Source organism: Phaenicophaeus curvirostris, chromosome 2 (genome assembly GCF_032191515.1).
Source record: "Phaenicophaeus curvirostris isolate KB17595 chromosome 2, BPBGC_Pcur_1.0, whole genome shotgun sequence".
Taxonomy (NCBI): Eukaryota; Metazoa; Chordata; class Aves; order Cuculiformes; family Cuculidae; genus Phaenicophaeus; species Phaenicophaeus curvirostris.
Window position 1 is genome coordinate 44025524 of NC_091393.1, and position 137459 is coordinate 44162982.

Sequence of the window (137459 nt, forward strand, 5' to 3'; positions counted from 1 at the left end):
AAGAAGTAGGAATTTCTGAATTCAAAGACTTGAAGACTGCAGTGCAAAAAAGTAAAGTTGTCATGTAATGAAGATGAAGTACCTTTGTAATAAATTTAATTACGCGATGAAGTGCCTAAGGTAAGATTTCACTCTTTTTATCTTGCATTCTTGAGCACTACCAGCCAAACTTTCAAGAGGACAGATTAAACCATGTATATTACCTCCTTTCATTATTTGTCTTTTTAAAATGTACCGGAGACAACATGTACAAGTTAGTTAGTGTAACTGTTCAGTTTAAGAATGCATAAGCCAAGAATAATTCATGTAAAGCTAGTTATTTATTTATTTGGTTATTGCATTACATATTCAAATGCAACATCTCAATTACTTTGAATAATACTATCAGTGCTTTAAATCAATGTTTACATACTTTTCCACAAAACCATTGCCCCACATCTTTGGCATTCTGGTTCAGTAACACAGATGTAGATCTCCCAGATTCTTTATCTGCATACAAATATGATGGCAAACTCAGTGATAATTCTTCTGTTTCTTGTGTATTCAATCAGCTACTGTGAACAGAGGACTTGGGGAATGGCCATGCACCTTTTACAGAAATGAAATCATAACTGAAATGGAAGTGATTTTCCCTATTTGTTTCCTTAACCACAAGACGACGAATGGCTTGTACACATTTTCGGGTGCAATGACCCACATTTTATGCTGATCTATCCTGGCAGAGCCTTGCTGACTTCATTAGAGCTCATATTAATTTGAAGTCTCGGGAAATTCAGCTCACTTTTCCTCAGGAGCATTTATAAATATTCCCCTGAGAAGGCAAACGTAGTCAGTATTTTCCTTGAACACAGTCCCATGTGCTACAGCTCCTTCTGTTGCTTGTCATGTTCATCGTTCCAGAAGGTAATCAGGTGGTCTATGGGCATCCCACATTTTGTTCTGCATTTGGCCTGCAAACTGATGGTATTCTGCTGCAAAATCTTGTGGCTTGCTATATACAGATTTGGGCTTGGCTTGTACTCACTGTGGTCTAAAGTCATGTAGGAAGGATTACATTCAGAGTAACAAGTAAAAAGATGGTTAAGAGCCCTATGGAGGTTTTCTCATGGAAAGGAAAAAAAAAAACTTCCCACACAATATTCTCTAAAGAAGGTATTACCTGTTTTCGTTTACCACTGAAACAAACACAAGCATCTCTGAGATGTTTCTGCGGCTAATGCACAGCCTGGTATTGTGAGAAATACTGTAAATTGCGGCTGAATCCTCTTCTCAGAGATACTCATGTAGGACTGAAATGAATACATTTAGCTGAAGGAGTAATCCAGTTTTATATCATCATAAATGAGAGCAGAGTCCCAATGAAAATCAAAGCAGCAAATGAGTATTCCTCACCAGCCCACTGATTTGTATCTGTTAAAACAGTCTTTCATATTAGGCCATCGTACTGGAAAGTATTTGGGCATGTACTTATCTAATAACAGCAGAAGGCATTAAAGCAAGTAAAACACATACTGAATTTCAAATTGACACCCCTGACATTGTAATGCTGTTAGTGAAGATTTTGATGAGCTTCTACCTGTGTTGCAGAGAGACAGAAATTAGTTAAATACGCTGGGTCACTGCCTGCCCTCCACTCCTGCAAAGCAACCTCTGAACTGAACACCAGGGACCAAAGGAACCAGATGACAGTGGGAGCTAGACAAGTCTGCAAGCATGGCAGGATCAGCGGACGACTCTGGATGCTGGAGGGTAAGATGGTGACATGGACCAGTTCTGCCTCACATCTGTAACCAGGAGTGATTTGGTTGGGTTCATGGTACATTTATCATGGTATTACTACATCCCCTTAGAAAGCCTCTGTATGCTCTGTAGTATCTTTCAAAGACCCACACATTCTGGGCACCTGGGAATGCTGTTGCTGAAAAATGTGGCAAAAAGCCTTTTTGCCCTTTTTGCCCTTTTTGTTTTCATGTAAGACATGGTATTTGTCTGTGTAATGTGGAAAACTCTGTGTTACACAGGATTTTTGGCAGCTCTTGCACTGATCTGTGGGAGTTATAAGCTATATTAAAATGAATGTCCAGGCTTCATGGGCCCATGTTTTGATGCACAGCTGGGACAGGGTTCTCCCAAGCCCATATAAAAAGGAGTTACTCCTCTATGCTTTTAGTTTGATTGCATGCAGTAAATTTCCTCCGCTTGAGGTATCCTGCTGAGTGGGTTCAGAGAGGAGCTGCATCTAGAACTAGCATCAGAGTAGGATTCTGGCATTTATGTTCCCTGCATAGCGTGACTCACAGCATGAGGATCATGTTGCTTTCAGTATCCTGCCTCTGAAATACATTGACAAAGATCTGCGAACCATGAATGTCTGTATATTTTGGGAAATGTGGCTCTTTATAGAGATGGATGGCTGTGTATTAACAGCTGAATAAAAGAGATCGTATTCAACAATATCATGGTTCCTGTCTTCTCTCATCACTAAAAACTGTTAGTGGAAGATATAACCCATGAGTTCTCTCTTCCATAGTGGAAAATAACCCAGGTACTACTATGGAGGCTAGCGATTGCAGTGGGTGGGTTAAACAACTTTCAAGAGTCCATAAAAATAACTAAGGGCTTAACTATACTTTATATCTGAAAATCAAAATGTAATACAGGTCTCCATTACTCTGCGTTAATCTTTTCCTGCTCCACATATCGTATCCATCTCTCTCTTCAGCTGAAAATATACAGAGATTTTTAGACAAATTTAAAAGCCTTTTTGCATCGCTCTTTCCCAAAGGTGGACTTGACCCTTGTGCAGATGAGGAGCACAGCACAATACTGCTGTGCACACATGCTTGCTGAGTAAGCAACATTTTTACTTGACTCCGTGTAAGTTTTACGTCCTTAACAGGACTGCTAAATCAGTGATAAAGCTTGCAAACTGTGCTGTTTGCAAAACATCTCAGAGTGACTAGAAACGTACTGGAACAACTATAGTATACTCTATGGAGCCACAATGTTTTGTTTCTAGGAAGTCAGTCCTGCTTGGAAAAAGAACTTGCGCTGACCAATGTGTAGTAAATTACACCTTTTTTTCCAGTGTTGACCTCATATTTTGATTTTTCCTTGATACCTCTGATATTTTCACAGGCTGTGACCTGTTTGTGTATCTCATGTAGAGAACTTGTTTTATTACAGATGGTAAAATGGCATCATATTGAGTAGAAGGTTTTTACACATGCTCTGAAATCAGTTTTCTTAACATATCGCCATACTTTCCTTTTTCAATGTGCATGTTGTAGCATTGTATGACCATACATACCAGGATCACTCCTGGGACAGCACAGCATGATGCACAACATTTGACCCGAGACAGTCACTGGTGGGGTATGGTGGCTGTGCTGAAATCCTACCATTTTCTAGAGCATCCTTTCAGAAACCTTCACAGTCTGACTCAAAGTCTACTGGGAATCTCTTCAGGGTTTTGAATCAGGACAGCCTGGTCTGATTGTGAATTGACAGTGTTTTGGTAAATGTGCAGTATGGGATTTTTGAGAAAAGTCAAGGTGCCACAAAAGCACATCCATTTCTTGGCAGTAGGTAGAATCAGTGAACTTGATGAACTTTAAGGAGCCACAGGAAAGCATGATTATTTTCACATGCATGTTTCAAGGTAAAAAAATGGTTTCATGTTTCCATAGTAGGTTCAGAGGGGAAAAAAAAATATCATATATGAATCCAAACCTTTATAAATCAGAGATGTCTCTTTTCAAAATTTTGTGTCAGAAAAATGACAAAATTCTGCATATATATATTTTTGTTTAGAATAAAGTGCAATAAGATGAAAAGTCTTAGGAACAGAGAAACAGGTTCCATGAAATCTCTGCAGAAGTATATGTATTTGTTCAGAAAATGTTAGAACAGACTGCTTTGGAGATTCTATCTTTTTATTTTTTTCCTGGTTGGCTTTAGCATCTACTCCTAGATGCTCAGAGTGTGTTACTATATCGGTTTTATGCTAGATTGCATCATAGAAAAAGAAAACGTAGTGTTCATGAATCCAGAACATATTTTTTGCAGAAAATTTTTCTCCTTCTCCATCATGATGAGGGAGCAGGTTGAATTTAGAGGGTGTTTGAATGGCTTTAATGAAGCTGGTGTGAAAGCAAAAGTAGAGTTTATATATAGTAACTTAGAGCAGGGAGGGATAGGAACATGTGTGCGTTGGAGGGACAAGGACAGAGCTACTCAGAAACATCATAAATTAACATAGTGTGATGACATATGAAAAAAGGGACCTTGTTAACAAACGAGATTGTTACTGCAATGAATGTTTAGAGTTACAGAAGGTATGTTTTAAAGCCTATTAGTCAAAAAAAAAGAAGGAGGGGGGGGACTTCGTTTAACATCTAACCACACGCTTCTGCCCTGCAATGCAGGGAAACAAGGAGAGCATTGGATTTCAAGATAGCACCACAGACAGCTATTAAGGCCTAATCCAGTGTCGCATTTCTGCCCAGTGCTGGCTAACTACCAGCCCAGTTTGCTGGCTTCTCTCTCCCTGTGTTTCTTCATTGTTTCAAGCTATGCAGAGACTTATTCTAATAATGGGTCAACCCTCAGCCAAATGTGTTCAATTGAAGGCCACCATGGGAGAATGGCAGGATATTGTCTTTCCAACAGCAAGTGAATTTCAGGCAGCTTAAGGCTGTATCCATTTCACTATAATGTTGGTTTATGTTACAGACCTTTTCAAACTTCTAATTGCCTTGTACTGCTGACATTTACAGACATCCCCAACTTTAAATGAAAACACAACACTGAGGTCAGGAGGAGGTTCTGGGACAGCAAAGATCCCAGGTGAGGCCAAGGGAGGAAATTACTTCAAAACATCCAAATGCCAAACATGTTGGTGTGGGGGATGAGAAGTGAGAGAATAAAACCCAGAAGTGACGGAAACCTAAAGGTACAGATGCTTAAAAATGACTCATCCACACATTTGAGACCTGGAGCACAGCTAGTCCCCTCTCCCCCCAGTTTCTCCTACATGGATATTGACATTTTAAAATATTTATTTATCTGGATGTGTGACTCCGTTTTGGCCCAGCTCTTCAGCTGTGATACACTGTCAGAGCTCCAGTGAAGGCAGTGACTATATGCCAGCCAGGAACCCAGTCTCACTGGAGTGAGAATGTTCTCTGCCTATTACGGAAGAGAAAACTCACAGATTTTCTTTATTCTGACCAGGCATCTTCATCTGAGGGAAACTGATTTTGCCGCAGCCTATGGTAGGAGATACGACTACATAGGCTAGCTCTTGCTTTCCAACTTGCTGCACACCTTGTCAGCCACAATGTGAGGTGAAATCTGAGTAAAAGGGCCAAAGTGAAGAAACAAGACCTGTCTCTCATTCATGCAGGGCCCTGTTAGAGTTATCAACTTTTTCTGTTCACTTCTCATCAGTCCAATGGTGTAAATGGCCCCTTTATTCCAGTGGTAAAATATTTTGCAGTAATGAACATGAAGGGATGCTACCATGTTTTTGTGGAGCTCTATTTGTTCCCTTGTGTCTACAAATATACATGTATTTCTAGGGAGCCAAAAGCCTGGTCTGCACTCCCCAGGCACTTAGCGCTCCTGGCTTTGAGCTGGGCAGGGCAGGACAGAATGGCAGAAAGCAAGGGCTGTACCAAGGAGTGCACTTTCTTCATTCAGCCTTTTCAGAAGATGTCCATACCTTCAAGACATCATGCAATCCTACGAAAGGGAAACTTTCACCACTGAGAAATGGTGGAGAAGAAACTGCAGAGTCACAGTCTCAGTACCTAAGGAGAAAAGCTGAAGCCCCAGACGGGGCACAGAAGCAGTTCATGATACCAGAAAAGCTCACAGATCTGTGGAGCACACACAAGAGGAGAAAACACAGCAGCTGGAGGAGCCTTCTCGCTCCTTATCAGGAATGCCACAGGTCCTCAAGCAGTCTTAACAGGTCATCATTTTGTTCCTGCTGAAGGACTTCCTACTGCACCAACCAAGAATGATCTCTTCCTGCCAATGAGTGGAAAGAAATTCAAGAGGAAAAGGGATAGGGAAGGGACTGCAGAGATCTTGCTCTGTTCAGTGTCACTAAGTAGACCGAAGGCCATTAAGTGATGGTGCCCTGAGAGCTTATTGTTACACTCTCTTTGATTCATTAAACACAGACAGGCAAGGAATAAGACTGCAATCCACAGTTAGATTGGGAAGAAAGATTGGGATGTGAAAAATTCTGGTGCTCTTTGATCTGCTGCTTGGTGCTTTATTTTTTCCCTTATGTCACTCACTATCACCTTTTCAAAAACAGGGTTATGAACTATGAGGCTGTGGTCAAGGATATATCATAGTGGACTAGAATTTGGACAATAAACCCAGATTACTATTCTAGAAACATACAAACTTCAGATAGTTGTGTACCAATTATGTGAAAATGATGCAAAAATGCCAGTGAAAACAGGGGAAAAACAGAGAAAATATGGCTTGTGTTTCAAATATGTTGTTGAAATATGTTTACAACTTTCAGGTACATAATATTTTTTACTTGAAATATAGGCATGCTTATATATAATTCTATATTTCTGTGATTACAGGTTGGTATTAATAACGAATGCTTATGATGCTTCTATAAAGAAATAAAGAAAATCTTCTAATCCTAGTCAATTGTGTGCTGATTTCGAAGTTGTGTTTTCTACTGTCCATATATAAAGTTCTACAGCTTTCATGATGTCTTGCAAATTATCTAGCAGACATGCACCAGCTACTCTGAAAGATATTCGGTATCTGCATGGTAAGAGGCTAGAGTACTTCAGGCCAGTTATTCAAATTGCTAAGGATGCCTATGACCCAAATGCACTTCCAGTGAGTTTTAGCGGGAGACAAGTGACAATTTTTTTTTTTAAATCGTGTGACACAATGTCTTAATGTGTTTGATTCAGCTGCTCATACATAGACACCTGGTACCTCAGAGACCTTACAATATCAGATAGAGGGCATCTGCCACGCAAGACTGGTAGATATAAGTAGTACCTCCAAGAGAGTCACACATTTCTGGACCAATAGAATCATACATTTCAACATCTCTGGGGATTTCAGAACAGGAAAGACATGGACCTGTTGAAGTGGGTTTTGAGGAGGGCCACAAAAATGATCAGAAGGACCAAACGCATCTCCTATCAAGACAGGCTGAGAGAGTTGGGATTGTTCGACATGGAGAAGAGAATATTCCTGGAAGATCGGGCAAGATGACAATGCAAATTATGCTATGACAAGGGAAGGTGGTGAGGGTGAGTTTAAGACAACTGGGCCCTCTGACAGTGCTTATAGATCTGACTGCTACTGATGGCAGCAAGTTTTAATTCTGGATTTCTGCAAATATGTCATTCATCTTATCACAGAGATAGACACTGTGAGAAAACTCAACTTGCTCTGACTTGGTGTTTCGTCTCAATTTTGAAAATATGATTCAAGTTTTAAATAACATCCTGTTAATACAGCAAAATTTTAGATATAAGAGAGGTTTAGGACTTTATAAAGCACACCTGAACCTAAGGTAGTTGTTTCTCCTTATGTTTGCATCTATTCCTGTCTTCAGACAATGGCAGAAGCTACTGAGGTTCCTCTTTATAGAGAGGATTGTCAAATCCCATAGGACCGATCTGGTACTTTGTAAGCTGGGACATAGGTGTGGAAGTGACTACTAAGAAGAATGCATAGGACAGTTCTCCTTTCTTCCTGCAACTGCTTGTCATGCTTCTTCTCCTCAATTACAGAATCAAGACTTTAAAACCTTGTCCGTCTTTGAACATCCCACTGTTGCATCAGGGTTACTGCATTTGCACTGTGTTGAGATTTCAGTAGCTTTTCTGTTGATAACTTGGAGGGCCTGGACCACAGTAATCTTGTCCAGCTTCACTTTCTGCCTGATCTATCCTAGTCCCGTGATGCACTGGAAATTCCAAGGCTAGAGAGAGGAAAAGGACAGGTAGATCTCTATTAAGTGCATTCACGTAATATCCCATCTTAAACTTTTTTTTCCAGAGTGGTGGCAACCTACGCCTGTGTTACTAATACAACTAACACACCTGTTGTTTTGTTTTATTTTTATGAGAGCTGATATCATAGAATCATAGAACAACCAGGTTGGAAGAGACCCACCGGATCATTGAGTCCAACCATTCATGTCATGAAGCAGGTCAAAGGTCAAGCTGGGAAGGCAGCTCACAGGTTAATGTCAGGTCCAGTAAGGATAACTAGAATCAAATATAACCTAGTGATTGCCAGGCAGGTCCATTCTGATAAGGAAAGACTGGGGTCAGACTGGGAAGTCTAGTCTATAAAGTCCAGATGAACATGGTTGAGCTGGAGATCCATACTCCTACAACACAGCTCAGCTTAAATGGGGCTCCTGAGCCCATGGGTGAGGGGCAGGCAAGGCTTGTTGGGTCTGTAAGGCCTATTAGTGCACTTGGGGTCCTGACAAAGTATATAGGACAAATGGAGACTGCCAGTAGGAAGAAGAAGAGTTTGTTGCAATCTCTACATCAAACAAAGTTTTCATTATGTTAAATTAAGGTCTTCACTAGTTTTAGATTTTGGCCAAAATAGAAGAGCAAAGGTAGAAGAGTTGAGGTAGTTACCAAACCAAAATTAGTTGGACTTCTAAGTGGAAGCCAGAAGCTGAAGGACAGAATGCACCATGCATTCTTTGAGTCAATAAAAATTTACCATAGTCATAGGTAGGTTCTCATTACTGAGGTGTAAACAAGAAGTGGGAATTTAATTACAGAAACATTCATTTCAAGAAGGCATTTGCCTTCCACTTTGTAGAACAGTGATTTTTGATTCATCAAGAACACCACATTCCAGATTTTTTTCTTCTTAATCCTAAGTCTGATCCAAACTCTTGGCTAGAGATCTATCTCTGTTAAAAATTCTCCAGCTCAAATGTATTGTCATAGTATAAATTATATTTTTTATTTCCTCTCTCTTGTTAATTTCTGCCAAGTGACAACACTGTCTCAGGAGAAAAAATATCATTCTCCTAATGGGACGTCTCAGTTCCCTTAAGCCCTGGTAGTTTTTTGTTTGATGTTTCTGTTCCTTTTGATTGTAGCTGTGCATGAAGAAAGGTATCTTCAAAATAATGCTTATCAGGAGGATATTTATGAATGGGAAACCTATTTCTAATGCAGCTCCTTGTTCTCACACTGTCATTTCTGAGCAGAAACTCTGACCTGCGTTTCCACTGTTTTCAGATTTCAGCTTGTTAAAGGCGGTATTCAGTATGCAGCATGATGTTCAGCCAACATTTCATTACATTTTGGGATCCAATTACTTATACAGAGGGGGGAATTTTTGTTACTTGGTGTAAGTTTCCTCTTCCTGGAGAGGTTTTATTTTCATTCCCTTCAGTCTGCAATCTCCTGCAAGTATTTAGTGATATTTTTTAATTCATGGCAGAACTATAAAATAGATTTTTTTTCCTTTTTTTTTTTAACAAATCTGGAAAAGAACCAAATCCAAAGATGAAATGCACCTCTGAGATCTTTGGTGAAAGCAACATTAAAGGATATCTAATTAGACCTACTGTAATAACACCACCATCCTTGTTATGGGACATATATATGTCTAAAGGCCTGTGATCTGCTGAGTTAGGAAGTTAGCAAGCTGGAGGGTCTACCACAATTTCTGAGCATCCAATCAGCTACACCACATATTACACACACCATGGAAATTATAACCTAGTATATAGCTTTTGTGTAATCAATTTGGAATGACCAGATTTGCTCTCAAAACAAGACTTCCAGGATGCAAAACCCACAGATCTGAACAAAACCACAACTCCCTATATGCAAACTATCACATTTTTATATAGTACAGTGAATCTAAAGACTTCAAAAGAAGATACAGAAAATCTGAAATGCCAGCAAGCTAGTTGTGCTGCTTGCCTCTGACCACGGAAAATGACTCTGGATGTCCTATACATCCTGTAACTTTTTAAAGAACATTTAATGAGTATATAGGAGTTGCCATCTATGAATCCAGGCATATAGCCTCACCAAATCCTAATATAGCATCTATTCTGCTTGCTGTTGCTTGGCTTCTGTATTCCAAGACAATCTTGAAATGGTAAACTTCCTTACTCTCTGAAAAGTTGATCTGTGCTTGTGAATTTTAAGTAACATCTGTTCCTTAGAACTATAATTGCTTTGCCCAGCGTTCATATGAATAGTTGGGTTTCCCTTCTGTTGCATCTATCTGCCTTTTTTATGCAATGTTGAGTATTGATGCTTTTATTATTTTTTTGTGATAGCCACAAAATTGAATATCATAAATAAGGAAGTCTTATTAATTTGGAACAGCCCATGACTGTCACGCATTGAAGGAGGCATTATAGACCAGTCCTGTTCAAACAAAGGTACAGAGCACCATCTTACCTTGTAAAAGCCCTGCCTAGTTTGGCACATTTCTCTTGCCTCATCCCATGTGTTGTGAATATGGTGAAGATTTTGAAGTAAAAAAAGAGCCCTAGAGAATAAATTTATCCTGGACATTACTTGTATTCTGAACTAAATCTTTTTCTAGATAATCTATTTAATGTTCTTCCCTTACTGAGGTTTTAATGGAGAGCATTACCTGTTCTCACATCCAACAAAGTACTTTTACTTATTAATTTCTCCATAAATCACCCTCTTTCTTTTCCGTTCTTTTTGCTTGAGGGGCCCAGATTTGAAGGCATCAACCTAAAGCCCAAGAGATCTGAGTCTAATTCCTAGACTCTTATACAGCACAGTTACATAGCCTGTAGAAAATCCCCCTGTCTTTACAGATGTGCAAAGATGGTGTGCAGGGGAGTGGGGAAAAGTTCTGCACTGCACAGTCCTCCTCTTGGCATTACATGAGCTGAACCTGTCTGGCCTCTTTATTCAAAAGATGCAGCTACTGTTGCTGCCTCAGAGGATAGACAGACGGCATTTGTGGATGTAGTTTGAAAACTACAAATAAGGATTAAGTTAGCAGCCCTGAGCAGGGTCTGAGACAAACTTAAAGAGCACATATGGATGGTCATGGCATCTCAGTAAGGGATATGAGCTTGCGGTAACAAATTGACAGGGCAGCAAACTGACAAACAACTTTGGCTAATTAAGAAAAAGTACGCCTGCCCATATCCTTGGTTCTTGCATACATAGGAATTATGCCATTTTCACTTCTAATGTACATTAAAGACAGAAACATAGATGCCTGTGGTGGTTCTGTACTACAGGAATAGAGACCAAACTTCTGCAGAGGTACATTTCTTCACAGCAACTGGCCCCTTCATTTTTTAGGCAAAATTTTCAGTATTCTAAATTCAATCAATTTGCATCACATTACTACTGCCTTCATTTCCAGGCCATTTTATGCTGCCATATATATTACAAGTTTCTTAGGGTCATAAAACTCATAGGTCTTATGACTATAGTTATCTACACAGTAGATATCAACCCCTGAGTTGCCCATTCTTGCTATACTTTATAGCCATTTGGGAGAAAAAAACCTATGTTTACAATGGATTTTTTTTTAACACTCTTCATAATTCCCCAAATCTCTTCAGCAAGGAGGGATAAGAGACTGTACAGAAAATCTGGTAGTTGTCATAGAATCATAGAATAACCAGGTTGGAAGAGACCCACCGGATCATCGAGTCCAACCATTCCTATCAAACACTAAACCATGCCCCTTAGCACCTCGTCCACCCGTGCCTTAAACACCTCCAGGGAAGGTGAATCAACCACCTCCCTGGGCAGCCTGTTCCAGTGCCCAATGACCTGATTCTGTGAAGAATTTTTTCCTAATTGTCTTAATTTTATTACTTGAATCTTACCCACAGAGACAACTGGGGTGAACGTCTTGAAGAGGCAATGCTTTTAAGACAATGATGTACTAAAGGCTGAGATGAACAGTAGCTGAAGTCCCAGTCTGACTGAAAGGGCTACACCGCCACGCAGCAACAACTGCCTCATGTAATACAGGAGCACATATTGCCCTGACTGATAGCTCAGAGAACTTTATTCTCTCACTTCTGTGATGAGTCCATGCTTGCAAGTTATGGCTACTTTGGATAAGAGAAAATAAAGATGAGGAGCAATAAGTGTCTGGTTAGAGAAATAGCCAAGTAACCTGAATCAGCATGCAACACAGCGATGTCTACTTTGACACATACTAGCACAGTATTTATAGATCTTTTCTGGGCTCCAGGAAAATGTTCTGCTTTCTGTTGTGCCCAGTGAAATAGATCCGGGTATTGTGCACCCCTCATGTTGTCATTAAAGTATTATAACACCTAACCCCTTATCTCCATCATGCTGTGAATTAAAATGACTGAATAAATGTTCTGAAACTTTATGCCGTTAGTCTGTAGTTATTCCAAGAATATTTGCATGTAGAGCCAATAAGAAAACAGATTTACTATATTTTAGGAAAATATGATGAAGGGAACAGAACAGGATTTCACAGAATCACACAGAATCACAGAATAACCAGGTTGGAAGAGACCCACCGGATCATCGAGTCCAACCGTTCCCATCAAACACTAAACCATATCCCTCAGCACCTCATCCTCCCGTGCCTTAAACACCTCCAGGGAAGGTGACTCAACCACCTCCCTGGGCAGCCTCTTCCAGTGCTCAATGACCCTTTCTGTAAAGAATTTTTTCCTAACGTCTAGCCTAAACCTCCCCTGGCGGAGCTTGAGGCCATTCCCTCTTGTCCTGTCCCCTGTTTCCTTTAGTGTTTGATTCATACTGGGCCAAATAATGTTTAATCCGAAATAATTTCTCATTCTATCCTGCAGATATTTAGTGAAATCAGCACTTTCCCTGAGTGCTGACAGGAGGTCCTAATGGTTCACTGTTCTCAGACAAAAGTCATTGCCCAAGGCTGAGGACCCAATGGACCCATTCTTGGGGCACAGCTGTCAGGATTGAAGAGAATTTACAGAACCCTTCTTTGTTTTGCTGAAAGTTTCTCAAATTCATTACATTTTCAAGAAAACAAATGCACACATTACACAGAGAGAATTCTGCCATCATTAAAATATCGACTGGATGTATATACAGTAAACAACAAACACATAAAGATAAACAAGACTCTGACAAGGAAAAGTATTTAAGCACCCTTAAATATGTGTTCAGAGTTAAATATCTCCATAATCACTTTGTTGAAGTGTATCCAAAATACAAAACTAACCTACTTATTTTTCTAGAACTGAAGTTGGAAAATGTGGTCCTGGTTTTCCTGAGTGTCCTGTTGTATCAACCACAGAGCCCAAGAGAGTACAAAGCTTCTGTCAGACAGAAGCAGTTGCATTTAACATGCAGCTTCAACCCACAGAAATATATTAAGCCTAGCAAAGAGTTTTTGAATGCACATATGTAAAAACTCATATACACATATACAGTCTAAACGTATTTGAATTGCTTCCTAAGTTGTAAGGCATAAGAAGACAATACAGTCAAGTAGCCCCTCATAGCACATCCCCCTATCAAACAAAATGTAACATAAGTAAAAACTGCAATGTAGCTTCACACAGCTTAAGTAAATACATTATTTAGTGGTGAATTTCCTGGGAGATCTGGTGGAGCCCTAAGGAGGTCTTAAAGTTCTTCTTGCACCAGGACCCGTAGCGGTGTTCCCCTGGGCAGCAGCCCCACCACTGATCAGTTTATTTGCTCCCACCATCACTGCCCCCAGCACTGCCACGTCTCTTCTCTGTGTCCAGACAGGTCCCTTTACCATGTTATAATGTATGAAGAACACTCTAGTATGAACTTTCAGCCTACAAAGGCAAGTGCTCTAAGGAGATGGTCTTTGTGTAACACAAAAACTTTGAAGTTTTCTTACCACAGGTAGCATCCACTCATTCCAAGTGGTGTGGGAGTGAGGTCGGTATTGCACCAGCTCAGCTATACCTTATATAAACTATCCTTCTATAGGAATGTATGTGGAAAGTTTTGAAGGCAATATGTGCCACTTTTCCTAGACTTGCAAACAGTTGTGCTTTCACTCATCCCCCTCAACTTTAGACATCTGCTTCTGACAGTGTTCCTCTCTCTGTCCACTAACAGAAATTTAGCTAGTCTTTTCCCATATATTAAGCACCACTCTCAAGGACCTGAAATTAGGTGGAATGATTCCAGGTTTCTGTGATAACTTGTTATGGTCCATCTCCACTTAAATTTCTAGATGTGGCTTCATAATGAGACGTTTTAAACGTTGAAACTGTCCTTGCCCTGCCCAAGGTTGCACAGCGCTACATACCTATTAGTTCATGACAATCAATGCTGCAAATGAGCCTAGAAGGTAGTCTTGCATGGCACTTCATGATCATGTACCTTGGCCATGTATCCTAAGACTTTTTCCTAGTTTCACACTGACACAGTAGCTAATTATAAAAGCAAACTGTAAGCCTATCTGTTTGCCCTTGCCTGTTGCCAAGTAATGTTTGGTTTGATGTGTGACAGTAGTATCAAGATACTTGAACCAGAGCTGTTGTATAATAAGTGAATGATGTTGAGAGGAAACAATTGCAATAAGTAGCTTTCCTTATAAGGAAAAGAATCAGAAAACTATGTACAGTCTCAACAGTTTAAATGTTCTTTCGCTTTTGCAATAATTTGTATATTGGAGGACAAATGTGAAGTTGTGCATTAAAATTACAACTATCGTTTCTCTTTCTTTGATGTTTATAATAAAGAAAGAGATATGTAGCTCCCTTTATAGACTTTCAAAACCCCAATAATTTCTTGAGGGCTAGATGTCCAGCCCTGAAAGATTAAGTGAACCTTTTCTTTTAATAAAAGAGAAGAAAACAATGAAGGAGATAATATACTTATAAACTATCCAAGTAATGTTTGGGATCCACGATTCCAGAGCTGTCTGGTTACTCCACCTGTGACTGTGATCCAGCCAATATCTAGTTATGCATGATTTTACATATTTTGGGCTTCATGCAGCCAGTGACAAAGATGGTATAGCCAATACACAACCAATTGCAGATTGACATACTAATTAGTATCATGGCACAGCAGGGATCATCCTTTTTACCTTTATACATCTTTAAATTGTTACAATGTGGCTAAAATTAACATGCTTTCTAAGACATGAGGAAACAAAGCAAAATTAAACCTTGCTCAGAATATATATTAATTTTTTTGTCTACAGGATTTCTGGAGAAAAACTGAATCTGCCTGTTCCCAAATTTCTGAAACCTTTGCCTAGTTTAGTCATTAATTCTTGTATGTGTTATGTTCAGTTTTATATACTAAACCCAAAAGTTTTTAAATTGAGTCACTTAGAACCATATGGGAGAGCTGAGCTGGCATTCCTGTTAATGCTACTCCAATACTGGCAAGTTCCTCATATGCAAACTTTTGCTTTTAAATTCTACTTGGTTGTCAAACCCAGGCACAGATTGGAATAGTCTGTCCATCCATAAATTTCCTAAATTCCCATTCAATTAATAACATAATTTTCTTTTGAAAGACCAAAGAATTGAGAATGATTGTTGTTTTCCTGGCTCAGCAGTCAAAGGAAATCCCTGTGGCTTCTGCTCAAGTCACTGAAACGTGAATGAGAAGAAGAAGTGCCACAGTCTGATATTCATGTACTTTTAATGTCAGGCAATACAAGTGAATCGATCTGATTTGATGAAAGAATGGTACCAATATCAAGCTTCCGAGTGCCTATTCATTTCTAACAGATATTTACTGTGGCTTCAAAAAAAAAAAAAGTAAGAATGAAAATCTCTTCTTCCTTTTCCTCCAATTCATAATTGTTCCAGCTATTTATGACTTGCTCTTTCCACCTCATGTTCTGCAGGCGTTTTTGTTCTTCGTTACCCTTCAGCGCTTCCTCTGGATGCCTCTGCCTGTAAAGAAAGGTAGGATTGCCTTTTGATTTATCAGCTAAGTCCCTGATGAGAATGAAGATACTTTCCTGTTATGGGTAGAGAAGGGGTCCTTGTGAAGGCTTGACCTGCTCTGACAGCTCTCTGTGTTTAGTAATTTGTCTGAAACGCTTGTTTTAGGATGTCATCCATTTATCTCAATCAGTGCTGAAATTTTTAATAGGACGCTACTGGGAAATAACTTCCTGTTAGAATTGTTCTACCTTTACATAACAAGCAACAAAATACTTAAAGTTCATATGCGAAAATCTGAAGCAGAATGGATGATATATTTTAATATTTTGCTAACATTATGCATTATTGGGCCTTGTTTAATCACATTCCTAATTTAAATGAACATCTGGCTCTCCACTGCACCCAGAAGAAAAAATATGTTCACCTCCACCATGTTGTGTACAAAGACACAATAGCAAGTTTAAGAGACAGTACAGTCTATTTCTGGATGGCAGATGCTCCGTAGTGTAATCATTATTTATTGGCTGCAGGGATTTTCAGGCAGGCTGCCAAACAGCCCATGTGCCTCTGCTTATTGCCACATTTCTTAAAGGTAGGCTTTTTAATCAGAAAAGGGAGAGATCATGTGCGATTTGCTATGCGGTTCTTGACAAGTGGTTTTTTAAATTGAATGCTGTGGTATTTTTTTGCATGCAGGAAACTTTGGAGAATGTGATCTGCCTCTCCAAAAATCACACTTTGAACTATAAAGCTCCGTAGAACACAATTGTTGATAAGAAGAGAGGATAACTGGGAAATAACTCACACAGGGCTGCAGTCAGGCATTCAGATAAGTGCATGCAAAATGTGACGCACGTATTCACCATAAAGCGCAAGCAGTATATTCACTAATGCTTTCCTTCTCCAGTGCAAAGTGCTTTTATCAGGTACTCTTCATCTCTACCTAGACCTGTATCTTCATCTATACTTTTTTACAATATACCCCTTCCATATGGCAGTGAATAAAATACAGATCTACAGATGAGTCTAATTTCAGGGTTTGATAGGCATGACAAACATATGGTTTGCATATTCTAGACCTTATCTAAGATTTTACAGCTGTCCAGATCAACAGATCCTTAGGTCTTGATCTGTAGATACAGAATGTAGCCCTGCAGGGGTAAAACTACTGGATTTTGTCTTAAAGGTGAATAGATGAATAGATGAATACATTACTTCACTGCAAACTCCAAAGGCACAATTTTCATATTTGAATATCTAGAACCCATAAATACCTTTCTAGGTTTTAGCTTATTCCAGGTTTGTGAGACTTGATTTCAGCACCTCCAAATGAAAATGTTGTCTGGATACATAGATGTCTTAATAGGTATCTAGTTAGGCTTCCTCTTGCTTCATGTGTGCATCAGCAGTGTAAATGTGTACATCTCTGCCGGTCATCTAAGCTCCTCTTTCAAACAGTTAGAGGAAGAGGTTCCTGTAAGGTGCTGCTTATCTCTTCCTGAAGCTGGGTGGAAGTGTCGACCTGCTGGAGGTAGGGAGGCTCTGCAAAGGGATCTGAACAGGCTGGACCGCTGGGCTGAGTCCAACGGCATGAGGTTTAACACAGCCAAATGCCTGGTCCTGCACTTGGGGCACAACAACCCTATGCAGTGCTACAGACTAGGAGAAGTCTGTCTAGAAAGCTGCCTGGAGGAGAGGGACCTGGGGGTGTTGGTTGACAGCCGACTGAATATGAGCCAGCAGTGTGCCCAGGCGGCCAAGAAGGCCAATGGCATCTTGGCTTGTATCAGAAATGGCGTGACCAGCAGGTCCAGGGAGGTTATTCTCCCTCTGTACTCGGCACTGGTGAGACCGCTCCTCGAATCCTGTGTTCAGTTCTGGGCCCCTCACCATAAGAAGGATGTTGAGGCTCTGGAGCGAGTCCAGAGAAGAGCAACAAAGCTGGTGAGGGGGCTGGAGAGCAGGTCTTACGAGGAGCGGCTGAGAGAGCTGGGGTTGTTTAGCCTGGAGAAGAGGAGGCTGAGGGGAGACCTCATTGTTCTCTACAACTACCTGAAAGGAGGTTGTAGAGAGGAGGGTGCTGGTCTCTTCTCCCAAGTGACAGGGGACAGGACAAGAGGGAATGGCCTCAAGCTCCACCAGGGGAGGTTTAGGCTGGACATTAGGAAAAAATTTTTCACAGAAAGGGTCATTGGGCACTGGAACAGGCTGCCCAGGGAGGTGGTTGAGTCACCTTCCCTGGAGGTGTTTAAGGCACGGGTGGACGAGGTGCTGAGGGGCATGGTTTAGTGTTTGATAGGAATGGTTGGACTCGATGATCCGGTGGATCTCTTCCAACCTGGTTATTCTGATTCTATGATTCTGATTCTGATTCTAAGATTTCTAAAGTAAATCTGTTAATCACATCCTAAAAATACTTTTTTTTTTTACATTCACATTAAAAAGAAGCTACTGAACTAGACCCCATGCAGAAATCTGCTCCTGTAGACATTGCGCATGCCTTGAGTACGAACCCACAGGGCTAATGAAACACAACAAAGCTTAAAAACTAGAAGTAAGTGAGACTACCTATGAGGAAAGATTAGTAGTGCTAACATATTAGCACAGTCTGGTTAATCTGTGACACAAGCGCTCCTTCATATTCTTCAGCATCACAGGTATGAATAAAGAAATCGGTTTTTTTCTGTTGTGCTGGAGTTGCCCAGCTTTGTCTACATCAGCTGACTGGCAGCAAGACTGAGATTGCCTACAGACTGCTGGGATGACCTGGTGTCTGAACGTGGGAGGAAGGAGACAAGACATTACCAGCATCCCGCCTGCACTGTAATGTAGCCAAGGGGCCTTGTACAAGCCACCACTACCTCCTGCAACTGCACCCACTTCTAGAAGCCGCTTTTCACAATACTTCCTCTATCTATCTTGCATTTCAACACCTTGTAAGCATTTTGTGATACATTACTGGAGGTTAAGAAAAATGTGCTACAATGTATAGCTAGAAATAATGAAGTAGAAATAAGAAAAAAGAAATATAAGGAAAAAAAAATCCCAAAGCTTTCTAACAGTCAACTCTCGTCAGGCATAAAAGACGAGCAGCTCATTACTTGCAGACATTTTTTGCAGTGTCTTCACCCCGACCATCAAAGCCATTATGCAGCAGGCAGACACACAGCACGCTCATAGATTCCCAGATCTCATTGTGATCAAAAGGTGTGAGGTCATTTGACGCTTCTGAAAATATGCCTGCTTTAGTTACTTAAATAACTTGACGTATCTGGCACTTTGTTCCACCTTCTTTAACCGCACTAGTGTACCTGTTCAACCCCTTCACAGAGTCTCCTGTGAAACTTTAATAGATTAGTGCTTTCCATAAAGTTACCAATATATGAAGATGTTCTGACTCTCATGCTTGCTCCCTTTCTGACTTATCCTCCATTTTTAGGAAAGCTATCTGACGGTAGCTATGGGTTTAAATTATGTAGATCAAATCTGCTAAGCTTTCAAACAATATTTTACATATATGCATTGTCTCCCTTCCACTTGGAGAACACCCCCTTGATTTTCCTCTTGCCTCTGCACCCTGTTTGTAAAGGTTAGGGTGTGCCTTAACCAATTTTTTTTAGACCATGCAAAAAATTAGGTATGTAAAGCCTACAAAGGACTGAGAAGTTCATTGTAAGATATGATACTGATTAGATTAAAGTCATAGTGGCCAAAGCTGGGCTTGTGGGTCTGCTGTGGGTAGTGATTTTCATGTATACATTACAGCAGTACAGCATCCTACAGGTGAAGGGGTCGGGGGAGGTGGCAGAAGAACTTTCCCATTCTTTTTAGCAGAAGGGTGTATTGGGGCTGGTGAGGTATGGAAGGGAGAGAGGGGATGGATCTATCAGCCAGGAACAACAGGAGCTCCAAAATACTGGCCATACTCCTCAGATCCCCAGCTAAATAAGGCAACTGAGATGTTCAGGAAGGAAGGAAAAAGACATCTCAGAACAAAAGAGTCTGCTAAATGTTCTCAGATGCCAAAGAAGTCCTTGGGGAAAAACAAACAAACAAACAAAAAAAAGTAAAAGGTTTTTGGGTCTGGCGTAAATGATTAAGCAGATTTTTCCATCTCTAATTTCTATGACTTCATACCCATGTGTTGAAACAAAGACTTGACTGACCCCAATGATGAAACTCCCACTGAATTCCAGGAGCCGGGCTTTTATCTGCAATGTCTAAGGAGAAATTTTGCTAATTCTAAGAGTCCTAAGTGCTATTTGAGGAATATCCAGCCACCATAAAAACTATTGTTGTCTTAGTACTGTAAGCACAATTCCATTTTAAAAGAGATCTGTACAAATATAAATGTTTGCATAAGTATAAGGTGCTCTCTCTGTTTCTCACTGTCTTTAACAAAAGATACTTGCACTGACCAGTCTGAGTGTTAAAAACTAGTTATCTTGCAGATGGATAACTAGAACTTAATAAGAATGGCTCTCCAATTTTTTATGGTCTATGCGTTCCCTGTTAGATGTTTTATGCTGCCAGTTCCTGCTGCAAACAGCTAACAGTCTGGAGTGAAGCTCCCAGGTTCCATTGGTCTATAGCTACAAAGGGAATAATGGAGATCTGTGTGGAATTTGGAGAAGCTAGTTTATTCCACACAGACTTGCCTGTTGTAATTACCACGAAATGCAGAAAGCAGGAGAATACTTTAAATGTTCCTTCTCTTTCCGTACCAGACTCTCTCCTCAGCACCACTGCAGCTGCAGCAGAAACGTCCTTCTGGGTTTGGTTTATTTCCCTGGCTGAAAAAAAGTCACACCATGTCTCCTATGTTCCTGCCATTCTTCCATGTTGAGGAGCTAGTAAAGGGAAAGCAACATAACATCTCCCTTTAACTGCAGTGGTTTAACTTTTCATTTTAAGAATTAACTATCAATATGGTAAGAAGGAATCAGTGTGAGTGCATCTCTGTGGTTTAGTGCCTCTCCTTTATGACAGAAAGAAGAATGAGAACCTTCTTGAGGGCAGGAGGGTATTCAATAATGCTCTTGCTTTGAGAAGAATTGTAACCTCTTCCAGTTGTGAGGGGGAATGACCCATGACACTGCCTTGGACAGTCCTGATTTGTGTAGGCATTTTCTCACCTTTGGGTGAGGAAGGGAAAGCAACGTCTGGTCTGTGGATCCCAAGATCACTCAAAGCATCAATCACTTGGGCTTTCTGAGCTTTCTGATTTTCTTAGGACATATAGCCTTCTCGTAGTTTTTCCCTTTTCACAACAGCAGCAGTCACTGGAGTATTTCCAGTCCAGCCTCTGACACTGGAAATGCTCAAGCTTCAGTTGCGGAAAGACCCAGCTGTTACATGGACCAGCATCAGCCTCAAGAAGAGCAGGCTATGTTTCCTTATCTGTGCCCAGATTTCTGCTTCTCCCCATGCTACTGGGTAGCCTTAGACAAACAGTCAATCTCAGCTCCCAAGAAGCAGAAAATGCCTAAAGCAAATAAAAAACGTTCCAAGTCATCTTAATTTGTTATTAGGGAGAATGAATAATATATGCATGATGAGGGTGACAAAGATCAGGCCAGCACCACAGAGTTGGACTTGACTATTGGTTTTATTCAGTAACTGTCACTTGTTGGGACTCTTTTCCACATTATCTGTATGTCAGAGTCAATGTCACTTACTGTGCTTTCTTACTGTGGCAGTTTGAATAATATCTGCATAGCTTCATTCCTATAAAATACTATTGATTCTTGACACTAATTCTTTGCAAGACACTTTTCCAGGTTCTTTCATTTTTAATTCATTGTCTTCCTTGACTGCCTTAAGTGTTGCCATGTGGTTATAATTGCTTTTAGTGAATCCATGCTCTTTAAAAGTAGCATACAAGTTAGTATGCTGGCACAGCCCACAACAGACAGATTGCAAAGTAGTGTTTGTTGAGGTTTCTTTCTTTACTGACAAAACTGGAAAAAGATATGTGAAAAGAGCGAAGCTAACTTCAGAAAATCCTCATGACAATTGTTCCACCCTGCAAATGCCAATTTAAAGTGCCATTTTTTTCAACTGATATGTAAAATGGTGAGAAAAAATGGATTTGATAAGAACCATGTGCACAGCAATATGAATAGCAGATTATCTGAATATCATTAATAATTTTTCTATCAAAGGGTTGGGGACTTTTTTCTTTTCCATTTTATATAAATTATCATTAATGCCTGTTTTTTTCAGACATCAAGGCCTCCTAAAAAATCCTTAGATAAGGGTTGAATTTAGCATCCATAAAGCAAAGCAGATACCCGCTGACGGTGAGGTAGAAGAAACATTGAAAAGAAATTTGCAGAAAAGAAATCTGCATGGCAACCAGCCTCCTATCTACATTTCCCAAGATAAATAACTATACGGCTACAGTTTTTGACACTTCTAAATTTATTCCTGAATCCCTCCTCCTTAGGTATGTAATAAGACTTATGAATTGATCAAAATTATACATACACACCAACCTTCCACATATTATGAAATAATTCAACTAAAACATATTATGTTATCATTATATAAATTATGTAATTTTCTCAAATGAATTTATATCTTTTTAGATGTGTTGCAGGTCTGGTCAAACAGGAAAAAATTCCCTGCTCTGGGGAAATTCCTTGGCATCAACTCTATCCATATTCTAAGACTAAGAAATGAGTTTTTGCATCTAAAATGGCAAAGAAAAAATCATGGAAGCAAATGGCTTTTTACCACAAATACTTATAGACTGAATATTCTGAGAGACAATCTTTGAGATGCTAACAGCATGAGAGAGAAGAAATATTTTTTACCAGAAAAATCAGCAAGAAAACAACAAAATGATCTCTTGCATGTAACAGAAAGTAGAAGTACTAGGAGGATTTTTGCCACAAACCAAACTGATTACTAGCAAGAAAGAAAAGCTAAAGAATGATAGTTTCTGTAAATAAGTCAATAAAATACAGAGTACTAAACTAAATTTTAGTAACACAAATTATAAATAAATTCCATGTTTGTATTTGAATACTGAAAAATGTACTGACACCTAAATGAAAAAGTAAGGGCTTTCTTTATTGCTGTTAGTACTCCAGTACCTTAGCAGACTGCCTAGAAACTCAACCAAACAAGACAACGAAGAGTGACTGTCCTTACTGAAATCGTATTTCCTGGAGGGAACTAAGGTTACACTGTTAAACAGAAGTAAAGCTGCTATGGTGAGTTTAGTAGTCAAGCAGCAGAGAATGCATTGGAAATGTATAGTGTGTTTTTCAGCTAGACTGTGGCTTTCTGAATACTTCCAAACTACAGACATGGAAAAAATCTTCCAAGAAATAAGATCTCACTATACTTCCCCAAAAAAACCCAGACAAAATATGGAAAGATATTCATGAAAGGCTTAGATTTCCCCCTTCTATAAACTAATGTTTGGGCTCCATACCCATGAGAAGCCCCAAAGAATGTATAACTTACAAGTTAATAAACTATTTTCATACGCAATGTATTATGATATGGATAAGTTTTGCCAGTCTCTGTACAAGAAAGCATGCTGTGATGGAATCAAGGTTTAGGAGAGCACTTGGCTTCCTTTTCTGTGAGATTACTTCCCTATGAGTCTCTGCGTTGTCCACGACAAACTTGTCATATTCTGCAGCAAAGGAGCCAGGAACCTTACTGGATAAAAACTGTGTTCTTACCATATAATTCTGTTTCAGTCTCAGTAGATGTATGAGGGTCTTCTTAAACTCTTGATTTGGCTTAGCAAAAAACAGAGGCAAAGAGAAAAATGAAACAATGAATTAGGGAAGGGAAGGGAAGGGAAGGGAAGGGAAGGGAAGGGAAGGGAAGGGAAGGGAAGGGAAGGGAAGGGAAGGGAAGGGAAGGGAAGGGAAGGGAAGGGAAGGGAAGGGAAGGGAAGGGAAGGGAAGGGAAGGGAAGGGAAGGGAAGGGAAGGGAAGGGAAGGGAAGGGAAGGGAAGGGAAGGGAAGGGAAGGGAAGGGAAGGGAAGGGAAGGGAAGGGAAGGGAAGGGAAGGGAAGGGAAGGGAAGGGAAGGGAAGGGAAGGGAAGGGAAGGGAGGGGAGGGGAGGGGAGGGGAGGGGAGGGGAGGGGAGGGGAGGGGAGGGGAGGGGAGGGGAGGGGAAGGGAAGGGAAGGGAAGGGAAGGGAAGGGAAAGATAAAAGCTTGAATTTCGGATACATTTCCCAGTGTATTCTTTGACAAGCATCTTATGGAAGAAACCAGCCACATGTCTATGAGAATTTTGGATTTTTCTTTCCTTGTTAAGCAATTTTTTTTTTTCTTTAACTGGGATATCTTCACAGTAGCTTTGTTTACAATGTAGACCCACAAGCAGAACTCCCTGGCCTGCCCAAAAGAGACATGAGCTATAGTATAGGATGAGGAATGTAATGAGGTAATGAGTGCTGGGAAAGGAAAAAGATGGTATGCACACATTGACTTTGCCTTCAAAGTTATTGTTCACATAAACATCCTGAGGAAATATGATATTCTAGCTATTCATTTCAGAGATCCTTACAAATTTTCTGAAGACGCTGTTGCTTGTGCTGTTATTTTCAGTTAAAAATTTAACTGTTCCGATTAAAGTAATTCAAATAAATTAGCCTCCTAAAGAAGTTGCATTGTGATGCAACTGTTATCATCACTCAATTTTCACTTATGCTGAATGTAAGAATACTGTCTACAATCTACAAGTGTCTTCTAAAAAAAATCTGGTCATATAATCTATATACAAGCAGAAAAGATTTTTGAGGCTTGCATTTAATCATTTTGCTCTCTGAATTGTGAAGTTTCTCTGCATTGTATCATGGCCATGCTTTGCATACCAAGATGTATTAGTAATGGTCATTAAAGTATCCTGTCATTTTTTTTAAAAAAAAAAGAAGCAAAATTGCAAAATCATCGTGACATTTGACAGGATTACCATTTGCAAGAAAGTATTACACAAACACAAGCAGCTGAAAGGATGATCACTTTCTTTCTTCACATTAACTTCATTGGATATTAATCTTCCTATACTGTTTCCAACACAGGGAATCACGTGGCAGAAACTGTCAAAAGTGTTTTCTGTCTGCTATTAAATGGTTTCTGTTGATGCTCACTAATTTAGACATTTGTTTTAATAGCAGGCTTTGCCCAATCTTAAACTTATTTGAACATTGCTTCTGCAAGCTACTAGAGACTGGGAAAAATGTTTTCCTCAGGCTGAGCTCCTCTTTGGTTAAGTATTGTCTCAAAATAGATCCCACAGTAGGACAAATGTGTTTGTTGCTTAGATATGGTCTGCCAGATTTTCATGTGGGATATTTCAAGCTGAGGAGAGAGAATGACCTGTACCGTGCAAGTTCTTCATGGGCGTTTAACACCCACAGTTTGAAACTCTAGCTCTGTTTATATTCTCAAATAAAAACCAAGTGCTTGTTTCTGGGTCCTAGGTTTGGACCAGACCTCCCTGCCAGTAAGACCTGGCAGGAATGACTAAATAAGCAACTGCTTTGGGTCATACTAAAGTAACCCCGACTACTGGCTGGAGAGAGAGTCTAGAACTTGCAGTTGCTTTTGGGCCGGCTGATAAATGAAGCCTATTGTTGCTAGCCCTTCTGCCGACTTTCAGCTTGGTTTTTGGCTACTGACTTTGCTGTGGTCCCTGAATCCAACTCTTCATCCTAAACACTGACTTGGACAACGTGTGTCCTATTGCTTAAACAAAGTCATGTAGTATGTTTTTCAAGTGTGGAGAGTAAATCATAAGAGTCTCATGTCTTCATGGAGTGCTTCAGGATATGCCACCCCTGATGGGTTTAGTTCAGGTGCTCCCTAATATTTGAGTTAGCTGAGCATGGAAGTGAACAGCTACAGCAAAAGCCATCCAGTCATTACTGTATCCAGATGTGCACAGCTCTCATATGAGGTGCTAGGACTCATAAGGACACCCTGTGACTCACAACACTGTATGGAGTGGCACTACTCTGAATTGTTTTCATTATGTGTTAGGAGACACCCTGTTTCTTTCCAGGTGCCTACGCTGAAGTGCTCACAGCCCACCAACTCGGTAACATTTCCTTCTTATTTGTTATGCTCCATATTTCTCTGCAGGGTTATTCTGTTATTCTACCAGACAGCAGGACACAGACTCTACAGACCTGTTCTAGCTGTTGACATTAATCCAGCTTTCATTTTGTAGCCCCAGAACAGATTTTCTGAAGTGAGGTGTACAGTAAAATAACCTGGCATCCAAGGAAGGCAGCTTGGCTTTGTTAAGAATATCACACAGACTACAAGTGGATACAGCAGGTTTTAATAACTGCAGCATTTCCTCATGCTGATTATCAGTATGAGAACAGAATGCCAGAACTGTATCAAAAAGCTTTTCTGGGGTAGCCCTTAAGAAGTTGCATGAGGGACATGCTCCAACCCAGATAAGGACACACAAATCAGAAAGACTCTACCAAGCCAGAAATGGGTTGTTATTAAACGTTTCCCTAGAAATTGGCATTTCAATGGCCACAGATTTATTGTTTACAACAGTTTAATGCTGACAGTTGCAGGGATTGTGATGAAAGGTGAGCTACTGCTGTGGTATTGGTAATGTTGAAGATGTCTAAAATCCCTGAAATCTTCAAATAAATCAAATATCAGGGCTTTCATCTAGTTTGTTGAGCTGGACTTTGTAAGGGAAGAGACAAGAAATCTTTTACTAGCCCACAGAACTAACATTCTGAGGCAGGTGTGGCACTGGAAGAGCTGAATTTAGCCAAGAAGGACCTTGCTAGGCATATATCTACCTGTGTTTCTATCTCTTTTGCAATTTTATGACAGAGAATATTGAAGAGTGAGGAAATTTATGTGTTATAAGAAACCACTAGAAGTTCATTCTCTGACATAGTGCCTTGACATTTTCTGTGGCAAAGGAAGCTGCCCTGCACAGTTGCACAGGCAGGAACTGAAATGTGGGCTAACAGGAATAGAATCCTAACTGAGTTGCGTTGCAGGAGCCCTGTATGGCAAGCTGCTGTGGTATCTGTGCACTGTGCAAGTGCTTGAGTCTTAATATTACCTCAGGTGAGCCAGCAGACTGAAGTTACACACCAGGTTTCCAACACAAGTTTCCTCAAAACTTAAGTGAGGTTAAAAAAAACCCCATATGGATCAATATACCTATGCTTGTACATCCTGCATTTTCATCAACAAGAATTGCTTGATTTCTATCAATAATGCTTGCATTGTGCTCCATTCAATACTGTAAAACACATTTTACATATTTGAAAATGTGTTTTTTCTACTTAGAGACTGTCCTGAGTCATATCTGTAAGGGACTGAAAATGAAACAAAGAAACTAGAGGTCCTGTCATCAACTAAATCTTTATGTGAAAGATCTCACTTTAGCTCAGGGAGTATTTTACACTCGAATAAGCAATTCATCAGTACTAGGCAAAAGCTGGACCAGTTAGTAGCTCCACAGTAAGAGTAAACTCTGGGTTGCTGTAGGGTTGGCTTTTCTCTGTTGTCCTCTCCAGTCTGGTCTTCCTTCTTGTCCTCACAGAGTTCAAGGAATTTCAGTCTGGAGTTGTCTTGGCGCTTTACTTCCCTCTGGTCCCAAAGCTACTAGTGACTGTTCCAGCTCTTCTTGTCTTTCTGCTCCTAGCTGAGATTTAGTAGCTCCTATTTGTCAGAATAAAAAATATCTTTCTTCTTGGAAATGGCAAGCAATTGGTCCAGTTTATTAAAACATAGATGAGGTTTTAGTGAGCTATCAGACAAAACCACTGGTCAGGCTTACACACACCAAGAATGCCAGGTGCAACAGATTTGCAGGGACATACTGGGGCAACTCCAAGTGCAAGACAGTGCAGACAGATTATTAGGAACAGTTCTGAAAAAGTCTTGGATGAGGTTCAAATCAATGAAATGACTAATGCGTTTCAGATTTGGCCAAGAAGCATCATTAAGCCTTCATTTTCAACAGAAGGGCACCTACCTTTAAAAAATGTGTTCTCTCTGACACATCACTTTTTACCAACTTCACTGTTACAGCAATGTAATCACTGGTTACTTTTACTACCAAGGCAAAGTGTTATGTGAGGTTTGTGTGCAGAGAGGATGATTCATTTCATATATCCAAAATATGTTTGCTGCAGGCTGGTTTGCTGCTAAGTAGATAAACCACATCTGAAGCACTAATGCTCTCATAAACTGGCTTGTGCTTTCTGATCATTTCTTTTAAACACAGCTTCTACTCAGCATCAAAAAACATTAGCACTTTTCAGAGAAACCAGATCCCTCAGCTTTGACACATGATTTAGCGCTCTGATCATTACACAACACATGGTTTCAAAGTGTCTGTTGCAATTTTAAACATGTGCGATGCTACTTGAACTACACTGTCTTTTTCACAAACTGCCCTGGGGAGTTTACTGAATATGTTCTCAGTCAGGTTTCCTGGCACTTCAAGTATAGTTTTCTCAAATAGCAGGGAACAGTGGAGCACTACATGAAACAGAAGAATGAAGTGTGGACTAAGCAGGTGCAACTTTCATGGCCTGTACTCAGAGGTGTTGTGAATTCACAAGTGTTTTGAGTTACTCCAAGTTAGTTTTGATCTGTCTTGTCCCATTTTGGCACTTGGAGAGAGTCTAAAAACAAGTATAACATAAATGCCACAACTGCTGAAAATCAACAAGAAATTGCTTCCTGACACTTTAATTTCCTTCTTTGGTATCCTGAGCTATTTATGGGAGGTAAACTCCTCGTAGACACAAATCAAGCACTTCTGAGGTAGCACTTGCTTACATCAATATGGAGCTTTTAGTGGTCAAAGGAATGGGTGAGTTTTGTTTGCAGGGGGATTCCCTATCTGATCCAGCTGACCACAGGCCCACATAAATGCTAGTGACAGCACTAGGGAGGGCTGTGGGAGTGAAAAACTGAGCCCACAAGACAGGATAAGACCACCACTTTCAGCAGCAGATTAGATTTATACCAGATTCAAATCATCCTAGAGGTATGGCATGAGTAATACCCACTACTCCCAGCCACTGAAAAAACAAATCAGCCCAGACCATGCTTATGGCTGGATCTACTCCTTTTTTATAACTTCAGAAAGACAAAACTGTGTTGCCTGTCAGCAACAGGCAAGAGCAAAATGTGGGTTAGAAACTCCAGTCTGCAAGAGAATGAAGGAATTGAAACTGTCTGCTGTCTCCTGAGCATCACTGACTGCTATGCGCCAGGAAGAGGAAGCAGGACATTAGGGCTGATGGGAGTAGAATCACTTTGTTGACAGGCAAGGTTTCTATGCTGGTTATCTTGACTTCTCATCCCTCCTAGTGAAGGTTTTGTGGATCCACAGCACTGCACAAAAACTGCTATGCTGCAGGCAGCTGGGGTGACAGCCTCACAGGGCGGCTGAGTGGACACAAGGGATCCCAAACTGCCTTGTAGCACACACCTATCCCATGACAATGGCTTGGCTGGGGCTATCTGAAATCCAGCTGTGTAGTCCACAGCTGTAAACCGGGCATTTCCAGCAGAAGCTGTGTTCTGTGGAGCATCTTAACTGTGTCAGCCTTGCCAGTTTTGGCCAGACAAAGGAAATAATGGGGTTGCTGTAAAAACAACTGGGAGTGCATTCAGTTCCTACCAAGTTCGGTAACAAGTCTGCACTAAATAAGAGGCAGAACTTAGACTTACCTATACTAATTTGGGCAGGTATTATTTCCAGGGATATTCAAAAGTAAATGGGGTATCTGCCAAAATGCAAACCAGCTTCACCTAGTGATTGCTCCCTAGAGTGCCCCTGTTTCAGGAGGAGTAGGTTAATAGGGAAAGAGCCCACTGCATTATGTTAACCAGCTGAAAGTAGGATATGGCATCCTGGGGGCTGGCTGCAGTTATACAAGTTTTCCTGCAGACACCGATACTAATTGGCCATGAAACCAAAGGTGTACCTATTCTGAAAAGTAGCTTGGTGAGAAGAGTAAATCACCATGGGCTGCTTCAAATCCAGTCTTCCTCATCTATAGACTGATGAAGAAAAACCTTTTCCCCAGAAGAACAAAAGATAGTCTCATTCGTGGATGAAAGGATGCAATACTATCATTGTCAGTGGCATTTTTTGAGATAGAGAGTTCTGTGTTGTGAAGGCTCAGCTGGAAGACTTGCTTTTTTGGAGACAGAAAAGTTCTGGTTTAAAACCAAACAAGAATCCAAGAAAGCTGCACAATTCATTAAATCCAAAATCCTCAAGTGCAGAAAAGAGTTATTAGTTTGCATACACAAGTATAACATAAAGGTCTGATCTTAACTGATTTCATCTTTTCTTAGGCCACATATATAGACCGAAGATCTGCCATTGTGAAACTGGCAAAATTTGTATTCTGGGTCATGACAATAAAGCCTACTGATCAAGATAAACTCTCCCACTTTTGAAACATGCTTGCCTGAACCTTGGAAACACTCCTCTCACTCTAAAACTTGTTAGCCCATTCACACTGTTTTACACTTTTCTGCAGTTCATCAATAAGGCACATGTCACTATCACCAGTACACATACAAGTTGACCTGACATTTTTTTTCTCATGAGAGAGACCTGCTTCATTGTGGGCAGTCATGGTGATATAAGATGATATGGGGTTCATAAGATAGCAATCAAACCAATGAAATCATCATCTGCTTAAAGCAGAAAGCAAAACATATGTGAAATAAATTTTAAGCCAGCAGAAAGAAAATCCTGTGCTGTCATCACCCCACTACTCCATCACCTGTACAGAAACAATGCATGTGTGCTGGGTGTTCTTTCCACTCACTTCCTAAAATCATGTGCCTGCTGACCAGTCCTACCATGCTGTAGTAAAGCAGAATTTATGCATGCTACAACAACTAGAGTGCAAGCCATCCTCATACAAAATGCTTTCAGAGAACATGTAGAGAAAACAATCAAAGGCTTTGGGAGGTTTTGGATCGGATTTCTGAGCAAGAAAGAAGCCTTCATTCACGAGAGGTGTTCTTTGATATAAATAGCTTTATACCTCTGGAGTCTTCTTCTTGCCTTCATAATCACCTGTCTACGGCTGAGGACTGTTACTGTTCTATGGGGAATGCAACATCTGGGCAGTGGGTTTGAATTATGGGAGAACTACCTTGTAATACAGAAGCAGCTGTTTTTATTACACTTTGGTGTCAGTTTTTTTTCCACAAGGAGTGTCACAGGATGATTGCAAGGCTGGAATTTCCCCAGCTAATATAAAACCTTGACTGAGTGAGGTGAAGGGCCAGCAGACAGAGCAGCACTGCTATATTGACCATGGTGTCTGTCTGGAACTGGAGCCAACTTCTGCTCCTCCAATTTCTTCTAAGCTCTTGCTGTGCCTGGCCATAGGTCCACAATGGTAACACCAGATCTGAGCCCTCCCAGCTGATCCAGACACATATGTTTGACCTGGATGCAATGCGGCCATGCAACCTTTCTTCCAAGCATGAAATGGAGTACATTATTTAAAGTTGTTAATTGTGTGTCTCCAAGGCACCAGCCACAGGATGGACAGTGCCTGAGCCACATAAACTTAACTGATGATAAGCCAGTGCAATTGATTCAACAAATTGGTACTAGCAAAATGAGTTTATTCACTAGCAAAGTTGATGAGTACTCTGCGTCATGTTTTTGTGGTACCTCTTGATCTGGTAGGAAGAGCCCTTATAATAGTTGCTGTGTTGGTGAACCCCAGCCTCAAGAAAAGTACTGCGGTGCTCAAGCCATAATTAACCCTCTGGTTCCCAGCATGGCAGGAGTGCTGAGCAGGGACCTTCCTTTCTCCCCTGCATGGAATCAGGATAAGCTTGCCAGTTTACTAGCCTTGAAAACACTGGAAAGTGTCTAAGTGGGCTTGGAAGTGGCATCGCTGACTTAAATATTGCGAAGCCGGACTTAATAAATCCTGCTAAACTGGAACTTGTGATGCATGAGTTTGCTCTGGGGTTTCTGCACCCATGGCATGGCTAATTAACAATCTAGATAAACCAACTGTAGATAAAGCCTGTTGAGGTCAAAAGTAAGTAGTTCAAATATTTGCTATCTCTGCCATCCTGTTCATCAGTTTCTGGATATTTCCTCTCCTTTCCACAGTCTCCTGCAGTACTAGCACTGGCACGTGCGGCATGCTGGAGAAAGAGAGTGAGAGTGAAAGGACAGCCAGGCAACACATGCATCCTCTCCAGCCACTTGTCCTCCCTGAGAAGAAAAGAAAGGATTACTTTGGTACATACTGTGCTGGCTCTATCTGCACTCTTCTGAGAGGCAAAATCCCTACAGGCCAGGTTCTGCCTGCAAGCCTCTAGTTGAGCATCCCTGCTCTACCTGCTAGAGCAGTGCTGAAAAGCAAAAGCTTACTCAATGGAGATTTCTAATGAAAGGGAATACAAGAACAGAAAAGAAACAAATCCTACAGCAAAGATTGCTTGAAGTTCCAAATTCATTTTGTACTGGCAGCAATGAGGGCTCTTTCCTCTATAGTTCTGCCCTGGGAATGGCAACTTCCAGGCAGACGTTATGTCCTTACAATACCTCAGAGTATACTCACATTACTACATGGCACAATGCAGCACCAGGCAAAGAGATGAGTGACAACACCAGAAACAAGATAACCAGCGCAGTGCAGCATAGCTTCTCCCATCATGCCTCATTTGCTCAGATCCTGTGCCATCCTGATGTGGTGATGCTGTTTCTGTTCATGGAGCAACTTCATCCAGTGCCGACCAGATATCTGACAGTGAATCTCAGCATACAAGCTTGTGTTAACTGTGAAATATATGAATGGTGATTACCAGTCCACATTTCTAATCCATTTTTCTACTTATGTGTTCACTTAAAACAAGGGACGGTTAAGCATAAGCCCCCATGGAAGGCCTGTAGTTGGGCTTAATGTCTTTGAACCTTGAGTCCGACGCACACAGTGAAGGTTAATGTCTCTCATATTCCTTTTTCATCCCTTCTTCCTTATCCCAGTATCTGCTTACCAAATCTTCTGTGCCAGCAGGCACAAAGCCACCTACAAAAGGCACCAATGTCATTTATTCACAGACTTTACAAGGCTGACTGTTTGATTTACTTTCAGATACAAGAGTACCAGCTACCAATATTGCCTCTGAAAACCTGTACCAGCCCAGTGTACCTCAGCAGCTCCTATTTCTTACCTCTAGGATTTTAATAACGCATAATCATTTTACCAAGGCAGGTTCTTTTCTTTACAGCATGCTCTGAAAATGTGTCTGTGCCCAGTGGGATACTCAGAGCTTTTATGCCACAAAATGCATCCCTATGGGGCTTTAGCAGCTGTAAAGGCTTGAAAGTTGAAGGAATATACTTCAACATCAGCTGTGTGAGAGCATCACTGGTTTACTCCTTCTCTGAGGAACCCAGTGACCACATAGAAAGCCCAGATGAAGCAGCAGTCTTGAGGTAAACTCTATCACCAAAGCTTTTTTTCCCCTGTTGACAGTAACATGACTCGTGCCCTTGAACCTGAGGGCAAAAAAGGCTGTGAAAATCTCTGAGAAATTCAGAAGCAGTGACAGTGTTTTGCAGGATTAAATGGCAGCATAGCAAACTCATCTCTGTTAAATGCTCCAACTATGCAATATTTCAGCTACACGCTACTAGAAAGCATCTAATGTTAAGCCATACATCAGCAGGTCCAGAGGCTTCTCATTCCTTTGCTGCAAATGTAGGTAACATGCATGTGATTTATAGGGAAAACTCTAACTAGATGAGTGCAACACAGCCTGTGCCTGTGCTCTCAAGGGAATGTTTCATGCAGTAGCCTGAGAAATATCTGCAATGGCTTTGAAAACCCTGCCCTTAGGTGTTGGTAGAAAATTTCTCACCACCCTCCTATGTGGCTACCTGCCTGTGCTGAGAGACTACTACAACAGCCCGTTATCAGGCCTTATATCAGACCCACAAAACCACTTTTATATATAGTCAGGTTAAAAAGTGTATCTATGTTTATGAAGTCTATCTTACCAGGAAAAAGAATCATAGACTCATAGAATAACCAGGTTGGAAGAGACCCACCGGATCATCGAGTCCAACCATTCCCATGAAACCCTAAACCATGCCCCTTAGCACCTTGTCCACCCGTGCCTTAAACACCTCCAGGGAAGGCGAATCAGCCTGGGCAGCCTGTTCCAGTGCCCAGTGACCCTTTCTGTGAAGAATTTTTTCCTAATGTCCAGCCTAAATCTCCCCTGGTGGAGCTTGAGGCCATTCCCTCTTGTCCTGTCCCCTGTCACTTGGGAGAAAAGGCCAGCACCCTCCTCTCCACAACCTCCTTTCAGGTAGTTGTAGAGAGCAATGAGGTCTCCCCTCAGCCTCCTCTTCTCCAGGCTAAACAACCCCAGCTCTCTCAGCCGTTCCTCATAAGGCCTGTTCTCCAGCCCCTTCACCGGCTTCGTTGCTCTTCTCTGCTCAACATTATTTCACCAACTATATATTGAAATTGGAAATAGCTCCATTTTGAGACATACAGATTAAGAAACCTGCATTCATCAGATATATTTATATATATATGTTTATAAATCTTGCAAATTTAGTTCCAATTTCACTCTAGTGGAATCCAGCAGTCAATGATATCTTTAGGGGAGATAAGGGGGAAGAAAAGAAAAATATAAGAAAAAAGGTTCTCCAGAACTACCTCAAAAATTACTTTTTCAATAATCACTTTGAAAATTGAAGTTTAGGTGCAATGATGCTTTCCCCCCCAGCCCCCAAGAAGACTGTACAACTGTGCTACTCATCCTGTGGAAAATATTACCTTAAATCTTGGATAAATTATTCTGGGATTCTAAACTGTACTTTTTTCTGAAACTTCCCAATCCTCAAACAAGCTTGCAGCAGACTCTCCAAACCCTCACTGTTGTGGTATTGAATTAGCAGACATGCAAATTAGCTAAATCCTAACAACTTAGGTCCTTATTTATTCCCTAAAGAGAGAGAGAGAGAGAGAAATTATTATATCTAGCCTTTAAAAGGAAGAACACTTTAATTGCAGGACTGAAATTTTTAAAAATGTTACTCCAGGACTTTGGAAAACTCCTGTTCAAGTTATCAAGAGCAGAGCAGAACAAGTTCTGAGGCCAATAAAGGATTTAATCCGGTATCAGTAAAACAAATTTTTCTCCAGCAGTCCTGAGAATGTGGGACCAATAACCATGCAAAGTGAGCAGGCAGCAACATGTACTGAGGAAAAGGAGGAATTCAACTGGCTGCCATCAATTGTAACCTGATTTCCATTTTTATTTATGGAAATAAGTTAAAAAATATTTTTCAAACTCTGCTCAGCCCTAAGAAAAGGAACTGATCCCTTACCATTTAAGTAACACCCACAAAGCGTGGAGGGAAATGTGGGAGGCGGATGACTAGCCCAGACTGAAACTGTGGGGTAGCAGAAGACCTAAGGTGAAAGCAGATCCCCATGGTGCAGCACCGAGAATCCTGATGCGAGACATGTCTTCACCACTTCCAACAGCTGGGCTGCAGCGGGGCAGGTCATGTGCAGGACAAGGAGGCAGCAGGACACTTGCCCCACTGCCCTCCCCAAAGGGAAGGTCTGGCCCTGCTGTTTTCAGAGCCTTCTGCTCCTGCAGTGAGGCTTTATTTCTCCATCTGATCAGAACAGATTGCTCTAGGTACAGTCTCCTGGGAAGACAAAGTAGATGCCAATCTTGAAAGTAATGGCATTTGCCCCCACCTGGAGCAATATAACCACCACTGCAGAGGGGAAGGGAAAATTAAACCACTTTCAGAAATCTGGGACATGGCAGGTGTTAGCCTCTTTAATAGGAGTAATAAAAATAATGACTTCTATTAATATAAGGTATCTTATTTCCAGTGTTGAACAAGAAAAGGGCAATACCTGCCATTTTAAATTACTCTGTCATGTTTTCATTCCTTCCTTTTCCTCTGGGATTTCAAAAATCCTGATGAAATGTGTGTGCACTCTTCAAATATTTCCTGAGGCCAGTGGGGTCCATATGTTCTTAGGAACAAGTTTTTCACTCTGAGGGTCATTCCTGATGACATTTAGATTTTCTGATTGGTATAGATTGGCAGCACAGAGCTAGAAGATGATTGGGGTTTCCCCTTGCAAATATAATGCAGTATTTTATATAGTTTAAGGGTAGCACAAAAGTTATATAGCATTTTACAAAGATTAAGCAGAACAATTCATGTTTGCATATTGATTACAACTATGGCTCCTAACTTAAAGTGTCAATGTAAAGGTAAGAATGATATTTTATTTAAACTGCTGCTGAACATATGGTGTTATTTATGCCTCAGACATCCACAACAGAAAGAATTTTCTAAGTCTAATTTATCCTGTTAGTGAGTAGCCAGTAAAAAGATGAGACCTCAGTGTTTTTACTAGCTAACAGAGTGCTGGTTTAGATTAAAATATTTAAGGGATGTATTTTTTCTGAAAAATAAATAAATAAATAAAAAGTCTACATGGATTTGTACAGAAACCACCACTAATGTAAAGCTAGATCTGTATCCTTCATCTACTGTTACATCTTGCCTATGACACCATCTCTGGTCACCATAGTACATCATATGCCATGACCTTCCCCTCTATCAGTAGTTTTTGATGAAAGTAATGTTTGAACAGGTTTGGGCTGGTTATGTGTGTCAGGGGGTGGACATGTCTGTATTCATCTGTGCACATGCTGAGAATCATTTGCTCTTTTGCTTACACAGAGGATGAAACTGTGCTGAAGTGGAATTTCAGGTCAACTTTACTCCTAAGTAGTGGCAAATAGTGTAGGAGGTTTTGTGAGTTAGTGCACTCTGGGGAATGTTTTTCTTCTTTTTTTCTTGAAAATAGGAAATGAGAGAATACATTAGAAAAAAGTTTATTTTTTTATAACACTTCAAATATATTTCAGTTCTAAGTACTCTCTCCTTTCCTCACCTTCCCAATACTGAGAGAGGACTTGAGCCTCTATATTTCACCTTAATTCACTTCTTAACTCAGCTTCATAGCTGACCTATAGAGCTACAAAAGTTCCCTTAATTCAAAGTTTGATACACATAATTGTTTCCACCAGAAAAGTTTTATTTCATTTAAATGTTAACATTTGCTCATATTAAAGAGCTATATAGGGATTTGCAATATAGCAGACTATGCTAAAGTAAATTTTGATGCAAAGTTGTTATATTAATTGTTTGAAGGGAACTGCTAATGGTGCCAAAAGGTGGGAATGGACATAGGAATTGTACTTTGCAACCAGGACTTCTAAGGAGTATCTGATTTATGGGGTTTTTTTGTATTCTTATTATGTAGAAAACTTCCCTGTGCCTATATTGAGAAAAAAAGAGATTTTATTTAGGTTGTCCACCATACCATTCATTTGCATTATTCGGTGGCCACTCCCTGTAGCAGACGCATGTGCTGTGCTGAGAGGTCTCCACAAAAGCCTGGTGGTCTGGGGAAGAGTGATGGGCAGGTGAGGCAGTGAGACAGAACTCTCTGAGCTGGCCCTGCCATGAATGCAGTCTATGAATCCTCGCCTCCTGTGTGGCACATAGAAGGTCAAGAGCTGAATTGGGTGCTCTCAGACCCCCAGATACAGCCCTAATGTCTAGAGCAAGGGCTTCTAGCACTTTTCCACTTGCAGACTGGATGACAGCCGCCCTCTTGATCGCATACAGACAGACCTACAGCAAGAACAGGGAAGAGCCAGGTTTGCAGCAGGATCCTGCTGCCTCCATCCTTGGCCAGCATGGAGGAAGGTCAGCGCTGACCAGCCCAAAAGACCAGTGGGACAAGGTAGCTCAAGGTTTCTACAGTATGTTTCGTCAGGAGAGCCTGTTCGTAAAAAAAAGGCGTAGCGTTACTGCCTGTTGTTTAAAAGAAAACACACGTTATTGGCACTTATTTCAGTTAATCTTTGCAAACTGCTTAAGTTTCATGTTCAGAAACATTAAGCACGTTTATATCCAATTTAGCACCATTATTAAGGATTTTCAACAGGATACCAGCAAAGTCAATAAATCTGGAAAGCAGCTGTCTGACAAGTCCTACAACTGGCAGTAAGGAAGTCCAGTAATAACACAAAAAGGGGCTGTGATGCATTCAGAGGCAGAGTGTGACACTAGGCTGGGTCAGAAGGCAGTGTTATTATTCCAACACCCATGTGGGCCAGTATGCTGCCCCCTTCTCACAGCATCCAGAGATAAGCACTTTATTTCTCAAATTACATTTTTTAATAAAGTGATTTGGGACTATGTTCTCCAGTTTGTTTTTTAGTAGGCTCCTAGCTCCATCAGAGAAGGTTTTGCTTAGGTACCAGAACCAAGAGGAGAGGGACCTAATAGCCCATCAGCTCTGAGAATTAATCCAGATCCCACCTTCCTGTTGCTTTTTTATATTTTTTCTCCTATTTATTCACCTATCCTCATAATTCTTCCTCGAGGCTTTCTAAAAGGGTCTTTTTATTTCTTTTGAAATAATTTGTTCAAAATTCTGATGGTATTCTGATATCACCAGATAGGCTTAAGTCATTTATCCTCAGATTCTGCATGTACAGAACAAGCGTGAGAGACAGATACTTGTGCCTGCGCATCAAGCAGATGTATGCCTCAAAACTGTGGTCCATGACCAAATTTCATCATGTTCCTTCTCTCGTTTAGACAAATGTAAACCCCAAATAACTCCACTGAATGAGATGCTGGTGTCAATCTGGAATAGTTAGATCTGTCTCTGACAAACCTCCTTGGCTCCAGAGGTGAATAATGGTTTAATTCTGTCATGAGATGACAGTTCGTCTATTTGTTTCCCTTGCTTTGAAGAGTGGGGATGAATCTAGTGCTTTGTTCTGACAGGGAAGGTCTGAAAGCGCTAAAGCCCTTTGCAAATAGCCCCTGACTTCCAGACTACAAACCCCAAGCTATTCCCATCCCAAACTTATCCCTGGCAGATTCTGCCAATCATGACAAATTGTGTGAAATTTGTGGTGAATTTGTGATGTGGAGCGAAGTCCACTAGGGATTAATTTGACACCATCAGATGTAATTTTCCTTTATTACCCTAAGGCAAGATTTAAACTAGTTTCCAGGGGTGAGAGGTTACTCCATTAACCCATGGCACTCACCCCAGCAGGCTGCCACCTAGATAGTCTAGAGAATCGTTAAATGGACCTATTTCTCCTGTTTCCTCTGTCTTTTCTGGGATTTTCATTTTAGGGTGGCACTTCTATTCTTAGTCTTTAGATGGACGCCTCTTTTCGTAATTTGACCGGTCTCTAGCAAAGCTTTTTTTGCAGCCTTTTTTTGCAGGAGGAAACTAATGTTTAGGCTTAGTTGTTACAACAGATTCAGTTAACCCTGTATTGTCTGGAGCAGGGAGTAAGGACTGAGATAGGCCCCGGGTGAAGCCCAGATAATACAAGGAGGCAGAGACAGGAGAGGATATGTGGAGCACACAGTCAATTCAGGTCCTGTGGGGGAGTGCCCACCATTCCAAACCAGAGTGAGCTCTGCACACACCTGTGCCTGAATATAGTGGCACCTGGGAGAAGACAGAGACTTTGCACCAGGCCAAGCTTCAGCTGAGCATCTGCCTTCATTTAACCTTGTGCTTGAGGCACTACAACCCCGAATGACTTATGTCAGCATGAGGCCCTCCAGGCAGGCTCCCAACACCAGCCCAGGTTCAGCAGGTCTTCCTGGTTTGGGGTTCATCCTCAACCAAAGCAGCTACTTTGCTTCTGGATCCCAGCAGGCACTGGAAGTGGTGTAGCCCTATTCTCATGAACTCACCGCTGAGTTAGTCATTAATCTTTAGCTTGGTGTTTGCTCACGTGTCTGTTCATCCATGGCACAGTTACCCTGCTATCCACATAAACTGCACACCAGTGACAAATAACTGTGCAGAAGTTAAACTTGACCAACACCAGGTGAGATTGCAGAATCATGCCCAATACCCATCCTGTACTCATTCAGGACCCAGCTCCATCAAAGTCCACCATAAAAACTCAGTGCCACAGGCAAGGATGGCATTTGCAAAAGAGTCCAGATTGCTTATTATTCTTTTTTTTCCCCTTCTGTTTCTTCAGGGATTTTTCCTTCTTCCTCCTTCAACTTCATGAAAGTTGAATTTCGCTCAGTTGTGTGTCCTTATGCTTCTCTCTTTCACACAGGCACTGACTGCCAGTCAACATGTTGCTTATGTGAGATTTTTGCAAAGGACAGCAGAGTTTCTCAGTGTTTTCAGAGATGAATCAGAAAAGCAAGGACAAAAAATGACAATTTTCTTCTTTGAGCCTGAGAATGGAACAGGCTTTTCTTAGGGTGCTGTGTGTAAGCAGTTTAGCTGAACCAGAGACTTCTGATGCAGCAGAGCCATAACCACCCTGAATTTGCAAATATTTCAGTGTTTATCTTTGGCAATAATTTGTAAAAGGCACTGCAGAGGCAGGAACAAGAATCCCCAGGGGGGCAGATGCAACATAATCTCCCTCAGTGCAACATTCTCCATGGTTTCAACAGCTGGCATAAATCCCAAATGGTGGGAGAGTTCTGCCTCTTTTAAAGTACCTTTTTAATTGTAAAGAAGAGCTATTAAGTGAATTAAAATGAACAACTTTTAAGGAATTAAATAAAAGTATTTATATACAATCTTGGATGGGATTGACTTCACTACTTTAGCTGAATTACGTGAAAACAAAGCACTGGGGACTGATGATTATTGTAAAACTATCTGGATGAAGAATGCTTATAAATGTCAAATCAATTAGCTGTCCTTAAATAGTTTTTTATATATGTGGATATTCTTGTCCCAAGGCAAACAGCTGGAAAGACCCTATAGGCTGGATCACATGAGAGTACAAATCTGCAGTATTTCTGAGGGCAGCATTGTATTTCAATGGTTAGCTAGCAGCTCATGGGGTTAGTGCTAATCATTGTCCTTTAACAGCCCAACAACCCTGATTTTTGCCACATGAAGTCTGCTTTTTTCCCTCTCTGAGGAGGGGGGAAGTTCTCATTGCCATGTAAGAGTGTTTGCAACACACTCCACGAGAGAAAAGACGGGCTTGGAGGCATCTGCTTTCAAAATCTAAATTGCTTTGGGAGGGGTAAAAAAAAACTCAGACAGGAAAAGCCATTTAAACTGAATTACTGGCTCTTCTATTTTCACCTCTCCACAACCTAGCCATGACTTAGACAGCATCCTGAGTTAAGAGTTCATAATTCCAGCTGAACTTAATAGGAATATTTACACAAGAATTATGTTGCAATAGCTAATAGACTTGGTTGTGGGCAAGTCTGTTTTGCTGTGTCTGTACTGATTTTGGTCCAAAGAATGTTCCCATTGCAGCAGTTCCACCAATAGGTAGGAAAAACTGTAACACTGCTGTGAGTGATCACTGCTAATTCAACAACCAAATCATCTATTCATGGCCCAGCACAGACTGCGGGCTTTGCAATCCACGATAGTATCTGTTTCATGGTTTGTCCGCACCAGCTCTCCCATCATCGGTACCACAACAGCTGGTGGGCAGCAGAAAATGTTCTTTTCCTTAGGTCCTTTCTCTCTCTGCTTTCTTCATGGATACAATAGAAGTAATGATATCTCTCAAGATTACTATGAAGACTAATGAGTAAATGCTTACAAAGTACTTTGAAGATGAAAAGTGTGAAATATTCTAATTAGTAATAAAAGCATAGGTGAGGCAAAGGCATCAGTCAATCATCTAATTTAAATAAGAATGTCTTCTTATAACATCCTAGTGATGCTGGTTTTTGAGTATGACAGAGAGCAGTCAATCTCTTTACATAAACAATGACACCAGGAGATGCACTTCCTCTTCATGAACTTTGGAAAACCCGATGTATTTCATTTAATAATGAAAAGAAAAATAAGGAAAGGATAGAAAGAGAGAGAGAAAGACGGAGAAGGAAAGTATGTTCTTTGAGCCAATGTGAGGTGTAGGGCAATGTTTTATATTAACCCCGGCTTCCTCTTCATCCAGCTGATTTCTTTGAAAAACACAGCCATAGTTCACCCACTGGTCCTATGGCCCGTGCTGTTTCTCACAGAGGCTCAATGTTATGGTTAGAAAGAGCTGAAGGAAAAATATTGCTGAGGAACTTAACTGGATTTTTCAATCTAGCAGCTTTGTAAGAAAAGGGTATGTATTGAAGCTAAACTTCCTAATGGAAATCATGAGGTTTTGTTGATGCTATCAGGAAAATTTGGACCATTTCCATCCAGGACCAAATAGAAACCATTGTATTGCACTGGTTTGGGTTCAGTTGGATTGTGTTAGGTACAGTAGGGTATATTAGGAAACCTTCTGAGGATATGGAGAGCTGGAAATCAAACCTCCAAGCTGCAGTGACAGGAATGGCTTGGTGCTGTGCAGAGACTGGGTCACCCATCCCTGGTGCTAGTTCGACAGGCAGTGACAGCAAACTGAGCAATATGCTACTCTGGAGCTCGAAAGCTGGGAAGAGCACTGAAAGTAAACTGCAGATGATTGGTTGGAAAAGCCTGCATCCATATGATGAACACTGTCAGATAAGATGTCCCATTCAATTTCTTGCTGCAGGGTCCATAGCAAATGTAATGGCAAAGAGAGACACAAGCACCATTTTCCCCACACAACAGTCAAGCACCCTCATCACCCTGGCAGGCATAGCCATAAGAGGGGAAGGGAACAGGTCTTTCCAGAGTTTTCTTTGAAATGTTTCAGGCCTGTGTGAAATAACATCAACAAGAATAATTTTGGATATCAGAAATACCAATGAGCTAGTATTTAATTTCCCATACTCTACCAATTGCCTGGCCTTCCCTCTATGTGTTCCCTTGTCTATATAAAGTGCAGAAAGGAAGTTTGTTTCATCTAACTTCAGGCATTTGAATATTTTAAGACACAATTCAACTCAGTTCTTTTAGACATCTATCACAAGACAAATCTGTTATAACATACCTGTCTTTCCACTGACTACAAAAGCAGTCTAGATGTCCACGAGTTCATATGCAGACATGAGGACATATCAACTGTGACCCCATGACTATTCCCCCACCTCCATCCTTCCCATTTTCTCCATTAAAAAATTGGATGCCTCCACAGCACAAGGCTCAGCGCAAGCCAGGCTCTTCTTGCAGAGTCATGTCAGGTTGTGTTCATTGGTGAGTGAAACCAGGTTGAAATTCAAATGCTAGCTCTGGCCTCCCATTCATTATCTCTGCTGTGTGTTTAGATCTCAGGGAATCTGCTGGGTTTCTGGGTTTCTAGATACCAGATAGTCTTTTCTGTGAGACAGTGAGCATAATTCCTTCAGTGATCGTGGAGAAACCTGTAGAAGGGAACCTCATGAGCATTGCTCGCTCTCTACTTTAAAGGGAAGAAACAGAATTCATGGTTTTCTGACAAACACTTTTCCTCTGCTGTTGTCAGAAAGCCGAGAGACATTTAGCAGCTGTAACGGTGGAAGCTAAATAAAAGCAGAAAAATTTCCAGTCTGTTGCTACACTGAATGTGTACACAAAGTGAGACTAAAGAGAGGTAGCTCTGCTCCAGAAGAGACTCACTAAGAGTAATTTTTGAAGTGACACAGCCATCTCCCCCCTCCCACCTTGATATAGGTTTAATTCTTAAAAGCACATCCCAGTGCTCACTGCAGAACAAGGACAGCACCATATTCAAACCGTTAATCAATGTTAAAAGTAGGCTCATTTTTAAGCAACATAAGTCCATGGCATTTGTTTGAGACACTGGTTTGCAGCTGATGGGATGTTGCACTTGATTCAGAATTAAGTTTCTCGTATGAAGTTATAATGTAGTAGACATTGTGCTTAGACCAGATACTGAAGTCATACAAAGCACTGTTAAAAAACAATCTTCAATATAAGGAATAACTCCATTTCTTTGGGATGTGACACCCTTTCACTTTCTATTCTGTTTTAGTTTCCTAGGGTTTTGTTTCCTTCAAAGCTAAAACTGATGTTTGCTGGTTTCAATGGCAATTTATTGCTATGATAGTGACACATTACTCCAAGTAATGCCTCTTAAGCTATATTAGCACATGTCTGATCTGGAAATGTATAAACACGTTAAAAAAAAAAGTTGTATTAATAGATGGGCCCCAAATAAATAAACAGGAAACAAACAGACCATTTTAAAAGAAGGAACTGCAATTTAAATACTTTAAAGATAAATAAACTTTTAGATTTGACTCCCTCTAGAGTATCTTTAAGGAAAAGCTTGATACAGGGTATTCCTTTTTTGTGTTGCAGAAACTCTCTCACGGCAGTCCCATCACAATGTACTTCCCTGCAAATGCAATAATTCCTCTTCAGAAGAGCCTTCTGCCTGGTGCTGGTCACAGCCAGGCTCCAGCAGGGCTCAGACGAGGGTGTCTCACTACTTCACTGAAACTTCAACTAACTCAACATAATGTTGCAACACCTCCAAATCCCAAATATCTGTTTTTCTAGAAGGAGGATTGGTTACCTATTTCAAATTGAGCAATGCCAATGTGATTACCGAGGTCTTTACAACTGTTTCAGTCAAACACCCTCAGTCTCCCTGTGCTCAACACAAGAACCACCATTGTTCAGCCACACACTCTTCATCCACGAATGCCCCCACTACTGCTCACTCTGGGGGAGCCACCAAGGATTACCAGCAGCAGTGAGACTGAACAGAAGAAAAGCTTGAAAAAGCAATAGAATTTTCAAGAAAAGCCCCAGTGGAAATAAGACACTGAGTCCTCCAAAGCGTTTGTATCTTTGTTTCTAATGAAAAACAACCACAGCATCAAATACTTTCCATAAGTTTCGTATATAATAACAAAAAGATAATAAAGGACATGCATAATTTTTCTTCTCTTTTTGCCAGGCTGTAAAATGGAGAGGTACCTGGGGGGGAAAAAAAAAAAAAAAAAAAAAAAAGGTGTAAACACACTGTTGCTGTCTGGATCTGAAAACAAGAAAATTGGATTTCTTACTAACCAGCTCTCTCACTTTCCAGCATGTAATGAATTATCAGTAACTAGTTTTCTAAAGCCACAGAAGTAGGGGACAGACACACACACACTCTCTCTCTCTCTCACAAACTAGTGTCTTTTGTAGTTGTAGAAACATGTAGATAAATTCAATCTGACAAGAACACAGGTATTGCACTGCAGTCCTTCCAAGAATAAATTTGGATCACTATGCCATAGACTCCAAAGGGTCAACCTGACATACTGCATCATATCCCCCTACATAAAAATAAATTCACTAACAAACATCACTTCTAAAAAAGCTCTTTTATTGCCCTTTCACATTATATTTTCTTATGAAATATTTTAGTGGATGACTTTGGTGCTTTGCCATATTTCTCTCAATCTATTTATAAATGTTTGGTTGGAAAAAAAGTAAACATTGACCAACAAACACTTTATAAGCCTTTTACTATTTTCATGTAATACTCAAACTCAATTTGGGTTTGCTTAAAGAAACCCTTAATAATCCTGGAGTACTCTACAGAATGGCACAAAATCTCCCATACATGTTAAAATTAAAAAAAAAAAGAAAAAATCAAAAAACATAAACTAAATAATTTATAACTCATCTGAGGAGACAGAAATTATGTCTTTTATGAGGAAAAAAAAGAAGGCCTGCCAGGTAGACTCCATCCTGCATAGTATGTAGATGGACCAACGTGCCACAAAAAAAAATTCGGCAGCAACACTGAGTGTGTGATTTGCCGCTTCCCCCCAGCCCCCCCTCCGGCATAATGGGTTAAACAAATGTTTCACACCTTAAGGCTCTGGCTGCGTTTGGAGAAGCACAACTGGTTTCTCAGAGGCAGAAAAGCCCTGGCTAACATGCAGGCTGCTGCAGCGGTGGCTGCTAATGCACGCTTCTCACCCCACACATCCAGGGACTTGCCGCTTGTTTATTTAAATGACACTGTTGTTTGAAATGATGGGGGCTTCTTATCCTCTTGAGTCATGCATTCTCTGTCTGGGATACTCTGTTTAGGCACTTTTAGCACCTCATTAATTACTAACTGCAACAAAGTCATGCTGTTTTGCAACTCTATTGCCTTTGTTAAGAAATCTCAATCCTGTGTTAGAATGTGAAAGGGGACTGTTATCTACCATATGCCCTGCTTGACTCCATATTACAAAATTAGCTTTCTAGTTCCTGAAATACATATACACGTGCTCTTTATAGCCATACCCCACGGTTAAACAGGCTGCCTTCCGTTAAATAGCCCGCCAGTAACAATTGAAGAAGCTACTGTTGCAGATTAAAAAAAAAAAAAAACAAAAACCACTCTTAACTCCACAAGTTATAAATAAATGTTTTATCCAGGAAGATACAACTTCTTAACAATGAACATTAGGTCCTGCTACCAAGTGCTATTTTGGATGCCTTTACATGAATCTGTGGATACTAAAACTTTCTCAAACAGTTAGCTATTAAAGCTAAATTACTAACAGATTAAGGAGTTGAAGATTTTATTTCACTTTTAGATGGCAGGTTGCTGGGACAGTATCATGAAACTCTTCCCTGCAATGTCCTGAATTTTATTACTGTATGTAACTCTGCAGGCATATTAAAGCAGGTTGCTGAGAGCAGTTTGATCCCAACAGGGACTTTGATGGCTGTGCAGAAAGCTGTGATCTAAGAATCATCTTCAGCAGTAGCTTAGCATTAAATTTGCAATGTGCTTCCTTATTTGGGGTGAATGCTCCATGGAGCTGAGATCCTGCATAGATCCAGAGCCAGACAAGGCTGGACTCAGGGTGAGCGGCTTGTGGGCCAAAGCAGAGTGTAGCAGAGCTAAATTCACCGAGGAGCTGCGCCCAGCAGCCAGCGGGTCCAGACCCTTCTCAGTAAGCAGTGTGTAATAGCTTCTATATAAAACAGGGACAGAAAAAAAAGTAATGGTAATGATAGTGCCTTTGCTTAGTGGTTAGGATATATGCAGCCAGGAGATAATAATTTCTCCTCATAAATGTCAGTTCAATGTGAAATGCACAAACAATCTTAAAAAAAAAAAAAGAGAGAGAGAGAGATAGAAATTAGCACTTCTCTTCACGTGCCTTTAAATTTGTTCCTTCTTAACATCTGAGACCAACAGTCTGGTCTCCTTTGCTACACGGTGGCATGGATCCAGTAAGCAGCTTGTGGAGTGACCCCAGCTGAAGAATCCCCTAACCAGGATCCTAGAGTGCAGGGTGTGATTGCACTCTAAATCACACTCACACTAAAGGTACGTGTGGAGCGTAGTCCACCCTCTGGCCCAGTTTTTTGGCCATTGGGCTTTTATACTAAAAGGAACTCTGAAAGAGGGGGGGAAAAAAAAAGTGCTGACTCAATTATTTGAAAGAAGGGATCTGAATTTCTCGCCAATGGAGGAGGCTGGTTGGCATGGCAGACAGATATTTAACTAGGCAGAACCCCCCAGGGTGAGCTGGGTGTTTCCTTACTGCCAGCTCCTGCTGGATCTTAGTTCAGGATGAAGATTGGTTCTACTACCACTCCAGAGGGGTGCACCTACTCCCACAGTTTATTTGGGGAGTTTAGGCATGTAACTGTCAAGCGCTGGATGTCATTGCAAAGTTATATGTCTAGAAAACAAGAATTGTTACTTCTAGGTGACCTAGATGCCACCATTTATTTCATTAAATCTTGCCTTTCAAGCTATAGCTGTCTGATGCTTGGTTTGCATCTTTACTGAAGGACTCTCTCTTATAACATTTTAAATTACATAGCAGTTGTCTTCATCTGATAGATTTCTACTTAAGTGTCACAAGCCATGGCCCGTGGAATAACTTTTCCTCCTATGCCAACCCTGAAGGTTTCTTTAGGAGGGGCAGTGATGCTATTTCACTGTATTTATTGACATGGGACCCAAGACCCATTTTGTGTAGCTCAGCCAGATTCCTGCTGCCCTTCCCTGTTAGCACAAGGCAGGACACCCATTCTTGCATGCTCTGTGCCTCACGTTGTTACAGTGGCTGCTCAGTCCCTCATCAGAGCTACAAACACTCTTGTTATACTTCTTATGCCTTCAGGTTACCCAAGCTGAACTACTAGACTTCCTGGCAATGGGATGGGGTTGTTGCAGACAGCTGGAACTGCAGCACATGAACTCCATCCACTCTGTGCACCACAGTCGCTCTTCATGCCCCCCTGTTTGTCTATGCACAGCAGATAACAAGGCCATCACCTTTGCTGGGGCACAAGCGCTCACACTAAGAAACAGGCTTTTTCTCTACTCCTTGCCTTTCTAAAAGACCTTTCATCTGTAATTTCACCTTCAGTACTGTGAGATTGCTCCACTGACCCCTTTGAGACACTCCGTGCCCTTACAGATTTACACGTCAGGTTTTTCATTCCCGTTTCCAAGTAGTCAATCAAATTAGAGAACTGAATCCACTGGAAAGAATATATTTTTTTTCAGAATTGTACGGTTTTTAGCCCAACATTTCCCTTATCCAGTGTGCAACTGCTAACGCCTGGGCCAGCACAGCCCAGGAAATGGGAATGAGCAAATCATTTGGACAAGTGTGGGGTATACTTAGGCTGACATGGTCACCAAAGAAATTCACAGGAAACACTGCAAAGTGAGGAAACAGGCCCTAACTTAGGTAATGCGAATCACCCTCCCAAATACAGAAATCATAGTGAAGTCAATGCTTAGACAAGTGGATGCGTCAAAGTCTTTGAAATCTTTGGTTTCGGTTACTGACATCCTACAGCCTCATCCAGTTACAGTTCTACCATATGGGCTGTCACTACAGAAGTATAATTATGCAAACCAATGCACAAATTTAAACCAGCACAGTTACGCTAGATGGTGAAAGTTAGTCTAGATTAAAAGCATTTGCTTTTTCAAGTTAGCACATATCACAAAGGAATTTATGTTAATCACTTCTGGTCTATGTTGACTATTTACACCCAAAATACTTTCATGGCAATGTTGAGAATTCTTTTCTTGTAGATGCAGTTGCTTTAGGCACAGATACTACAAACATAGAACAAAAAGTTCATCTGCATCCCAAAGGTTTTACAATTTGATTGCAAGTCCAAGAGTTGACCAACTGATAGATGAATACAAGGAAACAATGACTTAGCACAGTTTCATCATCCTCGTATTAACTGCTAAAATTTCCTCTGTGCCAAAAAAGCTCTCAGTTTCATTTTGAGGCCTTCCTGGTGGACTTTCGTAACTGAACTGCATCTGGAAGGTTTGTGCTGCAGAATTTGTCCATATATTTTTCCCACAAATATTTTTTTTCCTACGTGCAATAAGACAACTCAGTTCTCTTCCAGTGTGATCCAGAAGACCAGATACAAACCTCTCTCAGACTGATGAAGGGTCATACTGACAGCAACAGTCTTTGGACCTGGCCCAGACTGAGGGGTAGTCCAGACCAACATGCTAATTTAGGACCTGATCCTGCAGACTTAGATTACTCTAGGATTTTATTACAATGACAGAATTGCACAAATTGGAGATGGGAAAAATTGATTAGGTCAGCTAGTCTACTTGTTGCCAGTGCAGGATTGTTCTCTATTGCACATTTGGTTAAAGTTCTGACTTTGCATCTTTTGAATATCTGAAGCATGAAGACATTATTAAAGACATTGTGACTGGATCTTTAGGAACCAGTTTATTTTTTAAAGAAGTACACATATTCTTACAAGTTGAACTTATCCTGAGTAAATAATTTCTCATTGTTAACTTCTTTTGATTTATTTAGGCTATGCAATTACATCCTACTGTTTGTGATACTAACAGCTTTTGAGAAAGCTCATGATGTTACACAAGATTAACCTCCTAAATGAAACATGATTATGGAACAAATGGGATATGGTAGGAAACACAGAGAAATGTAACAACTGTCAGATCTGGAAGTGCAGAAAAGAGTAGTAATACAGACACACACACACGCACGTATTTACATATATGCAGGGGCAGAAGGGTAATTTCTTCTGTATTTGTGGCTCTCTGCATGCCTTGTCCACTCTGTGCCTTCTTACTTTGTACAGAAAAAAACTAATTTCTGCAGCAGAAACTGTCATAATTTGGGGTCCTGTGCAGTGCCAAGTGTTGGCGTTTAACAAATAGTAGATGTGTTGACTGTGCAACCTTTACTCATGATACCTGCTCCAGTCTTCTAACCCTCCTCCCTTTCAGCAGACATTACTGACCCCAATCTGCGGGGATGCTGTTGTGGATGATTCCTTTGTGGTGAAGTCTGACCTATGTCATCAATACTCTGAACAGCACCTGAAAAATAAGGATATTGTATAGGACACAGTATGCTTCATTTTCAAGTTATGTATCAGAAGTAATCCAAGGCTTTTATTTCTTTACTGTGTTTCCCAAGTTGAAAAGGCAAATTAGTGACCCTTTTGTTCACTTACACAAACTATTTCCAGTCTAGAGAAGAATGACAAAGGGTTAGCATTCAGCTGTCCTGTTCACATGGCTAGTTTTTATGACTAGAGTGCCATTTTAAGCAAGTACAATCTCAGCTATTAATTGAATATTGTTTTCTTATTTTGGACAGAATCTGAGCATCTTGAGCCCACCTCCTTTTCCCCCCAGTTTGTTAGCTATTCTGAAAACTAAAATTAACATTTTCTAGTTATGGGAAGCTGCACAGAGAAAATGCTGGGAGGGATTGTGATAGTGTAACCACTACATATTATTCCTCTTTGATTAATTTCTTTAGAAAAAAAAAAAAAACCACACCACCACCTAGCTGATTTTACAGTCTCCTGCTGCTGATTTTAACGTGGTTTGGTAAAACAGAGGGCACAGACATCTTTGAATTTCCAGCAATAATACGGACGGTCAGCCATTCCCCCTCTTCCCACCCTCTTTAATAAACCCCAAAGTAGAGAGGCGCACAAAACCACTCTGGGAGGTGATTCTGATTCATCCATCTCACTTGCAAGGCAATACTACATCCAACTCCCTCTGCCGCCTGCACTGCTGCCGGCTCCTCGCATCCCCAGGCCTGGCAAGGCTTGTTGCTGATGCCGGCAGCCCACCGGCCACGGTCCCACGCGCAGCTGTGTGACCGTGCAGCCCAGCCTGGCCCTCTGGCTTTGCCTCCCAAGGGCTGATGTCAGCCTGAACTTTGCCACCAATATCTCATCAGGATGAGCGACATAAACAGAGAGTTGCACGCCAGAGTTTTGCTCTGGAACAAGCTCCTTCCACACATTTCAGCAATATAAATCTTTCTCCTTTTATCGCAGAACAGCAGTGACTGTTTATGGGTTCGGTTTGTTGTTGTTGTTGGGTATTTTTGTGATCCTGTTTGTGGGGGTCAACCTGGCTTCCCAGCGTCCTCTCACCCTGCCTCTTTTCAGATCCCATCTCGAGTCAAGGCGCAGCTTTTGTTTTCTGCCTGGTCTGTGCCTCTGCCCCTCTTCCACAGCAAATAAGCAACCTCTCCCCCCCGCCGCTGGCCACTCATGCATACCCTGCCCTTCTGCTTGGCCCTCGCTCCGCACACACCGCACAACTCGGTTTTGTCGAGGCTCTCGGGCAACTCACGCCGTCTCCCAGCACATCTGCCCCACGCATCCCTGACACATGGAAGGGAAGAAGCTGGAGAGGCAGAGTGGAGTTTCTCAGCCCTGCTTTGTCAGGGCAAGGAGAGGGAGTGCACTCCCTGTTTGTTTAATGTTTTCCTTATGTTTCTCGCAGAGCGTTTATTTTTCTGGCATGCTTTCTCTGCCCACTGGTGCTATCGCTGCTCGGGTGAGCTGGCTGCCTGGCTGCAGGTTGGCTCACACGCCTTTCCCATCCTTTCTCTGCAGCCTTGTTTGTTTACACCACTCGCTCAGAGATTTCCACACATGCACTAGCGCACGAGAAGTCCCAGTCTCCAACAAAACGAAACACCGAGGCAAAGGCGCTTTCTTCGTGTCAGCGTAGCCCCTCGCCTTGTCTGCTGAATGACTTTTATTTTATGCCTCTCTGGCAATCCCACCCCATCCGGCTCAAGTATCCTGGATTAGAAAGACTTTCCCCAGAGTCCTTTTCAAAGGGAGCCTCCCACAGACCTTTAAATCCCCCACATTTTATGGTACAGATATTTAACAGCTCTGAGAGGGGCAGCGGGAGGGGGGAGAAGAGCCCGAGGAAAACAGTTGCAAACAGAGTGGCTGCTCCTCGCACCACCGAGGCTCCTGATGCGATCAGCGCCGTTTTATCCGTCTTTCTCTCTCATCCCGGCGATAGCCAGCGAGATAAGAAGCGAAGCGAGAAAGGGTTCAATGAAGTCGCCGGTTTCCCCCTGAACCAGCCTCACCTCCCCCTTTCCCAGCCCTCCCCTTCCCCCCAAAAAAGAGAAACCCTCTCCGGAGAAAGGAAAGGCGATACCCTCCTGTCAAAGCGGCGGCTGCCCCTCGCCTCGGTGCCGCTCCGGGCGGGTCCCGGCGGGGCCGGCTGCGGGCTCTCCCCTCTCCCCTCTCCGCCCGCGCCCCCGCCGGCTCCGCTCTGCCCCGTCCCGCCGAGCAGCCACCCCGGCAAACGCCTTTTCCAAGGAAAAGGCGTTTGCCGGGGTGGCTGCTCGGCGGGGACTGTCCCGAGGGGAGCCTGGAGACCCCTCACCCCCCTCTCACCTCCGCTTCAAGCGGGGCTGCGGGGGGGCAGATCCGTGCGAGGGAGGCTGGGGGACGCGGCGCCGCGCTCCCCTCGGCGGGGAAGGGTCCGAGCACGCCGCCCCGTCCCCGCTGCGAGTTAGCGGGGCGCCTCCTCCCCACGGTGAGCTCGGAGCGCGAGTGGGGGCAGCGGCAGGCCGGGGGGAAGGCGAGCAGAGACCCCCCGGGCCGGGGCTTCTAGAGAGGCTGCGGAGTCCCCGCCGCCGGAGGATGCTCGGGCACCGGTGCCCGGGGATGCTGGGGCGGGCTCGGGCAGCCTCCCCCGCGCCGCCCCGGGGCTCCCCTCCTCCCGCCCCGCCCCGGGGCCTCTCCGGAGCGGCTCCCGCATGAAGTCCGGGGGCTCCGGCGGGCGGGAGACCCGGCGAAGTGGGGGTGGGGGGCGTCCCACCTGCGCCCGGCGGTGCCGGCGGATCAGAGCGCGGCTGCTCCGGAGCAGCGGCGGCTGCTGCGGGGCTGGGTCCTCCTCCTGCCTCCCCCAACACCAACCTCCACCCCCCACCCCCCCGCGCCGCTCCCGCCCTCGCACACTCCTCTCCCACCGCCATCCATCCATCCGTCCTGTCGGCACCTCGGCGCACACAGCCGCACGCACCCCGGCCCCCCCACAACATGCTGCCGGCATGGACCCCGGCGGCGGCTGCTCGGCTCCTCTCTGCTCCTGAGTCCCCTCTGAGCTTGGCTGCAGGTAGCGGGGCGGAAGGCTGGAAAGTGCAATAGGAAAAGCGGAGGGGAAGGGAAGAAAAAAAAAGAAGAAAAAAAAAAAAAGGAGAAAAAAAAAAGAAGGAAAAAAAAAAAAAGCGAAAAAAAAAAAAAAGCCATCAACCCGGCCAAGCCCAGCTTTGGATCTCGGTGCAGGTATTTCTGCTGCTGTGTTCATCCCTTGCTGCCTACCACCCCGGTTTATTTTTTTTTTTAAAGGAAAGAAAAAAAAGGACGAAAAGGAGAAGTCGAACTCTCAAAGGGTTACTATGCAATTGCGACTGATTTCTTGGTTTTTTATCACTTTGAACTTTATGGAATACATTGGCAGCCAGCACGCCTCCAGGGTACGGCGACAGGGAAGAAGTAAGTGCGAAGAGATTTATACTTTGATAAGTTGTGTTTCCTCTCGTTGTGCTGTTCACCTGCCCGGGGGTCCCTGTGCCCCCGGTGCGAGGGCTGGGAATCTGCGGGCTGTTTCACTGAGTTGGAGGGACGAAGGCGATTTTTGATCTCTTTTTGCTTTTCCCTCTCGCTTCACTGGGATGAGCAAAGCTGGCTCCGGGAAGACCCGCGTCTGCTCTATTATAATTGAATGTCTGGTTAAGGGGAACGTCCTTTCCTAGCTCTTTCCGCTTCCCAAAGGGAAAGCGCGATGACCCGACAGGTAACTTTTTACGTCGCGATGCCCTAAGCGCCTCTCTCCACTCCAGGTCACCGTTTAGCGACCTGGGCGAAGCCAGAGAGAGAAGACCCCACGCCAGGGACCAGCGGTGCAGATTAGTGCCATAAATTAATCCCGACGCCCCGCGATGCGTAGCGGGGGGGTGGGGGGGGAGGCTGGAGCGTCCCAGTGCTGCCTGTCCCGCTGGCTTCCAGCCTCCACTTGCCACCAGTAACCTCGGTGGCACCGACCGGGAAGCCTCTGAGTGACCCATCACTATCCCGGCGGCCGCGGCCCCTGTTGGGTTTTTTATTTGTTTGTTTTTTAATCTCATGGGACGAAAGGAGTTTGTCCTTTCTGATTTAGCCGTCCAGGGTCGGAGCAGAAGGGAGTCGGGAGGGGCAGGGGCAGCGCTCGGTGGTGCTGGCAGCAGGTCCCCGGGCTCTGCCGTTCGGAGGAGGGGACGCAGGGGACCAGAGGCGAGGAGAGAGCCCCCCCATCCCAGCATCGCGGCAGAGCCGGGCAGGAGCGAGCGCCCCCGGGCAGGCGCTGTCCAGGCTGCGCCTCCGAGGACACCGGGCAGACCGGGATGCGGCACCGGGACGCGCCCCGCATCCCACCCCGCCGGCACTGGACCCGTCGCCGTTCCCTGGGAAGGGGAGGCAATTCCTGAGCACCTACCGCGGAGGGGGCTGGTCGTGTCTGTCTTCTTTCCCTGACAGCTGTAGATACGGAGGAAATGTCATAAAACGGGGCAGCCTGCATTTAATCAGCGAGAAGTAACCGAGTGACTTCCTCGGGCAGGGATGCGGGGGTGGGGGGGGGTGTTACTATTATTTTGTGGGTTTTTTTCGCTCAGCGCTCGCTCCCTCGCCGTGCTTGGCACGGACAGCTCTCGAAAGCCTCCTCTGTAGGGTTTTTCTCCCGCACACAGGGTTTGATTCACCTAAAGTGCCCCTAAAGCCGGGCCGGGGACGAGAGAGACCGGGGCTCCAGCCCTCCCATCCCCACGGCCGCGCGGCGAGAGAGCACTAAGGGCTAAGTAAAACACGTCCGGGACATCCGATTTATTATCCTTGGCGAGGGAGGGCTCCGTGGCCTCCATCGCTTCCCACCCACTCCTTTAACCCCTGGCATCCTCGGTCCCGCAGGGGGGACACCTCGACGGACGCGGCGGCGGGACTCGGCACCGGCTTGGGGGGGTGGGGGGAGGGCACGGCAGGCTCAGAGGGGCAAGACCCCTCCGTGGGGCGAGGGTTTGGGGTGCGGGGCACCCCCCTCCCCTCTCCGGTCCCTGCACCGGTGCGTGCGGGGCCAGAGCCGGGACGCCGGCGACCTCTGCTGTCGTGCGCGGCGCCGGGCAGCCCCGGCGGCAGGTGCTGCGCTCCCCGCCGCTCCCTCCGCTCCGCTGCCCCCCGCCCCGGGGCCGCGGGGAGGCAGAGCCCCCTCCCGCCCCCACCCCCACCCCGTGCTGGGAGCGAGGGAGCCGCTTTTTCCCAGCGCCGGAGCTGCCGCGCGGGGTGCGCTCCCCTCGGGCTTTCCCAGCCGTAATTTTCGGGAGAGAGAGGTGTCGGCTGCAGAGAATTATCTGGTTGGTCCAACGAGGAGAAGGTACCGAGCGCTCGCTCAGAGCGTCCTGGTCAAAATGCAGGAGTTAAGGTGATGCGCAGCGGAACAAGTGGCTGAAAAATCACAGCTACAAAGAGTCGGAAGGGAAATTTGGCTCATTGTTTGAAAATAACCATCGGAACCCCTCACTTCGACACGGTGTACATCGTCCTCTGGCTGAGGTCTTCAAATCGGGCCCTTCGTAAAACATGCTTTGGTAACTTGTTTGGTGCAAAGCGAAAAATTACAGTATGAATGTTCATGGAAGTTATTGTAGACGAGGTTGCAGTCACCACTTGCACTGATCATTCTGGCTTTGAATATCTATGAATCCTTTTTTAGTGAATACTGGAACTTGAAAAAAACCTGTAGTGTGCAGATAAAGGAAACACTTGCCAATTTTATCTATGACATGGAAGTCTTTCTCTGGATTTCTGTTTCTTTTGCTTGGTCTCTTTAAAGTGTAAGTCGTAAACGCATTGCTAGGGCAGTGTTTTCAAATCTCCTTTAACCATGTATTTTTAAACAAAATGCGAACCACTTGCCATCAAGCAGCCAGTGTTACTGCATTCCATTTAATATCCAAGTCCTCCATTCCATGTACTACATTGGCGACTCTCACATTTAAGATAAAGGAATAACGAAGCTTGAACCAACTAGTTCAGAATATGCTGGACCAGGCTCTCAGCTGCTGTTAACTAAAGCTTCTTTGTTATTTTACCGTATCAGAAGGACCTGGTCTTGAAGCATTATTTATTTCGTATTTATTGACAAAGTAACACTTCTTTGCAGAAAAGTCTGTTCTGCAGTCCTTTCATTTCTCAAACTCCTACAGAAGCTTCTAGTTTAAGCATCCTAAATTTCTGTTTCAGCAGTAACCAAGTAGTCTGCTGTACAGAGGCAAAACTTCTCTGAAGTCTGCTGTGGAGTACAGAGGATTCGGTCCATAATTAGACATAGCAGACAAGATAAATAAAAGTTCAAAAGCAAACGTATTATTAGCAAAAATATTTGGATTTGTTCTGATAGGAGCAAGTAAGATTAACAAGTTGCTTGTTTGGGTCCTACAAGAGAAATTAATACACGGCTGCGTATAAAATAGCATACAAGTAAGTAAGTTCTATGTATTTGCCAACGATTACAGTTTACTTAGAAAAAAAAAGTAGGATTAAGTCAGTAGTTCCAAAATACTTCGGCTCTGCAGGCAACCATCAAGCCTAAAAATTTAGTTCTGACAGCCGTGCACCTTTCCCACTGACCTTTTAACTCACTGAAATGAAGTATTATCTGCTATGGGTCTGTGAATGACCAGCAGCCCATTTGCCATGACCCTGTGGACTACCAGCAAGCCACGGACTGTATTTGGAAAACACTACAATAAGAAAAGTGATAGAAAATCCTATGTTTGTACCACAACTCCTACATATGGGAGCAAAGCTGTCTGTATGACTTAGTGGAACTGCAATTTGAGTGCAGAACTACCATGCTGTATATTATTGGTAGCCTATCAGTATCTGATGTTGGCAATTGCCTTCTGCCTTTTTTTTTTTTGTGTAACAGCGTGTTTGTGATACACAGCATCCATTCCTTTGGTTGTTCCTCTGCTTGCCCCTCCGCTGGTTCCCCTGTTGATGCTGGACTGCTGATCTTCCAGCATCTGCTTCTGGTCATGGTCACGAGTGAAGGGCTCCACCCTGAAAACACTCTGCCTCTCTTAACTCGGTTTGCACGCAACTGCTTTCGAATTCAAAACTAAGCAGATGTGTAACAGCCCATTTGAAAACATTGCTATATAAAATAAAACAAAACGGGACAGAACTCACAAAACGCAAAGTGGCAAAATTATGTCTTCATTTTTTTAGTATTGTTGTAGACGGTATTATTTACATAGAGGTAAAATGTCAACAAGAAAAGAGGAATTGCATTAATAATTAAAATAACACTGAATTTTGGAAGTGATTTTTTTAGTATTTCACCATCTATATATTACTGATCTACGTGTATATTTAGATTTGGCATGGCATAGATGGTAATGCTACATATTCTGTATATAATATAGGTGTTGTTACCAATTTTTCAAAAGAAAAATAATTTAATACCTGATTTGCAAGAATTTAAAGCAGAAATTAGCCAAGCAGGCAGCCACTGAGAAAGCCGAATCTGTCCTTGAGTGGAATTAAATTATTCATTGTTAGTTCTCTTTCAAATTATTTTTATGCCACTGATCATTTTTTTCTGTGGTGTTTTCATAATAGTATTGTCAGAGTAAATACTTCGCTGGTGACAAGTGCATCTTTTTTTTTGCAATGAAACTATATTTTTCATGTTGGATGAGATCCTGTTTGTTTTGAAATAGACTAAAACTCCTATTGCAGTCATTAAAAACATAAGGAGACAGAGAACAGTTTCATCCTATTTTCATAAACAGTGAACGTATTTAATGGTAGCAAAATCTTAATTAAATAATAGAAAATCACTACTCATTGCTGAAAGCATTAGGAGAGTTATAGAGATAGCCTGCTTGCAGTGTTTTTTTTTCAGTATTTTTGTAACTTTGTGTGTATATAGATCTGTGCTTGAAGTATACCAGCCACACATGGAACGATACATGTTGTTACCCCAAGAGACTAAAAGATGTTACAGAGCAGTTCCCATTTCATACCTAACATCTGAAAGGGTGATAATTTCAAATTTGCTAGAATACTTGCAAAATCGCATGATCCAAATACGTACAACCACTATAAAATCCCCAGTCTGCTGCTTCTTCTTTCTGTAAATTTTTCACTGAAGATAGTGGAAGTTATACCTAATGATATCTGAGCTAGGACTTAAAAGTTACGCTTACTAGTTATCTCTTGCTTAGCATGCTCATTTTGCTTTCTGATTAATAAAGCTAGCGCGCTGACTTGACCACTGATGTTTATTGCTAACATTAATAAGCTATATATCATTTAATATTCAGTCATTTATAGACGGTGACTACTAGGAAAATTCAACCGTTAAAACCATGGAGATTCTTAAGTTTTTCCCTCAACAGTAAGTTGTCCTTTTTGCCCTCGAAATTAAATTCTGAATAGTTGTGAAAGCTGGAGAGGGACATATAAAAGTTAATAAAAAAATAATGTTCTAGTCTCATTTCCAGTTTTGGAATATGAACTACTCAGAATCATTTTGCCAGTTTTTTACCAAAATAATTCAGATCAAAGCAACTTTATCAGATGACAAAAGGCAGCTGAAACCATGTATGTTTTTATACAAAAGTCTGTCTTTCTGCTATTACCACAAACAATGCTGCAGATAAAAATATTCAGAGAATATTTATTCATGTCAAACATGTTATGGCGCTTAATAAAAAAAAGAGCTACAACTTTTTTATAAATAATTGAATAACTGAGCTTCTGGTAATGGCAGAATGATTGCTTTCTAGACACTTTGTCATAATAAAATCCAACAGATTTTGTTAATAATTACTTTAACCCTATTTTTATTGTTATCAGTGAGCAGTGTGATGAGCACCACTGCTTAAAAAGAAGAAATGATTGTACCATGGTTATACGATAGCTGACTAATAAACATTTTTGTGTGTTTCGGTTTCTACATTATGAGCTATAGACCATGCATATTAAAATGTTAGTGTTATTTACTTATGATCAAAAATAGCATCCACTGAAGCAAAGGAGCCACAAAACTTATCTCTCCAGTGCTGCTAGGCAAGAACTCAGTTATGGGGATCGGAACTGAACCAGGAGAGCTGTGAAGGGGAATCTCACTTTTGCCTGCAGTGACAGCACCAAGTCCCACCTGCTCTAAGCAGCACCTTGGCCTTGCACCCATACTTTGATTCCACACAAGAGCATAATTAGGTGGGAGAATGTAAAGGAATGCATATAGTGATACTTTTAAATGAAAGTAAACCCCCAAACCTCAGGTCTACTCTGAGTTCTGGTAGCGTGCTGCTATAAACTTTATCCTTTCAGGCTTCTTATTGTGTGTCAATTTTATGTCCTGACACGTTTCATGTTTAAACTTGAAAGGTTCTAGATGCAATTTCAGACGTTTGATATTTCCTGCAGGCTAAAGCAGATTTTGGGGCACTGTAAAATAAAACAGGAGCTCATTGATGGGTGTTGGAATAGCAACGATGTGTGATTCCTGCGGCTTCCTGTAAAGCGCGAGGGCAGACACAGCAAGGCTCAGATCCAAGGACAGGACTTAGGTGCCTAAGGTGTGGCTGGGGCAGGATTTAAACACCTGAGTCCCTCACCTTCAAAGCCTTACTCAATTACCTCCTCACCCTTGACACCTGGGCAGTTCTCAGATGTTTTGTTGCTTTTTACACGAGACTTCAGCTAACTGAGCCCACCTGGCATGGGAGACTTCTGCGCTCAGGTTTCTTCTGCTGAGACTTTGAGATTTTCTTTTAAAGAAACTGAGTCAAAAAGGCAATGCGCAAATAATAAAAACAGCAATATAAAGTTCTTCTATGGGATTCACAGAATTCTGCAGGCACTCACTTACTGACATTACTGGAATACAGCCACTCGCATGCCTGCTCCTGCACCCAGGCCCCCTGAGCCCTTTTCTCTTCTGTGCTAACTAAAACATGTGCAACCACACGGCCTGAGATTATAACTAAACCCAGATGATAAAAAGTCGGATTATTAGTGGAGATCAAACAGGTTAGTGTAGTGTTAGCTAGAAGAATTAATGTAACTTACGTTTCCAACTCCTGGCTGAATATTTTAGCTGCTAATGTTTTGGATATATTAAGGATATCAAGGCTGCTGTCTCCTTGGTGCGTTTCAAAAGAACAGAGTCGAGTCTCCCTTTCTCCCTTATTTTGTTAAAGAATACCTTGGCTGGAATGGCAGGATAGCAGTGCCAGGACACCCAACCCTCCTGGGCAGCCAGGATTTGAGACAATTTCTGACCTCCCCTGACTAGGCTGAGAATCCTTTGTTTGGGGTGCTGTTTCTTGCCAGTCCCTTTTGGAGCCACCCAACTCTTCCCACCGACTAAAAGGCAATTTAAACGCGTCCTTCAGGGCTGCTGATTGTACTTTGATGGAGGCGTCGATGGAGGGCATTGCTACACAAAGTAGGAGTATTCAGAACAGCATAAATCCTTTATCAAGCACCAGCTTGTCGACCCCACTTCTCTTCAAATATCTCACCAGGTGTGCAGATTCTCCGATGACAGCATCTTGGTGGGAAGCTATAGGAGTTGTAGGGCTTGAGTCCTTTTTTTCCTCATCTACCCTATAAAGTGAGCTTCTGTTTTAAGCAGAAGAAAGAGGAGAAGTTTCTTGTGTGAACCAGAAATATAGGAGCAGCCAGCTGGTGGAACAAGATTTCCATTGCATTTCTTGACTAACATTTACGAACATCCACATGAACCAGAGCTACTAAAATCTGACACTTTAATATGTTTACAAAGTTTATGTATGTTATCAGCACATGTAATACTCCCAGCAGGATTTATTACAGGTTTCTTTAGCAACAACATTTTTTATTCATAACAGCTCAACTGGTCAGAGAGAGGAAAACAGCCAGTTTCTTCACAGCATGCCTCCCACGCACACTTGCACTGCGTTATTGCATTGCTTATTTATGAAGATTACAAACACCAGCATCGGCAAGTGTTTCATAACCTTGTTTCCTTTTCCTAGAATGTTCACAATTAATTTCACTTTTTTCCTATGCCACTGAATAAGGAGTTGCTCCTTTTATTTTACTTTATGTTACACAGCCAAGTGAAGAATGACCTCTCCAAAATAGAACCAAGTGGGACCAAAGAATATTTATTTAACATGGGAGTCAGATGATGTTAAGTGCATGTATTTAGCAAATACATGGAGATGGAAAAGGATTCCAGAAAATTTTAGTATAACTCAGAAGTGAAAATAATCAACTAAGATGAGGCCTCCTTGTGCTGGGCACAACGACCACAGATGTCATAAAATCTAACAGACAAAGTCTTGAAGGCAAGAAAGGTAAATAAATTACACAATTTGATATTTTGCAAAAAAACAGCTTCTATTTTGCAGTCCAGAATGAAGTCACACATTTGCCTTTTGTGTTTATGTTTTATAAAGGGTTGAGCAATTAACAAGTTTCAGAATTGAGGATGTATTAAAAACAAAAGCAGAATTCTCTACAAAAGTCTAGAACTTATAACTTGTGCTATGTCCTGTACAAGAACTTTTAAGCCCAAGGCCTTGGCTTTAGGAATGAAACAACTTCAATGTGTTATTTAAGTTACCCATTGAGGGGAAGCTTCAGGGGTGTAAGAATTTACCAGTAGGATTCAGTTGTGAGTGAATGTCAGCAACTGGACATTGCCATTGCTTAGGTCATATATTTTTTCTTAAGAAAAAGACCAAAATTACTTTGAGGAACAGGTAAATAGAAAAACAAAGTCCTCTGGACAGATCGTGGGCAAAAATACTTCTCTTTCTCTGTTAGCATAATTTCTTCCTGCTAACAACCAATAAATTCAGCATGACTTAAGAATGCTTTTTCTCTTCCATGAGTGTGTGCCATGTTCTTTCATTGTAATTCACTGAGATACTAATCATGCTTCAATCCCCCAACTCCTTAGAATAAGTAAGCTGTCACATTACTAACTCAGAGTTCAGTATATTTCAGGAAATAATGTAACAGTGTTGACATATATTATAGTTATATGGTCTCTTAGACATCAAAGTGGACTCAATCACTCCATGGACTTGAAAATTATGGAGGAAGTTTAAAATAGGCTTTCTTCTACAATTTTTCTGTATGGATACTCTGCTGGATACTCTGACGAACACAGGTCTTCCTCAGCTTTATGGATGTCAGAAGCACTGGGTGGAGAATGACCAGAGTGAGGATTCTTATTCCTATTTGCCAGGAGCTGGCTGGCCACAAAGGAAACTGCAAACTGTACCCCTTGGAGATGAGGACAGGCTACTTTTCACCTCTTTCTGAAATCACATAATATCCCAGCTTCCCAGTGAGTGGAGAAGTTCATTTCTTCTTCAGTATAAATCACTCCTGAGTCCAGATAAAAGAGGTTAATTGAAAGAGTGGTCTTGCATTTCCATGCTTCATAGATTATGTAAAAAAAGGAGGATTCTAACCTTAGCTACTGCTAAAAGACCATCAAGCATTATGAAAGTCAATCCATAATTCTTTCTGGAGCCTTGCATAATTTGTTCAAAAATATGTTATTCATCTATGGAACTTGCTGGTCAAGCCTTCCACCCTGGTTCCCCGACTGACTGTGGTTACTGCTGTGTGTACCAAAAAGGGTCTGTGTTTTTCATCTGGGAGTACGCAGAGACCTTGGACACATCTTGTCCAAAAGACATCAGCCACAGAAACTGCAGTACTGCATGTAAGAGAGCTTATTCAGAAGAATCTTCCTTCTCACACTCCCTGACTCATACATAAGCCTTATGCACATACTCCGGTTTACGCACTTCATCCCCTGGAACTCGCTAAGCCTACAGCTGTAGTCCTAGAGTTGTGAAAACTCTTTTACACTGTCTATGCCCATGATTTGCTAAAAAGATCTTTTTGACCCTCAGCATCTATGTAACATTTGACTGAGGTGTCAGAAAACCACACAGTTACCAAAAGCTCATTGTGGTGTTTAAAACCATTCACAAAATATTGACAAAATTCACAATTTTGATGGAAAATATATTTATACATTATACATCATACATTTAGTCATATGTCCCTTCTGCCTTACGTATTCATATCTTTATCTGTATATATACACTCACACGCATACAAATTCACATAGACACAAGCAAAAATTAGAAGTCCTGATGTGTTCTTAAAGTATTCTCACTTTGATACTGTCTTAAAATGTAGGTAAACCAGATCCTGACAACCTCACCCCTTGATTTGTCTGAAAACTCAGTCTCTTCTTCCACTGTCTTATGGTCTGTTTGGTCACAGAAAACAAAATCATTTGTTTTATATAGGTTAAACCAAACATAAAATTAAAAGTAAAAAACCAAAACATGGCAAGTTTTGTAGGGGACCCTCTTTCTATTGAGCTTGGCATACTTAAAACTATACCAAAAAGTTATATGGACCCTTCCCTTTTTTGATGTGTTAAGGTGAAGCCTTTTTGGCTTTTCATGTGATATGTATCACTAGGCTGGAAATGTTATTCAGCCAGTGAAGAGGAAAACAGTGTTCCTTAGGCTAGGCTCTGGGCAGGGGCAATCTGTGGGGCTAGAGAAATCTTTACTTGTCCCTATGACAACCTAGAAGCACTCCTTACCCATAGGTTATACGTGTACCTGCACCTGTGCATGTGCTGGGAGGACAGTAGGGAGTGTTAATATTCCTCCCTTTTATTAGAGAATAGAAATGTCATGATCATAAGGCACATGCCAAACTAACATGAGGTTTTCAATTAGAGCCTCTGCGTTGTTTTTAATGGTACTTGGTTTAGGGAGAACAAACATCCCATAAAGGTAAAGGGACTGAATCTGCTTCTAATTACAACTCATGTCAGGAAGCAAATAACTCACAGAGTTCTGCCAGCATAAAATTTGCATGTACTGAGAATTCAGCCTAAATGTTTAAACAGGCGATTAAAAACCACAATAGTTGGTGGGGGATTTTTGTTCTTACTCACCAAGAGCAGCAATGCAATCTGCACTTCTCCTTGTGAGGTGCTGGTAAAGTGCATGAGGATATTCTACTGTCATTGGTAAGAGAACAGCTGCAATTTGCCACTTGAAAGTGTGGGAGGGATACTTTTACTGCTTTCCCCATGCTGTACTTACTCATAGTGCCCCAGCACTGTGTGCATGAGAGCTTTTTCTTACTTTGCCATTTGCTCAGTTGCAGCTGTTGAGCTTCCCTCTTTCCTCTCTTTCCACATATATTGAAGTTGGGCGCTATTTCTCAAAGTAGAGACTGAAGTACTTGGCAGGGTGAGTACCCATACCAAATCAGATTAGCAAAATAAGTAAGTACAGGGATAAACCCCAAATGCTGCATTTTCTGAAGTGGCAAGTGGCAGAGGAACTCTTGATCAGCTCAATTAGCCCGTCTGATTTAATACAGGCATGGCCTGTGTACTCTCCACTATCCACAATGTGTCTGGATCCAACCCAAGCCCACCAGAAATAAGAACTAGCAGGTGAATGTAGTGAACCAGAGCAGACAAACTAGAATTAGCCTGCAATAACATAGGGTACGTGAACATGCATAAAAAATAATTTTCTGAAATGTTCTTATCACTCTGTCAATTCCTGTTTTTCTCTAGTGTCACCCCAAAAGAACATTCCATTAGTGTTCTCTCTCCCTCATTCTCCTATTGGTACCTATTGGTAAAGTTTACTTTTCCCTTTTGATGCCAAGCCACAAGTTATTGCAACTTATGGTTCTGAGCCCAGGGTTTTGAGGAGAAACGATGGAAAGAGAATGGACGCCCTTGAGCTGCAGTGTGATGACTTGATGATAGCAGTGGTTTTCTTGGTGAGAGAAACAAAGCAGTGAACAGCTTCTTTGATTTACAAAGACAGATTGTAAAAACAAGCTATGAAACTTTGCATATACAAAAAGATGTGAATCCTTGGAGCATTTGTCAGACATGGCCTGGTAGAAGTCAGGAGGGAGCTGGAATTGTTTGCGTATTGTAATCAAGCACATAGCCCCGGGGTCTATCAAATGCAAGAATACGAAGGCTGGAGTCTGGGAAGTGGTAAACAGTTCTAAACGCATCAGCTGACAGCTAACATGGCTATGGCTGTTTGGCCAAGCACAAATACCAAAATATTCAACCAGTTTGTCTACTGCTCTCCAAGAAGCAGTGCAGGACCCGTCTTCAGAGTCCAGCAGAAAAAGTTCAGTTAGCAAAAATATGGGACAAGGGGAGGAAAGTTGACTCCGTAATGCTTTGCATTTCCCCATGACTTTGTCAGGGAGTGCCATGATGGATGGCAGGGCAACTGGGTTCAATTCAGTATGACTTACAAAATCATCCTCCTCAGCTGCAGTGATACAGTGTCACAGAAGAGATGGGCAGCGGAGTTCATCTGCTGAACTGCGATGCGCAGCACTGTTTGCTGCTCCCTGGAAGCAATTTCCAGCTTTCGTAATGTCTGATGGTCCTGACTTTCCCTGTATAAAGCCTTTTTTCTAACATGTTTAATTCCTCAAAGCTCTGCACATCTCTATTCTCTCTTCTGACAGCAGATGAATTGTGTCTACAAATGGAAATATCTACTCCTCCTCTTGGCTTGCTGTGGAGCCATAACCCCCTCCCCCAGTTATTCAGTCTAAGTGGATTTACAGAGTTAGTCTGACAGTTTCTGAAATAGAAAACCTCTGGTTTAGGGCAGAGCCCAAGCACTGCTCTCTCTATAGGCAGGCCAGTGCTTCTTCCTTCTCTTTAAGATGGACTCCCTCTGAAGATGTGGGGATGGAGGAAATACCACACCCTGTCCAGCTGTCAGCCTTTTGCTGAGACAGCTGTCACGACTGCCAGTTCTTGAAGTTTTTACAATGTGTACAGTTTCAAACAAACATCAGATGAAAGCAGTTTTGAGTCTAAACCAAGCATGGTCAGGTTTGCATTGGTGAAAGTCATCAGCTTCTATTATCTATATCTTGAGCCATCCAGTTCTCTGGCTTCAAGGCACTTCTCGGACCTGATTCTGATCCTGCTGAAGTTAATGGGAGGTTTTGCCACTGATTTCAATAGGAAGCCTTTAACTTTCCAACTTTCTGTCTATAGAGGCTTGAAGTGCTTCCAGGTTTCCATCATAGTCTGCGGTTCTCCTCTTTAAGTCAGTTGGACATTAACAAATTGCCTGGACCCACACCTTTGGATAAAGGAAAGCTCTAGATCTGATTCAGCTCTCACTCACACACCAGCCTGGTACCTCAGTGGAGTCCCTCCTGATTTACCCTGGCAGGACAGTGAGGTCCAACATTACTTATGCTTGGGTCATTGCCAGCAGAACGCAGAGAGAATTCAGGTCACTTGTTATCCCCTTCCCTGCACCTCTCAATCACAGTGTATACGTATGTATATATATATGTGGGTGTATTAGAATCATCTGGACTCTTTTAAGTTATTCACCATCGAAACTGACTTCAAGTTTTAAAGTTGAAATAACAACGAAGGAAAAAAGCCAGAAGGGAGCCAGCTGCAAGGGTACTCACAATTTTCATCAGTCTATGGGACACTCCTAATAACATATTTTACTACTTTGTAGTGAACTTTCTTTGCTTCTGCCATAAATATATTCCCTATGCTGTAAATGAATAGCTTGCAAGCTCAGTAAAGTTAATATAGAAGAATAAATCTTAACTACCTAATGTCAGGTCAGAAATATAAATCTTATCTAATATGCCAGGTCAGAAGGAAAGAATACTTTTAGCTGAAAATAGCAAATACTTTCCAGTGCAGAGTAGGAACTTATTTTTCGCTTTAAAAAAACATGCTGCCCCTAATAAGATGAGTTGAACAGTCTCCTTTTAGAATCTCCAAAAGAAAAATAAACACATAGAGCAGAGTTAATTTATAAAATGCTCCAAAGTTTATCTTGGCAGAACAGTTCTAGGCAGTGAGATTTCCCTCCCTCTCATACATGCATACATACACATTCACACACATACACACGTCTCAAAATTAGGACAAGCCCTTACAATACCAAATACTACAGAAAAGTTCTATATCTGGATAAATTCACAGATCCTTATGCAGGCAAAGCTCTTATTTTCAAATTAATGGAAATTTTTCCAAAGTGAGATAACAGTCCTTCAAGACTTTGTGTAAGTACAGACCTGTTGTGTCACAGTGGGAGACAGCAAGGCACACAAATCCCTCCTGTTTCAGGTCCCCCAAGTTTCTCCTGTCTTAGGTCCCCGTCCCATGCACTGGCACTTCTGCCAGCAGTAAAGCAGCAACACAGCTGCCATCCCTTCCTTCCGCCTGCCTGGGCCCCCACTTTTCTGGGCACAGCTGGGTAGCCCATTGGGTGATTTGCTAGCCAGCTGCTGCTGGCAGACAGGTCACTCCCAGGACCCACAGGCTCCTACTGCTGCCCATCCTCTTGTTCCTCCTTCACACCTCTTTCACACACACCTTGCACATCAGATCCAAGACAACTTCAGAGATCATGGAAGTGAAGTCCACCAAAGGCTTTCTTTCAACCTCATGGTCTTAGATTTTTTCTTTTTTTTTTTTTTTTATAGTCTGTATGCCTGCAATCTGCCTGTGCCAGGCAGCCACAATGAATGGGCAGTATTGCAGATTCCAGATCTATCAGCCAAAAGACTCCTCAAGTGTAGAGCACAATGAAACCAACAGCAAACAGCACCATGTCCTATGCTGACAGCCCCAAAGAGTCTGGAGTTCCTCCCCCTTTTGCAGTAGACACTGGCCTTTCAAATAGTTCATTTACTTCAGGGTCTGCAAAGCAAACAACCACTTCCCTCAAGACTGGCAAGAATAAAGGCAATTTTATTTAGCTGAAGTACAACTTAAGGCTGGTGAATGCACAATTGTCTGGACCATCCCTTCTCAGTGCTACAGCGCAGACCTTGAGTTATTAAAATCCACAGAAGAATGCAATGAGTGGGTCCCCTCCCCTCCCCTCCCCTCCCCTCCCCTCCCCTCCCCTCCCCTCCCCTCCCCTCCCCTCCCCTCCCCTCCCCTCCCCTCCCCTCCCCTCCCCTCCCCTCCCCTCCCCTCCCCTCCCCTCCCCTCCCCTCCCCTCCCCTCCCCTCTCCCTCTCCTCTCCCTCTCCTCTCCCTCCCCTCTCCCTCCCCTCTCCCTCTCCTCTCCCTCTCCTCTCCCTCCCCTACCCTCCCCTACCCTCCCCTCCCTCTTTCCATTTGGGCTGTTGGGAAGTTGCCAGTAATTTCCAGCATTTGGTTTGACAACTATTCTACTGTAAATATTTAGAAGAATCCATTAGAGATTAAACAAAGTGTAAGTAACTGCTTCTAAGTGATAGCTCTTATTAATGTTTGCAGCAACAGGGGCTTTACAAAGGCATATGAAAGTCTTACCTCTAGGTTGCACGTAGGAAAGGACAAGATATCAGGCAGCAGCCAGAACACAGTGTAATTTGAGCATTAGTGTGTTATTATTATAAATAATAAGTGCAGAGACAGCATTCTGTAATGTGCGCACTATGCTTGCAAATCTTCTAGACAGCAATGGGTAGTGTGTGCTATCCTGACAAATGTGTTTTAAATGATTTGTATCAGGCTGCAGAAGTAGTCAGAGCCTCAATTTGGGCTTCTTTGCCTTTCTCTGGATTGCCTCAAAAATTGAAAAGAAAACAAAACCAAACCTCAAGACCCCAAGTTCTCCCCATCCCAAAACATATAAAGAAAAAGCTTTGCTGTGTTGTCCTGTGTTACAGGGGAAAAGAGAAGTACTGCTTTGGTGGAATTTGTAACTTTTATTGTATTCTAAAATTGTCTTGACTAAACAGTGTCTTAAATGTTTATTGTGCAGTGTGATATTAGTAGTAGAGAAAGGATGAACTTAATAGTGTTCTTAGGCTGACAATGAGACACTTCAGAAGTAACACTGACAGAAGTCACTTTCCAGTGGATTTAATTTTGAGGATAAAAAAGACTGCACTTACAACAAATTGAGATGAATGAAGATGAATAAGTGCACCTACGCTCTAGCCGATTTATTAACTGAAAAACCTCCATGATATTATAGGAACATAGTGAATAGCAGGTATACATCTATGCATGTGAATACTATAGGACAATTTCCCACAGCAACAAAAGTTCATGAAACTAACTTTTTTTCATTTTCATTATATTATATATTGTCAGTTTGCAGTGAGCATGGTGTGCTGGTTCCAATACAGAAGGGGTAAAAAAAGGATCCCAAGACTGAGCTCCAGTGTCTAACTTGCACTGGGTAGGTCCTGCAAGCAAAAAGGCCTGGGGCTAATCCAGACCACCCGTGATGCTTTCCTAGGGTGGTATGTCTGTTACTCAGAAATAATGCATGTAAGGTATCATTTCTAATTTTTGAAGCTGACAACCCCCTTCTACCTCTCTGTCCCCCACCTTAAAGAAGATGTCTAGATAGTCTCTTGGAGTTTCTGTTGTTCATCCTTTCATCTTAGCTTCCTAGTTACTTCTGACTTTCCAGACTTAGAGTCACCATTTTCTGTATGTGAGTGTAGATCTTTGCTCATTAAATAAACAAAAGCAAGCTGGGCAACTGGGGGACTTGCATGTGAGCTGCTGAGCAGGAACATGCTGACATGTTGTGTACTCCCATCACTAATCATGGTGGCTTATAGAGTTGCTGGCTTCAGTGTCAGAGCAGGGAATAAGAGTAGAACTTGCTATGGTAAAGATTGGTGCTGAGGGTTTCCCAGAGAAAGATAAGGGGAAGATACAGTGCTTGTGATCATATGAAACAGGTCTTGTCAAGTAAAAGAGAAAGAGAGGTGGCAAAAGAAGTTCTTAATATCCTCCTTACTGGTTCAGATATCAGGCTGGTGTCAAGAGTGAAGGGGAGAGTAATGCCTGTAGCAGCTTCCCCTCTGCACTGTAGACTAATACACAGCACAAATGAAGTAAGCGTTGCTGTGACTGGTTCTCAAGCCAGGGGTAGACTCAAAGCATAGACAGTGATGGATCTGACTCCAGTGGGTGCAGTGCATTTTTTGAGGTGCTGCCAAGACAGGGCCACCTCTGGCACCTGGCTGAAGTCAGTAGCCATCTGACAGAGAGTGACTGCTACAGTCTGGTCTGGTCTTGCACCACACGTTGTTCATGTCCAAAATCAGGAGACAGAAAACCATGAAGTCTTCTTTAGGCCTTGGTCTTTCGGAACTTTTTTATAGGCTTCCAGGTGCCAATACTCTCTCATCTTTAGAGAAAATAGACAGCAAGATGAGAGAGTGAGGAAGTCATCCTGAGGTTCTTGACAGTGACAAATATGATGAATGTCAGGTGATTTATCCTTTTCTGTACCTCCACTGGTGCACATACAGCAGCTTCAGAAAGTGAGGCAGAAGAAATGCTTATGCTCTGGAAAAGCTACAGAAGGACAAAACAGATGGTCTTCTAGAAAGGGGAGCGTTAGTAAGGAGTATTTCTAAGCTAGTGTGCTTGGATAGGTGAGAACAACTAGAACGCTGCACAAAAGTCCCCTAAGTGACTGTATTCACCTTAAAATAATAACAATAAGAAGTAGAAGCAAGAATGCCTCTCTTAAAACTCATACAAAAATCAGTTCATTTTCCACATTAATCTTCTTCAGAGTTTTGCAAGAGGCCATTGTCATAATTTTTCAAAAGTGAAAAGGAGGAGGAGAAGTTCTCTTCTAAGACCAGCCGACAGCAGTGATTTCATTTTAAGACACACAGATCAATTCCTTGAAAATCCTGCTGAATTCCAGGTGGTCAGACCCCTTATGTACCTCAAGAAACAAATCTCCCGCTGGATAACTTGGCAGGGCTCTGTTGATTTTTACGGGACAGTGACATTTGACCCAAATAAATAATCTGACCATTTCCCTTCACTGCAGGAATTGAAAGCATAAATGCCAACAACTGAGCTAGTCACTGGACATTACATGGCAATACCCAGGCCATCTCATCCTTAAGCAGAGTTTTATGATCATTCAGACTGATTGAGCCCTAAAAGTGTCTGTTTGCCACCAATGACTGCAAAGTCTGGTGTCCCCAAACCCAGAGGATCTCCCTGTCTTGTCCATAAAAGAGTTAAACCAAACAAGACCTGTGTTGAGGTTTGAGGAGCCTGCACAGATGGGTCAATCTTGGATGTCCAAATCTTCAGTGCCTACAACCAGGGGAGATGTATCCCAGTATGGGGCTGTAGGTACAGGCACCTATTTTTAATTTTTTTTTAATGAGATAAAAACATTCAGAGGTGCTAAAATGTAGTTGAAAGCAATCTGAACCTCCAGAGCTCTTAATTCCTACTCTGAAGCTATGCTTGAATGTTCAAGAGCAGTCAACATTTCAATTATACATCATTTCAGAGGCATTGCTGGGACATACGTTCCCCTTAAATTTGTGTTATCTGGCATCATAATGATCACAATGAAAACAATAGTTTCGCAAAAATTGCTACTCAATTGCCCTATGGTTGATTATAGCACAAGCACATACAATTTGAGTGTGAAACTACTGGTTGAGAATAGAAGCACTTTAGAGCCACTTAGCCCAGATTTGAATGCATTATCCAACAGTCGGTGCGAGGAAGGATCTAGCCCTACACTTCCAGACCAGGATCCACAGCACTATGGTGATGTAAGAAAAGTGTAAAAAGAGAGTCTATAATAATAATAAAGGTAATTTTTGCTCACAGCCATGCTGGCTGAGGGAATATGCTGTTTAAACTCTTTAAGGTAATGGTGTCTCCAAGCTCCATAAAAGACAGCACCTTAAACACTCCTCCCAGATGGTAGTTTGTGGAAACAAAGTGGAATGTCAGCTGTAGTTCAGAAAAAAAGCCAACAAGGAATAGTGAATAACTTGAGTTGTTATTCCTTCTGGTTTTTTTAAAGAGTAGTATTCCATTATTTCATATATTTTTTTACATGAAACAACATTCCATGTTTGCATCCTTTTTAAAATACTAATTTACTAGTGCTTTCTTCATTTACTCTGATTTAAAGAATAAACAAATGGCAGAGTAGACCATATGGTTGAAGAATTTCAGATATATGTTTAGATTTTAAAAAAATGAAATGTACTATTAATTTTCTTTTGTTTTGCCAGTAATTTCCTATTAATGCTAACCTGCATTAGACAAGTGGCTAAGATACAGCAAGAGAAAATTATGTGAAATCAGAAGCATACTTTTTTGAGAGTTTCCCCTTCTCTACCCTGCACAAATATATCATGGTAAAATCAACAAGTCTCCTACCATCTGTTTGCTTACACTGATGCCTCATCCAGCAGATATGCTACATTGAAACCTTATGAGACATAAAAATCCAATTTTGTTCATAAGGCAACAATGTGGAGTTTGTTTTAAGGAAACTGAAGTTTATTTTATTTCTGAAAACTCCTGTGAAGCAAGTACTTCTCAAATCACAAAGAAAACATTGGATCATCACCCTAAATTAAAAATACAGCAATTTTATTTGCTTTTATCCAGAATTATTTCTTTCTCTTTTTTTATGTCATCAGAATCAGATTGATGAGCATAAAACAACTCACTGTGAGTAAGAAAATGATGATATTGCTGATGTTATCTTAAGGCAAACGTTAACAAACAGTTGACTCGCCAATGCATGCAGCCCCTAGCCATGGATATAGCACTAAGGGACGTCTGAAGGTGCCTAACTAAACCTGTAGGACCAACTCAATGGTTCCTTTCTTAGGCACAATAATTTATGGTTAAACTACTGCACACTTTTAGAAAGATGTCTGACCTCTTACTTGGAGCATATATTCAACTGAGATTATAGGGCCTCCCTGAGACTGCCACGGTGATTAACTACCAAGGCTTTGTGAAATTTGCCTTGGATAATTCAGTTGACACTCACTGATGCCCATTTTCAACTATTGATACATTGTACCTTTACTTCCAGTAGCAGATAGCTTTATAGCATCAGATACTTTAGGGGAAATGCTTAATTACAGAGTGACTTTATTTTTTCCCCACTTAGAGAAAAAGGCGCTGTTGTAGAGCGTGCTTCAGGAAGGCAGGTTTTGGCAAAATGATGTTTTGCAGTTTTTACTATACTTTTTTTGTCTCTAAGAACAGGCACAAACCGAGGCTTCAACCCTGTTCTATGCCAATGTAACTCTTTTGGTGCTAAACTTTCATGAAGCCGTTTTTGCTTATAAAGCCATAACAGAAAAATCGGAGCAGGGTCTACCAGAGTGCAGTTCTTGTTTTGTGACCAAGCAACTGTGTTCCTGATGGAAATGAAGATCATGAAGACACCCCAGTGTCACTTTGCCGAATAAAAAACAGAACAGGGCCAATAACAATCATGCTGGGTTTGCTGGTAAGAGATGCTATTTCAGCCCTAGACATTCCGCAGATTTCTCAGTTCTGGTTAGTTATAGCAGCTATCAAAAAGGCAGCACATTGCCTTTCTTCTTTAAATATGTGTTGCTAAAGAGCTGCTGCAGTCACCTGAGAGAAAGGTAATATGACCCCTAAAGCATTTACTTACATCACGGAGCTGCATCTTATTTGATTGCTATAAAGTGCCTTGAGGACCTCGGGGTGAAAGGTCCTACGGAACTGCACATATATTTGGAGTCTTACTGCTGCTGTTGCTCTTTGATTATATCACATTCTCTGGGTTCTTTAAAGACGGTTGAAATCACAATATGACTTGCAATATTTATATTTATTTTCTTTCTCACATGTCAGTGAAAAACATTCTAATAATTTCCCCTGATCATTTTCCCTGCTTTATATTTGGCTTTCCTTTGAACACCTCTTTCTAATTTTCTGTGAGAACACCTTTGTTGTACTGGCTTTCTTGCCATATGAAGTGTTATATATGATGTTGGTATGGAAAGCATTACATAGTAAACAGCAGATTTAAGCTGAAAAAGACACTTCAGAGATTAATGAATGGGCTTTGAGTCTCATTTTTATATGACACCAGTTTGAGTCTTAGTGAAATCAAAGCAATATGTTTTCCTTCTTATCAGGATATAGTTTAGTAGCCCCTTATAAAACTATTTAATAATCTCAAAGTTGAAAATCTTTACATTAAAAAAGCAATGAAATTGTCATCTGTGCTGGGTCTCCTACTGAGGAACAAAGCAACAGGGCTGCTAACTCCAGGCACTGTAGGAATCTTACTCCCAGATATAATGGCAATGATGTAAAATGCATGAACATTAATTTTAAAAAGTTACTTTGGAATTCACATAGCTATGCTTTTCTTTGCAGAATTAGAGAAGAGAACTTTTTTTTTAATCTTTTAAGGAGACAAGATAATGATTTTGCTCTCTGGAATATCATGAAAACATAGTAATCATGATGAAAATATTTGATATTTTATTTTCCCTACTATAAAATTACCTTAAAATATTGAAAAGTCAACAAATTAAAAACAGTTTAAACTTTGAATTAGTTAATAGCTGAGAAGTTCAAGGCATTATTTTCGAAGTTAGTATGTTTAGAGTTAGGCATTTGCCGACTTCAGGAAGATATGTGTCTGCTCCAAGCACAAGAGCCTCTATTCAAGAATGTGTCCTTAATTTTAATCAGGTATTCAAGTCTAATTGAAGTCAAGGGGTCTGTAAGACACGTGTGAAGGCAACCATATGCTGATGTGCGTTTTTGAATTGGGTGGAATTTAAGCATGGTCTTACATGGTAATTTTTCAGAGTATTTGTTTTATTTGGGTCTGAATATTCAGAAAGCAGTATAAAAGGGATCGACAAATATTAAAGCTTGTTAACTCTGTGTTCAGTATAGAGAAGAAAAAGGGCCTTTTATTTCCATGAAATTTCTGACCTTTTTTGTTATTTTTCTTCTCCCTGTTGCTCTTTGCTCACCAACCACAGCTCTCATTTGCTGTGGACAATTCCCAAAGGGAACATTCCTCACTGGAGTAATTTACCCAGCTCTTTTCTTTAATTTACAGTGAGTACAGCACCCCTTGCAGAATGCATAGCAGACCCTTTGGCTGCAAGCCAGCGCTAATAGCATGTTTTCCAATAATCTAATCTCTTCAGTCACAGAGCAGAAATCAGAAAGTTAAAAGAACCGGCTTCTCAAATTGTCTCAGTCCGCCTTTGAAATCTGTGCACAGAAAAACTGTGCGAATGGCTACAATAAATAGTTACCACTCTTGCACCCATACAGTAGTTGTGTTTATAACAATCTGAGATATATGAAAGAGTCTCATACAAAGCAAGGTTTAATGTGATGCCAGGATCAAAATCACACACAAAGGCTTGCATGTGTAAAGAAGCCAGGAATTTCAGCCAAAGCTGAGGACATACTGTAAACATTCATGGATTAAACACCTCACCACTCCTAGCAGATAGGTATCATTTCTCCTTTGGAGATGAAGAAATTGAAGCCCAAAGATGACAAGGCCAAAACTTTTAAGTTTAGCTCTAGAAGTGAAGCAGCAATCCTTTGATTGGACTCCTAAATAAACAGCTGCATTTTCAGACCTCTGACCACCTACATCTTCCACAGGCACTCTGAAAAAACAGGTTATGTACATAGGAATGAAGCAGGAGATTAATTCTTTCGCTGAAGGCCCCAGGTTTGAAAATGTTGATGTTAATACTTTTAACTTCCCAATGCTAGAAGAAGACCATAAGCAGGCAACTTCACCAACCTTCAAATCAGAGAACCTCTAGCTTTCTCCAAAAGCACTTAACTCAGTGGTGCTGTTAGGATGGTTTTACATACATGCTTTTATTTTCTTTCACACTGTTGTTTGTTTTTTTTAATCTGTACTGGGCTGTGCATGTGTTTGTTTTGGGGGTGTGAAACTAATTCCACTGCAATAATTATTCCCTGTTTCTAAAATTATGGAGACCTTTGGTGATCTATATATTATTTGTTGATTACTAGGTCCATTACTCTACCCCAAGACAGAATCCCTTGTATATACAATTTTTCTTGCTGTCACCGGGGGCATGTACTTGTGGGGAACCACTACCTCCCTGTGAGAGCAAATTGCTTGACATATTTCATGAAACTCAATGAGGCCAAGGAAGCAGTTAAGAAGGATGACACAGTTCAACCTTTCCATTCATTTCTTATTTTTTGGGACTGCCAGTGTCATTTTTTATCACAATTTCTGTTGCAGCAACCCAGCATTCGGAGTGGTGTTGTTGCGGTCATCTCATATCCAAGCTCTGTCTCATGGCAGCCCAACGTGGTGCCGCAAGCCACTAGCCACCAGTTGAGCTGCCAAATATTCATCATATTGGATGCTTTAAAATAACTGCTCTGATTTAATGTTTTTCTAATATCTACGGGATGTTTGTTTTTCACTGAAGCCTAACAAATTGTTGGTATAACTTATATTAGACAGTTCTATTTGCAGTAATGAGTTCTATTTCTATCATTTATTCTACATCAGCTTAGCAATTATTCTACAGTGTGACAAAACAGAACTGAACAGTTGTCTCTTCCTCATTACTGTAGTTATTAGAAAAATGTCCTTGAACAGAACACTGTTCTAAAGTGTCATGGATATTTTGCAAGCTGGCCAAGGCATCTGAACCTGCAGTTCTCTCAGGCCACAGAACAGCAAATGGATCATTTTGTTGTGCAGCAGGATGGACAGGAAGAGGTGCTGCGCAAATTCATACTTGCACGTGCAGCATAAGGTTAAGCATGAGCCCTCAGGATGTTGCTGTGATCCAACCTAAATTACATGACTTCTACCACGGTTACTGGTGAAAGACTTTGGCAAAAATATATTTCTGAGACTAATTGTCTTATCGCATTTGATGTGCATCACCAATATTAAACAATATATCAAGCAATTAGCCCTAAAAGTTATAATTCATAGATTAATCATTAACCTTTTCAAATGTTTTTGTCTTCAGTTCAGGTTAAACTATTTTTTTCATCTGTTTTTCTGTTGTAGAAAACCATTAAAGTGGCATCAGAATATTTCACTTTACAGTCCTTACTATAAAATATTTAATAGCACTCATAACGTTAAATTTTCTAGATATTTATTTCTTGGTTTTATATAGAATTATATAACTTTGTTTTTCTTTATCTAGTATTGTCAATAGGTGGCCTCGGTTTATTTTTTTGCTTTAGGAATTATTTTTTTCTTTTAAATTAAAATGCGGTATCTTACAATTCCTTATCACACTTATGTTGTTATTATTTCAAACAGAACAAAATTCCAATAGAACAGATAACCCTGTAAAAATATAAATATTTTGTAAAATTGCTTTGACCATATTTTGTTTCAGAATAAAAAAAGCATTTTCCATAATTCTAAAAAAAACCCTCTAATTTTTAACACCTTCTGGGAAGATTTTTTTTGAGATTTCAATCTGATTTTTTTGTTTCATCTTGAATGCCTAATTTTTAATTATTTTATGTCATATGAATGCTCAAAAAAGGTTAAGCTGAAACCAAATATTCTCAACAAAGTGAAACATTATCTTTTAATATTTGTCGGAATATTGCCTAACTTTTGCATTTTATAGAAATTTTGCATGAATTCCACTTTTGACAATCCTCAGGAAATAGCATCCCCAACACCCCCTATAGGCATGATCCTCGTGGTTAGACATCAGAGTAGAGCAAAATATTCAGAGTCTTTTAACCTATTGTCATGATTTAGCCCCGACCTGACTAATTTTGGCAGCTAAAATCATGCAGTTGGAGCTCTCAATTCCCTTCTTCCCACCCCCAGGGAAAGGGGAAAGGAAAATGAGAGGAAAAAGACTTGCGGGTTGGAAACTAAAGCTACAGTTTTAATGAAAAATTAAATTTCAGTTTTATGCCGAGTATGACGTATCTGGGATGGAATACTCTGCTGGTCAGTTTAGGGTCATCTGTCTCATCTGCCCCTCCTTACAGGTGAAGCCCTTTTTCATCAGCTCGAGGGTGGCCTTAGTTACTATAGGAATAAATATAAATGCTGGCCTTTCTACGTACCTATGTCCTGCGCTCCCACTTCTAGAGAGAAACTGTCTGAAAACGATGCAGTTTGCACTCAGAAAATAAAGTTACTTAGGTGAGCCTGAATTATAGTCACACAACTGACTATAATTTTGCTCAAACTATACCTATTAAACTGATTTTCTGGTTGCTCTCCAGGGCAACTTCGAGAGGCTGGAGCTGCCCAAAAGATTGCAGCCTTAGATTGAAAGGGAGATGGTGGCCATGGGTCTCCACTGAGCAGGAAGAATGAGGATGAGGGTAGATATAGGGGACGTGGCTTCATCCCATACTGACCTAATAGCTGCAGGGGATGTCTTCTAAGCCTGAGGGGCCAGCCGGGAGCTAGCAGGATATTTTGGCCTCATTATGGATATCTTTGTGCCACTAACACATCCAATAGGATTGCTGCAGGCAAACTAGCTTCAGGGGGTAAGCTGTGATTGATTGGCTTTCTGACTGCTGAGGTCACAATGGTGCTGCCTGCCATTTACCCACTTGGTGTCCCAGAGCTCACCCAGTCTGTGCAACAACCAGCTACAACAATCACTAACAACCCACACAGTCTGCAGTTTCTTTTTTCAAATACAGCCTGTGCATCACTCTTCAATTAATTTAACTGTCTGGAAAGTTTCATGTGTCAGCCTTATACTGTTAATTGGTTTTGGGATAAAGAACATGTTTTTTCAGATGTTACATTTAAAAATGAAAACCAAGCAGTTTTAATTAATTTTAATAACTTTCTCTTGCAATCAAAGGAGCTGGTTGGTGCACAAGTCTTTGGAGACTTGGTAGTACACCACCACATAAAAAGTAAAAAATTGTGTCCCTGCTTAAGCACAAAATGGATGATAACCTTAATTTCATCACCAGCTTCCCAATGATTCAGCTCAAATACTTCCTAGTTTGCTTTTAACTTGACTGTAAACTGCCTGCTGCGTATCACTGCAGTGATGTTAGGTGTATTACTGTTTGGGGATGTGAACGATGCTTGGTAGGAGCGCTAAACTTCTTTCATGTGGGTCAGCGTGTGAGACAGCAAAGCTGGTTGGGAGTGGAAGGCTCAGACTTCAAAGGGAGAGCAGTGCACAGAAGGGGTGATGAAACAAGCCCTGACTACGTGCCATTCATAGTTACTTCACAAGAAGAGCCAGGCACGTGAAGCTGTTGAACTGATTCAATTCCTCAGGAATCAGAAGCCTACTTACATCATGTCTGTCCTATCACTTAATCCCAATCAAAGCAGGTCATCCAGTTATACCACCCTCTAAAAATCAGATAGCTGTACTCCAAACCACGGACTACTCTAATTTTAACAAATTAGTGAAATCCTCATCCTGTCTCTTTGCAGGAGTTTTGCTGCTGACTTTGCTGGGGCAGGACTTCAGTTATTGAGTCTAGCTGACTGGTGATGAAGTCTTGTCCATTTTCCATCAGAGCTGAATTCAATTTCATATCATACTGCTCATGCTTCGCACTCAAAAACCTTGAACTTCTTTTTATTAGACTGGCATGGGTCCAGCGGCAAGATGGAGGGGTGAAAATAGTTGGGTTATCATTTGCTGAGTGTTGATAGCCTATGCATTGCTACACAGCACTGCATCAGAAAAGCAGTTGTTAGAGATAGTATTTTAATCTTTAATTTAACCTTGGAATTTTGGATGGTATTTTGTGTCATTGACAGATGCACCTGGAGAACTTGCCCTTATTCCTCTATAAGAATTTGACATCAGGGCTTTCCTCTCGTTACAAATTGTAGAAAATAATTTTTCATTTAGAGATCTTCCAGCACTGTGATACTCCCCGGTATCTATACTCTGGGTTCAAATTTGACGTTAGACTTGAACTTAAAGAGATGGATTCTGCTTCAATGTTTGCAGGCATCAATCCAGAACAGTTCCACTACAAACAACGTACTTTGGAGCTTTTTAGTTAGGTTCAGTATGGTACAAATTAATCGTTGCACAAAAGAAATTATTTCATTCAGTACAAACTTTTGATCAGTTTCACTTAGGAAAATACACAAAATTGAGACTATATTAAGTAATCAACCAAAGGCACATCTGAGCAATGCCAAGGCAGTAGGCTGGCTTGCTGTCTGGCTTATTAGTCTCTTAGCGCTGTAAACATGGTAGTAGAAAATCATAGCTTTAACGTGCGATTGCAGGTTTTTGCTGCCTAAATCCTTCTTCCTAGTCCCTAGCATGGAAAGTAAAATCTGTTACATCCTGCTGTTCTTTCTGTGGTTTCTGAAACAAAACTTTGAGAGAAAAACTCTGGTCTCAGAAGACCCTGTGGGAAATGGGAAACTTGCAAATGCTACTGTAGTTGTGTAATGCTGACAGTATGAGCTACGTGATCCTTATACAGCTTGAGTGTGTGAGCATCTGTGTAATATGCAACAACAAAAGTCCACAGTGTGTTAAAGGAATAAAAAAGGAGAACCAGCCGGGGGGACAGGCTCTGTTGCCACCAGAAAAACCTGAGTACCAGTGAACTTTGTTTGAAACACATAAATGACAGTCTGAATGGTAATATCAAGCAGAAAGACAGCATATTTCAAAGAATGAGCATGTGCAATCTACAGATGTGCTTTTTTACTTCATAGAAGTATTTGTCTCTTGAGGGAAGGGATTGTGGAGTCACAGTGACATTGACAACTTTGTTTTTAGAGTTCTGCGTGCATAGGCACAGTGTAAAATCAACTGGGGATCTTCATGATGGCATCTTGCAAGATTGGAGTATTAAAATATAAATACATGTGCATCAAATATAGTGTCTTTCCATAACTCATGCCTTGTTTTTCATCTTAGCACAGATGCTTTATTTGCAAGTAGTTAAGTCTGACATTTGTCATGACATGTTGATTATACAACTATTACATTACACAACTATTAGGTTACTGCTCTTTATTCACCTCCTACTTTCCCTTCTATAACAGATTATCTTATCTAGACAATGAGGAGGAGATGATGTAATTAAATTCTCTACTTCTAGAGAAGTTTCTTAACGTATAGTCTTGAAGGCTCTGTATTTGGAAACAACTACAGCTGACTCTAAAAGTAAGATCTGCAATTGTTTATATGATTTAGAACTTGATGTGAGAAGGTGTCGTATGACCCAGTACTACTTTTACCATCACTACCAGGGTACTTAACACAACTTGCCTTGGGATCCTCTTTGGTTCCTACACTGGTTAAACTTCTGGGATCCATGAATTTTGGTGGTGCTCCATAGTACGTGGGAAAAAAATGTCAATTTCTCTTCCTTTCCGTGAAAAGAATTTTTCAGTTTATTTACAAAACTTTCTGGAATGAGAAGGAGCCATTTGTGGTTGCTGTGGCTGACTTCTGTTGTGCTGAAGATGCTAGGAGACTGCATAAAACTCAACACCCCTGGTGAGATGCTTCAGCCTGTTGATGCTCTTTCTAACCAAAGTCAGGGGAAATGTGTTCTGGCAGTCATTATACTTAATTTTCAGGATCACTTTGCCAGACGTGTGTTTAATAATGATGAAGCATTCCCCAGCGAGATCTTGGTCATTTGGGCTGAGAGCCGCCTTGCTTGTAGACACACTACAAAACAGTTACAGATACTCCCAGAGACTGCAGGACATACTCATGTTTCTGTTGCTCTTTAGAACTTCTGACACTTGGTGAAGAAAATAGGTTGGTTTCTTTTCCTTCAGATGGGAAGTGCCTCTTGAAGAGGAAAATATTCTATCAAGCCAGGCAGATGCTTAAGGAAATTTTTTTCATTCTATATGTGACCTTTTTTCTTCAAAACACAGGAGGACACTTGAAGATCTTCTTTGTTATGTGTTTTGTACCATAGAAGGGAGCAATGCTGTGAATTAAAACTGAAATCAGGCAGACCTATGGAGGAGTCACTATCCTCTTAGAAAGTAATCTTAAAGTATTTGTGAAACATAAATCACAAAGAGAAACATAAGACATTAAGCCTTTAACGCATGACTTTCAGATTTTCTCTCTTTGCTCGTTTTGTGACTGCCTCGCCTTTCACAGTTGCCTCAAACTCCTGTAGATCGAGGAGAGGCTGGATGGAGAGTTCACATTCCTCAGCTATCACCACTGGTTCAGAGGCATTTCAGAAAACTTATGGCCAATGTAGCAGTTGCTGTGTATGGGTCTATATTCCCCACTGAGATCGGCTGCTGTCTCATCACAGCGCATCAAGTCCCTTGCCTCCCTGTGGGTGACTTATTTAAGGCCAAACGATCAAGCAGAGCTTTGTCTGCAAGATTGAGCTCAGGCTTCATCTTGGCCCAGGCTGGAAAGTCTATTTAGCAGTGTTAATATAAACTTATCAAAGTAACGTTTATTCACTCTCTGAGTGCTGTTCCAACCGCTCCTGGGCTTTCTCCTTGCTCCACACTGCATGTTGCCTACACGTTAGTTCAGTGGTTTCATCCCACCATTGTTTGTTCTGCTTCTAAAGCAATTCCACTCAGAGAAATGCTGTCCAAGAAAGGGTCTGAGGAAATACTCTGTGGTTTGCAAACTGAATTCCTTAATGACTTTCTCATTAGAAGAGCTCACTGCCAAATGTTGTTTGTGTTTGCCTAAAGGACAGTCCGCATGATTAAGAGTAGCTCTGCTTTACATGAAGGACTGTTTTCAGGCCATTGCCACAGGCAGCTGCTTCACACTAGGCGAGAGAAATGAACACCCAGTGAATGCATGGAGCAATCAAGTGACACATGAACCCATAGGATATCCTGTCCCAAATCGTCACTACCACAAGGGCTAGTGCCCGTGTGAACACTGCATGGTGGGTAAAGACAAGACTAGGCCCGAGTCTTGTGGCAAGGGGCAGCCCAACTGGGGAGGCTGAATTCCAGAGCAGCTCTGCTGTGGAAATATTTCCTGAGAGAATGCGCAAGCCTGAGAAAGCAAGAGAACCAGCAGCTCTGTAGCAGGGATGGATTTCATTTGTCTAGCACATCCATTTCAAGAGCGAGCCTCTAAATGAACATCTTGTCACTGAAGATTGGTGACAAGACAGTGCACCTCAGCTGCAGCAAAATGGCAAAGAATATTCTTCTATCCCAAGCTTTTCCTGACTGTCAGAACATACACGCACCTGGATTCCTCCTGCATTTTCATATTTCCTTTTTTTGATCCCATAAATTCTCATCTGTATATAAAGTAAAACTGCTAGAAAAATTTAATTGCAAAGGTTTTAGAATTTATTTTCTGCGTGCCGTCAAAATCTCCTATTGTCTCATCATTGGAAGTTCGGATTCATATTCAGCTCCTTGTCTGTAACTTTCTATTTTTAACTGAGAGACCACAACTCATTGTTTCCAGAGCAGGGCTTTGGAAAATATTCTGAGAAAGGAAAATCCCCAGTGATTTCATTTGCTAATGAGGCTTAAAACTGATATCTGGACAAACAGCTTGCACCAAAAAAAAAACCTCCAAGCCAAGAAGTGTTTGAAGCCAGTTAGGGGAAGGGATTAACTTAGTATATTCTCTGATCTCCAGGATTTAGGTTTTATAAAAAGAAAAATGGAGGGATGGATTCTGGACCTAAAGCTAGTCACAAGCCTGAACATACATAATTTGTACCTGATGAGTCAGCAGGCCTGACTGACACATGTAAGGGATGGCAAAGAATTTGTCTGTAGGTCTCTGCACTCCCATCACTTGCTTTGCCCATTGCTGTGCAGACTTTTTCATCCTTGAGAATTTAGGATTCCACTGTGCTCAAAGAGTGCTGGAATACAAGAAAGCAGACTGCTCAGTGGCTGGTAGGGTCACCTTTAATGGCAGACACTGCTTCTAACAGCCCATGCATAGAATACTTCATCAAAGTCAGGGGTCATGACAGTTGTGGAGAATTTTTTATATTTAATTGTATTTGCCTTTTTCATGGAGCAGGTTGCACCAAAGACTAAGTGACTGCAAATGAGAACATTTCTTGGACCTATCAGCAATGCTATAAAGCTCAGATCTCCGGGTTCTGCAGCCACTGCCTAACTCACAAGGCCACAGCGCCTGCCCCTCTGCCAAGAGTCTGGACCTCTCTGTCCCTCTTACCACATCTAAAGCTTGTGGTTAACAGGAGTGGTCTGTGCTCTTCTGGTGCTTTTTCACCTGTAGAGTTCAAAGCATCCTGTAAAGTGGATAAACATGACTTACTCATTCCTACTGTTGACCTAAGTATAGAAATTTGAATTAATACTTACAACAGGGGTACCATTGCTGGATTTCACCAGATGGGGTTTATGTTCCCAGCTTGTTGTGGCACATCACTTAAACTCCAAGATCACAGTATCTTTTATGGGGAATAAAAGGGTAAAACTTCTAGTTGCTTCCTTGTGGTTATGGTGTGCGCTTGCTGAAGTGCTTGAGTTTTGCAGGCACAAACACCTATGCTGTAATGGGAGAGGAATCATAAGGGCCAGTTCTGTACCAGCACTGATAATGTAGAAAGAAGTTTGGGTACCTGAGTGTGCCCCATTTTCTTCTTGAATTCCTTTGACCCTATCTGGCCTCCGCAGGAGGGGAGAAACTGATCCCTACATTGCAGGCATCAGGCAAGAACCTGGATCTGATCTGGAGAAGGAGGAGGTTGAGAGGTAACAAGAAAGAGATCTTCAGCTGGAGCTTTGTGATGCCTTATTTCAAACATGATATCTCATTTTCTGGACAGAAATATTTTCCCTCCATCATTTATTTTCTCCCAGATTCAATAACAAAGACCAGCGTTATATTTTCAAACAGTACCTGTTTCAGGAGCACTCCGTTGTCCTTACTTTGCTTCTTGCCTGAGACAGAATAAGGGTCTACCTAGCATTCAGAGAAAGTGCAATGAATGATAGTTTCATTACACAGACAGAGGGCTCAAAGCAATGCTAGGCACAATAAGAGATAATCCATAAAGGATCCTTTAATAGCTTTTAAGAGGAAAAAAATGTCTTTCTTCATTTAAAATGTCAATTCTGACTTTTCAACAAGAATTTTGCTCTGTGCATTTCCAGGAACAGGATCTTGATTTACTTTGCACTGTGAGTTATAACATGGCTTGAAATCATCCTTTAAATGGAGCTTGACTTAACATATTTTAACATATTGCTTGCTTTGTTACAGTAACAAAATGATTCTTCATTTGGAACTAAAAGCTTTCTATTTTTGCCATGTTATTTGTATGCGATGTACATGGGATGCATGAAAGGAGGAAGAAATTGTGACAATGTCTAGGAATATGTTTTATTTTATACTTAATACTTCTGGAGTTAAAGGAGAGATGGAAATTGGCCATGTAATGGATCTTAGCTATATAGAATTATCATTTTACACTAATGAAGTATTGCCTGTCTCAAGATCTCACACATACAGCTTGACCTCAGAGCAGTTGCACATAAACTTTTCTCTGCCAAGAGACTCTATTCATAATGACGTGTCACAGGTCCCATGTGTCACTTACACATAATATGTTTCCTATCAAAATTGGCCATCTATATTTTATATAGCAACTTAGGTGACAAATATTTTGTGCTTCATCTGCCTTTTCTTCTCTCTGTCAAGCTTAATGAAGGAAAGTAATGGATAGTTTTTAAATAATGTCATCTTCTTAGATCACATTACCATGTCTGCCTTTGAAAGCAGCTTCATACAAGAGCCATAACGCAGGAGAGAGAGAGACAAGGATATTTCCCTTTACTTATCTTTAAAAAGAAAGCAAATTTTTCAGGCTCTTAATTTCAAAATCTATATGCCCTGTATCTTCTAGAATCTTCTTAGAGAAAATTATGCTGTAGTTATTGAGCATTCATATTTTGAGGGTCTAGTGAAATCAAACTTTGGGTTGCAGCTTCTCACTACATCGAATACCATTTGTTCTCGTAATAGTGGTGTTTTCTGGTTGTAAAAACACTTTTCTCCAGGCTGTTCTACAAAGCGAGCGCCTCCGGGGGCACAGAGAATTGGGTTCTTATATTCTCATTGAAATTGTTTGTCTGCGGCAAGGCCAAAGTTTGCTCCCCTCCTTTGTGTTCAGCCCCACTGAGAGAAATAGCCCTCATTCCTCATTCTTCTAATGAAAGAGGAAAAGTGAACTTGAACTCCCTTTGAGATTTCTCAGATTGCAGGACCGGTCATCGGAGCTCCAGAGCATAGAGGGGTGCCTTTCCCATTCATGGGTCACATCTTCCCTGCCAAAATTGTAAGTGAACAAAGTACAGAGGTATTCCTGAACTTCCCCACCACCAAGCAAACTCCCCTGAGCTAGCAGAGAACGGTGGCTTTCAGTCTGTATGCCATGGATTCATACGTGCTTCTGGGCTGCCTCCAAGGGACCCGCAGAAGGGAGCTGACAAAAGCAAGTTCATTGTGTATGCAAGCTATTTAGCAGTGTCTGCAGATAAAAAAAAAAAAAAAAACACACTAAAATAGGCAAAGTATGGCATGCATATTTATAAAACTATCAGTGGTCTGAGGAGAACGCAGAACAGGGCGTACAACAGTATTTACAAATAGGAATTACAAATGTAAACAAGGATTGGATTTCTCTTACATCTGAAATATAACCAGATGTCTCAGGTGGAGAGAAGAAAGATTACACTTAGAAAAATGCCTGGGCTTTTCATACAAGACAAAGTCAAGAAAGAGGGCACACAGGGTCTGGAGCTATTTGAAGCTCAATTATTTTTCAGGTCCAGTTCCTACCAAGAAGGAGTTAAAAGTAGGTAACAATTTCTAAAGTACAGGAAGATGCAAAACATTATTTTCTAACACTGAGAAGTAATACACTGACTGCTACTGAAAAGTCTACAATAGCATCCTCTTTTCTGCTGCCCCCAAACCCCTAAAGAACTGAGTAGTTTTAAGCAGGGAGTGTAATAAGTTCTCCTTTCCTTGTCTGAAGAATTAGAACAATTCAGTTGAAAGGCAAATATAATCCTACCTATGCTCCATGCTGGGACTGGAGCAGAGTAAACGGCACAGTTAAGTCTGAACATCAGGTTGTAATTGTTGGAGATTAAAAACATGCCAGAGAGAACATTCCAGGAAAATAAGGAGGGTAAGAAGGATGGCTCTCCTGTGTCTTTTTATTAAGGCAAATTAGCATCAGATCTTACAAGGGCATATTCCTGTGTGGCAGAACTCAATCAAATGGCATTTAGTCAATGAAGGAAATTATACACTAGGCTGATTTTTAACCACTGAGCTAAGAAAAGCAAGGATAAGTGAATATGTATTTATCTGCTAAGCCAAGTGCATACAAGACAGAAAAGCCACTGAAAACAACTAAAGTAAAAATAATTGTTCTCTAGGATGCTGTTGTTACATAAAATCTATTTCAAATATAATGTGCTATTATCTTTTTCTGCAAGATGTAAGTACATCAGCTGAGCTTCTCATTTTTATGCAGATGAAATAATTGCTGAAATGAAATGTCAATTCATAACAGAAACAAGAAAAAATGAAGCAGTCTTAAAGAGTAGTCAGAGAGGTGGATGGTCCACCCTTCCAGGTACAGAGGAACCATTATTTCATGGTCTTGGCTTGTTTTCTTACTGTTGTTGTTTTTTTTCTTAATGTTTGTCTTAGTGCATCCTAACGAGAGCCAGGGTTGCCAAGGAGGGTGTGCTACATGTTCTGACTACAACGGATGCCTGTCATGTAAGCCCAGGCTCTTTTTTGTTCTGGAAAGAACTGGTATGAAACAGATTGGAGTATGTCTTTCCTCATGTCCAAGTGGATACTATGGGACACGATATCCTGACATTAATAAGTGTGCAAGTAAGTGCTGGGGACAGGGGTTGGTTTATTCTCTCTTGAATGCTGTGTCCCCGTATCAGTCAAGTCAACAGAGAAGCAGACAGGCAGGTTGTGTCTTTATTTGTTCAGTTCTTTTATAGTAGTGCAATAAATATTAACCCAAATAAGAAGTTAAGGTGAAAGATCACAAAGTGGCCTGAAGCTCAGGGATCTCAGCCCTGCATGAGTGACCTGCCTAAGACATGGGTGATGATCACCTCCTCTACATCCCCATGTGAACAGGAAGCACTGGTGGGTACCAGGCACTGCCCTCTGACAGAAAGCTTCGAAGGGCGGAGGCTGAGGGATAGTGGAACTCCAAGGCTGGACCTGTTTAACCCACTGCCCTTACTTGCCTGTCCCCTGAAACAAGGAGAGAAGGTGGCAGGTGGCACTGTATGGAGATGTGCCTTGCTCTGGTTTCTTCATACTTTATCTCACACTCAGTGTAGTCCTCTAAATGTCTGTAGCACCTGGCCAGGCTTCAGCTGGCCAGGTTTCAGCCTGATTTGGGGGAAGTTAGAAATTTATGTTGCCTCTGGGCTGGGAGGCAGAAAATCCAACTCTATCCTTTACCACTCAGGCAACATTTTGACCTCACTATGTATTCTGAACCATAAATGAACTGGAAAAGATCACAATGTCCTCCCCACTCCTTCTTTTGTTATTGAATTCACTGTTTTTAATCCCGCAGGTGATATAAAAACATAAGAGCGATGGCCAAGCAACTCTCCCAGTTTTTACCTGGTAATAAAAGTTATTTAATGAACAGACCCCAGAGTAAAGTCTTACAGAGTAACTTGATACTGTAAAGTATTTGCTCACTTTTAGCAGTGTGTGGCCTTGCATATCAGACATGAGTTCTGCCGTACACAAGTTTCTATACCTTTCTTTCAAAAATATCTGAGAACTGGAAAATATACCAGTAATGTCAATTTATATAGAAGATACATGAAATACTACAGGACATCTGATTGAACATCAGGTAGTCATTAAAAAAAAAAAAAAGTTGATGCAAAACAGTCCTAAGCAGATTCTAAATTCCAGGGTATTTTTATTTCTTCTGGATGAATGGAAGTAGATAGTGGGGAACTGGAGCAGTACCTGTGCCCTGGGGTGTTAATGGCTACCTATGCTACGTCAGGGTAGGGCAGAAGCAGTATATTATGATTCTGCTGTGTTCTGCTCTGTCTGTTTGCACAGGTCTGTGAGAAGACAAGCAGTGTGAGGCCATTCAGCATCAGGTCATCATTATTAAACCCTCTTTCATGTAAAGGTCACTTGTGGCAGGCCTTGCTGTGTGCACAGGCCATGAATATAATTTGCTTCCTCTGAAGACTGTTTAGCATTGCTAGAATCGTGTGATTCTGGTATATGCGAGAGAGCCATATACAACAACGAGCATCAACATTGTTGTCTACTGTTTGCATTTCAGAATGTAAAGCTGACTGTGATACCTGCTTCACCAGAAACTTCTGCACAAAATGTAAAAGTGGGTTTTACCTATACAGCGGAAAGTGCCTTGAAAAGTGCCCTGATGGGCTGGAAGCAAACAATCACACAATGGAGTGCACTAGCATTGGTAAGTCTGGTCCCCCTGCGTCTACAGAGGGTGGGGGATCTGAGGAGGGTGTGAGTTGCAAGTTCAGTTACAACACCAACTTAAAATAGAAATGTTCTGTATCACAAAAAGTATTCCCCAGCACAACAAATTCAAGGCATTTCCCAAGTCTGCCATTTCATAAGAGGCACAAGCTCATTTGTGTCCCACAAATATAGTCTTGATGTTAAGGGCTATTCTGCCTTAGGAAATACGGCCTTTTTGGTTTGCTCTGAGGTAGAATGACACCCATCTCTTACTTGTTCTGTTGCAGTGTTATGCAGCACCACTAACATCAAAGGTTCAAAAATCCTAAGCCAGACCCCACGTATAGTTGAAAGATTAAAATACTAACTGCTTTGCTTTAACTCCCTTGTAATACCTGAGCCTTCAAAGCATGTGTGCATCAAAATTTTGAAGCTTACTTTCACAGATGTGAAGGTTAGGAACTAAAACATTAAGGAAAAAGAAAATGACCAAACAAACCCAAGCCTGAAAATGGTATACGAGCACAAACATGACTACAGAAAATGAGGATCAAAATAAAATGCCAAATAGTGTGACATTGTCACTGAAGGAATGAGACCGGTGACACTGGTCCTGTGACTCACTGCCTGCCGAGAAGAGACCTGCTTTTGTATCTCTGCAGCCTCTGACTCACAAACTCCGATTATTCGCACCGGGGCAATTTTGGAGGTCACCACACCTAACTGTCTGCTCTGTCCTTCTGCCACCCCTCTGGCTGAAAGCAGAACAAGTGACATATTTGCCTCTGGGCTGCTGCAGTTGACATCCCCTGCCATGGGCATGCCAAAGCTGTAGCAAGGTTCACCCAATTTTAGTATGCCAGCTGTGGATTGTGGTGGCTGAGGGCTGAGAACTGTGGTGGGAGTGGTAACCTCTTCAGCCACCAACAACCAGAGAGCAAAGGGCACAGTTTAGGCATGATAGAAATCTCCTCCCCCACAGTATCATGCACGTAGCTCCCTCTGGCATTGCATGTTTTGGAGAAGTGATGCAGGAGTAAAAATATAGTGCACTAGTTTGGCATTCTCCTTTTCAACTACATATTAGTTCAGGTGGTAGTGATGGTTTTTACAGTTTTATTTTCAAGTGAAGACTTTCATTTTTGAAAGAAATTCAAGGGATCATTTTTGTTTCTTGAAGGCTGTTTCCAAGTGCTGTAGACTAAGCTGCTTTAACAATGAGTCAGTCTCAACTAGGAAAAGCCATTTAAAGCTACGGAGGAAAAACAGAACGTTTTTGTGCACGTGAAGGCCAATTATTTTAACAGGAGAGCTCCAGGGCAATATGAAAAGCAAAATGACCCACGTGACAATTCACTGGAGGAGGGCTCTGAGATTGGCTGAGGTCAGTTATATTTTTAGGTTTCAAAAAATTGTGAAGTAAATTCTGGAGCTGGAAAAATGTTGACTTACAAAGTCCTCCTTATAGAAGGGCTGGAATACTTTCCTTTTTAGTGGTAGCTTATAGCCTTAAGCATACATGTGAATTGAAAGTAAATATAAATGTAAATAAAACTGTATAAATAAAATAACATCACACATATATAATAAATACAATAAATACAAATGTAAATATAAAGGAAATATAAATGTTTACTATCTTTTAACAAGAGAAGGACAATGAGGAGATGGCATAAAATAGTTATTAAGAGCCCATTGTTAAGCTTCCAAGGTTTCTCTCATATTTTTCTATGCTATTAGGACAAGTGCCCAATTGCACACCTTTGAGTTCCCTATAGTAAGGAATAAGCATTTGGATCACTGCGGTTTAGAAACTGTAACCTGTTTTTTTCTGAAAAACTTGCACCCTCCCAACTCAAAATCTTCTCTGCTTTGCCTGCTATTGCATATGCCACAGATGATAGTACTTCCACTATTTAAGCTGAATACCAAGCAGCTGAGCACAAAGATACTTTATTCTTAATATACTGCCTTTTAATATCAGTTGGTCCTCTATAATTCTACTTATTTCCAAATTCAATACCTTTGAGACCAGCTGCAGCAGCTTGACCCAATGACTTCACTCTCCTTTCACATAAGGATGGACCAAAGTTTAATTCCACCAAAGCTATAAGGATACATTCCTTCACAAAACCAAAGCAACCTCAGAACGAGCCCCAGTAACTGATTTCATTGAGATCAATTGTGATGTTGCACTGTTGTGGGAAGGGAATTGTGAAACAGCAAGTATAGCAGTCCAGTTTCTCTCAATTCTCTGCTGCAATTTCTGATTAATTACATTCCATTTTTGCCACTCTTCGGCTGATGCAGAATAAAATTAATGTACCATATGCATTGTGTATAAAAAAAATATTGGTCAGGCTCAGCTTGTCCTATGTTTATTGCAGTGCACTGTGAAGCTAGTGAGTGGAGTCCATGGAGCCCTTGCACAAAGAAAGGAAAAACATGTGGTTTCAAAAGAGGAAATGAAGTAAGAGTCAGAGAGATCGTACAACATCCGTCGGCAAGGGGCAATCCTTGCCCAGCTACAAGCGAGAGCAGAAAATGTATTGTACAAAGAAAGAGATGTCAGAAGGAAGGAAAAGGTACCAGGTTATCATCATCATAATATGAGATTGTTATTGTGCTTGTTTGATAATTTACATCTGAATTCCCAGGCCTTGACTGCAGGCTTCACCAAAGCTTCCATTGATGTGGTGTTCTTTGGGTTGGAGAGAACTGTGCCTTTGCCTGGAATAAATAAATAACTAATGCTGCTCAAAAAAATGCACTCTGTGTGATCTAGAGAAGACAGGGTGGGGTGGATGGGAAGGCGCATTCTTTCTTGGTTCTGCCAGAAGAGCTACCAAGATGAGGGGTTTCATGTGGAGCTCAGAACAAAATGATCCATCATAAGCAGGCCATGGTGGAAGTTAATGTTGGGAATTGGGCAGTCAGGTGTCATCCTTCACTCGTGGGAATCCTTCAAACCAATTACTGTTTCATGCTTTCCTACAGGTAAGACCATACTTTTGCAATTACAGTGCTGTGGCCTTTCTCCCACACTGATCTCTTTATACAAGCTCTGGCTAAACGCTGTGGCCTGATCCTTACATCTGCATCTGGCTCATGGAGTCCCAGCATGGGAGAAAGACCACAACACTGCATGGCAACCAAGGGAAACTCGACTTGGTTTTGCCATATAAGCAAGTGTATCACCAGAATCACCCATCCAAGACAGCCAGCTTACTGGTCTTATTCCCTATCATGGCATCTAGTGAATGGCATCCCACATTAAGAATGGGAGATGCTTGCTTAAGAAGTGTATGAAATAATAATTAATACAAATGCCACCCAGCAGAGACTGCAGTTCCATTGTTCCCTTTTCTCTTCTTCCTGTAGCAGGAAGTTACTTGTGCTGTCCCTGGTGCATTTACTTTTGTTGGCATAGGAGTGTCAATGGACTATTTTCTTTTCCCCATAGTTTATTTTACCCCCATCGTTCCCATTCCAACACCCTTTCTATTTCCCCACACCTCCCACATTCAAAGCAGGGTTTCACCCCTTTTGAGGTTGAATGGAATGGGTGGAGCAGCTGCCCTCTGTGTGAACATGTATGAGCTAGCATGAGACGCTGGTACCAAGTAGTAACCTACTCTTTCATTGTTGAATGGTGGCTTGGGTTGTTGCAGGTTGCTTATAGAGACATTAAGGGGCTTTAGAGTTTGTAATCTTTTTGACAGATGCCTTGTTCCATAGGGATAAATCTCATGAGAAGGGAAATAGCATTACAAGGAGGATCTTATGAGCCAGATAGCTATAGATGCCTACTCTCATCCAAGAACTGTCTAGATTAATAGATTTATGGGAACCTATGGGGTAGCTGTCACTTTCATGAGGTTGGTTCAGCCTCCTTGTGTCAGACAGTGCTTTGAAGAGAGTAGAGAGGTGTATGTGCCTCACAGGAGCATCCACAGAAAGCTATTCATGCACAGGCTCTATGATCAAAATGTCCATGCTTGCTTTTGCTCCTGCATAGTGACACAACTTGAAACAGTCTCATTATCCCACTGTAACTGGGGGAAAGGAGTTACATTTTTTTCCTACCAAAGATAATTTTGCCAGAGCTGAAAATATAGTACTGAACTGTAATTTTTGGAACTGTGGAACTGGGTTTTTTGAGGCGATAATGATGTTGTGTATTTGCTTATGGCAATTTGGCAAACTCTTCAGACTGGACAAGACATTTCTCTCTGAGAAATGCCTGCTCTTCCTGTGTAGTAAGCACTTTAAAAGAAACTCCTCACGTATTTTACTGTCAATTCTTATTTTAATGGATCTGAGCCAAGCCATACTTGAAAAAAATGTGTACCACAAGAATTCTTTCACAATCATTAATCTTTTCCTTTCCTTTCCTTTTTTTTCCTTTTTTCTGCAATGTGCATAAAGGTGGAGCTTTTTCTTCCTTTTGAGCAAGTCACAGACTATATTCTACCTTGCTTTACCCTCTGCAGACAATTCCTTTGAAACCAATACAGGCAGACGGAACCTATGTTCCAACTCTACCCTGAGAGCCATTATTTTTTTTTTACTTTCTGCAATTCACCACTATTCAATCCTCTGTAACAGTAGCCACAAAAGCCTGTCCCACTCACTTTCATATACCTTCACAGGGAGATGAACTTAAAATTAAGAAAAATAACAAACCTTACTAAATCTGAGGAAATTCACACATAAAACGTTAGATTAAAACAGCTTTAAGGGATGGATTATGGTGACACAAGCGAGGAAACTAAGAATAAAGCTAAAAGTTTTCCTCCTGTTCCTACTGGTGTGCAGAAAGGAAGCTTTCCAACTTCATCTCCAGGCAACTTATCTTCCCTACTGCCACCCTCCCTTACTACACAGAGAGAAACTTCTCTTCCCCTTTGAACAACAGAATAATTGCATTAAAAAACAAGTCAGGCTCTGTTCTTATGGCTAGCTGCATCCAGTCAGTGAGTGCAGAAGGAGATAACAAAAGAAACACTTTGGGAAAGGGAAAGTAAATATATTTGTTAAGAAATATTGAAAATGCTCTAATGTATTGTATGACTCCCCAGTGCTGCTCAGGCATTGCTTTGGAGTTAAGCTTCCACAGCATCAGCTCTTGAAGAGTAGCAGCCGACCTAGCAGTTGCCAAGAGTGTTGCTAATCTTTTCTCCACAGCCACAAAAATAGAGTTAGCTCAGTTGGCCTCTGCTGTTTCCATGTTGAATAGACGTCTGTGGCCAAGGGAGTTAGGGCAAAGACCACATGATGACGACGTATGCTCGACACAGATGCTTCAATGACTTTTCACAAGAAGCTGAGATCAGAGACAGGATGTTAGTTAAGTTGCTGCTATCGCACAGAAGCAAGGACAGGCTCTGGAACAGCTATGCCAAGCAAGATAAAATGGATGAAGGGATTTTTGTTGTTGTTGTTTCCATCTGCTAGTGTGTTATTAAAGCTGATGTGACATATTACAACCCTTTTTTCCCCCTCGCTGGCTATAAAATGAAGGTGCAAGTATTTTCAAAATGAATGCAAACAAATGGGAATAATGAGGATATAAATAGATTGACTAGTCTAAATGTTCTTCTTACACATTTTAGCAATAAATTAGTTGATCCCACTGTGTTCTGATACAGCAATTCCCATGTTTTTCACAGACTCCTTTTATAGTTCAGTCCCATCCAAACCTCATTGTAATTGATCTCATAATTCTCCTCTTTTAATCCCATGATGGCGAACTTTTCTTTTCTGCACCACTGTATGATTCTATCTTCCAGTTTCTTCTTCCTTGCTTTCCTTCACATTTTGGTTTTGTTTTCCCAGTATGGTTCACTTTTACCTTTCCACACTTAACATCTTCTTGGCATCTGTCTTTCACTGACAGACATGCTTTGAGAGTCAAGTGTTTCCTGTAGCCATGTCTACAAATGGCAAAATCATTTTTAGATGTATGGGAAAAGCATAGCTTGCAGAGCTTGGCAAACCTTTCAAATTACCCATCCATATTGTCCTTCACCTTAATAAATGTGGTCCAGTCAAACACAAGCCCCTTTGGACTGCCATCTGCAAATGTAGAAGATGGACTTCTACTGGCCAAAAGACAAATATCAGAACTACATACAAAAGTATCTGCAGGGAAGGAATTGCATGTTTTCATTGACAAGTAATTCTCCCAAGAAGAGAATATTTACCATATGACTTTCTGCTGAGTTCTGACCAAACCCTCCGCAGAGCAGACAATTTGAAGTGCTTTCAGGAAATATGTTCTGATCAGTTTGAAGAGGCAGAAAACATCCGTCAAAAGATTAAGTGTATAGTTATGAACTAAGAAGACATCTTAGAAAACTCAGTGTTATGCCAGGCAAGAGACAAGCTGCACTGTTTACACCGTTTATTGTTGTAAACATTTCAATTGTGGCTTATTCATACATTGATTCATTTGCGTGCTGGTGGCAGATGTTCAAAGGAGAGCACCAATGTTAACTGCTTCCAGTTCTGTGCAAACACAAACCAAAGAAAGGTCCTGTTCCAAACAAATAACAATTCAAGCATTAGATGTGAAAAGTTGGTGGGATGAACATAGAGTAGCATATTCCATTTTCATTGTGGAGTGTAGGAATTGTCACCTTCTACATTCTGAAAGCAGGATACTGTTATGAAAGGAAGAGCAGCAATTTTAGTCAAAATTCACAAAACTGCAACTCCCTGTAAATAAGGTAACTTTGTCACTTAATGGTTTGTACTGAAGGAAGAACACAGATATTATGCTGTGATGGCTTTTTTAGTGTGCAGCAAGATTAAGATAGAAAGCAGTGTCTTTGAAATGAGAAGCTGAGTTCTAGATGTGAACTGGTGAACAGAAGTTAACAGGATTTGCTGTTGAGCAGTTTTAACAAGGAACTGTATACATTTTAGGGAAATGAGGTAAAATAAATGTTTTTTATCCTCTGCTATGTACATGTGAATCTAAAAATCCATTGAATACATTAGAGAATTGAGACTCAGGTCATCCTGTTGCTTCTTTGAACTAGTTCCTCCACTCCTTATTTCTATGTGTCCATATAGTACTTCAAACTTGGTTTTCAGATCATGTCTGAATATGTCTTCAGTTGGCTATAGTGTGAGGAAGGAGTCCTATCAGACATCCATCAGATTTCCATAGCCACCACTCAGCTAAAAATTCCAAGCCACTGATCAAGAATTTATTTTAGCTGAAAACAATGTAACTTAATACTAACAAACTTAAAATATTAGGAAATAAACTAATTTCGCTCACTTACTTAACTTAAACTTATTGAGTTACCTACCCTAATGTACATGCTCTGATGCTATATGGGTCCATGTGACAACAGAGCACAGAGAGCTCTGGAGTCTAAACTAAGGTGCCCCTTTAACATTACTCACAAAGAAAAGTTTCTGCAGTTAATCTCTGGCTGAGGGCAGTTAAGCTGTCCCAGGGAAAATCGAGAAAGAAACAGAGAGCCCATCTAAAATAAAAGAAGATAAAATATGTGTAAGTTGCATTATATTTTAAAAATGTATATGGAAGTGCAGTAGTGAAGGAAGCCGTTCTAAATCAGTGGGACTTTTGCCACTTCTTACATAGGTTTTTGACCTGTGGCACATAAAATCAGGGTTTCATGATCTTCACAACCCATAGAAACTATGCAGCCACTTAAGACTTGCATAAGTAGGTCCCACATGAGTGTGTTTATTCATGTGGTAGTAGCCTTTTCTCCTTAGAAATTCTGGACTGCCAGGCCTCTGGAACAGTTGTTTGTGCTTATTTTTGAACTCTGTTGTCACACTGGACAATCAGAATTTGACCTGGATGCAATTTTCACAGACAGGGTTTTGCTGTCTGAGAATTCAGACAAGCTGGGACTCTTCACTGAGTTTCTGTAGGCCTGGCAAGAGCATGACGGGATTCACTGCACTTAAGCTGGAGAGATAAAAATTAGTTGGTTTTGTCAGAGCAAGGATCAAGGTAAGGGTGGAGTTAATACTGTACGTGAGGAGGGGCATCCATGACACTTGGAAGATGAATTCTAAGAAAGGCAAAATAATTTGCCCTCTGAAGGTGCCTGTTTCTTTCCAATTACTGTTAAGAACAGCCTAGTATGAATGATCTGGACTTTTACCCACTAATATTTAAATTAAAGGGTACATTTTATTCATCTGCACAGTAACGGCTTCACAACACTGAATATTCTAAACCAAGGTTTACCCACCCTGGCTCTGTAAGTAAGATGAACATGTTTCAAGGGACCCATGGGTCAGCCACAGTAAAACAAAAAGCAGAGATGAAAAATACTCATTCCCAATAATAATTTCAATTAGTGTCGGCAAAATAAGGTTTAGAGCAGCATTTTGTTGTGTTGTTGATAAATATCTAGTAATGGCCGTGCACCTGCTTGTTCAAAGGTAAACTGCCCTTTACGGAACAAGCTATGAATAGTCTGTCTCAATCCACTCCACATATTAAAGATAAAAACCTCTTCTTAGGGCAATGGAGTCCCACATCAGTCCAATAATTCTTCAGTGCACTATTTTTAAACAAATTTTTTCAGCTAATGAAAAAAGGAGACAACACAGTGCATAGTTCGCTCGTATAACTGTGAGAGATGGGGTGTCCTGTGTGAAGGTCACTAGTGTGGTTATGGTTAATGACCTTACTTCATGGTGGGTCACAAGACTTCTGAAGCCTCAAATGAACACAAAGCTAATTACTGCATCCCTGTATTTACATACTGCGTACGCCAATGGGTCATAACTCTGGCCTTTGCGAGCCTGAGTTACTATAATTGAGGAATCTGTCTTGTGAAGAGTTTGGTTGTTTATTTTCTGTTTGTTGCTGCCAAGAGGACCTCTCATTTCCTTTCCTTGCAGGGGTTTTGACTCTTTAACTTTAACACATTTCCAGCCACCAAGAGTAGGGCTGCTGTAGCTGGGAATCCACTAGTTGTAACATGAAGTGAAATGGTGTCCTGAGGACACCTCGAGAAAGACAGGGCATGGGCAGCACAGGGCCATCACAGGCTGGCAAAGAAGGGTGCAATCTAGAAAAGGGATCTGGGTGAGAAGGGTTAAGAGAGGAAAAAGATGTCAGATATGAGTCAGAGAGACTTGCGAATCCAACATAGCTAATGGTAGAGGATGCCCTGGCTCTAGAATTCAGGGGATTAAAAGGCAGGAAAAAGCCATTTTTAAACTTTAATCATAGCATTCTCAAAATTTAATCAAAGTTAGGCAGTTTTGAAAGTCTTATTAGGTTGCTGTCTGCAAACTGAGACCTTAAAATCTGAACTAACTAATGGTAATACTGTGTTTTGCTACAAGTATGTTTATTTTCCTTGTGTTAGCATGAACGTTAAATTATCATCAAACCTCTCTGTTCTGATGGACAATTATTCACTGTGCAAGCAGGCGATACATACACACTCTGTGCCTCTGCACAGGTGGTACTATGTACATATGCACACACCGTGTACATGTGTACCATGCTAAGGCTGTATAATCTGAATAAATTGCATCTCAATTAACAGTCAGGCTGAAAGCAGCCCTGGCCATAAACCAGCCTGTCAGGCCCTCAGGTACCAGAACTGGTACCTCACAAGGCACTGGGCTGACACTGTCTCTATGCTCCTTAGGTGATGTTCTCCTCTCCTACTGCCAGCTCCTCTCTTGCCACCTCTTGTCTCCTCCCTGTCCTGGGGGTCTAGGAGCAGCAGGGAAGTCTCTTAGCTGCCCTGGTCCTCTGGAGCATTCTATAAAAATGTGCTGGACAGACTGCTGGTAAACAGCATCAGCCTCATATTAACAGAAACGGTGTCAAAGCTGAGAAAAAAGCATGTGGTCAATTGCTCCCGTAAGGGAAGTGAATCAGAAAAACTCTGATTGCATTCTTCTATTAAAATGTGAACAATGTGAGAACTATTCTCAGATCACTAAACCAAATAAGGGATAGAAATCAGCTCTTTTTCTCTTTCTGACCTTCCCTTCTGGTGCCTCCTTGTGCTCCGGAACTGGCTGTCTGAGTATCTTTTACAGGCCTCAGCTCTGTAGGAAAAACAGGAGGGAATGCAAACCTTTTGCAAACCTTTTTCCACCCCCTTCCAAAGTGGCCATCAGGTATTCATTCAGCATCAAATTTCCAGCACCTGCTTAAAATCTTCCCTCTCTAGTAAAAATGTTTGGAATCGAGAGAAGCAGCTCCAGCTTTAGAAGACTAAATCCACAGTTATGTCTACGCTGCTAAAGAAAAGCAGGCAAAGGTCCACTCCTTTGCCATAAGGCCAAGGGCCACCTTCTGGCTTACGTCCAAACTAGCTGGGGCTATTTCCCCCAGTAGCAGATTTGAATGGGGGAAGAAGGATGGCTGTTGCAGATCAGGTTCCTAAAACAACCTACCAGTTATACTGTACACACATGTAGAGGTCTGCCTGGTCTTTGGCCTTCTTCCCTGGCACAGATGTACCTTACATGACACCTTCAGCTTCAGTGACATCAAACTGTTGTGTTTTGAGGAAAGGCAAATAGGAAACTGTGGGTGACCTCTCCTCTTAGTCCAGGGCAGAGTCCATGTACAAAAGAGCAGAGCATCATCCTGTCTTATCCCACATAATTTACTTGCCCTGCCTGCATATCCCTACCTGTCCATCTCCCCGCATTGGTCTATCACGTCTTACAGTCCATGTTTCCAAAGTCATTGCTCTAACTTCTAGTGCTTTAAGGTGGTTTTTTTCTGAGGGAGGGGCATTTTTGTCACAATTGGAAGAGGAAATAATCTTATTCCAGACTGTGTGCCAGGGAAGATCTCTTGACAGCTTATTTCTCTTGAATTCCCAGAAGACCACAGCAATCTGTTTTCTCACCTTTGGGCAATGGCAAAGGGAAGTGGCTGCTGACAGCAAGGCTCACCTAGCTCTAGCCACCTGGACATCTAAACCCCTCTCTGTTTTGGCCTGCGTGCCCTGGAAAGAAGAACAAATGCAAGAGAGAAGGTTGCTAGTACATTTATCAAATTTAGTCCAAGAATGCAAAACATTTGGGGCATGTGAGCTACAGAGTAAATCAGGCAGTGAATGTTTCAAGCCTAATGGTGACACATGCAGCACTGTTTAAACAGCTAAATCCTAAGCTGTGGAACACTTCCATGTATAGCAGTGCTGTTATAACACTGCCAGTCATGGACAGCAATGGCACTCATTCACATTCACATTCATATTATAGCTGCCCTTCTTTTAAAAGGGTCTGATACAAGACCCACTGAAATCTCATTGACTTCAGAGTACTTTGGATCTAGCCATCCAGAAGAGATTTTCAGCATACCTTTGTAACAAAGTGAAAACAGAGGAGCACTTCTTGGCTGCTGTTTCCCCTCATCTTACTGGATATTTGTTTGTTCTTCTCCACCCAGGCAGCTCTGTTTGCTTTTCCCTACCTAGGTCTCTGCGTCTCCAGTCTCATCGTCTTTTCTTAGCTCAATCTCCCTGCCAGCTCTGACACCTGATGTAGCCTTTGGTCTGCTTAGACTCCCACCTCCCAGCTCTCTTCCAACCTCAGAGCTTTGAAAAAGAAAACACTTACTGCCACAACTTTCCTTTACAAAGGTCCAAAGGAGCTTCAGAGCATTCCCAATGAGTTGTTAACATCCAATGTTGTTATCAGAGATGGTAAAGATCAGGAGAGAGGTTGTGGGAATCTCCATCATGGAAGATTTTTAAGGAGGTTAGACAAACATCCATCAGAGACAGTCTAAGTATAGAAGTTAAGCTTCATAGCCTAGCAAAGGACTGGATAATTTTGATAAGCATTTTTCAAATTGCTACAAAATTTCAACAACATTTTTTCTTGCCTGTTTCCTTCTGTAAGACCTCCATAGAGAAACAGCTTACTGCACATTTACAGAGTACAAATCCAGCAAGTATCTCTGTCCATTGATACCAAGGCCTCCTGCTGTCTTTTCCAAGCTCAGACTTTTATTTGGGCCTGAGTCAAGGAACTCAAACCAACTTTCCTTTCATTTTGTCCAGTTTAGTCATTTGCATAGCTGAGATAGTTGTTCATGTTCCTCTTTGCATTAATCAGCTTTGACTCATTGTTACAGGAAGACAACAGGGCTATATTTTCTTATATAAAATTGTTACACTAGTCCACCAAATTTAATAAGCCAGCACCTCTCTGCCAATGAAGATATGTATATTTTTAGAGGCCTGAAAAGAAATGAGCTAATTTTAAGGACTGATGCAAACAGATATTATTTTTCAGTAATTTTTGTTGAAGCAATTTTGAACTGGCAAGAAATTAAAGGGAAGGAAAAAATAAATATTTATCATTGAAGGGTGCCGTTGCCACATAAAATTGAGAGAAGGCATTTCCTACATTTTCTTGTTTTAGCTCTTTGAAATCCAAAGTGGTAGTAAAGGAATTAACCTGTGTTCCACAAATGAAACATACAGGTGATATTAAGGTTATAATTTAATGATTAACTGTGGAGATTTTTCTAACGCTTTTTACTTACCAGCAAAATTACCTAGTAATGAAATTTTTCAACTCTAATCTAATCCTCCCCAACATCTATGACATACAGTAGCCCAGTATAAAGATTTACAGCTACAGTTATGTCTCTGCTTTGTTCTTAAGCGTGTATTTACTTCTACCCATTTGCCTTCTGAAATTCTCTCATTTGTCATCTGAAGAACTCCATTTAAAAGGAAAACAGGCTTCAGACATGAAACACAGATACATTCCTGAAACATGAGATGAACAACCTTTAATTCACGCAACCTTTCATTTACAGTAATGTTTAATGGATGGGCCAGTTTCATTATGGACGATGCCTCTCCTTGTCATTAGCCTGAAGAAAGATCTAAACCTCTTAAGCATTTAAAGGAACACTGTTTCAGGGTCTGTACTCCTCTCCTTCCTTCCCTCCCTCCCTATCACCCTTTCTAACCACCCTTGTTCTAAATACATAATCTAAATACTCTACTCTGCAAATCACACTTATTGTTGGCTTCAAGCTTCGAAGAACTCTTCTGGACACTTTTTATACAAATCCTAACAAGGTCAGAGTTGGAAAAATCTCAGCTGGTGGACTTGGACCTCATGAGCTATTGAGCATTTATAATTAATATTAATGAATGGCAGATGACAGATGTTTATTGCTTAAGTAGAAATGTGCATTGCTAAACCAGAAGGATTTAGTTTCAATTCAGAGGAACTGACTTTATTTCTTATACGGACGTGGGTGGAGGAAGGGAATGTCAGTGGGTGATCCAGTCCCTGCTACCTTTAAGCATGAGCAAGGAAATGATGATCTCTAAAGAACGATCCTGAGCGCTCTATTTGATTGAAGCACGATGGTTTTTGTCCTTCAAAACATTAACTGAAGTAAGGAGGACTCTGTCCTTCTCAGTGGCTCTGAACTGCACCAGCACTGTTTTTCATCTGTAGATCCCAAAGCACTTACCAATATTAAGGAAATCTTATCTCCATTTTACAGTTGTAGAAGCTGAGAAAGTCATATGAAGACTGCATTATAAAGAGAAAGATCGCCACTGAGATGATGGATCACATTCCCAGCCACAGTATATTTTACTTGCTGGATTTTTTTTCCTCAGTGGTCTTAAATCAAACTAAAGCTATGATGAATAAATCTCTTGAGTTTAAATGTGACAGAGTGGAAGATGCAATATTGGGATGTAAAAGTCTCTGTGAAACCCTCTGAATACTACAGGCTTAAGGCTGATGGAAACTGTTTTCTAACTGAAAGCAACTCACTCTTTCAGAGTACATAAATCAAGTTCCTGGGCATAGAGTCATCTTGGGTAACATTTTCAAAAGTGCATGAACAATTTTAAGTAACTTAGAGTTTCTGGTTGAGCTTGGAGTAACAGTTTATTTGCTCTGAATTTTTTGGACAAAGCCCCCAGCTTCTTTTTAGTATCTTACTACAGTATGTGTGAACCGACAGCCCCTGAAATTTCTATTTCTTAAAACACCAGCCCACCACCAAGGAGAAAAATAAAATATGCCTACAACAAATTATGCTGAACTGCCATTGTATATTGCTGGTAGGAATTGTTCTAGACAGGACACAGGGCAGATCTCCCAGTGGGGTGGCTAAGGGGTTACAGACTTCCCTTAATGCCTGCTGGTGTCCTCTGTTATGAGAAGCTGCTTTCTCATCTCCATGGGGACTGTAACTCATCTAACTTTTGGGTCAACCAACCTAGTTGGTATCCGATCTAGATGGCATGGTGGTCAGCTTATAAAGTATACTAAGTGGACTCCAGTGATGCACTGTCACATGGGATAGTCATTCTTCACATTCCACTTCAAGCTACTCATAAAGCTGGCTGCTCACTTCAGTGTGCAAAGTCTGTGTTACTACAAACAGCTCTAAATGCACAGTTTATTCCTAGAGGGATTTAAAAAGAATAAACTTATCACATTCTTGGAGAAAAAAAAAGAAGACAGACTGGGTAAAATTTACATGGACAATTTCTGTCTTTGATTCATTTTAAATTGAAGGCTTATGAGCAGTGTTAAAATATTTGCATTGAATCTTTTTTCATGCGTGTCCTCCACCTCCATGACCCCTACTTAGAAATCTTTTTAAAATATTTTATAGGGCTGAATTTTCCAACGGAATGGAAAAATACCAGATTATCAAAGTCATCACATTTCCCAGAAACTTACTGATTTCAGCGAAGCCTTAGTGGAAAGCAGACGTTTTGAAACAACTTTGCCTTTGTGTTAGTTTTCTGCTTAGCATTCTGCTGACTTGTCCATTGAGTTTGCCCTTGGCAACGTATCTGGTTGGTTGACAAGAACTCAAAAGCCTGATAACCAGAGATTTCTTTGACAGCATCTTGCTCATCCAAGCTCCCTGAACTTCCTAGTTCTAAGCCCTGTATCAATTTGCATACAAATTTCCTGAGTCTTTTTTCAAGGGCAGCCCAAGAGTCTTGGTCATCCTGATCCCCTTCTCCACAAGCTGCTCTCTACCTAGTGAACTCCAGGTATCTTCTGTGTAGATGAGAAAATCTCTTCAGAAACACACAGAGATGGACAAAGTGATGCTTCATGTCACTCTTTTTGAAAGCGGACCTTGTACCCCCTCATCTGTATGAAATTTTAAAATCTGACCTGTTATTTTAATCAGGATGAAAATGCATTTGGAAATATTGCCACTAGTTGTGGTCAGCTGAAATACGTGTACACACACATTGGAGACACTAAACAGAAACAAACAGTCATTTTTCAACACCTTGTTTTGAAAAGTATCCTTGAAAGCAAATTCTCCCTTCATTTACCCCAGAGACCAAGCTCATGTGTTTGAGGAAGTAAAACAGAGGGTAGGATCGGGCCTCTGGTGAATTTAAGTAATAGCACCTTAGCTCTGGGCTGATGATTTTGCTGAGTGGATCCGTCAGGGACTGCCACTCCGCCGCATATTAGCTACTGCCCACTGGCTGATCCATCCATCAGGCCAGTCCAGGTTACCTGTGGGATGTGCATGGGCTCCCATCTACCTGTCAGCATAGGTTTCATCCCAGGTGGGAATGCAAACAAACTGTGCTTAGAGAGGAGGAGACAAGTGAACCGTGCAGAGTGGGGCCAGAGGTGCATCCTGTTGACTCTCCATCTCCCTTCACCTTCTTGGCACATCGGGAAACTTAAGGAGATGTAAGGGAGGGACTCCAGGGGCAGTGTACAGCTGCACCTATAGCATCGAGCAGAACAGTGGAATATGTCTGGGTTCCATGGACCTGGCATCTAGAACCAGGGCAGAACTGCTGGTCTGGGCCAAGCATTAGCTGCCATTCACAATTCCCCTCCAGGATCTGTAATCATTCATCTGTATAGCCCAGCTCTAAGCCATGGTCATTCATAGAAAAAGACCTTGTTTTCTTAAAGGGCATCCTTATGGATGCATCCAAGCGTAAGGGTCATATATAGGAATGGGCACATTACATTAATGGAATCTGTTTAAGTAAAGCCAAGGAATATGTCTTTTCTCATTTGTCCCTCCCTTCAGAGCACTCTGAGTACTATGAGTACTAAAGACACAAGTTTCTTTGAGTGTTTTCTCCTTTTTACTATTGTACTAGAAAGAGTTCAAATGTCTGCTGAGGCACTAGCATCTGTCTCTTATCATGTATAACTTTTCTTGATTATTTCTAGAGAGGCAGACTAAACATGCAGCTCTGACATAATGCAGCATCACATTTTTATTTCTGGTTTGCTCAAAAGTCTGCATCAGCTGAACTAAATCTCTAAAAAGGACTATATTTATGACCTCAATCTGGGCTAGTGGGAGGGCTTGGTTTGTTGGTGTATAAAAGGAAAACTAGCAATTATAGATTTCTGTCGATATTCTGATGCTTTAACAATAGGGTAAGATTTTTTACTGGTACCAATCTTTGCTGTCACTCATCTTTGTATTGGTATCTGATTCCGTTAGTCTTAAAAGAGGCTTGTATGGTGCATTTGGGCATTCATCTACCTTTCTGCAACTCTTAGGAGAGCTGTAAAAATTAAATCCAATTCAGAATTCACTGTTAAAAATCTCAAAGCAAGCCTGGAGAGAAAACACAACTTTCCTGAATACCAGCATGGGATATGTCACTTTTACCCTAAGCAACGCAGAATGGTTTTCTGCTCTGTTAAACAGCCATTACTTTCCTGTCTTTGGAAGCTGTATTCAGAGTTTATAAGCTGAGGGATCTTATAAGATGAAAACTGTTATGTAATTATAAAATTGCTGCTGTTAGCACAACATTAGTCCTGATTAAAACAAGGCCGCTAACAAATTCCCTTAGTCCCAACAGACAAATGCAAAGGAAATAAATCCTCACAGGCTCTGGTTTGAAGAGACAGCAGTAAATGTCTCCACAAACAGCAAACAGAACTAATTATAGGAATCATCCTCCTCCAGCTGCTTCTTTGACTGGAATATATCCTTGTATTTTCAGGCACTGGCAATGCCTTTTCTTTGGCACAGGAAAGGCAGATCCAACCTGTTTCTATTGCAAAGAAGTCATCACAAGACAGTTAAGCCAGGCACTTTCCATATGCCTTGCTTATGATTTCATGAGCGTGGCAGTGCCATTTCCCAAGCCGCCCAAGGAAGAAATTATTCCTTCCTACTTCCCGTACACCTAATAGGATCCAACTTGTCCTTTATCTGCTGCAGCAGCAAAGCCTGACATCTCCTGTCTCGGCATAGCTTATCCGCTCAGCCTCCTCTCTGCTTTATGCAAAAGTCTTTCTCTGCCTGCTGTATACAAAAGACTGTTGTGCAGGCCTGATCTAGTCATGTATATAGACACAATGTAGTTGTTCTCCCTAACACGTCTGCCTCAGCATTGTCCTCTTTTTCTAAGGATAGCCTAGCACTCATGACATAAATAAAACTTTTTTTCAAGTGAATGCAGTCTAGTACTTGAGATCCTATTTTCTAGAGGCAAATGAAGCTCAAGGATCCTAAATCTCATAGAAAGACTTCTGTAGGTCTTGGGCTTTGACATTATCTAGAGTCTGTATCTAGAGAGGTTATCTCCCATTTTCAAGAGGAGATAGGCCCATAAGTGTAAGTTAGTCACTAAGTCCCCTAAAGCACTTGGTCAACCATATATGTCTGTACCATTTGAGGTATCTTGGGTTATCTAAGATCATGACATAGGACTGAATATGACATGTGCCTTATGACCATCTGGACTGGTACATGGAAGTCAAGTAGGCTGTCCTCACATGTCTGAATATCAGGAGATCCCATGTTTGGCCAAATTAATTGCTCCTTGAATGTCTCTGGACCTTAGCTCTTTAAAATTTTTGCTAGATTCACTTCAGCAGCTGGTGCATCTTCAAGAGGAGCAGGTAAAGCCAGAAAATGCATTAAGCCATGCGGAACCCACATAATTCTGAAGCTGCTTTCACCACTTTGGTCACCTGCAAAGCTAGTGATTCTAAAATAGGGCCACCATAACTAGGAAAACAATGATCACTTGTAAGAAAGTTATGCTGTTCAGACTTTGAAAAGTAGTTCCAGATCAACCAGCTACTAGTAGCTGGTGAATGAAAGGAAAATGTCCTTTGTGTCGTAGGGCATTTAGGTGTTCGGAGGCTTGTTATCTTGGCAGCTAGTGTGAGTACATGCTACAGCTTGTTCCAGAAAAAAAAATGTCATTTTTCTTGAAAACTAGAGTATTCTATCCATTTGCATAAAATTACACAACTGTATTGAAGACAGAACTGTAGTAAGTAGTTTTAGAGACTGATGTACACTCCATTCACTGATATCTTCACTTGACACAGCTGCTTCTGGGTTGTCATACTGTTGTTCCAATCACGCCATGAGGAAGGAGTGACTTGACACTTAGTCTAAGAGAATTAAAAAAAGTCTCTGAGAAGGGCACGGATAGGTGGGAAGGAGGGCGACCCAGAGTGGTGACATTTATCCCCCAAGTTCTGTACCTGCACCTCCTCAGGGTACAGAGATATTTGGGCATTGTTACTGGAGCAGCAGCGCTGACAGTGCTCCAGTAGCTCAGAAAGCACTGAGATGAGTCAGCTGAGGCTGTGAGGGATATAAAAGAACACTGTGGCACATTACAGCTGTGGCTTGTGGCCTTTTATTATAGCTTTACAGCTTATTACAGTGTAGTGGGGAGGATTTTGTGGTCCGTGGTGACATGAACAGTAGAAACACCAGAACCCTTCCAGATGGGGGCCGATTACGCTGGTGCCTGCAGCCCCACCAAGCACAGTTCAGTGACTCCTTTTGCCTCTCCTGCTCTCCCAGGCCAAATTTCTTTGTAAGAGAGATCTCTCCAAAAGAAATACTATTGTACAAAATGCCTGACATCAGATTCTCATCCTTCTGGGGTTTCCATGAGACTTACCCTGCAACACCCACCACCACCAAAGCAAGCCAGTTTGCACGATCAGATTTTATGCCTTCCTGTGGTGGTTTGGTGTTTCAGTGTCCACTGAAAGAGAGAGAAGAGAGAAGTAAGGAGGTGTTCAGGGTCAGGCTGGATGGGACTTTGGGCAGCCTGATCTAGTGGGAGGTGTCTCTGCCCATGGCAGGGTGGTTGGAATTAAATGATATTTAAGGTCGCTTCCAACCAAACTATTCTATGAATCTATGATAAAATGTTTGACTATTTAAAAAGAACTCTTTCTTTCTCCTTGCCTTGCCCTCTCTTTCCTTCCTTCCTTCCTTCCTTCCTTCCTTCCTTCCTTCCTTCCTTCCTTCCTTCCTTCCTTCCTTCCTTCCTTCCTTCCTTCCTTCCTTCCTTCCTTCCTTCCTTCCTTCCTTCCCTCCTTCCCTCCTTCCCTCCTTCCTTCCTTCCTCTCTTCTCTTTCTCTCTCTCTCTTCCTCTATTTCTTTTTCTCTTTCTCTTTCTCTTTCTCTTTCTCTTTCTCTTTCTCTTTCTCTTTCTCTTTCTCTTTCTCTTTCTCTTTCTCTTTCTCTTTCTCTTTCTCTTTCTCTCTTTCTCTTTTCTTCCACTATTTCTTTTTCTCTCTCTTCCTCTCTCTTTTTCTTCCTCTATTTCTTTTTCTCTGTCCTCCTCTCTTTCTTTTTCTCTTTCTCTCTTTCTCTCTCTCTTTCTTTCAAATCCATAAGCAGACACGAACATTCTAGTGCATCACTGTGAGAGGATTCTGTTAGCCACCAGGAAAGAATGACATTCCCATGCTGTGGCACAACACGCTGCCTTTTTTCATATCCTCTTCCCGGTATACTAAAAAAAGTTCATCGTGTACTCAGCATAGAGCACGGGCAGAAGATGCAGCAGCAGGCAAAGCGTGGAGGAAGGGAACGGGGCGCGAAGCCTCCTTCCTACCTCGAGGTTCGGAGGCGAGGGCCACCGCGGGGAGCGCCGCTGCGGGCGGTCCTGGCGCGGCCCCGGGGCGCCCCCGCGCGGCCGGCCCCGGCACTGCGCCCGCTCCCAGGGGTTGACCTGTCCGCCCCGCCGCGCGCGGAAAGGCTCTGAGAGAGGATGGTGGAAGATGCTGCACGTTTGAGCATAGAAGAGTTTTCTAACAACAACATTCTTCACAAGGGAAATGGAAATTTCAGGAGAATGTTTTCTTCTAAGTTAAAATCGCAAAATCGTAGAATGGTTTGAGATCATCTAGCTCCAACCCTGCTGCCGTGGGCAGGGACACCTCCTACCAGCCCAGGCTGCCCAATTCCTGTCCAACCTGGCCTTGAACACGTCCAGGGATGGGGCAGCCACAGCTTCCACGGGCAACCTGTGCCAGCATCTCACCACCCTCATCGTGAAGAATTTCCTCCTAATGCCTTTTCTAAATCTTCCCCTCTCCAATTTGTCCTGTTGTCCTGAGTTGGAAGGGATCCAAAGGGTTTGTTGAGTCCAACAGAGTCAACGGATGTGATCTATCTAGACTTCTGTAAAGCCCTTTACACGGTCCCCCACAACATCCTCCTCTCTAAATGGAGAGATATGAATTTGATGTGTGGACCGTATAGTGGATAAGAAACTGGTTGGATGGTCATATTCAAAGGTAGTGGTCAAAGGCTCAAGGTCTAGATGAAGGTCCGTTGCAGGGGCCCATACTGGGACTGGTGCTGTTTAATATCTTTATCTAAGATATAGACAGCAAGACTGAGTGCATCCTCAGCAAGTTTGCACATGACACCATCCTTTTTATACTGTTTTTAGTACTTATATTATTGCATCGTTTACTTCTTTGGTGAGCATCAGTTTTAATGCTGGTTTTGTCTTTTCTTTGTCTTCAAATGCAAAGCAGTTCAGAAATGAACTTGTAAGGATTCCTGGCCCATTTCATGTTTGCATTTTTCATTTTGCAGACAGCGAAACACACAAATTTCTAATTAATTTCCACAACTTCTGGCATTAAGTTCAATGTGATGTTATGAAGTGGGCTTCAGCAAGTAGCAGGAAGAAGAAAAAATATTCGGGAACAAGCCTCTGGGAAGAAGAGAGCAGGGATATGAACAGGGAGAACTACAGCTACACCTCAATGATAGCAGTTAACTGCTGATAGACTCTTCCCTTGGATCTAGATTGAACCAAGGACTGACTGGAAGTAACATTATATTGTCATATAAAAACTCTCACTAAAATAGTGGTGAAAGGGGCCAAACAACCAGCCTGGACAATGACCTTTCTATGCTTTATGGCATTACCAGAACAGCACAGGTCTAGAGAGCAGACCCTTTCACAAATGACAACAGCACGGAGATGATGGCATTAAATCATGTATAAAATTGCACAGAGGACTTCAAATGAATTATCCTCGGAGTTAGAAGAGAATTTGGACTGAGTTTTAAGCACTCTGCTTAGACCAGTTTTGCTTGTCCCTTATAATGACACCACTGTATTCTTGGTATATTCACACGCACATATAAACACATATATCTTGATCCATGACTGAAGGAAAATGATTAAATATCATTCCAACATACTTAAAGAATTGTGGCTAGGAAGTCACAGCTGAAGGATTTTGGCTAATCATCAAGCGAACAATGTCAAACACTGAATGTCTGGACAGTTTCCATTCAAATAACATTTCATCTCGGGCCAACTGTATTTGCAAACCACTGGAATGAAATTCCATGCCATCATTTACCCATTAGCGAGAAACAGCATTACAGCTGGGTAAGATGCAGGCTTACTCCTGCAAGGAGCTTTGCCAGCTCTCCCAGTGGTGGTAACTCTTGCTGAGACTTGCATGCCCATTCTTCACTTCATGCCCATTCTCTGCTCACCTCTGCACATCTTAGATGGAATTGCCAAATTTAGAGAGGGATTCTGCAGATATATCAGTATATAGTGGGGTAATCTCTGACTGCTTTCTTAAAATTTAAGGAGCTATTTTACGTTTAAAGCTTTACTGCGTGTTTCCAAAACTTCATATGAGAAAGGTAGATGCTTGTCCCTACTTAACATTTGTATCTGAACTGTCCCTTGCTCTCCAATCTCAGCCAGTTATGGAAAGGAATGTAGAAGCTGTAAAATAAGACCATAGAGATACACAACAAGAAGAGGATAAAGCATATCTTCAGACCTTAATCTTATGCCTTGCTTTCTGCCTTCTCTTCACCTCCTCTGAATCCCCCTCCCTTTATTTGACCTACTCCTCTTTGGATGATCATCTGTTCTCAGAAGAAAGCCACTGCCCATGCACCTCCTCCCCCACTGTGACCCAATCCCACAGAGCCCATCAAGGCATGAAAAACTCCCAGCTCTGGTTTTGAGACCACAATGGGCACAATTCCCTGCATTCATAGAATCATAGAATCATAGAATCATAGAGTCATAGAGTCATAGAATAGTTAGGGTTGAAAGGGACCTTAAAGATCTTCTAGTTCCAACCCCCCTGCCATGGGCAGGGACATCCCACTGGATCAGGCTACCTAAGGCCCCATCCAACCTGGCCTTGAACACCTCCAGAGATGGGGCAGCCACAACTTCCCTTGGAAACCTCTTCCAGTGCCTCACCACTCATTGTGAAGAAATAAGTATTTAAAGCAATAAAGTACTTGAATGCCTAATTTTGTAACAACGGTCTAAAGCTTGACTTGAGACTTGAAACACCACTTTGTAGAGGGTCACATACCTGTGCTGAAGTTGACACTTTGTCATTGATTCATGTTGCAATGCCAAGAATCCCCCAGGGTGTGGTGGAGGCTAAAGGAGAGGAGAGGGATGTAGATGCTGAGCATTGAAATGAAAGGGAGTAACATGATGGCTAATTTCCTCTCACCATATGCTCTGAGTCCCAGCCCAAGATGAATTTAAAGCAGTTCATAGTTAATGCTATCTGTTATTGTCCCCAAACCAGCTCTGTTTTGGTGTGCTCTCCCTGGCTGTGGGAGACAGGCTATGAGTATGTGAGATATTTATACCAACTCTAAAGAACCACAGCTTCCTGGGCAGTTCTTGGCTTATTGCTCAGTGTCAAACTGACAGGAGGTTCTAGTCCAGTGGTCAAATTTAGCAACTGGATGAAGAGTTGGACATTTCTAAATACTAGCAGTAGTGTCCCACTTTCAATGGGAGGTGTGAATCCAGGGCTGGTTTTACAGGCTATGGCAAAGATCGGGAGTCAGAAATTGCAACAGTCTGAGGAAATCTTCTAATGTGCCAACATTTTTATTTCAGGGAGAAAAAATAGAGAGGAGAAAAGAAAAAAGTCCAACAAAGACGAAAGCAAGGAGACAAGGCAGGAAAGCAAAGGGCGAGCAGCCCGAAGACAGAACCGAGAACAGAGTGAAAACAACAACAAAACACAGCCGAAGAAGAGAAAAGCCCCAAATAAAGAACAGACCCTGGCACCCGTTGACACTGCACATTAACAGCCCTCCATGATTGTTTAAGTCTTATGATGCTGCTATCTCTACCAGATCGCCCTGACAGGTGCTCCAACTGTTCAGGCCGCAAATGGACAATGCTACCAGTTATTATTAAACTTTAAACAACATTCCAAATACTTCCTATATTCTCCAAGCAACCATAGTTTATTAAAGAGATTGACATGAGCCAAGAGAAAGGAAAATCTAAAAATGGGATACTTTAAAACTGTTATATTATATGCTTCCGGCATCTGTAAAAGGCAAGTAAGAAATTTTGTATATATTAATAGGGTATAAAATATAGCAATATAATAATGAATGACATTCAGATGAACAATGTTCTTTTTCTTTGTGAAATATTTTTCAAGTTATTGTTTAAGTATGAAGCAAGAGATACATCTAAATCAAAGACACAAATCGTATCCCTTCATATAATGTACATAAATATTAAGAGGAGGAAAACATTTCTGAAGAGCCAGTAGGAACCCAAGGTTATTTAACCTCTGGAGGAACAGGATGGGATTGCCCCGTGGTTTTCTGGTCTGTGCTCTAGATGCTGGTGAGAAACATTGCGGAAAGCCAGCAAGGCTTCACAAGCTGAGGAAAAAGAAGCAGAAGCATCTGCAGCTTTGAAGATTGAACACCTAAGGCAGGAGGCAATAGAGCTGACCTTGAATACTGCTCTTATCTGTGGGACAACACAGTGTTTTCTGGTCTAAACAGTGGTACCGTGTGTGCTGTTTTATGCTTTTTATACCTATGTGTAACTTAAGTCTACATTTCAAATCTTCTGGTGAATGACAAATCGTATTTGTAGGAGACAATGTTAATAAAAAACTGAAAAAAAAGTCATGTAAGTATGTGTTTTTCACAGTGATTTTTCACAGTGACTTTGCTACTAGGGGAGGGAGTTGCTTCATAGCTTCACAAACAGAAGAGGAAAAAGATAAAATCCACAATGTACATCTAGTGAAAGAATATCTATGACAATAAACCTATCAAAAGATAGAAATCACAAACTTCTGTCCAACTTTACTTAAATTCTTGTTCTAGTTCTTCTCTCTGACAGCTGAGGTGAAAATCACTGCTGCTTAGAGGACAAACCAAACCCTTCGGTACCATTCCGGCTATATTAGTGGTTAGTGACCCATGATCAAAGCACAGGCTGTACCATACACTAACTCTTTGCTCAGAAATAGATTTACCCTTTACAGAAATACATCAAGGAACCAACACGCTTCACAGCATGTTTTTCATTTCTATGCTTTCCCCAAAGGCAGTTGTGACAGCAGTAACAATCTGCCCAATGCGGTGCGTGGACTAGAAAATGTGGTAAGTGAGCCTTCCCAGCCAGTTCCCATTCTTATTCACCATTTCTGATCCTCACAGAGAGTTTGACCTTAAAAAAAGACTCTACTCAACACTGAACTTACTTCAGTACCTTTTGAAGGAACATCCAAATCATCCAGGCAGCAATACAGGATAGTTTCCTACATTTTGCTTTGCAAGAGCTTTGTCTCTTAGTGACATGTGCGTAGATGCAGTAGTCTAATAACATCCGTGTTTAAGGCTCCCACAGCTTCCTTCCAACTTTCATGAGAATTAATCAAAACTTTCGGTATTCACGATTATATGCATATATTATATTTTTTTGCTGATGAGAAGTTCTAAATGCTAAAGACTGCATTTTACAGAAATGAGTATCATATATATGTAACATTCATCCATACAATGAAGTCTGAATGGGTGAGAGAGAAAAGCAGGGTTTGCTTAATGTGAGATGCACCTAAGAGTGGGAAACTGGACTAGACATGGCTACCTGTGGGGTCTCAGCTCCATCACATAACTTGTCCATGGCCTCCTCCATAATGAGCTGGTCTCTGTCTCTCACTAGCCATCCTGGCAGCAGCAGTCATCTTCCTCCACCAGAACCTTCCTGGCTTCTTGGCCGCAGCATCAGAGGAGAAGCTGATCCCACAGAACTGAGGGTGTGGGTGATGCTGAAAGGATGTAAAGAGAGGAAAGGAAAAATCCTGCTGCTGCCAGTCTTGGAGGCTGGCACCAAAAGATGAGGTGCAAGAAGCAGTTCTGGGATGAAGGGTTGGTATTACCACAGAAAGCAGCACTCAGTGCTCCAAACCCTCTCCTGCAGCCACAATCACCCATCTGTCTGGAGTGCTGGTGGGCAGACGGGGATGTTCAGCTGCTCAGGAAGAATTTACTGCTCCATTTACTTCCTCCAGGAACAGGTTGTTGGCCAGATGAAGTATTCCTTGTTGGATTTAGCAAACTAGACCACCAGCTGGACCACATGGATAAGTGAACCCAGGGGAGCTTTGTCTACAACTCTCAAAACTAATCAGTAGGACTGTGCCTCTTCCCTGCCTTAATTAAATATAGGCGTTAAATGGCAAGGGGGTTTCAGATGGGAGACAGCTTTTGATAAATCCAAAAGCAAAAGCAATAAAAATTAACAAGAGCATTTAGAGGGGAATTAAAAAGAGGAAAATGTAAAACAAGGAGCTAAACCCAGCATGTCCCTGATCTCAGTTAGCCTTTACTACAGCACTCAGAGGAGTTAAAGGAATACCATTTATCTGGCCAAGACAGACAGAAGACTGGAAAAGCAGTATCGAGTAGTTCAAAAGCTACAGACTGAAGGAAAAACAAGTAGGCAAAAGGTAAAACAGAGAATTTAGGATACAAATGTGAGCTTTGTTATACACTGCCACATAAACCTTTATGACAAACTCCAGGGTGCCTCTCCCTGCTTACGCAAGTGGCAGTGACAAGAGAGACGATTGGTCTAACCAAAAGCAGGACTTGGAATACTATCACCTTCCAGCAAGGATAAAACTGTAAAGGGTAATTGGCTTGTGGCAACAGTATTCATAGTAATAGTACCTGAAAAATCATGATACAACTTTTCCTGGAAATGGTCAAGGAAGCTGCTGTCACGTTGTTCCCTCCCGCAGGACAAAGTTTGATATTATTTCCTGTAGCCATGGTGAAGCACTAAAAAAGTACATCCAACTCATCTGGGCAACTAACATTTTCTCCAGTCCTGGCACTGAATGTAGTTTGCTCTGATGGTAGGTGAACTACTAGATTGCGAGTCCCAAGAAACTGAAGAAAAATATGGACATTTGTACATCAAATACATACTGGAGTGACACCTTTTGCCTACGTAGTAATAAATATGCAAAACTGGGAGTCAATGATCTCACACAGTAAGTAAGTAAGAGCTAACAGGCACTCATACGACCTTACTGGAGAAGATCTGACTAAGTACTGCAAGTAGTTGTGATTAAATTTGTGTGAAACTTCTTTCCTGATAATTGCTTCCCAGTTACGAGACACCTCAAAAACTTAAGAGTCAATTTTGAGTCATTTCCAGAGGAGGATTATAAGCAGAGTAGGATTATGAACAACTTTTCTTAAAATGGGAGCAAAATTGAGTGGGTGTTAATTGTCAGCCAAATTTATGTGTTAATTACTAAAGAACAGTTCTGGAATAAAATAACAAATACCGGTTATGGTCAGTAGATAAACACAAATGAAGTGCTGCTTCTGACAGTTAAGCTGCTCAAGGAATTATAATCAGTAACAAAGAGGAAAAAAATGCAAAAACTGTTATGGCCCAGGCTTCAGATCTGTCTGACCAAGCTGCAGCTTGTTGTATCACCTGGCTCCACGTTAGTGAAGACCTGAATAAGAGAACTGAGTTTTAAGTTAACATAAATAGTTTAAGTTCTGAACTGCTTGAACTCTTCATTGACTCTGTCCCAGCAGCTTTATTCTGAGCCACCAGAGAACAGTTTTCAGGCTGATGAATGCACTAAACAAATGACAGGTTTTGCTGTACCGTGCAGCAAAGCAGCAGAAGAAGGATCCACCAGCAGAATGGAAACATCACCATCACCAGTCATATTCTACAATGAAGGTCTTGTTTCATACCCTCTACCAACTTCCTCTGGATGCCTGTGGTTGATACGCTGATGGGAAAGCAGCACATGAATCTTGTTATTAATCCAGAAGTATTTCTCTATAGCCCTCATGAGTCACTGTCATTTATTTTTTATTTCTGTGGTTTTAGGCTCTGAAACTTATTGAAGGCTTAACTTTATGATGCAGCATGAGTGTACCATGACTCTTGTACTTAATTGCTATGCATTGTTATTTTCTGAGACAGCATTGGGTTTCATTCGAATGGTTCACATGAAGTTGCAAGAATTCAAACAAAAAAAAATCTGCACAGCATGACATAACAGCTGATCACAAGAGCCACTCTTCACAGTGACATTCTGCAAGCATCAGCTGAAGCTGGAGTTTCAGGCTTGTCTTAGTCCAACAGAGAGGGCTTGGGCAATACTGTCACGTTTTCAGGCTCCGATCTGCTACTCCATTGCCATTACTTAGCACAAAGCTTACACAGTAAGACACTGCATTCATGCAGCAAGCATACTCCGCAGTTAGATATCCTCAAATAATTCTCCTATATGGCCTCTTGTTAACAGGGGATTAGATTTTTCCTACTTTTTTGTAATAAATTGGCAGAATTTAAAGAGAAGTTAAGTCAGCATGTTTGTTCACCATTAGAACAATCCATCTGTCCTTACAACTTCCTCTCCTAACATAGCTGTGATACTCCTAGTGGATTTAGGCCTACTCTTTCAGACCTAGAATGCTAATTGCATATCCCTTTGAGAAACAAGAGTATGTACTGATTGATTTGGCACAGAAATTTCATGGGTGGATGAAATTTTTGCTGGTAATGTTCTCGAGAGCATTCAGACTACTAATAGTGTCCATAGCAATCCCTCATACCCATGACAGTCATTGCATTTCTTAAGAATCAACTCTGCACTCCTGCAGAAGGCTGATGGGAAGTGTATCTTGCCTGAAGAATATTTGTTAAACATCTTTTTAGACATAAAGCTGTCTGAGAATGATCATGTATATGTCAGCAAGAAAACGGACCTTTAAGGATCTTTGAAACTGGCCATGTGACACTACTTGTAAGAATTTACTAAGTATTTCATAGGGATCATCTTAAGATAATATTTCAGCACCTTGTGGCTCTGTTTCCATCTCAACCTTACCTTATCCAGTCTGGGCTTTTCATGAATACCAGGTACGGCATTCTCCACCTTCCTCTCTCAATGCACACAAAGGTCTGCACTCACACTGTGCATATGTCTAAATTACTCCATCAAATTAGCTCACATAGACACTGTAGATGGATTTGGTCACTAACCTTTCTCCTTCTGACTGGCTTTTCTTCTGCTACATACAAATATCCTCTGAATTTCCATTCTCCAGCTGAACTTTTGAAGGCCCAGTCATTGTGATCACACTTTGAAGGAAAGATTCACATTCATCTCTATTCTTGCTTCTTCCTCCTGTCCTCTCCCTCTTCCACTTAAGTATTCTTTCCTCTGCCTTTCTTCTTCTCTACTTCTGTTCCTCTCCTTCTAATCCACATTGGGTATTCTCACTGACAAATCTAATTGCTACCTGAGTGGCAAATTGAGCACATTTGACTTCTGAGTCACCTCTTTTTTTCTTCTCTTCACAGCTCTCCCTTGCTTACCGTACTTTAGCTGTTTCTTCTTACCAAGGCTATGAAGTACGTTGAAACCAAACAGTGTCTACCTATGAGATTGTGTCTACCTTCCAGAAATGCTTGTAAACATGTTGCCTCAGCCTGGGCAAAGGAAGGTAGGGTAAGCAGCCTCCCTTGGATAAAATTGCCAGCACCGCTTCTTCTGTAATCAGTACAGTGGAGGCAGAAGAAAATCTGCATGCACCACAAGTATAGGATGCAATGTAACAAGGACAGGAGGGAAAAGAGTTGTCAGCTAGCCTGCCATCTGTAAAAGGGTGATGCGAACAAAATTAAACCAGCAAGAGCAGCTGCTATTTCTTGTATAAAGGGAATAAAGGACTATGATAAATGATCCCAGAATTAAACCAATAGGTTTCAATTTATTCAGCTCTTGATGTGCCTAAAGGATAAAACCAGAGATGAGACTAATGCAGAGAGGGGAACAGAGGGATGGCTGGCTACAGATAAGCAAGAAGCTGAGAAACGTACTGTCACATTATTTGATCTGTGCATTAAATAGTCTATGCATTAAAAATATCTATGTGTCTTAATAGTCTACTCCAGTGCATTTATGGCTAAACAGGCTAATAACGTTCTACAGACATTCATATAGCTTTTACCCAGGGGAATTTGGTGCTGCAACCAATATCTCGCACTGGTGAAACAGGTATTTTACCAAAGCATGAGATTAAGGAACTGCTTTTTCAATTTTGGGGTTTGTTTTTTGTGACTGAAAAGCAGGAGGGGTGTTTCCATTTCTACTTTATGCTATAGTGCAAAATACCTGGGTACACAAATGGTTTGCTCCTCACTGTATTATCAATGCACCATATAAATATACATCAATCCATAAAATAGGCTTCTGCAATAAAGGAAAATGTGGATAAAATTTCTTAGGCAAATCAACATAACCTGCTCAATGGTATGTTCCCTTTTTATAAGAAATGACACGTTGTTTTATTCTGCTGTCAAAGTTGAACAATGTTAAAAAATATCTTACAGTAAAAGCATAATTCAAAATGAGAAAGGAAGTTATTTTTCACAATCACGCTTTGTTCATAAAAGAAACCTCCAGTGAGTAAATGGCAACTAAATCTGTCATATAGCTTCTCTAATAATTCTGTTTTCTGGAAACAGGATTTACAATTTCAGACAGCAGGAGGGGACTAAAAATAGGTAAAGTAGCTCCACATGACACTGACAGATATCAGTATGCCCTTAATAATTACTGGAAAAGTAATGTCCAAATTATAAGTAAACCCAAGGTCATCCCTTTACCACTCCTTTCTCCCCAATGTTGATCGTAAACTAGGTAGTTGATCTTAAACTAGATAGAAGAGCATCTGGTTTTGCAGGCCAGAGACTGAATAGTAGGGTAAGGAGCTGTCACTCACTCTGTTTTCAAACCAGGAAATTTCTTGAACAGTGGCCAAAGTGCACAATTCTGTCACTTTTGGTGATGATTGCTCCATGTCAGACACTTACATCTTTCTGTCATACTATTTACTAAAGTATCTGAGATACTACTGCTCTTCCAGTGTCTCCCTTCTACTGAAGAGTGACTTTGACTATTCTGAGTGTGATGAGCTTCTATTTTTTTTTTTTCAGATTCTAGTTATTTCTTTCTGAAACATATTTCTACTCACCAGCCCCTGCCTTCTGTTCAGAAGATGGGCCATATGTAGGGTAACTAACCCAGTTCCGCTGAGAACAAGATCATATGATTTGGATGTCCCATGTGTATGTGCATTGGGGCCAGAGATGGAAAGACTGCTGGAGACTGGATTTTGGACCAAACCCCTTTAAGAAAGGGAGGACATTAGACGAGCTAACATTATATTTTTAAACACTTTGACAGCCAGAGAGGGAGCATTTACACATCTTAGTCTCTTGTAGTCATCCCTGAAAGGAATCCCAAGAGTGCAGTCTGACCTCTTGAGCTGCAGGCTTGACCCACTTCTACATGTTTGCAATATACTGTATATTTTTGTATCATTCTCCACACCATGGATGCTCAGCTCACCTCCTAATGGGGTTTGTAATAAATGAACAGTCTTCCTAAATGCTAATTAAGTTGTTTACATTGTTGTTAATGAATAGTGTGGGATGAACCACTCGCTGTTTTCTATCCTGACAAACCTTTGGAGTATCTTTTGGTGATAGCTCTCCAGATCATCTTAAGTACGAGTACATATCTTACTTTATAACAGCCCTTTTACCTTACCAGTGTTATCTGAGCTCCAGCAGCACATCAAATGATGTAATTAGCACTTCTCATCTGTGGTTTCTTTTCACATCCTGTTTCCTATGACCTTACATACGCTGTGTCTAATGCATTACTGAAATGTAGATGTATTGTGCTTGATGTTTAGAGGGAAGAACAAAAGAGAACCAAGGATTCTCATAGTAGTGGAAATCTTGCTTGAGAGATCAGTTTCTTGTTTTAGTTTGTCTTGGTTTTTTTATACAAGGGAGAAATGTCAACATAAGACAATTTCTTAAGCACAGTCACCCTGAGACTTACATTTTCAAAATGAATCCCGGGGAAAGAATGATAATAGAAAGTGAATATTTCAAAGCCAGCTGGGCACCATAAGCTGATATTTTGGTATACCATTAGGAGGCCATCTCAATTTAAGATCTTAAGAATGAAGCTTTTAGACAGTCCTACAAGTTTTATTCAGCTGAGAAACATTTGCTCAGGGATAAGTAAGAATTCTTTGCAATTTTCTCATGGTTCCTGCAGAATCCTAGGAGCAATTTCATACATTAGGAAATGCAGGTCCATTGCACTTCAGTGACTGTCAGTGGGTGGTTAAAAAGCACAATGTCCACATTGTACCTAGGCTGTAATTAAAGAGGTATCAACTATTTTTTAATATAGAAAGCTTTGTCTTCTGACCACAAGAATAAATAAGTCATCGCTCAGGAATGCTGGATAGTCATAATTTCAGGCCTATAAATCATACTTAGTGTGTTTTGTAACCAGCTTTTCTGAAATGTTGCTTCATAAAAAATCACACTAGCAGCACTGTGCATTGTATTATTTATTATTGCGAGTGGGAGCTGCAGAAGGATCCTCATCATCCTTCAGCTGTTATCTGCCCCTGGGGGAGAGCAATAACTGCCATGTTTTGAAAAATAGCTGACAGTATCATGAGGAATTTCAATGTTAATTTGAAAAGTGGACATTCTTGGATTGCTATAAGGCAACAGGCAATGCAAGGCATCGAGATGAAGTGGCCTTATTTAAATGATGCATCAACACCACTGCATATTTTCTTAAACAGTTTTTAACTCGATTTTTTTTTAATACAATGACATAGATCTGTGGTCAGGTTGTCTTTGCATATATATTTTTTTTTTGTGGAATCCTCAACAAAAGAAGAATATGGAACTGTTGGGACAGGTCCAGAGGAGGGCTACAAAGATGATCAGAGAGCTGGAGCACCTCCCATATGAGGACAGGCTGAGAGACTTAGGCTTGTTCAGCCTGGAGAAGAGAAGTCTAAGGGGAGACCTTATAGCGACCTTCCAGTACCTGAAAGGGGCCTACAAGAAAGCTGGGGAGGGGCTGTTTACAAAGGCATGTAGTGATAGGACAAGGAGGAATGGCTATAAATTGGAAGGGGAAAGATTTACATTAGACATTAGGAAGAAATTCTTCACAGTGAGGGTGGTGAGACAGTGGAACAGAACAGGTTTCCCAGGGAAGTTGTGGCTGCCCCATCCTTGGAAGTCTTCAAGGTCAGGTTGGATGGGACCTTAAGCAGCCTCTGGTGGGAGGTGTCCCTTCCCGTGGCAGGGCGGGTTGGAGCTGGATGATCCTTAAGGTCCCTTCCGATCCAAACCATTCTATGATTTGATGATTCTATGATTCTATGAATATAGCCTGTAATATATATGAAGCAATTTTCCTCTTCCACTCAGTACTTCTAGAAGTTTCAGCTAAAGTACAGAGTCCCCTTAAGGCACCATAGTTCACGAAAGAGCTGGTCTAACTAGAAATATTTCAAGCAAAAGCACTAAGAATGGTTGAAGTTCCAGAAAAGTGAGCCCCAGAAAAATGTTCCACATCTAACTGTATCTATGAAGCAGACAATAGACACCCAGCAACACTGCCAAGGATCAGAGGGACACAGCCATGAATGGTAATCAGCTGAAGGAAATAGAAATAAGGAATTCTTTGAAAGTATCAGTTTCCACATTTGTAGATATAATGAACAATAACACTCACTGAGGGCAGGTAGCAAAAAAAACGCAAACAAAACAGCACATGGCAAACACACTGAGAAACCCAGGTAGGCAAAACTAAAATATGACCACTATCCCATTTGTAGCCAGTTGACAATTTTACTTCTTCTCAGGATATGCAGTGCTTGCATTCCTAGCTCCCATATCCATACATTTAGACAAAACCAACACTTCAGCTATTCTTACCCAGGCACAATTTACCTTCCTTGTCTCCCAGTGACTGGAATGAACACTGAAGTCTCCAAACGCAGAAGACAAATACAAGACAAAAACTTTATAATCTCCTTTGTTAGAGGAACAAAACTTGTGCTATCATGCTAGCCACCTGGCAGCTTGTTGTTCCAGCAACTTCTTGGCTTGCTGGTCAGTCTTACCCTGATCTGGAAAAAAAAAAATGCAAGAAAATTAAGGCAGGCATTTGACAGAAAAACCCTGGGTTGCCAGTGGACAGGTTCAGACTTCTAGACCTGTCTGTGAGGGTGTTATGGGAAGCATGCAGCAGAAGCAGGGTCACTGCGGGGAAAAAAGGAAGGGCTGGGGCCCTAAGACAAAAGTCCAAAGGAAAATCTGCTTCCTTATTTTTGCTGCTCATTGAGTGCCTTGTTTTACTCTCCAAACATAAAATTTTTCATTCAACTTCATGATTTTGCATGGAGGAAGGGTGCAGACAAACAACTTATGATTTCTTAAATCCTTGGTAGGACAGAACTATTCCTATACAGAAGATGTGCCACCAGATCAGTGGTACCTGTCAGCAGCCAGGATTGCAGCTTTACATTGCACCTGAAGGACAATTCTCGGAAGAGCAAACCACCCTTCAACATTACACACGAGCCTACCCTGATGTTCAGCAACAGACAAACAATTTTTGAAGGACCCCACTAATGGCCAAAGTAGCCAAACATGCTAAACATGCTGCCACCTTTTCTAGCTCAGGGAAAGATTCTCCAGGGTGGACTTGTGCATAGAAGGCAGCTGAGTGCTGCAGGTCACTCCAGCCAGCGGGATTGTGAGGGAAGAGACAAGAAAGGGAGTACACTCACATCACCGTTCCACCGGCTCCCCTGGGCACCCATCTTTGAGTGCAAGTCCCCCACTGCCACTTGGTAGAGGAGTAGATAAGGTATAGCAAAGCAGGGCCTCTCCAGTTGTCCCTCTTTAGGGTAGACAGATGAGATTTTGAGAACGGTTGATTCTGCAGTCTTAAGACATGCATATATACAATATAGCTAAAAATAGTGAAAATGAAGGACCGTCCTGGATTGAAAGCCTTGGAGCTAGATTAGAAATCCAACTCCTTCCTTTCCTGTCACATATTGTACTTCCAAATCTTAAGACAGTTTCCCCTCCCACAACATATCCTGAATGCAAGGTCCCTACAGCAATCCTCAGAAAGCAGATCAGAGCTGCTTAACATAGGATTGCAAGGCAAACTTTAGGACTGATCGTCCAGCTGGGTGCATCAATGCCTATATCAACCCCAGCAGGCATGTCTTTTCATGCATATGTTGTGACAAGGAAGTCAAAGAAACACTTGCAAAGGGACAGGGAGGAGCCTCTCCTCCAAATACCAAGATCCAGGACAGTGGCATTTCACAGGACTAACAGACAGCTGGGTTCACAGATGAGAGTCCCAGTTTGGAGCAGAGATGGGAGCGGAGCAGCATTCCTACCATGTGACTGTCCCAGTTTACACCATGCACCTTAAAGCAATTAGGATCACATGGTCAAAAAGTAAAGGAAAACTTACTTAAAAAAAAATGTTTCAAGATCCCTTGGACATGTGGGTGGCCTCAGCGCCTTAGCAATGTTACACATGCTCACTGGCAAAATATGGATGTGCAGGGCAGAAAGCGATATGGCTGGAGAACTGATCTAGGCACAAGCAAGGAGCAGTTTTAAGGAAAGCAGAGGTTAAAGGAGCCACTTCAAAGGTACCAAAGGAGGTAAAGAAGAGCCTAGTTACTGCTTTCAAGGCTGTTTTGTTCACAACTCGCTGCAGAGGCTTATAGATGTTGGCAATGTGCAGTGTTAATTTGAGGCAGTGGAGCTGAGGGATGGATGTGTTTATGCACTTGAGCAATCACTGGCTTTTCACAGCAGTCTTGAAAAGATTACAACTTCTCTAGCAGAACAAACTTCCCAGTAATACACTCTCTGCCAAAAACATTTCCTTACATCATAACTTAAGGATATGAATCACAGGAGAGAACCAATGTCCCAGATCAATACTTATCAGCTTCTTGCCTGGAAGAAGTATCATGGAAGAATGAAGATACATGAATAACAGATGGGATAGAAAACTTGGAGGTGATAATATGTTGGTAAAACATATTTTACCTAGAATTTCTTTACTACTTGCTCTGGATCATGTTTTTCCCTCAAAGTTTCAATTACGAAACAAAAAAAGAACCCTAGTCATCTTGCTTTTGTTTTGAATACCCATGCAGGGTATTCCAGACGCTTTGCTCAATCAGTTTCAGTCTTAAACCTGGAGCTAGGATGTGAGTGAGTCATGTTAACATTGTTCTCTAGATTTTCTGACTCACTGCAGTTTTCTGTTTCAAAATTTGAAGATGCTTTTGCACAGCTTGCCATCTTAAATAATGTAGTAAATTACTCAGCTACAGGGTTCTCACTCATTTGTTTTCTAGAAAAATTTAGGTGATACTGAAGACCTACCAAGGGACTTCCTGCCATCCATTACAATTTGCCACTGTATCCAGATCATCTGGACAATGTCTTCTTTCTAAATTCATTGATGCATTAACAACACATGTGAAACATAAGATTTATTAAGATCTTGGCCTTAACATCTGATGATAATAAGGATGTGGATAAATACACAAACATGCATCTGTACATTCTTAATTGCAATTTAGAGGGCCTGATTTGTGGGAGAAACCTTGAAAGATCTCCTTTGTCTTTTTTTACTCTGTTTTCCATGATTGTATTTAGATATAATGTCCAAGACTCCCAGCTGCACCCAAAGGAAAGTGAAATGCAAAGCTGAAGAAGGGCTTAAGAAATGATTTCAGCCCATTTTTATTAGCTAAAAACCCCAGTCACCTATGACCACTGCTTACCAGTCAGAGGGCTCCTGTATAATTTTCTGGTTTCCATAACTAACAGAGTCTAAGTCATCTCTCAGGGTATTTGAAACACATGCCACTGAGACTTTGTCTTTCCTGGCAATGTCCTACTTGGCGGTGGGTAATGAGAGAAGCATTACAGTTACTCAGCTGGTCCATGGGTGATACCTCCATAACCTACAGGGAGGCAGGCAAAGCAATCCTTATGTGTGAAAAATCTGAACCATGGATTCAGGGATTGCTAACCATGGATCTGAGGCTCAAAGGCGCCTAACGCTATAATTTTCTTCATTCTTGTGTTGTGAACTCATAATAATAGATTATGGTTTTAATTTTGGAAATAGAGATTGTTGTTCTTCAACACAGAGGCCAGTCAGATAATGATTTCTTTGTTGCAAGTCTGACAGAACACAATGCTTCTTGTTTACAACAGCAGCTGGACGATTTCTTTATTTGCATGCAGGAGGCATTCTGTTCCACTGGACACCCTTTAGCTTTTACTTCTCCATTGTTCAGAAATAGCGCAGTATATTACAATTATAGTACAATAAGCCTTCAATTATTGGGTAAATCAATTTAATGGAACAAGAGCATGGCTCATACATAGCTGCAATTACCTGTAAGTTACGGGTACTTGTAGTCAACAATACCATCTTTCACTGCATCATAAGAAATGGTATCTCCTAATTTAAATATGCTCAGCTATCAGCAAGACTTTGATTGTTAAAGAATATAATGATAATTATTCTATTGTGGTGTTACTCCATGTTACTACCAACAAATGGACAGTGGAACAATAAAAACTTTGGTGTCCCTTGTATACGTTGCATAGTCTCTTCGCTACCACCATACAGTAAAATTTTTATGTATAGCTCATTATATATGAAAAAGATCAGAACTATAAGCACGTGATGCAATTCTTCAGCATCTGCCAACAAGTAAAAACACCTTGGCAGCTTTGACCAGTGCTGCAACTATCAGCCCTGTTAGCAAGAGCCTCTGGTTTGCTCGCAGTCATTCTAAAGACCTTTGGCTTTCTAACAGTACGTGCATGCTCAGGGGTGGGCAAGCATAATTCCCAGCAAGAAAGGACCATCTAAGGCGCAAGAACCAGTGACTTACTACGGCACAACCCTTTGGCTGAGTCATCCTCTGTGTATGACCTGTTTGTTTTAGCTCTGAGGTAAAGGATGAGTTTCAATCTGAGATGAATATGTCTAATTTTCACCATCTCTGTGGAGGTGGGTGCACAGGTTAGATTTCTAAAGTCGTATTATTGTCAATGAAGTACTGGCGAATACAGCCAGTTGAGTCTGGGGGTTTACTCAGTTGTCCAAAGGCAGGTGCCCAGGGCCATTTTACATTCCCTATCATATGACATCAGCATTCAAAAAGGGCATGGGTCTCCTATAAGGCCTGTGTCATATCTGCAATGATCCATGGTTCTCACCTACCCTCAGAAATGGCATTAGAAGCCACAGCAACTATTTTCCACCTTTGCTGTCTGTTTTATGGTAACTGAATTGATCCAGAGACTCTTCTGACTGCACTGCCCAGAAGCTTTGTGCAGCTGCCTGAACACCGCATGGAGAGTCATCCAAGACACTCTGGAACAGCCTGCATGGAGTCCTGTTATCATTGCAGAGGGACATGGCTATCCCAAAGGCTGTGTGCCACCTTCACCTCCACAAACTTAAATGGGCAGCATACCTACAGACATCTACATATAGAGGCTGAAGTGTGTTTGACTCATATTGAATCTCACCCAGTGTAACCTAGCTTTGACTGACTTCCTTCTGGTTTAAAAGTTTATACAATGACAATTATGGGCACTCAACTAAGAGCATCAGCCCTTAAACTGTCATAAGTGAACTGTGTCTGTTCTAAACCAAGTTAGCAATTTAAAATGAGTTTAAAAATATAAGCTCTCCCTTCTCTACTCTTCTCAATCTACTGTAATTCCAGGCGCCTCTCCAATATGAGCTTTCATATTTTCCAGAGAGATCTTGACTGACTCTCAGCTGGATGACCAGTTAAGGAATGTCTCTTTCTAAGTTCTTGTGTAAAGCTGCAGGCTCGCTCACACCCTCAGTTTAGCTACAAGAGCTTTCTATTCCATTGCTGGAGATAATCTTAATAAAAAAAACCAATGCCACAGAATCTGGGCTCCTGAAGAAGGTATAGCAGCTTTTCAAGCTTTTCAGCTAATTGAAGAGGAATGATGATAGATTCCACACATCTCACTGAAGAATGGAGCCTGATATCATCAGGCAAAACTATAGAATGAGTGAGTAATCATATTGCTGCTAAACTATTCAGCAGAAATACCCAGCCTCTGCACTTACACAGCAATCCCAAACTGTTCACCACATTTGTCCAGTTAACCTGAGTCCCAAATACTCCTCTGCAAAGCTGGCAAAGCTTTCTGCTCCTCCTGTGGAGTTCTGCAATTTATCCCTCCTGATGCCATTTTACAGCAAACCAGAAACTGAAGTGGGCGTAATGATGCATAATAAGCTAGATAATGCAAATAATTGTTCCATCAACACTATTAGTTAACATCACATGAAGCTGAACCAGAACCACTAGCGCTAATTTACCTGAACCAACACAGAATATCTACTTTGCTGGGCCTAAGCATCACAGAAATTTTGCCTCAGAACACAAAGCATGAAATATCCACAACCGTATTCATGAGGATGTATAAAACTGCACATATTCCTTAAAAACCCATAGACACCTTCCATGCTATGCACTAAATGGTGTGAAATCCAGCTGGAGGCCAGTGACAAGTGGGGTTCCCCAGGGCTCGGTGCTGGGTCCAGCCCTGTTCAATGTCTTTATCAATGACCTGGATGAAGGCATCGAGTGCACCCTTAGCAAGTTTGCGGACGACACTAAGCTGGGTGGAAGTGTCGATCTGCTGGAGGGTAGGGAGGCTCTGCAAAGGGATCTGGACAGGCTGGGCCGCTGGGCTGAGTCCAATGTCATGAGGTTTAACAAGGCCAAATGCCGGGTCCTGCACTTGGGGCACAACAACCCTGTGCAGTGCTACAGACTAGGAGAAGTCTGTCTAGAAAGCTGCCTGGAGGAGAGGGACCTGGGGGTGTTGGTTGACAGCGACTGAACGTGAGCCAGCAGTGTGCCCAGGTGGCCAAGAAGGCCAATGGCATCTTGGCTTGTATCAGGAACGGCGTGACCAGCAGGGCCAGGGAGGTTATCCTCCCTCTGTACTCGGCACTGGTGAGACCGCTCCTCGAATACTGTGTTCAGTTCTGGGCCCCTCACCACAAGAAGGATGTTGAGGCTCTGGAGAGAGTCCAGAGAAGGGCAACAAAGCTGGTGAAGGGGCTGGAGAACAGGCCTTATGAGGAGCGGCTGAGAGAGCTGGGGTTGTTTAGCCTGGAGAAGAGGAGGCTGAGGGGTGACCTCATTGCTCTCTACAACTACCTGAAAGGAGGTTGTAGAGAGGAGGGTGCTGGTCTCTTCTCCCAAGTGACAGGGGACAGGACAAGAGGGAATGGCCTCAAGCTCCGCCAGGGGAGGTTTAGGCTAGACGTGAGGAAAAAATTCTTTACAGAAAGGGTCATTGGGCACTGGCACAGGCTGCCCAGGGAGGTGGTTGAGTCACCTTCCCTGGAGGTGTTTAAGGGAGGGGTGGACGAGGTGCTAAGGGATATGGTTTAGTGTTTGATAGGAACGGTTGGACTCGATGATCCGGTGGGTCTCTTACAACCTGGTTATTCTGTGATTCTGTGATTCTGTGATTTATCACCAAATCAAGCACATTATGCCTCCTATAAAATGTACTGCTTAATCTTTGAAATCTATAGCCTTGCTGAGTCTGTGACATGAATAAGTAGCAAGTTAATCCATTCATCCATCCATATCTGACCACCTCTTCTAGCCTTACTGCTCACTCTTTAAGACATTACAGCATAATTCAACTTTGTTTCACTATCCAATTGCGTTGAATTCTTGGATGAAATCATACAAATGCATCTGTAGCAGGTAGAACCCAGTGTCACTTCACCGGAACTCAAGGAGTTATATGTTCTAACAACAGCAATGAATTTAATCCATAATCAGTGGAATAATATAATTGTAGCATCCTGCTGAAAATGAATAACGGGGGCAGCTTTGAGCCACCAGATAAATAGATGCCATAAATTCAGCCCTCACATTTATCCAGAAATTCATACTAGGCATGGAAGCAACACAGTCATCTTACTGTTCATGTGCTCTGTAGTTTAAAGGCTCACAATTATTTATTGCTGATATGAGTAGCTGAAAGTCCGCTGAACTCCATGGAATAGTACTGAGCTATGCTGGCTGCAAGAGTCCCTGAGGCATTACCCAATACGCAGCTGAGGTCAGTGGTGAAGAATAGTGACACAAAATGGAGACATCTAAAACAAGATTTTTCAGAGCTCATTTCAAAGTTAATGGAAATTGCATAGCCGTTCCCTTTACCTGAATTTAAAGAAGCCTATCACAACTCCCTTGGGGAGAGGACAACAACAGTGGAAGAAGTGATCATCGAATATTTGAATGAATTAACTGAAATTAGTGAAACTGATTTTTGCTGCTCTCCAGCAAGAACAAGGACCAGAATCAAGTGCAAAGGAACATCCTACACAAAACCAGGAAGGGTGGTGAACTGAGACTCCTCGTCTGTTTCTAATATAAATCCCTTCTGGTTTTTATCAGCACTGTTGGAAGTCAAGAAACAAGAACATCTTATTCCATTGCTCTTTGCTCCAGCTTTCAATGCTCCATATAGTTAGAACACTTCTAAAATGCAACTCACGTAAGAACTTAGAATAAAATAATGAACTGCCTAATGTATTTACCTTAGCCCTTTAAAAGAATACACATTCTTGCAAATTAATGATGTATTAATACATCAGAAGCTTTTCAGGATTATTAAAATAGACCTGACTCACAAAGAAATTTCAAGCTAACATTACAGATGTACCAAGAGACCTAATTCACACAAGAAGCCATCCTGGAACACCACTTTTAATCTCACTGAAATTCCAGCGAGATCAGTAATTGATGCACACAAAGGTTCAGGCTTAGGTGTAGCCATCCCCAGGGTAGCATCACCACATACTGAAGAAATGAATTTCATCTTGAGATCTTATCAATGAAAGTAAAGAGAAAAAAAATTGTGGTAAAGAAAATCCAAGCAGATATAAACTCAAGCATACATAACAGACAATAAATGGTAAGTAACCACAGTTTGGAAACAACTGCTTTCCTCCGCGGGTCCCCTGATGACAACTTAGGAACCTGGAGACTATTACGATGTCAGCAGAATACTAGCACTTTTACTTCCCATCTTCAAAGGATTGTAACACCTAATGAATCCTCATAAGGGCCCTGTGAAACATATAAGTATTATAATCTATCTCACAGGCAGGTAAATTGATTACTGATTTGGTAAAGTTGTATTAGGAAGCTGTGCTTCCTGAATCTGGGATCTCAAAAGTACAGTAATCCTTTTGTGATCTTTTCTTCCCTGCCTTCCATTTTCTTTCGCCTGCACTCCTCCTTTTGGTCCAGACAGGGAATATAGGGTTGCTGAAGCTAATTTTTGTCATTCTGTGAAATCCACAGAACTGATGTGCAGTCAATCAGAACAATTAGGACTACTAGAACTAACAGGATGAGCAGGAAACAGCTGAAGTTAAGGCGTTAAGCATACAGAAAGAAAGGGCATTGCACTCTAGGCTGCAGAAAATGCATTCCTTCTCTCCAGATTACAAGTCATTTATCTTCTACTAGAGCACCTCTTCCTAATAAATATTGCTAGCAGGGCAGCCTGCTTATACCATTTCTAGACTAGTTTGTCAGAAAACTCAACCAGGTTGTAGATTTGTCCCTTTCTTCTCCTTGGAGAAGATCTACATAGGGGTTAATTGCACTCTCATGTTTTCAAAACCTTTATTGTTCCCTTCTATAGGAGAAGGCATAAAACCCTCCACAAACACCATGGGCCAATCCAAGCTGATCACAAGGCAGCAGGCAGTTAAACACAAACAGACACACACATGGGCAGTCTATCCTGCTGGATTTAATGAAACTATAGAAAATGTAAGCTTCTGTGTAAGTAGTGGCTTGGGGCCTGTGCGCATAATCAGAATTAACTTTTAACTTTATTCTTTTTAACATTCAAATGGTTATTTTGCAAGCTATGCTGAAATATCCCTTTATCGGCGCTAATGGATGCTATTTCCCTTCACTGAATTTGTTAATTAAACTCTAAGATATAACAGGCAGTGCAGCATTACTGATTAACACGTGCCTCAAATACTCAATGAACTCTGCTGTCAGCTCAGAGTTCATGCCACTAGCACTCTTCCGTGCTATGCTGCCAGACTGTCTGAGAACACTTTATAAAATTTAATAGATGCAAAAGCAAGTGATACTGTTGTTTCCATCTGCAACATCACTTTTGTGTTAACTGTCCCACCTTGTGCAGCTCTTAGAGGTGACAGTCATTAAAATCACAATTATAGTGCCTGTTGAAGCATTGATTACCATTAATGTCCTTCTAAGCTTTTGTCATAACAACTTCATCTTCTTTCCCTTATTTATGGATAAAAGTCTGGGCTAGCCATAAAAAATTCTTCTCACAGACATTTATTCAATCTATATTATTGGTGCTTAAAAATCTAAATAATATTAAGAAGCATTTCTCTACAACAGTACTACTTCAACTGCATAGCTGAAAAGTAAATTACAAGTCTGACTTCATCCTGCATTCTCTGTAACATCAGCCATCATAGGCATCTCACTGGAAGATACGAGTGCACAGAGAAAGAGACTAGACTTCAAACAGGAACACTTACCCCAGTTATTTTCTTTATCTCCTGTTGTTACTCCTCACTCTAGAAACAGAGATGCTCCCACACTACAGTTACCTGTTGTAGCCACAATGAATGCTTCTTTTGGGTGGCACAGCTACTTACTCTCACTTTTCTGCACCATAGCTCTATACATATTCAGAAAACATTTTCTCTTGCTGGTCTTAAGTACTACAAAACTTGACCTGTTCCCTGTGGCCAGAAACTGAGACCTGGTTTTGGGGGGTGCTCCCATTCTGCCACAGAGATTGTGCTGCATATCTGAGACTCTTTTCTCCTTATTTGCCACCTTAGTGCAATGCTGGGGGACTATGCACCACCCAGCATGGTTCCATTCCTCACTCCCTTCCATCCCAAGACCTGTTTTGTTGCATACTTTCTCCCCACCACTGGGGTAGTAAGGACACACAATCTGAGAGGACCACCCTGCCAGGCTCTAGGGAAAATATCAAGGGAAGCAAAGGCATAACGGGGTAAGGCTGTGCAGAACAGAGCCCTGCACACTCAGTACGCCACAATATTTCATGCTACTGTGGAAACCGGTGACACTATGAGAAACTATTAGGAAAGCTTCAGATGATACTACCCATCATAATGAAAGGGTCTTTCACACAGACAGTCACAGTCTAAGCACAGGAGAGATCAAGGGAATGTAAAAAAGCACAGACCGAGTAGCTTCTGAAAACTTGGAAACTCGACCTTTTTTTTTTTTTGCTAGAAATCACTAAGAAATTTGAGTTTCTATATGGAACAGAAGAAATAAGACTTAGTTGTGGAATTGTGTCCATAAATCTTGTGTGTGTGACTTTTCTCCCACAAGTAAAGCCTAGAGGACAGAATCATCCAAAGAACTTTTATTTTCCAATAGGAAGTTTCCAAACTAAAATGTCATTATCATAATTGGACAGTTGTTGAACTGTTCACCCAAATGGAAGAGCATAAAATGCTCTTGGTTCTTTTATAAAATAGTAACAAAACCAACTCACTTGTTAATCAAAATACTGGAGTGCTTGTTAGCTGGCATCTTATTTGTTAGAAGACTTCCATGTCCTAAGGTTGCAGTGTTACCAGGTCCTAAGAACAGCTCAGGTGAGGAAGCTTTCCTGAGTCACCTCAGTCTTTTAACAGATTCAGCAATAGAATTTTTCTCAGATGCTGAAATTCACATTGATGTTACAATTTCTAGGAAAAAAAATATTTTTATGGAGTTTGTTTTGGCTTTCCTTTGCTCATTTGTTCTATTATTTATAAACTTCTTTCTCTATTCTAAAATTTGTATTTCTATTTTTTCCCCTCTTTTACAATTGCTATAGGAGGTTGTGATTTGATTGTGCTATTGTAGCATTCAAAAGCACTACCTGCAAAAAAAGTACTGCGCCCTCTAGTGTAAAAATAGCTGTTTGCATGGCAACTATATGGTATTTCACATACCCATAATTAAAATTATAAGCCTAAATTCCCACTTGTTCTGTCTCTGCAAGGACTTCACACCTATTGAGAGCTCACCAGAAGATAGCTCAGAGGATCTGATACGTGATTTGAGGACTCTGCTAACTTTCCAATAAAGTGTGGGTGTTTTCACACGTTCCAATGCAGAGTTCCTCTTTTTTAAACACAGCCCTAAGCTAGTGGCCTAAAACTAGTGTGCAGTTTTTCAGAAAACATGAGCACAGAACCACTCAGCAAGTTTTGCCACTGACTGCAATAGCACCAGGGTCTTGGTAAAACAACAAGCAGTTTTATTTGTCAGGAATAGCTTTGCATGCATTTCTCCCATAAGCCAGGAGTCTGGCCAAAGCAATAGTGGGATCACATCCTATACTCCATCAAAATTTTTTTGAAGAGTTTAGCTTCCCCACAGTTACCATATACCATCTAGTGATACAAAAGGAAATTGCAATTTCTAATTCATTATTCTTTAAAGGAAAGAACAAAAGTGGCAACAATATATCCTTGATATTTTGCTTTCCTTCCACAGACATAAAATATAGAAATAAGAGCGATTTCTCCTCTCTGTGATTAACAGGTTTTCCATCTATCAAGAATCTTGTGATTCCACCTAGTTTTCAAGATTTCATTTCTGAAGATGTATGATTATGCAAGAATTTCAGCTTCAGTAAATTCTACCTTATAGCTACAAACCTACATTTTGTACGTAATTATAAGTTACTGTGAGTCCTACAGATATAAAAATTGGGGCCAAATTTACAAGAAACCCAATATGTAACCTTGTAATTTTTGTGAAATTTGTAATTTTGAAGATCCCAAATATTCTTTTTTTTTAGAAAAATCTGAATTTAACATTTCCTATTGATGGGGAGGAAGTCAAAGAGAAAGAGATTTTAGTGGTCTTGAGACTAAAGATTTGTTATTGGGAAAAGAAGGCTTTAATTCCCAAAACTCTCTGCCTGGAAATCTAAAAGATTTAAACACACTGTATTGTAGGGCAGTAAAAGTTTTGTGGTACTTTTTTTCTGCTTGTATGCTCCACCATATGGATGACTTCAACTCAGCAGCAACATACACTGTGATAGGATTCTGACAGCTGGGATAATGGAAAAAGTCAATGTTTACTTATTGGCAGTAGAAAATTTTACCTTGCCTGCCAACTGGGGCAATAAAATAAATTTGGTTTGTATGCTGTGTGGAATTTTTTACTGCCACTAATGAAAGCAAAACAATCAGGATCTCTCCCTGGGAGTTCACAGACAGAATGGGTACAGATCCAACAAAAGTAACAGACTGAGAACGGAGAAAGAGAACTCACGCTCAGCTTCTCTTCACCCACCTCTTCTCCTCAGCATCATTCAACCTTCTGTATTTAAAGCAAAACAGGACTGTTCTCATCCTTCCAATAACCAGCACAATCCTTCCAATAGTGGTTTTTTTTTTTAACAGCATCTTTGGCAGGGGTTGCTACATATCTATGTTACATAAGCAAAATACATATGAGGTACAGTAGATGAATCTCCACATGCCAAATCAGGCCTTAACTAACACTTTGATCTGAACCTGCAAATAGTGACTGGAAATCAGTTTAGCTATACTGCAGCAGGACTTCAGTTGTAGATTGCTGAGACAGATGTGAAACTCAACAGTTCCCAGCTAGTCAACATGAAAAAAACACCTGCAAACCCAAGACTAGGCTTCAGACTCCCGTTGACCAACAACACACCTTTTGTACATCACTGGAACAACTGCAGCTGCATTTCAAGGGAGTTAGAGCGAATGTCATTTTGTCTCACTGATGTTGTTTTGGGCACTGTTCTTACACTATCTGTCTGGCTGTAGAGAGCCAGGATTGCCAGCTGCCAGGGTCAGAGAATGCTGGAGGCAGCCTGATGTTGGCAGCATACTGCTAGAGGGGTCCCTGGCCAGCCAAACGCTTTGCGCTGTGAGCATGTTTGAAACACTTGTAGCACAAGGGATAAGCTCATGTCACAGACTGCAAAAAACATAAACATAATTTTAAAAAAGAAGTAATTCTGGAAATCCTGTGTATCTTAGTCTTCAATGGCATTAAAAATTTTATCACTTCAATGAAAATGGCAGTAGAACATGAGATCTCCTGCCCTACATCAGCTTAGAGGAACAGAATGCAGTGAGAGATAAACAACAGAAGTTCATGGAAGAAATGTGTCACTGACACAAAATCAGGATTTGTGTTTAGCACCTTTACACTTTGGAACTCAATCTTCAGCCCCTCTCTGGCTGCTAGCATGGAAGAGGGGCACATTGCAAACATTACACCTCCTCTGTTTGGTACAGAAGGTTTGCTGAACGTATAGGATTGTGGAAAGGGCAGGCATGATACCACAGGTCATCTGCTCCTTTATGCACTAGCATAACTTGCAGCAGTTCTGAGGTTCTGCTTTTATATGAACTGACTCTAAACCACAGCAGAAGGAAACAGTTTTTCTACCCTCTCTCCTTAACCTCACCAAGCAAAATAAGGATGGAGCTATTGGTGAGTGCAAGACACTGGCATATCTGTGAAGGTTTACACAGAATTGTCTGCAGAAGCAGAAAAAAATGCTTCATAAACACTGAAATATGGCTTAACAGTTCTTCATTGTCAAAGCATCAGCAAAATATTAATGGTGAGACTGTATATGCTTAGCAGAGGAAGTGCTATCTTTTAAGGATTAGTCCGGTGAATCTATATTTTCCAATCCACTCTATTAATGAATAATTTAGTGGCAAGCATTATACATAAATTCCAGATTGATAACACAGTCAACACTTAAAAAAAAAAAAGGAGTAACATAGGAGAGAACAGAATTGTGAAGCAAGCAGACATAAAAAAGATATAAATGAGGTGGTTTCAATTATAACAGACAGATATAAAATAATGTGCATAAAGGAAGCCAGCAGTAGAAGAGATGGGATGTGTTCATGCCAAAACCAGAAACACACAAAAAAAATGTAAGCAATATCCATTCTGACTGAAATAAGAACTGCTAATAAGTACTGATAATAGTGTAGGTAATATTTTAGAAGTTATAGTCTTACTAGAACATAAGCAGATCATTTCTGATCCCCCCTTTCCCAATATATTCAACTAGGTACCTTTGTGCTCCTCAGATCTTTAGCCCAGTAAGGTGCAATGTATTCAATTCTTAGGTTAGTAGCTTTGGCACTACCTGATACTCTTCTCAGTT

General features: G+C 41.4%; 1 protein-coding gene across 1 annotated transcript; it reads left to right on the forward strand.

Annotated features, from left to right (window-relative positions):
- The first annotated feature begins 53554 nt into the window (after nucleotides 1–53554).
- Nucleotides 53555–113794, forward strand: RSPO3 (R-spondin 3). The gene is made up of 5 exons (XM_069850972.1): nucleotides 53555–53701; nucleotides 87799–87990; nucleotides 89444–89590; nucleotides 91983–92180; nucleotides 112782–113794. Exons 1-5 carry the CDS (start codon nucleotides 53605–53607, stop codon nucleotides 112973–112975), a joined length of 828 nt encoding a protein of 275 aa, XP_069707073.1. The 5' UTR covers nucleotides 53555–53604; the 3' UTR covers nucleotides 112976–113794.
- The last annotated feature ends 23665 nt before the right edge of the window (nucleotides 113795–137459 follow it).

Coding starts and splice junctions, on each gene's coding strand:
- RSPO3 (XM_069850972.1), top strand. CDS start 53,605: ATGCAATTGCGACTGATTTCTTGGTTTTTTATCACTTTGAACTTTATG. Junction 53,702..87,798: donor GGTACGGCGACAGGGAAGAA/GTAAGTGCGAAG, acceptor TGTTTGTCTTAG/TGCATCCTAACGAGAGCCAG. Junction 87,991..89,443: donor TGACATTAATAAGTGTGCAA/GTAAGTGCTGGG, acceptor TTTGCATTTCAG/AATGTAAAGCTGACTGTGAT.